Source organism: Lichenostomus cassidix, chromosome 8 (assembly GCF_008360975.1).
Source record: "Lichenostomus cassidix isolate B80296 chromosome 8, HeHo_3.0, whole genome shotgun sequence".
Taxonomy (NCBI): Eukaryota; Metazoa; Chordata; class Aves; order Passeriformes; family Meliphagidae; genus Lichenostomus; species Lichenostomus cassidix.
In genome coordinates this window covers 25,822,774-25,928,316 of record NC_139489.1, presented here as the reverse complement: position 1 = coordinate 25,928,316, position 105,543 = coordinate 25,822,774, and the positions used below count along the sequence as shown (strand labels likewise).

At 43.8% G+C, this 105,543-nt stretch overlaps 3 protein-coding genes and 1 long non-coding RNA gene across 7 annotated transcripts; 3 read left to right on the top strand and 1 right to left on the bottom strand.

Moving 5' to 3' along the window:
- The first annotated feature begins 1,777 nt into the window (after positions 1–1,777).
- LOC146434167 (torsin-1A-interacting protein 1-like) lies at positions 1,778–13,408 on the top strand. 2 transcript variants are annotated; one of them, XM_085068589.1, is made up of 6 exons: positions 1,781–3,046; positions 3,290–3,358; positions 6,272–6,370; positions 7,218–7,277; positions 9,798–9,857; positions 10,882–13,408. In XM_085068589.1, the coding sequence occupies exons 1-6, from the start codon at positions 2,638–2,640 to the stop codon at positions 11,673–11,675; spliced, it is 1,491 nt and encodes a 496-aa protein (XP_084924715.1). In that variant the 5' UTR covers positions 1,781–2,637; the 3' UTR covers positions 11,676–13,408. The 2 variants fall into 2 exon arrangements, with proteins under 2 accessions (XP_084924716.1, XP_084924715.1); XM_085068590.1 differs by lacking the exon at positions 7,218–7,277 and having other exon boundaries at positions 1,778–3,046.
- Positions 13,172–17,551, bottom strand: LOC146434166 (uncharacterized). The gene is made up of 2 exons (XR_014853850.1): positions 15,745–17,551; positions 13,172–15,018 (listed from the first exon to the last, which is right to left on the bottom strand). It is a non-coding gene; the product is annotated as an uncharacterized LOC146434166 (long non-coding RNA).
- A 180-nt stretch (positions 17,552–17,731) lies between these two features.
- On the top strand, positions 17,732–87,664 carry CEP350 (centrosomal protein 350). Of its 3 annotated transcripts, XM_085068584.1 has the most exons (39): positions 17,732–17,865; positions 28,392–28,477; positions 30,093–30,136; positions 31,096–31,210; positions 31,834–31,966; positions 32,927–33,543; positions 34,070–34,180; positions 36,545–36,658; positions 39,973–40,116; positions 40,934–41,586; positions 41,936–42,057; positions 43,329–44,380; positions 45,003–45,156; positions 46,342–46,505; positions 47,405–47,594; positions 48,926–49,146; positions 49,258–49,421; positions 50,086–50,196; positions 50,442–50,573; positions 52,023–52,159; positions 52,525–52,644; positions 53,085–53,251; positions 53,763–53,959; positions 54,517–54,701; positions 55,609–55,696; positions 56,053–56,199; positions 56,872–57,029; positions 60,571–60,693; positions 64,308–64,507; positions 66,235–66,446; positions 67,651–67,795; positions 70,441–70,601; positions 71,194–71,333; positions 72,155–72,237; positions 72,872–74,916; positions 75,211–75,612; positions 75,700–75,846; positions 77,032–77,154; positions 83,631–87,664. In XM_085068584.1, the coding sequence occupies exons 2-39, from the start codon at positions 28,405–28,407 to the stop codon at positions 83,793–83,795; spliced, it is 9,459 nt and encodes a 3,152-aa protein (XP_084924710.1). In that variant the 5' UTR covers positions 17,732–17,865; positions 28,392–28,404; the 3' UTR covers positions 83,796–87,664. The 3 variants fall into 3 exon arrangements, with proteins under 3 accessions (XP_084924710.1, XP_084924712.1, XP_084924711.1); XM_085068586.1 differs by lacking the exon at positions 60,571–60,693; XM_085068585.1 differs by lacking the exon at positions 60,571–60,693 and having other exon boundaries at positions 40,931–41,586.
- Positions 87,665–94,612: 6,948 nt separating this feature from the next.
- QSOX1 (quiescin sulfhydryl oxidase 1) lies at positions 94,613–105,188 on the top strand. Its single transcript, XM_085068583.1, has 12 exons — positions 94,613–94,922; positions 97,070–97,170; positions 98,494–98,542; positions 98,720–98,822; positions 99,612–99,702; positions 99,900–100,045; positions 100,495–100,632; positions 100,784–100,913; positions 102,717–102,839; positions 102,949–103,093; positions 103,334–103,513; positions 103,897–105,188. Exons 1-12 carry the CDS (start codon positions 94,652–94,654, stop codon positions 104,622–104,624), a joined length of 2,205 nt encoding a protein of 734 aa, XP_084924709.1. The 5' UTR covers positions 94,613–94,651; the 3' UTR covers positions 104,625–105,188.
- The last annotated feature ends 355 nt before the right edge of the window (positions 105,189–105,543 follow it).

Genomic DNA, 105,543 nt, shown 5'->3' with positions numbered 1-105,543 from the left:
AGCACATGGAGCATACCAGGGGAACAGCAACTGAACAAGGAGCAGCAGAATAGAGACAGCAATCCCCCTGGAGCTCAGCTTGCTGCCTTTTCACCAGCATCCCCAGAGAAGCCCAGCAGCAAATGACTGAGACGAAACACAGGGAAAGGCAACTGAAATTGTGCTGGAAAGCAGACACTGAGTGGCTGGGACTCCTCCATCTGGGGACCAAAGGGCTGAAGGGGAGGATTTGACTAATGTGTTAAATTTGCTTCAATTTGACTAAATGTTCCCCCCCTCCCCTTACTAGTACTTGAGGCACTTGTAAAACAAGACATTGGGTTCAAATGGGCAGAAAATGTATTTCTTTATGCTGTGTGGAGGAAGCCTTCCTGGCCCAGGGACCACAGAGGCAGTGTCAGAGGGGTCAATAAACAGTGTGTGCCACATGACCAGGGGTGTCAGCATGTGCACAGGTATCAATACCAACACTGCTCACATCAGGAAGGTGATGAGGAGGTGAGGTGTGCTGGGCAGAGCACATGCAGCTGAGGCAGGACTGCACCTTCTTTCTGCCAGCGGCTTCCTCTGTCACCCACAGAGCCTGGGAGGGGACAGTGGCCGTGGCAGACTCAGCACATTCCTTTATCACAACCAACCTCTCACCAGGTGCATCAGAGGCTGTAAAACCAGGAGAATGGAAAAGCAGGAAGCAAAAACTCAGATGGTTGATCCACAGAGGCCAAGGTCACCTTGAGGGCCCTGCTCCTGGCTGCCATCCATGTCACACCCTGACTTGACCTGCATCAGTGAGGAACTGCCAAGGAGTAGCAGAGAGGAGCTGCAGGTGTTAAGGGCTTCACAAAAATCCATGTATTTTCCATCCCTCTGTCCCTAAAACCATCTAGTCCCTTCAACACAGCAGGCAGTCAGGGCTGAGGGACTGCCCTTTCCACAGAAGCACAAGTGTCATGAAACTGGTGGCAAGTGTGTGACAAAATCAGGAGGTCATTTCAGCCTCTCCGGGTTGAGAACCTGGTTCTCAAAAAGTCGTCTGGCAGGAAAATTAATGGGTTGGCCTAGGGAATGAAGTCATCACAAAACTGTTCCAAAACAGGGTCTTGATATCATGTTGAATTTTTTTTCCCCTCTAGCATCCATAAAGTTATGGGATGGGAGCTGGGATACAGAATTGTAACATAGCAAATCTGGTCATTTTTTAAAACTCAGCTTTGTGGGAGGATTTTATTTAAATAGGAATAACATTTTCTCTCAATCTGCAGAAGAGTCAGCAGTGAGTAGATGAATTGTAAAGGACATGCTATGGAAATATTCACACAAGGTAATACTTCAGTAGCTTTCTTTGGGAACTTGTGAATAAAATGATATTACTTGTAGCTGGCATTCCTCTGGTCAGAAATCATGACGTCATTTGCTAGTTGACTTTGAACCACATGGATGTCTCAGCTGTACTTTGACACCTCCTGATGTGGTATCTGGTACATGCTCTTGTTTTTGCTTTAGAAAACATTGCTCAATGTGTGTGTTGTGCTTTCAGGACTGAAAAGAATGACAATATTTACTGCTGGTACAGTAGGAGGTACGTAAAACTCCTGTCACAAATATTTGCTTGCTTTTGGGTGACACTGCAACATTTATGGTGTGTTAGTAGAGCTTCAAGATTTTGTTTTGAAATCTATGTACAGAGAAGACAGGCACAGGAGTGGAGACTGAATGGCACTTCCCTCACCCATCCTTCCCAGTGGATTGTGCAGAACATGCACATGCCTACTTCATTTACAACCTCTCTATTTGCTTAGCAGTTCATTTCCAAGGTGGTCTCGAGCTGCTCGCTGTCCTGGCACACAGGAGCACCCATGAGCACCTGGTTTTCCCAGCTCTGGGCAGCACACAGACATTTTCTGAACTGCCTCAGCGAGCCATCCACGTGTGTGTGTGTTTGTGAAATAAGAAGATGCTATTTCTTTGCTTAGCACCATCACAGAAGGAGAGAACAGCTCATGTTGGAAGGAAGCTCCAAAGATCATCTGCTCCAAACTTCCATGCGAGGAGTCTAGAGGAGATCGTGTAGTCCTGTCGAATTGCATATTGAAAACTTCCAGTCATAGAAACTCTTTTACCCACAAGCCAGGGTAAAAATGCTTTATCCCAAATGCAATCAAATGTATGTTAAAATCCCTGTTTACCAGTAACGCATCTGACCAAAAGGGGAAGCAAAGTGAAATGCCTAGAGAGATTTTCTGGCTCTGATAAACCAGAACGATTCCCACACTAAGGAGCACAGCAGTGCAACGTTATCAGCGCCACAGGATCTCACCTTCCTCAAAGTACCTCCTACTTTCCTCTCTCTGCTCTTTAGCTGCTATTTGTGCATATTTTACGGGATTCTCTGCCTCCAAAAGTGGCCGCGATCGGGCTGCACACAGCAAATGCCCATGTGGAGCGGAGGCGCCGGGCCCGGGCTGCCCTCGGGAGCCGCCCCCGCGGGGCCCCGCCGGCCTTGGGGGGCCGCGGCCGTCCCGCATTTTTTTCACTGGGGGGCAGCAGCCGCGGGACGGGCGTTCCCCGGGCTCCTCCCGCGGGGCCCGCTCCCGACCCGGGTTCCCGATCCCGATCCCGCTCCCGGCGCTCCCGGGCATGGCGGAACGGCCGCTGTACCACGTGACGCGGCGGCGGGCGCTCGGCGCGCGGGCGGAAGCGGAGGGCGCTGTTCCCGCCCCGCGGGAAGTGAGGCCCGCCGAGCCGCGCCCGCCCCCGCCGCCAGGCGGCAGCTACAGGCCCGGGCAGGCGGCGGCGGGCGGACGGGGCAGGGGACGGGGCAGGGGTCGGGGTAGGCGGCGCGGCGCGGCAGCGAGCGGGATGGTGGGCGACGACGAGGCGGCTCCGCTGGACGACCCCGGGCTGGCTCCGCCGGACGGCCCCGGACTGGCTCCGCCGGACGGCCCCGGGCTGAAGCGGCGGCGGAAGAGCCCCCGGCTGGCGGCGGCGCGGCCGGACGAGCCCGGGGACGAGGTGGACAGCGCGGCCCAGCACGGCGCGCTGCACGGTGAGCGGCGCGGGCGGGCGCAGTGCCCGGCGGTGGATTCTGTGGTTCAGGGAGCGGTGGGGCGGCGCGAAGTGGGGCGGGCGGGCGGGAGTCCCGTTCCCCCGGGGCGGTGTTGGACGGGACCGCGCCGCTGGAAACCGCGTGGCGTCCCGGTGGTCTGGTACTCTGGGAAGGCTGTCAGGCCGGGGCCCGGTGGGCTTGAGCTGTTGCCCGGCTGCGCCCCTCACCCGTTTCTCGTTTCAGGGGACGAGCATCACTTTGGGACGCCAGACTCCCTGACGCGACCCCCTATAAGAGCGTATAGATCGCCAGGTAGGCTTCACCTCCCGGCGGTCACAGTCCGCGCCGCTGGCTAAGGGGCTGAAATGCCCCAAGCTTGGGAAATGGAATTTTTTGGGTTCTGGCTCCTCGGTAGGTTTTACCGCCGCTCTGGCACGCGGGTGAGGCAATCCCGCTGTGGCTCTCATCCCATACCCAAGGGGTGGAAGGAGGAGCAGCCCGCTATAGGATCAGAGCATGCTGGAGCCATGTGGCTGTTTTTCCTAGTGCATCACTTGGAACAGTGTTTAGAGCAGCAATTTTACTAACACCGCTTGGTTTTCAAAGGCAGGATTTGAATAAGGTGTCCTGAGTTGCAGAAATAGATTCCTCAATGGCTGTGCAGCATTGCTTATGAGGAAGTGCCTAACTGGGGCTTGGCTGTCCTTCCTCTGAAACACCAAGCGTGCTCTGGGACTTGCTCCTCGACACTGGGCTGGACAAGCTGCTCTGTTACACTATGTGGCACCTTCTTGTTGCTTTAGTTGATGAAACTTGTGTATTTCTCAAAACTATAGAAGGACCCTAACTTGTTGTGATACAGTCACATGGCTTTAGCCTGTCCTTCCATCAGGAAACTGAGTAAGTTGTACTTCCCCTTTACTCTGTTTTGGAGTGTGTATGTTACCAGTTTGTGGCAATGCTCAGGAATGAGTTGGGCTAGCCTGGGCCTGTTCTCCATTCCCATCTGGGTTCTTGTCACCAAGAATTGTCTGCCTCTATACTGCTCCAGAAGCAGAATTTCCAGAAGGCATGGAAAAATCTTCTCGTGATGAAGGAAGAGCAAGGTTATGAGTGTTTCTTTAGGAAAGTGCAGAGGTTTGTCTTTGAAAAAAGCAGTGGCAAGCTCTTGCTGCCACATGGTGGCTACCGGGGTATAATAGGCATAGTGTTGGAAACGTGACTGGGCTGCTTCAGGAGGTACAGCCGAGGGCTGGGTTTTTAATTAGATGGCTCTAAAAATGAAACTTCTCTCCCTCATTCCCAGTTCTCAACAGCTGTATTGGATTATAGTCACAACAGGTGTAAAAGTAGGATAAGAGATCCTAATTGTTTATATACAAGCAGAGGATTAGTTTCCCCACCTCACAGTCCCCCCATCTGTAAATGTGTAGTACTGTGCTTTTCCTGCAGAATTTAGGGAATGGCCTGTGAGGCAGGGGGACAAAGCAGGGTGGTTGTTATGGGAGGAACATAATTGTCTTGCTTCCCTGAGAATAGAAGGAAAGCAAAACCACAACTTGAGAAACTGGTTTCTGGCTTCTACTTAGGGGTTTTAAATACAAGTTAGGCAACTTGCTTGTAGAGCTGAAAAGCCTTAAGAGCTTTAAGAAGAGCTTTAAGAGCCTGAAAACCCCTGCCTTGAATCAGGCAACTTGTAGATCAGTGAGCTTAAGATACATGCTAACAATCTTCATAGAAGTTGTCTTACATAGACCTTTCCTTTCTACAGCTTCTAAGAACTCTTTGAGACACAGAGTACTGATTGATGCCAAGAAGGGGAGAGGAATTAAGAGTAGGGACTGCCTGAGTCCCTACTCTTTAGATTCATAGATTTTTCTTGTATTCTGGTCACAATTAGTAGTGAGATTTTTCCTTATAAAACCTCGGTACATAGAGAAATTTTATGGGTATGTAGTTTGGCATTACTGAAAATCAAGTAATTTGGCAAGTATCTTTGTTCTTAGCTTTGTGGGACATCAGTCACTTAGCAGCTTTTTAAAATGGATTTAGAACATAGTGGCCCACTCAGTGTGAACAAATCCTTTACTGTTACACCTGTGACTTACATAGTTTAAAACTTACAGCTTTTTCCCTTTTTTTTGTGGTTTGGGTGGGTTCAGTAGTTTTGGTTTTCTCCTTTGTATGTTTGACATACTCTCGTGTGCTGAAACTGCTAGAACACATTAGAAAAAGGCTACTTTCTTTGTTGAAGTAAAATTACTAAACGCTAGGTGGCAAGCTATGCATTGCCCTTGGCATATGGTAAAAGAGCTGCAGAAAGATATTAAACCTCAGGAGAACCCTGGGCTGTTTAAAGAGTAAAAGGACCCAGTGTGAATGTTAGAAAAAAATTTACAATTGTATTCTTCCCTTTGCTCTTCTGATCTTGATAGCTGTGCCATGATCTCTGTTCCCCAGCTATACTTCAGCTTTTATTCTATACCTGAGCTTTTGCTTTTCAACCCCTTGATTCTGGGAAACCATGTGATTGCACTTTATCCTTTCCTGAATTTGGCTTCCCAGCCCTGACCTTTGCTCTGTGACCTCTGATATCCTACAGGGCTTTATTCTTTCTAGTTATATTAACTAAGTTGGGTTTCACAGCTGCATGACTCTGTGATTTGGCAAACAGCTGGAAGATGTTGGTTTAGATTCTTCCCAGCCACCTGAGAGGTGAAATTAGGTTGCTGTTATGGTTTAGGAGAGAACAAGACTTAACTAAAGGATGGATTGGACTACATAGAAAGCAGGCTTATTTTCTGTATTTGCTTCTTTCTCTTTTCCTCTCTGCCCAATGCTGCATAAGACAGCACAACTACTGTTAGTAAGTTCATGCCCAAAGCTGTGGGAAAAACTCTGTACTCCCAGGGTGTGTATTTACTAGTTTTCACTGAATCCCCTACTGTAAAGAATTTCTTGGCTCCTAGTATTCATGTTTTTAAGCCAAGACAGCTGTATTTCTAGTGAACTCAAATTTACCATAGGCATTTCAAGTCTTAGTTGCTTTTTGTTGCATTTTAAGACAGTAATGTTTATGAGTTCACAACTTGAAAAATGACTGATTTAGATCATGGATCTTCTGAAACTACATCTTGGTCCTTCAGATTTATGAATCTATGCCAATGTTTATGGATTTATGAATTTATGCCAATCCTCTTTTTGTTCTTTTTTTGCTCCTGACAGGTGGTACAACTTACTTGGAAGAGAATCCAGTAAGAGAAAATGCAAAGGCTTACGGCAGTAACGAAGTTGAGAAACCAAACATTGATACATCATTAAAAGGTAACACATTTTATCAGTACCTTTTCCACGGTGTAACAAATGATTGATTAAATGAAAAAAGCACAACCTTTCAGTTCTGTTAGAAAAGGGAGAGTTTTGGAGCTGAAATACGAATGGATGAAAAGGGATTTTTTAAAAAAATAAATATTCAGTGTGTACTCCTGTCTAAATCAAAGTAAAACTGATTGCAATACCATGGTAATCTGTTTGGATGTAAAACCTTAAAGTTCAAGAAAATTCAGACTTCAACTTTGATTAATACCCAACTGTGTGTTTTTTGAAAAGCAAAACAAAAAGCCGAGTAATAATGTACCTGCTTCAAAAAACTGTTATGAGAGTGGATCTTTAATTTCCTTAGCCAAAGAAAACTAAAACTTCTTTTTCTAAAAAGGTGAGTTACCTTTGACTTTAGCAGGGGGAAGCTGACTACACCAAGTGATTTCAAAGTGAGGGAGCACTTTGCTCATTGCTCAGAGGTTTTTCTTGATGTGTTTTGCAGAACCAATGGGGAGATACAATGAGAAAAAAATTGGGATAATTTTTAGCCACAGAAGGTAGTTATGCATCTTTTTAAAAGAAGACATAAGAAGAATGATTTGTCATATTGGCAAAAGCAGGGTGAAGGGCCAAATTAAGCCCTTTCTAATAGATAATAGCTTTCTCCAGCTCAGAGAGGTCCAAGAGGCTGTTCAGGTGGTGCAGGCTGGCTTTGGCAGCACAGCATATCCTCCTGCCATAATAAGCTTGGAGGATTTCATAAAAAGAGCTAAAAGCATGTGTGGCTGGTCTGTCTCATTCTGAGCTCTGATGTGGTAACTCAGTTCTTCCATTTGTGCTTTGGTTTCAGAAACAAGGGCTGACTTCCTTGAGAAAAATAAAGTGTACTACTCAACTCCTGCACCACAGAGTAAGTAAAACAAGAGAACCTAGTCTTTCCCTGTCATTAAATGAAAAGTACAGAGTTCTTTTCCTTGCCTCTGCTTCTGGTTTTTCTTGTGCCCTGGAAAACTGTCTGGGAAGATGGACAGGCACTTGGGAGGTGGATTAAAATAGAAGCTGGAGAAGGTAGCACACTCCAGTCAGAGCCCTTCTATGAAGTTTTTCAACTTCCTGACCACAGAAAATGCTCCACTTTCTCTTTTGTTTTTCTTTTTTGCTTGGTTAGGAAGTGTAGTTGACTGATGGGATAGTAAGTGCAGAGCATGGACTAGAAGCATTGTGGGGGTGGGCTGTGGAAGGGAACAAAACCTTCACCTTTTGGTGACAGTGAATGTTAGTTTGTACACAAACCTTCCTTTTATCCTTTCCTTGAGAAGTGGTGGTTTGCTGTGATTGAATCAGTTGTTCTATATTCCTGGAAAGTAGCAGCATTTTTCTTTGCTGGCAAAATCCAGTTTGCTCATCTAATTACCAACTCCCAGTGTTTCAGACTTTTGCTTGTTTTTGGGGTTTGTTGGGGTTTTTTGTTTTGCTTTTTTATTTTTTTTCTGTTGGAAGAGTACTTGAAAGAAGAAGAAAAAAGAAATCTCCTGAATTCTTAGTAATGTCTTGGTGCTTGTTTCTATCCTCAACAAGTATAGGTCTAGATAAAGTTTTGTAAATCAGATTTCAGTCTGAAAAACCTGCAGGGGTTGCTTGGGGTTTTTTTTCTTTTTGGTTTTTTTTTTGAAAACCATGGTGCCTTCAGGAAGAGAAGCTCATCTTGTGGTAGCTGCAGATCTGTGAAATGCCTTTGAGAAATCAATTCATGCAGGGAGTTCTCTCTAATCAGGGACTTTTACTTTTCTGTGCCACACCGGGTGCTGCAGGAATGATTAGTTGTGTGTTTGGTAAAGAACTTTGGAAGAGCACTTAAAACTCTGAAATCTGTAAGGTGTCTGCAGAAGTTGCACTTTTTGAGTTAAGCAAAACAAATATTCTACTTGGCCTTTGTGCAAATTATGTTGTAAATAAGGCAAGATTCTTAGGCAGGGTAAGATCTGGTTTTAGACTATTTATTGAATTATTTTTTCCTTTATTGTATGAGTTATAGCTGTTGTCTAAATATGGAACCTAATATGTGCAAACAGAACTGCGTTGTGAAGTATTACAGAATTGAGGTGATTTTGAGCTGTTAACTCTTGGAAGATTGAGATCAGCTTGGCCAGAGACAGGCTCCATGGCTGTGCCCTTTTGGGGTGGGGGGTTGAAATTACAGAATAGTGCAGTTCATTAAGCCACCTAAGCCCCAGCTTAAACCAGAGCTGCTTTTAGCACCTTCTGCTATTACATTCATACAGAAACAAGGTTATAGAGTTTATTTCAGTGTCTTTAAATAACTACTGCAGGGTATGTTTGTCAATGGCACTATTGAGAATAAATTGAACAGTGTCCTGATTTGGTTATGCATTATTAAAGAGCCTTCAGCTTTGAACCAGTTGCTGCAGTTCACAAGGAGCCAGAAATTCTCCTGTCTTTTTAATTAAGTGGCTAAGTGCAGAAAACATGCTGACCAAAAAATGCACTGTATATATTCATACTGGTCTCTTGGGAAAGTTGTTCATAACACTTTGTGGATAATGCCTCTTGTACTTTGCTGTCTGAGCCCATTTAAATAAGTAGACCAAAAGCATATTTTGAAGTTGAAAGCTTGCATTTTGCTTTAAAAGTGTAATTCATCCCAAGAAACTGACTGCTGATGAAGCAGGCCCCCAAACCAAGCTGTATGGAGAGGGAAAATAAGACTATGCACTGTGCATTTAACATATTGGTTTGTTTTTGCTATTTATAGCTTGCATTATGTTGTTTTTCTAGTATGTCCGTTAATTAAGTTCCATTTTTATGCCTCTCAAATTCTTGAGCAAAATCAGGAAACTTAATTGGGACATGGAATCCTTGTGCAGAAAATAACAGATTGTCAAATCTATTCCATTTTGTCACCTTGTACTTGAAATTGGGTTTTATTTGCATAATTTTTCAAGAGTTAAAAATCTTCAGGGGTGATTTGTGGTAGGCTGGGGACTTGTGCTTTCTAAGCAAGATTGGCAGGGTGGCTTGGGAACTGGCATTTTGCAGATAGCAGAGATGGAGAGTTGTTCTGCCAGCTGAGTGGGACTTCTCAGGCTGGTAATAGTGGTGAGGGTGTCGTTTTCCTTGTTCAAGATTCAACTTGAGCACGAGGGGGCGAATGGAGCAGAAAAGAAACCAAAACCCTGTACTTGACACAGCCCCACCTGGGATGAGGTCACAGCCTCACTTTGCTCCAACTTAGCAGGACTGTGTTTGCTTCACCAAGGTGCTTTGTGGAATTTTGTTTGTAAAAACTTAACTAAGAACAGCTTTTCATTGAAAATAATGAAGTTTGGTGATTGCAACTCCCTGCTGGAAGATGGGTTATAATTGTTGTCAGAGTGTTTTTTCTCATGTTCCTTTCTTAATCTCTTAACAGGCAGAAGTAAATCTCGGTATCAGTCCAGTACAGAGAAGCAGTCACAGCCTTTGGCCAAAAGTAAGACTTCTGCTTTCACTTCTGTTTCTTGCTTGTGTAACATTTAACCATTTTCATGCCTCTCCGAGTGTTACAATTCCTGGGAGCTCGTGTTAAGCTGAGGGTCCTTGCCAGAACAGATGAGTTGCTTGCCAGGACATGCTATCAGCATGAAGGAAGGAGGGGTGTTATATAATGAGTAATATTTTTCACCTGAATTTAAGGTCTTTCATCTGTAATGTTTACAAGATTAAAACTGAGGCAAGGCTAGTGATGGTGTTATTTAACCGTTGTTGTGTTGCTTGCCTGATAAAAGTTAGGGTATAAAAAGGTAGCAAAAGGAATGCAGTTCTTCCCTGTTTCCAGGAGGATTGGTGTATTTTGTCACTTATTTTACGGGGAACAGAATTAAGGCTTTGCTTGTAGTACATGAAACCAGTAATAATTTAACTGTTCAAATATGAAACCAAATGAAAATAGCTGGTATTTGGTGTGCACTGTTTGCTGTGTGTACTCTTTGTGAAGCTTGCTGACCCAAAGGCCACAACATTTTCTGATAATGTTGACCACCAGTGTTTGAGATGCAAATACTGCTGCAGGAGCTATTTTTACTCTTGTGGGAATAGGAAAGAGAGATAAGACAGAAACCATGGTGGTGCAGCCAGGTTTTGTATAGGATATTTTCTGCAGAGCATCAATGTAGGAACAACCTTGACCATTTTCAGAACTATTTTCAGAACCATTTTCAGAACTATTTTAAGCTCGTAGTTTGGATTTTATTAAATTGAATGGAAAATTTATGAACTTCAAGAGCTGCTTTTTCAGAGAAATGTCCAATTTAGTCTTAGCCAATCTGGAAATGTGAAACTTAAGGAGTTCAAAACTTTATTCTGGGGTTTTTTGGGTTTTTTTTAAGTAGATCATCTTTTCTATCAGTATTGAGAATGGGATGATTTCACTGTTTTCTCTTATTTTCCGTTCACTTGTTGGCTTCTGATGCCTTTTAAAACATTGTTTTCTTCTTGTTTGCTCCCTCTCTCCATAGATGATGGTGAATCGCAGAATGGATTTCACAAGATTTGGACTTTGTTACTGTTTCTGTTAATTAGTGTTCCATTGCTTTATGTCCTGTGGAGTGGAATTCAAGGCGGAACCTCATCAAGTAGAGATGCTGAAATTCTGCAAGAGTTTCGGGACCGGATGAAGAAACTCAAAAATACTTACCAAAGTCAGGACCCCAGGCTGTGGAGAAGAGCCCATGTGTTCCTCGAGAAGCACCTCAACACTTCCCACACGCGTCTGGAGCCAGCTATCTTGCTGTTCACAGCTGGCCGGGAAGCTGAGAAGGCACTGAGGTGCCTGAGTAACGAGATTGCCGATGCTTTTGCCTCTTCCCAGAATGCCACTACGATCAGGATCGACGGGGTGGACAAGGCTGTGCTGGACAGTGACATTGTCAAGCTGGAGATGGACGACGAGCTCAGCTCTGGGTTCAGAGAAGGCAAGAAGGTGGCAGTGGTGCATCGATTCGAGTCACTGCCTGCAGGCTCCACCCTGATCTTCTACAAGTATTGTGACCATGAAAATGCAGCATTTAAGGACGTGGCACTTCTGCTGACAGTTCTTCTGGACGAGCAGTCGCTGAGAAAGAGCCTCACCTTTCGAGAAGTGGAGGAGAAAGTCCGGGATTTCCTCTGGGCAAAGTTCATTGGTTCAGATGTTCCTAGTTCTTACAATGGCATGGACACAGATAAGCTGAGTGGACTGTGGAGCCGGATATCTCATCTTGTGTTGCCTGTTTGGCCTGAAAAGGGCCTCCCTCTGGAGGGATGCACGTAGAAGTTACTGGAGAGTGCTCAGGAAAGGAGGAAGACACAAAATGTGTGTTGCGAGGCAGAACAGGGAAGAACTTAGTGTGGCTGCTGAGCTCAGGCAGCAGCAAACCAGTCCTTTCTGTGCAGAGACTTTCCACCAACTGGCAGGGTTGTTTCTGCCAAAGTAACTGGGACTTCTCTAAATACAGTGTGTAAGCAAGGAACTTGCTGGTTGTTGGTAAGTTGTATTCAGTCCTGCATTCAGCCTTGGTGTCCTGGAGCTGAATGTTCCTGTGCATGAGTGCAGTCTCTCTGCCTCTGAAGCTGTCTTGATGCACTGTTGGCTTTGCTGTGAGGATCCTTTTCTGGTGATGCATAAAGCTGGTATCACATTTGACAAGGTAACAGAATGTAAAAAGATCACCTTCATCTGCCAGAATTGCTTCATTTTCTTCTAACATAAGAAATAAAATGATGATAAAGTGATGTGAGTCTAAGCACAAGCTTTTTCCTGATCCATTAAGTCACAACATGGATGTCACCTGTCTCTGGCCACTTCTAGAAGTGGCAAAATGGCTTCAAAGATCTGTTACTTGTAAAGCACCTTTCAGCAAGCTTTTCTTAGTTAAATGTGCCTGCCCCAAACAGTTCTGGAGAGAGAGAAAAGCTGAGGTACAAAGGTTTGCTTCAAGTCAGTAGTACTAAAGGCAGCTAAATAATCCTTCAGTACCTTTGTCTGGCCACTTGCAGGAGTTCTCTGCTCTTTTTCAAAGTTTTGCAAGTCTTAAAATTTGGTTGGAAATGATAAAATGTCAGCCCTGTGTATGTACTATCTCCTTTCAAAACAAAATTTCAGGAAGATTTTAGGTTATTTTAGGTTATTTCTCATTTTACTAAGATAATTATTTTTGCATTGAGAGAATTTATTTATTTGTGGCAGTTGATATCCTAAAAAAATAATTTCTCTTATTGTATCTCTGTTTAACCTGCTGCTTGCTGTATAAATTTCTAGCAAAGAACAGATTTGCAAAGCATGCTTTTAAAATGTTTTTTTAGTCTCTCATGTCAAAAATGCTTCACACCAGATTTAAAACATGGACCTGTTTCTATTGTTAAATACTTTGTGTAAAAACATAAAGAGAATAGCAGCACTTCCATTTCATTGCTATTACTTCATGCTTTGAGCTATTGGTACATTTAGTTTTACTGAGTATGAAGGAATGTGTGAAGATGCTCTCAAATTAATAGGATGTTTTCTTGTAACAGCTGAAAGATTCAGCCCATCCTTCATTCACAAGCCCCGTGAGCTGTCCTGTTGCTGAAAAATCCTTTTCAACCAGGAAAATCTGTTGAGGAGCTGGAGCTGCTGGCTTCTCTGTGCAAGGCAAGGTTGAGGGTGTTAAGTGGAATTGACCAAAATCACCTGAAGTATATAAAAGAGCAGAGTTGGAGAGATACAGAGCTGTGGTCACTTAATCCAGAGGTAGATTTGTTCTAACTGTTGAGAGCCAGCAATGGATAATACTTCCTATTTTAATGGGCAAAAGTAAGAAGATATGGAAGTGCTGTTGTTCTGGATGTTTAATAACTCAGGAAGGAAAAGATGGCATTTACATTTTGAACATTTCACTGGACAAATCTTTTTTATTAAAAAAAACTGTGACATTTTCAAATGTGTCCTGATAGCATATTTGTTTGTATATTATGTAAACTATTTTAGTAATGATTCAAAATAAACATACTTATTTGTTTTATAAAGCTGTTCTAAGACTTGCCCATTGAATTTTAAATGATCAAACTTTTTTTTTCCCATGTTTAAATTGCTCATTTCACCTTTGACCAAATACAGGTGCCTAAAATACAACCTTTTGCAAAATTTAGAACTTTTAAGAGACTTGAGTGGAGTCATAGATATTGGGATGCAGAAGCATGTACTTCATAATATTGGGGGTTTTGTCTGACAGGGAAACTTTCAGGAAATGGCTGTGAATTGTCTTTTACTTGGTGTTCTTGTACTAATTCCTCAGTTCTGATTTCAGCTGGAACTAATGATAAGATATGGTTCACTTGTTTCATTAGCAGGATACAAGAGTCAGCAGCTGACAAAAGGGATGACTTCATTCTTGTTCCACTCCTAGCTGCATGTTCTGTACCTTTGTGTTGCAAACTAGTGCACTGTGAACTGACTGGAGGGACACTTACTGAAAAAATAACTTACAGAAAGTTATTGGAACTGGCAACCACAAAAAAACCTCCAAAGTTGTGATGTGAAGGCAGAAGATTCCATGCACATATTTAAATAAAACATCTTTCATACAGGTTATTTGCTGTTTCTAAAACTTCACCCCTTATTGGTACTAAAGAGCTAGATTCTTGGTTCAAGAGAAAATAGGAAGATGTCTGGAAACTAAAGACTTAATGTGCGAGCCAAAGGAAAATCACTTTTTTTTATTAATGTGAACTGTCGGGAAAGCCTACAAAGGCGTATTTCCAAATATATTGTGCTGCTTAGTTTGAAAAAGTAAATGAAAAACAGTTGTCTAGGCAGTCACCCCTTCCATAGGAGGGGGAAAGGCTCAGGATTAGAAGGCTCTTCCTGCTCTTGAAGCAGCAGGTCCTTTTGTAGCTGTTTGTGGCTTTGTCCTTAAAAGGCTCTCATTAAATATCCACAGGTACTTAATGCAGGTCTCATTAAGCAACTCTACTCAGCCAGAGGTGAAAAGTAATGTCTGTCTGTGTTGCTCACAGGCAGCTGATTACTATCCTTGTATAATTATTTTGTTGCCTGGGGCAAACAGAGCTATTTGATGTTCTCCAAACTGTAAAATAGTTTGGCTCCTAGAGAAATCTCACTTGTGAAGTTGAAGTGTCCCTGACTGTCAGCAGATCAGGAAATTAGTTTGTGACAGAAAAGATGTGAAAAGACACCAGATCTGGCCTTGGGTCTGAGAAGGGGATGTTTCTGCTGAACACCATCTATGGGGGGCTGAACCAGCTATACACCAAGTTGCAGACAAGATTTCCAGCACTCTACAAATTGGACTGGAAATGGTCAAAGTGCTCCTTGGGTTGTGAGCAGACAGAGCTGCAGCTCTGTGAGAGCCCCTTGCAGGTGGGAGGGAAAGTGTGGCCCCTCTTCTGGTGCTCCTGCTGTCACCTGTGGGCACCTGCAGGCTGGAAATACCTCATTGCCTTCAGCAGTGGATGTTGTGAAAGGGACCCAGAACAAAGCACTGCCCATCTGTTGTTACCTTGTCTCTCACACCCTGCTCTGACTCACACTGTGCTGAGTTTGGAGCATGCTAAGCAGGTTTAGAAAGGAATTAATTTTTTCCCTGCATTTTTTCACATCAGCAATATCACAGTTTCTGTAAATTAAAAAAAAAAAAAAAGTTGTGGTTTTCATATATTTATTTTTGAACAATGTATTTGTTTTGAACTAAAAGTCCAGCTCAAACTGAGTGCAAAAGGTAAGGCAAGAGTTCCATGTTAAGGTAGGCATAAAAGTATTTTCTGTACAGGACACAGCTATATGCACCATATGCAGTGCAACTGCCAGCATGTTGTATTTAGGAAAAATAATCTGGTGTAATGATACACAAACAATTTACCAGCTTCTGTGTTAGGACCCTGTGGTACAGTTAGAAAACTGTGGGAAGAAATCTGAAGTGATGCCTTTATAAGAGAACAATTCTTCATGCATTGTTTCTGCTGTCAGTTGAACTGCAAAGATGTAGGAGTACAGAGAAGGGAGGGGGATGTCCTGTAGTCCTCACAGCTGTCCTGTGTCCTGTTTTATTGTCAGCTCCTGACAGTTGGATTTATAATTGTGTGCCTGGAAAATCTCATTCCACATCCAACAGGTGGAAGCACCCTTCCCCAAATTCCTCCATGGCTCTTGGGAGCCACGTCAATCAGGGAAAGGGGGGAGGGAGTCTGGGGGCTCTTGGCTGCAGTAGCCAGCTGCCCCTTTCTAATTTTAGAAGGGGTGTGCAAGAGCAGTGTGGAGTGGAAAACTTTCCAAACCTCTCTCTTAAAGCTGCAATAACCAAGTTAGTGAAAGATGAGAATGTGGCTCTTTACTTCTGACTTACTGTGTGTCTCCATCCACCACCTCCAGTGCTGGGGCAGTGCTCGCTGCTGTTCCCTCCGTTGCTTTGCCCTTTAGGAACCTCATCCAGCTGGAGTGCGCTCAACTCCTGTTCTCTCAGCTGTGGCTACCTGCAGGTAAACGGTTTCTTTATTTCTAATCATTGAGGATTTCACAAGATGACTGCATTTTCCACAAGAATGCCTTTTTCTTTCTCTCTTCGTATTGCATGTTTGCCTTACAGAGCTTTCCAGTCATTGCGAGGGAATCTTTGAAAGTGTAATCTAAAGTGTTACAATTAGGTTCCACTGGCAGATACGGAGAATAAATAGAAGCAACACCAGAATACAAACACTGCCTTTTAATTTTATTTGACTGACTGAAACCAAATGATTTCCATGTTTGAGAAAATCCTAATGTGATGCCTAGTTTGCCTGAAGATGAGAAGGAGGAGCGTGAAACTAGACTAACTGCTTCCAAGCAGAAAAGAGAAACTATGTTTAAAAGCATAATTAAAGAGGCAGTGCATTACGAAAGTGCTGAATAATTTAAATAGTCTGCCAGTCCAGCAATATTAAGCAGTAAATTTAAGCAAACACTATGTGATGATGGGGAATATAATAATTTAATTTGCCCTAGTCTGCAATTAGGGCTCCCATACATTGCAGTAATATTGTTTTCATTGACTGAAATTGTCATTATTATTATTATTGCTTTCAGTCTCCTGCATTTGGGAGCAGCAAGTTTGAGGACTCAGGAGGGAATTTGGCACTACTTACCACTTTTTCCCATTGGACCTGTGCTTGTCTTTCCATGTTCACATATTTTTTTCCCCTCATCTGGCAAAACAAAATAATTTCTAAAGGTTTAACCACTGTCATCTCGAGCTTACCTCTTGTTTCAAAGGAGATATGCTTATGCAGGAAAATGTACTCTGTAATTAGTTTGTATATGCAAAAGACCCAAATTAAGTGAGTATCTTGTAATTGTGACGTGATTAAATTCTGCACTGCCTTAACTTCATAGCAGCAATCTCTCAGTTTTCCTATGATGTTCCCATGCTGGAATAATTTACATGCAAAATGTTGACCATTTACCAGAGAAGAGGCTATGTAAAAATAGTTTAATCCATTTTAGTGAAGTAAAAGACAAAAAAAAAGGCAAAAGGAAGTAATTTGCTCCAGTAGTTCCTGTGATCCTCCTGTAGTGTTTGGGGTAGATAAATTTCCACCCCCATGCTCCCCCAAGAAATTTGGCACCAAACAATCACACTAATGACTGCAAACCAGACTGGGGAAGCTGTAGACAGGCCCTGAAGGGAATATTCCCAAAATAACTGTAGGAAGAAATTCTTTTTTCCCATTATAATAACTTTCCTTCTTCAGTGGAAATAATTTTGCTATAGCTGGATAACATCTTAGACCTATTTTTGAAACGTGGGTGGTTTTAATGCACTCAGGGTGGAATCTATGCATTAGAAGTCAGCATACTAACAAATTCTTCCCTGTTTATAATGACTTAAAAGTGAAATTAAGCCCGTGGTACTTGTCCATGTATGTCTCTGAAGTTCTGCAAATGTTTGTTTAAATTATTTTTCTAGAGATGACTTAGCAATGAACACAAATGACTAAAAAGCGGTGCCCTAGTTTCAGCTGGAGCCTTCAGGAATGCCAACATCAGCGCTGGTTTAATGAGCATTGCCAAGTCCTGGCCTTGCACCAACACCCAGGGCTCTGCACATAAAACGCGAGGGGACCGACCCGGCAGGTCAGGCCTGTAGAACTGCGAGGGGAAAAAGAAAAGCTTCGAGGGAAATATTGGTGAACGAGGCTCTGCCGCCGCTGAGGGCAGGGCAGGCAGGGCGGTCGCGCCGCACCCAACATGGCGGCCGGCGCCGAGCGGGGCCGGCGGGACGGCGCCATGCTGGGAAGGTCGGCAGCGGGCCGGTTCTCGCGAGAGTTCCCGGTGCGGCGCCGCCGCCGCCGCTCCGTGTCAGTTGCGGGCCGGTAATGGCGGCGCTGAGGGGCCGCTGAGGGGCCGCGCACCGGGCTCGGGCCGCCCTGCTTCCGCCCGCCCTCCGCGGGATGGGCCGCGACCTGCCGCCGGCGCAGCGGGCGTCCACCAGGTGAGGAGGCGGTGGGAGCGGCCCGCGCCGCCGCCCCAGGCCGCGCTCGGCCGGCGGTGCCGCCCCGCCGGGGCGTCGGGCGAGGTGGGGCCGGGGCGGGCCCGGCCCGAGGAGCTGCCGGCTGTCACTCGGCTCGGCCGCTCCGCCCGGCTCCGACGGCTCCGCGGCATCCGCCTCACCCGTTAAGTCTCTTTCTTTTTCTAGTTTTGGTTTGTTTTCCGCTGCTTGTCGTACCGGGGGGCGGCGGAGGAAGGGAGCCTGTCGGGCTGTTCCGTTTCGCTGTTGTCTTTTCGCGTCGCGGGGGCAAACCGCCGAGCCCGGGTGTTGCTGCGGGGAAACAGAAACAGAGCCCGGGCAGCCCCGTTGCCCTCGGAGGCGCCCCGAGCACTGGGACGGCGCTTTTAAAGTTTAAATGTGCGCTTTGCTCGTGCCTGTGCTGTGCCAGGGCGTCCTGCCCCGGCATTGCGGCATCGATGGCTCGGTGTCTGCCCGCTCAAAGTCCTCCTGGCATCCCCGGGAACATCTGCCCCGAGCGTTCTCTGACTTCATCGGAGCCATTCACTCTGCCTCTTGGAGGCATTAAGGGCTTTTATACGAGTATGACTGTGGCTTTTTTTTTTTTCTGTGGATGCAGTTTTCTGTGATATATTGCCTGCTGTCGGTGTAGTTTTTGTGGAATAGTTAGGGTGGTCAGGCACTGGAATAGGTTGCCCAGGGAGGTGGTGGAGTCACCATTCCCGGAGGTGTTTAGGATGTGTCTGAATCTGGCGCTGAGCAATGTAGTTTAGTAGTGTAAGGGATACAGTCGGTGAATGATTGGACTTGATGATCTTTAAGATCTCTTCCAACCTTGACGATTCTCTAGTTGTTTCTGTCTCTGGATATAAGCTGTAGTTCAGCAGCTGAGCATCTCCTGGCATGTCGTTGTAAGTTTGTCTGTCAAATAGCTTCGTTGTGTAGATGAGCAATCCGGTGTCTTGAAATTGAAAATTTAACACCTGACTGGTCAGTTCTCGGGGGGTTTTTGGTCATCTTAAGCTGCTTCAGCTGTTACACTGATTTGAAAAAGTATGGCGACCAAAAATGTTTGTGGGACAAACGTGTGGAGCTGTGAGTGATTCACTGCTTTGCGTGTAAGTTCTGAATGTTCTGTCAGACTGTCTGCAGTGACGGGGTAAGTTTTGCCGTCTCTTTGCTGTAGTTCTGGTTGCTGCAACAGTTTCATTAGGTAATGCTTCAGATAATTAAACACAACAGAGGGTGTGGCCACGTGAACACTGTAAACTGTCGAACGCTTCGGTTTCTGTGAGTGACGCTACTTTAAACAGAAGATATTCTGCACCCACTAAGCAGAGCAACTTAATTTATGTAGTAATGCCACATTTCTGTAAGGGGCCAGGGTTCCGTGGAAATTACGTGCGTCCAAAGGAGTGTGTGCAGCACGTGAGGGAGGTGACTGTGCCCCTCTGCTCCCCTCTTGAGAGACCTCACCTGGAGTGCTGCATACAGTTTCGGTGTCCCCAACGCAGAAAGGACGTGGAGCTGTTGGAGCTAGTTCAGAGGCGGCCACAAAGTTGGTAAGAGGACTGGAGCACCTCTCCTGTGAAGACTGGCTGAGAACAATGGGGCTGTTCAGCCTGGAGAAGATTGCATGGAAACCTCACACATGTTCAGTATCTGATGGGATCTACAAGGAAACCAGAGAGGGACTCTTTGTCAGGAACTGTAGTGACAGGACAAGAGGGAACGGCTTCAAACTGAGAGACTGGGCTTAGAGTAGGTATTGGGAAGAACAACTTCTCTGTGAGGGTAGTGAGGCCCTGGCACAGGTTGCCCAGAGAAGCTGTGGCTGCCCCATCTCTGGAAGTGTTCAAGACTAGACTGGAGGGGGCTTGGAGCAACCTGGGATAGTGGAAAGTGTCCCTGCCCATGGCCAGGAGTTGGAACTATATGATCTTTAAGGTCCCTTCTAACCCGAACCATTCTGGGGTTCTATGTTGCTGATTAGTGTATGGATCATCTTGTAGGCTGCTTAGGCTGAGTGTGGTGGTAACTGACAGGATGTGATTTTAAAACTATAAAACATCCTTTTTGCATGGGTTTGTTTTACTAAGCTTTGGTGCGTAGCTCAGGTTTGCCACAGTAACACTAGGACTTTACTGATAAACCAGTCCCAGTGTGGAACACGTCTTTTATGTCTTGAAATAACTTTATTGGCAATTTGTGCCACCACAGCAAAAGCATCTCTTAAATGGATAAGCATCTAATCTTGGAGGTTCTACATCTGTACTGAAGGTTTTGTTGACTTGGATGTAATGAACTTTTTGTGTCTCCTTACACCCCTGTACCAGACATGCAGCTGCTTTCTGCTAAAGAAAGTTTCCTTGTATCAAGCAGACTTGTGGATTCAGTCATTAAATTGATTAGTCTCATTGACTTTAGAGAGCCCAGCTGAGGCTGCAGTCCTATTAAGGTGTTCACTGGTTAGTTAGGCAGGTGTTTGAAATCAGCTGTGTCTGTGCACACAGCCCTGGATCTATTCTGTATTACTGTGTCTGGGAGGTGAGTGAAGCTGCACAATGTAACATGAACGGCTGATGTGCTGCCACTGCTTCTTTTCTCCCACTTTGACTGTTCTGGCAGCAGCCCGATAAACTGAAAGAAAACTCACCATAAAAGAAAAATTTTTCGTTTTCTGCTAAATGAGTGAGTTGAGCTGGTTTGTGATGCAGTCAGGTGAGCATTGCATCTTTGACAGAGTGACATGACTGCTAGAGAAGGTAGGGAGGAATGTAGGCATTCCTTCATCACTGTGGAGCTGCTAAATCTGCTCAACTCCATCTTGAAAAATTACATCAGAGAGTGACTTCTTTATCAGCACGGCAGGACTGTTTAAACTCTGCTGCTGATGTACCTAAACTAATATAAATCATGCTATTCAAATCAATAATCTGAAATCAGGTATAGTGATATAATAATGATAACAGAAGGACTTTGGTAGTTGAATGCAGAGAGAAAACTTTCCCAGTGCAGTCAATATTTTAGGCATGTGGCTGGATTAGAACATGAGTGTAAAATTTATCCATAGATGTAAGTACTTGGAAGATAGATGTGTATCATTGTGCTAATGATATAATAGGCTTTAATGGACTGCTCCATTGAGAATAAAATTACTTCTATGCCTAAGTCTGAAACCTTTGTCAATATACTAGAGAAAGAATAGAGCAAATAAATGAACTAATCAATTATACCAGGTCAATTGAAACTTAGTGAATGCTAACAGAAATTCTGGCTGTGTTTTAGCTTCCTAAGAACACTTCTCACCAATGGCAGACTTTCACTCTAAGTCAGATCCATGGCAGTGTGCCAGGTGGAGTTATCATACTGAAACAGAAAAACTTTTAATGGGATGGTGTTATTTAAATATGAGAATATATTCCTACATTTGGCTAGATTAAGAATAAGCCTTTCAGCAGAGTCCTGGTATCTGCCTTTGTAATGCCAGGTTAGAGACAAAGCTGGTGGTCACTGTTGAGCTTGTCATGAGGTTTCTGTGTTTGGGGTTTTTTGATGTCTCTTATTGTTACTGAGACACTTTTTAGATGCTCCTTCTGAATGCAATTTCGTGCAGAGGCATCAAAGGTGACAAAGTGGCATTTGGAACATTTTCCCTGAAGTTTTCATGCACTTTACTTTGCTTTGAAAGAAAATAACAATCATCCTGCAGTTGACACAACTGCAGATGAAGTTGCATCTCTGCTTGTATGTCCATGGTAATGTTGAGAGGTTGAAAGCTGTTGTCTTTCAAAATTGACAGGTCTGGTTCTTGTACTTGGCTGAGAGAATTGCCTGTAAGTTCTAAGGAGAATTCCTCACAGTGGAGTGTTCCTTGTGAGGTGAGACAGGACTTGAAGAATTTGAGCATATTTTGCTGAATGGATTTATTATGGGCAAGAATTGAAATCTTCTAATGTGCAGTTTCTGGTAGCTGGAGGTGGAACGAGTGAACGAACTCTTGTTTTGAAGGCCAAGAAAACAAAATGCAGGAGTACTTTATTGGTACTAGAAACTGGGGTATTTTCTGTCATAAATGTTAAGATCTTTGAAGTCAAAGAAAATACAGAACTTGTGAATGGATAGGCAAACCCTTGTGTGCATCTCCTTAATAAATGGATGCATTCTCTGTGCCTTTGTACTCTGATTTCTTCGTGAACAATGAATCAAGTTACACTAGCTGTCACAACATTCATTTCAATAGATTTCCTCAGAGTACCTCCTGGCACGTGATGCAGCAGAGGAAGACATTCAATGCATTTCACTTTCAGGAAAGCTACTAGTCCCTTTTTAGGGCCAGCTTTATTTTTTTATCATTTCTACATCACTTGTGATGAAGCAGAGACACTTTTGCAAGTTGCTATGTCTTTTCATAGCAAAAGGATGTGGTAAATGTCCATTCTCAGCATACAGTTGGAAAGAATCAGATTGAGAAATGTTTCGTTTTTAGAGAAATCGTCACCATAGTTTGGATGCAAATTTAGTAGCTGACTGGTGCCAGTGATTTAATCATAGAACTCATGAAACATATTTGTATTTTCTACTGTATTTTTTGACATTTGATGGATGTGTGTTTATGTCATTTATCTTCCTGGTTAACAGTCAGAGGTAGTGACACATGCTTTGAAATTCTTAAATGCTATTCTATCTGCAAGTGCGTGGTGTATCTTGATTGCTCTTTTTTTCTTTTTGTACTACCTTAGTATCCCTAAAATTTTTTTGTTACCTAGCTTAAGACAGATCAAATTTTATTTAATTTCTTTTACTATAGAAGCTTTTTTATTGTTTAAATTATTTTCTAAAATAATGATGATTGGAATGTGAGTTTTTCTAGTATATATACTGCTTGTATTACATGACAAAATATTGAACAATATCTAAAATTAGATCGTCCAGAGCAGCTAACATTCACGAGCTCCTTGGGCATTGCTGGTGTTCGCTTCCTTTACATTTCATTTGAAGGCTTATTGAATAAATGAGCACTGGAGGAAGGTGGGGGGAGGACCTGCCTCGTTCTGCAGTGTCAGCTGTAGATTCTGGAGATGTGGAGCTTTTTGGACAAACACGTCATGCATTTGTTTGTTCTGCTGGAATTTGTCCTCAGTCCTGAGGAAGGTCAGTACATTGCCTGCATCTGATAGTGTTGAAAGGCAAAGTTTTCTCAAAATATGCTCTGGCCAGAAAAAGAGTATGTTACTCTTGTATCAAAAGACATTTTAAAAGCCCATATACATAACCAAAACAAGTCTTAGAACAATGTATTATGGATATTTTAAACTCTTATTTAAATGGGATAATGCAATATGGTAAGAACTTGGATTCTGGAAAAATGAGTAGGTAACGTTATTTTTATTCCGGACTCAAGCATATCATAATAAATTGTATTTTGTGGTACTTGAGAAGACATGGAAAGTGTTTCTGGCATCTTTAAGTATAATTTCAATCACTTTCAGTGGGCTGGCTCAGCAAAACAATTTGCTCAACTGGGCCTGTCCACCTGTGTCTGTTACTGCCATCAATGCAGAGCTTTAGCTGCACAGACAGGAGCTCCAAGGGGTCTTAAGGATTCAAAAGTCACCTTTGTCATTTATACATGGAAACTTAAAACTTTTTCCTGTTTCTGCAAACAGGAAAAACTGTCCTTAAAACCGATTATTTGTGTCTGTGTCCATTTCCTTCATAGACAAGTGTGTGAGGTGTGGGTGCAGTGGGGCACAACTGGAGCAAAGGGTATAGACTCCTGTAAGACTCCCATGGTGCCCTTGAGCTCCAGTGGTGTCTCCATTAGTGAGAAGGTGAACGGTTCTTGTTTTCCCCAGTCCCACCATTCTCCTCGAGGCAAAGGCAAGAGCAGCTTCACACATTTGCCCCTGGGGAGCAACAGCCAGTACAGGACTGAGAGTAATCCAACTGTTCGCAAGTGTTTCCATCCCTTCTCATTCTGCTTGCATGGAGATTGTCACTTATAGTATGACATAGCTAAAACTAATAAAGCAAAAAGAACAGAAAAACTTCTTTTAGCCTGTACCAGACTCTCAGTTTGCTTTGTCTTATCACATAATCCCATTGACTTTCTGCCTGGGTAAGGCAAGAGAGATACCCAGGCATAAAGAACGGGAAAGACGGCTTCCTTGGCACTGGTGCCCTATTGTAGCTTAAACTGTGTGAAATGTTGTCCTTGTGCACTGTGTACCCAGTTTGTAGCAAAACCTGCCACTATGTGGATAAAACATTGAAGGCTATCCCGTAGACATCAATGTTAATAGCTTATTTCATTCCATACTGTTAACAAATCTTCATCTTTTGTGGTATCTCATTCATTTGGTATTCCTTGTGTTTTTAAGAGAAACAAAGTCTTGAGGAATACTCTTCCCTGTGCATACTGGGAGTTTTCTTTACAAAACCACTGAATGTTAGTGAAAATAACAGTGGGTGATCTGCTCACATTGTCTGCCTTCTCTGAATCTGTACAATTCAGTTTCCTCTTCTGTTTCCTTCCGGTGCCATGACTTCTGAGTTTCCTCTTTCCTTTTCTTACTGAGTCTGTGCTACTAAGAAAAAAAAAGTACTGAGGATAATTGAAAAAAACTTCACAATTGGGCCAATACACCAGATTCTTCCTTTTTAAATGCTAGTTCTTCAAAAGTTCATTGTGTTTCTCTCTCCTTCCTATCTTTCTCATTCTCTTCCTTTTTATATCCTGCTTTTCTCAAAATTTTTCTTTTTCCCAGCCTTGTTTTTAATCTGTTCACATTTTTTTATATCTTTGGTAAGCGTATTCTACTTTCATATCTCCTTTTAAAAATGTTGTGCTCTTAACTATATTGACTTCTTGTTTTGTTGTCTGTTGTACCTTTCAATGCCATCCTTGGTATGTTTAGTATTAAATGTGTTGGTTTCTCATGTTCCTTTTTTTATGTGGCAGTGGTTTTCTCTTTGTTTCCATTTCCTCCTTTCCGGTGCTTTCTCATGCATTTCCTGATCTGTCAGTTCTCTTCAGTGTCTTCTTGTAGGAGCAGTGTTTGTAGAAGAGAGTGGTTGTCATGTCCTGTATCCATCCTCCCGCCCAGTTTCTTCCAGGAGTTTGGAGTATATTGTTTCCATGTTTCCTCTTAGGTCCTCATCTGTAGCATTTCTGCTGTGCCTTCTCTCGTGTGCATTTTTTTTTTTTTTGGGCATGTGAGTAAAGAATGAGATGGGCACTTGATGTGGGATTGAAATGTCAGAACACAATGGTGTTTGTATCTTAATCACTCACCCAAGGAGAGGCTTGGCAAACCAGCCTTCAGTGGACCTGTGTGGGATGTCTGTGTTTCCCAGTGAGAAATCCAATAACCATGACATTAGTTCTGTTGATTCTGCAGTCTTCCACCTTTTTTTCAACAATCTTAAGATTCTCAAAGCCTTATCCAGCTTGCAGATAACCTTTTGCCATCAGTGCTATCTCCTCAGAAGTTCTTTGGCATTTCATCTTTTGAGCTCAGTCTCTTTGTTCAAGGTCAGTATTAAATAGAGATGGATCATGTAGTTTAGCAGAACAAGATCTCTTTGAAGCACTCATTTCAGAATATAGTTTTTATGTATTTTATCTAAAAGTTGTTTGTGGGACTTTGAGGTGACTTTTGTATTGATGTAAAATTTCAAAAATAATTTAAATTTTCTTAGTATAATTTTTTAGTTTAGTACTCTTATCTGATCAATATTCATTTCAGTATATTTTAGTGTTTAGCTGGTCCACAACCCTGCATGCAAGTCCTATAAACAGACGTGGTAACTGTGTCCCCACCCCTTTTTGTGCTCTCATCTTCTCTGGTTTAGCTTCTTGCAGAGGCAGGGTAGTGAATTGTACAAGTAGTTGGGTTTTTTTGTAGAGTGCTGCTTATTCATGTAAGCTGTAGCAACAGAGAGAATTTACCTTAGTAATACGTAAGAATTCAAAGGTTTCTGGGAATCAACATAATTTATTTGTGTGTAGGTTTTGAAAAGCTGATAAATTTCTCCCACCCTTCCGAAGGACTGGGAGAGGGACACCTGAAGTCCAGAACCTCAGAGTTGTGAAGATTACATCAGGACTGAAAACTACTGCAGTGTTGCCTTCCTGAAACTGTAGACAGCTCCAGAGTGCTCCGTTCTGATGTGTCTTTTTTTTCAATCAGCAGCAACCTGAGTTAAGCAAAACTGCTCAGTGGATCTCAGGGGCTGCTCTGAAGCCAGTGAGGGTCAAACTTTACACTTGGCACTGGCACTGCAGGTGTGCATTAGGATAAATACAGCAGGATACTTTCTGATTTCTTCCCATTTCTTGGAGGAGAGGTTGAGTAGCCTTTTACAGAGGGGTATTAGAGACTTTTGAAGGAGTTGAAATGGAATTACTGACCACTAGTGATCATCAGCACACACCTGTGGGAATAACTCACTGCCTGTTATTTGCACAGTGCAAATGTGTGCTGATGATCACTAGGTATATAGTGTGCACTGTATCAGGTGTTCTTTAAGGTGTTTCACTGTCTGAATGAGTTCTGTTCAGCTCAGGTAAAGGACTGGCAGTTTTTAGTGTCTGGATGAAAGCTATTCACAAGCAATTTCAGACTCTTTTATCTGGTACTTTCCATACAGAGTTAAGGAATACATAAGAGTGTTACAATTCTACATTCACAAGGCTATAAAATAAACTATATCGATTTGTGTGTGTAAAATAAAAAGAAAATTCTAGTCCCTGATTAAGTTTTCTTATCTATACTAATAATTCTAATGATAAGAATAAATCCCACGCAATTACATGAAGATGGATATTTAATCCCTTAAAAGATGGTTGCTTGCCCAGAAGTTATCTTATGCTAAATTTATGTATTGAGTAGGTTTTGTTACATATGTGTTTGGGCAAGAAACTGATACTGGTATGATACAATATTTTCAGCAGCTCTCAAAATCAGGTCTCTATGGAAAATTCCTTCATTTTTATTAATATTTGTCTTCTGCATTTCTAACCCAACAGTTCTTTTCTCCAGTTATGGAGAGGATCAGCTGGATGATTTCCAGGGCAGGGCAGTGTTATGATTTACAGCGTGAATGATGTGAGGCACAAAGTGCCGTTCTGCATGACTGAGCTCTTCAGCACCTGTCCTAGAAGCAGAATTTTCTAATTACACTTGGCTGGATGCCCATAACTATGGGATACTTAAAAACTAAACCACCTACCCTTTCTTTCTAGAATTTCTGTGTTATTGTGGACTTCACTAATGTGTGTTTACAAGTGTGTTTCTGTATCTACATATGTAAGCTTACATACCTTTTCCATGCTCTTTCAAACATTTATTTGGATTGGTCAAAGCAAGTCATGACCAAAGGTCTTTTGAAGACCTGTGTTTTTATTATTGATAGCTTTTTTTGGAGCATAAGAGCAGATTTGTGGGATAACTTACTGCCATAGATACAAGATATATGACTGAATGTGAGACCTAAATTCACTGTTGGTCACTGTGAGTATCCTTAAAACCGTATGTGATAAAAATCCTTGACACAAAATATCCAGGCAACAATCTTTTTCAATAAGTAGTAGATAGTGTTAATTTTGGTCTCCTTTTACCAGAAGATTCATCTTTATATCTGATTGCTTTTTTATATGGCACACTGTGTAGGGAAGTGAAAGCAAAAGAAATTTTCAGTAATTAAAAAGTAAGCAAAATTACATCTGGGAGTGCATGAAAAAAGAAAGAGGAAAATGACTCTTTTATGACTTTTATGACTCGTTCAGAGGTCTAGAACTTCCTGTTGGAATTCTGTGGTCACTTGATTTTTTTCTTTCCATAAGGGAAGTGTTGTTAGTATGTTATTAGGACAGTTCAGAAAGCATGTGCTGGATTCTTTTTTTTGTTGTTTCTTTTTTTTTTTCCTTTTCTCCTTTATAAAAACTGCTTTGGTGATAGTGGCTGAGAGTTCACAGTTTTTTAGATTCACTGCGAGTCTTACCTTTGACATTTACAGGAAAACAACGGCAACAACGGTCTTGTCCTTTTTCTTTATCAGAGATGGATGACACATTCATTCTATCATTGGTGGAGTTGGATATTTTCACCAAACATTTATATGTTCAAGCCATGCAGTGCTGTCTCTGTTAGGCCTGTGCAGTATTCCCGTGTGGGCAGCTTCATACTTGCTGCAGTATTTGTTACTATGATCTAAATTGAGTTGATTGACTTTTATCAACTTAATGCTTCTTTGTAACAAATGAGAACAAAAGCAAACCTGTCTTTATCCATGGAATTACGGGGTTTCTGCAAAACTGCAGGAAGCTGTAACCACATCTGTGATTTCATGCTGATTATCTGACCTTGGTCATGATGTGAGCTTGAAGTCATCAGATGAGGTGGACATTGATCATAATGATCAAGGTTATGTTCTCTGTAGACTAAGATACATTTGCTTTTACTTTATACCTCTTTGATTCTTACATGACTAATTTTTTTCTTTAGATAAATAGACACGATGTGGAGCAGCAAATCTAATGAAGTGCCTCTACAAAATCCGAGGCATAACCAGAGTAAGGATTCGACCAGAGGTAAGGATTTTCTCTATTTTGTTGCCCTGTTTTGGGAGATGTTTTGTCATGAATTGTTTTAAACTTTGGGGAGTTGTTCCAGAAAGCATTCTCCTGCCTCACTTTGGGAGCTAAGTTTATGTGTTCTATGGCTTCCTTTTTGCAGATAGCAGTTTTGTACTCTGATCTCTGGAGTATTTGCTGATTTGCACAAGCAGTTGCCAGCCTGGGATATGGTTGCCAAGATGGCACAGAAACAGATTTTTTTAAAGTGCTGTGGAGGAGGAGCAGTGCAGGAACAGAAATTGGGAACTGTTGGCTCTTGAAAGAAGTGAGAAAGAACCTATGTGGCAATTGCTCAGTTCCAGAGCGCTGAAGACACTTGAATCACAGCAGTACATCTCCACTAGGATGACTTTTACAGCACTTTGGTCTCCCTTAGCTGGAGAAATCACATTAGCTTTTTACTGTTACGATTACTCTAATTTAGGAAAGGAGGGGGGCAGCAAAATTTAAAAATGACAGTACTTCCCTGAAAGAATCTTGCCTCAAAGGAAGAAAGGTCTTGTCTGTAGAGGGGCTGAGCCGCATGCTAAGCCTGTGGTTCAAGACTGATCATATGATCTCCAGTATGACAAAACTGGACTCCAGAAGTTCTTTTGAAAGTGGAGAAAGATTATTATTTTATTTGTAAGAGGACATTATGGCTAATTATTTCCTGTGGTGTGTTCAGTTTCTTTTAAAATTACCTACTTTTTGAAACTGAAGTGTTCTGTGGACAAAAAGCACCATCTCTAGAAGTCAAAGCAAAGTTGTTTCTGTGCTATGTCCCTAACCCTCTTCCTTTATGTTTTTGCCTCTTGCCTGAAATGAAATTGGAAGTTTTTTTACTATACAGAAGAGATGATTTCTTTCAGCTCTCTATTACTACTACTCTCCATGGTTATGACACACAGATGTTATGTTTTATAAACCATTAGATTATAAGAACCATTAGAAAACAAAAGAAGAGGGGAACTAAGGAAGTTCGTATTTATAAAGGAAAACACTACTACATCCTACTGAGCTGGATTGCTCAGAGTAGGTGCTGTCTGTTTAGATTAAAAGGCTGACATTGGTTAATGCTTCCTGCTTGTTCACAAACATTGTTTCTGTTTTGTTTGTAGGGTGTAGAGTTCAAAAAGATTGCTATTCAAAATTCTCCTGTTTGAAGCTTGGTTTTTGAGTAGAGTCTTTCAGTAACCATGTATTCATGTTTAGTTTACTGAAGAAAAAAATGGAAAGGGAAATAAAGGTAGTTAAACTATAGTATAATAGAAAAATATAAGATATTTATGTTGGGGTAGATAACCAGCTTAATTTTATCTTCTAAATATCATCTGTTATCTGTGGTGGATTTGATTTCAAGTGTAGTCAAGCTAGTAAACTCTTAACATATTACATTAAATACTTTATAGCTTTGTTAAGATGAGCCTTGTCTGAAAGCAGTCTTTCATAAAGGAGATTTACAGGCTGGAACTGTGTTGTGAAAAGAACTTGATGAGCAAGCCCATGAAAATTGTTTTAAATCAACATTGTATTTCATTGTTTTCCATGTACTAATGAGAAATTAATTTCTTTGTTTCTGCCCTGGAAGATCTAACTGCAGCATGGGCTTCTTTTTCTCAGACTAAGGCTGCTGTAAGTACTTTTTTTTTTTGTTTTTTTGCCCCCCCCCCCGCCATTTTTGAGTCAGTTAATGTCTACAAAAGCTTTAACCAAAATATGATTTTACTCCAATTGTTTCTTAAAGAAGTTGTAAATAGGACAAGCAGTTGAAATATGTGAATGTTGAACATTGTTGTATCTTGGAAAAAGTCTTCTGCACACAAGGAGAAGCTTTTACCATAGCAAGCTTAGTCTGGAGTATAGTAATACATGCTAAGTCTTGAGTGTAATATTACCTATATATTTAACAAAGGGGTGACATATTTTTCTGAAAATTTGGAAAAATAGCTCTCCCCTGCTTACTCGAACCAGGCAGAAAGTGGGGCAACAGTGTATTTAGTAAATACACCAGTGTATTTAGTAGTTTTCCATTCTAAGCATTGGAGTTGCTGTGTTTCTGTGGGAATTAACTTAGGTGCTTAAGATGATATAGTAATTTCTAAAATCTGGCTTCAGTAAGGCCAAACAGTTTCGGTTTTCAAGGAATTCAGCTCTTTCCCATAGCCCTGTCCCTCTTTCCTCTCAGTAGCTGAGCATCAGTCTGGGGTTTTACATGTAGAATTTGTATCATGCTCCATTTATAAGGGAGTATTACAGAATTTTTTCCAAGTGGAATTAATATTTTATTCAGGCCAAGCATTAAGTCTCTGAATGGCATGTTATTAACTAATTTTTTCAAAACAGCCTACTTAAGGGAACGAAACCATGCAACAAAACCTAATTTAAATAATCTTATTAAACAAAACTTAACACTAGTTTCTGGCCATAAGACTTATGGCTAAGTTTTGCAATATCAGCCTTGTGAAGTTGCTCTTGCCTGCAATTTTATTCTTCCTGAGAAAGGAAAAATTTGTCATGTTTGGGAGGGAAACAAAAATGTAGTTTAAAAATAGAAAAACACTGTTCTAATTTGCATTATCTTCTACTTCTAGCTACGTCATATAGAGAACAAATTGGAAGTAGCTCCCACCAGCACGGCTGTGTTCGATTCAGTCATGGACGCCAAGAAGCCCTCTGCTAGTGCCAGCAGGAAAAACAGCAGGAAGGGTATGTATTATTGAGAAGAGAATGTGTAAGGCAGCTGCATTCTGGGAAAGCTTGGGTTCTCCTCCCTGCCCCCAGGTTGTCTCCTGCCAGTGATGTTTATTCTTGAAACTCTGATTGCCCAGGAGAAACTGATGTTTCCTTCCCTGAGCTTAGGAAGGAGTGTTCTAGTGACTTGGTTAGAGGGGGTAGAAGGACTTGCCCCATGTTGTGACTGAGCAGTGCTTATCCCACTCTGATAAGATGTTTGCTAAATCTGGTGCTTCTGTTATCTCACTGAAGGAGAGCATTTGCTTATAGGAAATAAGCCTTCATTTTATATTTATATGTAAGAGCATTTTGGTAGTGTGCTACTGGAGAAGAACAGACAGATCGACCTCTAGTGGCAGCACAGTCAACTTCACAGATTTAATTACTTATAATTAATCTTTAAGCATTATTATCTCTCTTTAAATATGATAATTGTTTCAAACACTTACTGCCTTGCTCCTACTTGTTGAAATCAGCTTGTTGAAATAGAGAGTGCTCCTCAAACCCAGGAAAACCCATGGCAATTATTCAGCCCCAGTAGCTTTCTCTTTCTGGAGAGGTTAGGTACATAGAGGATTCTTTGGTTTCTGCCTCAGGTTCCCGGTCCTCCACCCAAAATAAATCGAGCAAGGAGAAGTCCTCACGCAGCCCTCTTCGAGCAACCACCCTTGAGAGCAATGTGAAGAAATGCAGTCGTGTGGAATTCCGTGAACCATTGGCTTCATACAGGTTAGTGCTGGGACAGCTGACTGTTGAAGAAAAACACGCTAAGATTAGATTTAGGCTACGTGTGGTGTTTTTGACAACTCCTCAAAAATTGGTTTGCTTCCTCCTATCACCCACCCACATGACAACATGTGGTGTTGGACTTTTTAGTAAATATTACCAATTTATTTTTTTGTTCAGTGAATATGAGTTTAAAGTCAACTGTTTTGAAATGAGACCAGGTCATCAAGTGGTATGTTTGTGGCCTTAGTGACCTGATGGGTTTGATAGGTATTTTTTTTCAGTAATAAGAACCAAAAAGACTATTTTCTCTTACTTTTCTGGCTTTGTTTCATTAGTTCTTCAGCATATGTTCCCAAATGTATTACCAAGACAGTGTGGAGCAAGAGCATCTAGTACTAAAGATACATTCTGTTTTTGTGAGCGTGAGAAACTCATATAAGAACAGCTTCTCATGGAACAGAAATTACATAGAACACAGAACAGGCCACAGAACATGATTATTATCCTAATATCTAAGTTTTGGTCTCTTGTTCAACTACTTGTGTCAGCTGTGAGGTGGTTTTCTGTGTTGCATGTGAGACTGATTTGGGTCAGTTTTGTTAATTGAGTAGCTCATGTACTAATTATCCTTCTCTGAAGTTCTACACTTGTTATTTAAGGCTTTTTTTTTTAAATTGAAGGGTGACATTACTGCTTGCCGATTTTCTACTCTTCAATGTTATATACAGTTCATTTCAGACAGAGAGTGCAACAAACAAAATTTTGAACGGAAGTCTCTTTCAGTTTTGTCAGACTTGCACTATTAAATGTGAGGTGATCAGACTAAAAGAACTTGCCTTTAAAGTGGAGCAAAGGCAGAGGAAGTCATTAATTTAGTTGATGAACATGCTGATAGCTGAGTTTGAAGGTCCTACAGTTGTGTTTCTGACGGTGAATTTTTTTCCCCTTCTGTTACATCAGGGATATATATAGTTCTCTGTCTTATCACAGTTCTAGCCAGCTTGAGGCCAAGCAACTGCTGTCTGGTTTGGAGCTGAGTGAGGCAGAAGGGAAGAGTGACCTCGCAGCCCGTCTGACACACGACCAGGATGAGGGGGATCAGGACAGCAGAGGCTTTGACAGCCCATTCCCTTCTGCTGCAGACGAGACTGTTGTGAGGTACCTGAATGACCGTCCAACAATTGATGCCTTGCAGAATAATGAGGCATTCCTTAGGCTTGCAGCACCTCTAAGACTGGAAGAAGATAAAACCAGTGGCTCCAGGGGAGATGAGAGTAGCACTAAAGCTTCTCAGAGTAACACATCCCAGGACAGTGAACTGAAGCTGTCTTCCCCTTCTGCTACGAGTATTTGTAGTGCTCATAGGCTGGAAATCCTGAAACAGCGGCAGCACGATGCCAAGTTGGAGAAGCTGAAGGAGAGGATCCGAAAGCAGTGGGAGCATTCTGAAGAGCTCAGGGGCAGGGGGCAGCACTTGGGATATGCTGAGCAACCTGTCGTGGTCACGAACGTGGAGAACAAAGTGACTCCCAAAGTCAGGAAGGTGACAGCTGTACCTGCTGCTCCATCATACAGAGGTATGGAGGTGCAGATCCCCTCCCTGCTGGCTTTACGGGGTGAGGGAGCAGTTAAATTCATGGAGCAACGTTTCAAAGCATGGACCTAGCTCATAGATCTGTTTGGGTAATATGGGGGTGATAACATGATTTGATCACAGATCACAAGAAAGAAAATAAATTCTTGCCAATTTACAGAAGTGCTAATTCCTTTGAAATTCTTCCTGTCTCTTCTTAGAATTACTATAAAAAGAAGCTTACTGTATTGGTGTTTGGGCTGATTTCAATTTTTTTTTATGATCTCAGAATTTAGTAACATTGTATTGATTGAAAAAGGCTTTCACATTTTTAATAATGTTTTCTTTACCTGGCCTGCTGTTTTTCAACTGTGAGCAATGGCACACTGGTATATTGCTTTCTTTTAATTTCGCATTAGAAATTCAAGTAATTCCTTTTTTACTTGGCAGTTTCCCATCCCTTCCACCCTGACAAAACTGTATTTACATTTTATGGAGTTATTTTAAACTCTTGAATTATTTACTTTCAGGTTTCAATCCTGCTGAAACAAGGATTCGCACTCCAGATGGAAAGATTTGGCATGAGGATGAGTTTCGTATTAGTCGGGAACTTTACAGAGATATTGCACTCCAGTTAAAGGGTGAGCCACAAGTGGAATTGATTAAGCCACACAACCTGCTCTAAGAGGCAGAGAAGTATATTTTGTACAATTCTAGAAAATTATGGAAACAAAAAATTGAAGCAATGAGTGTTCAAAACATTGTACTTTAATAGAAAACCAGTAGTGAAAAGAATCAAGTAATGGTATTTCTTTGAAGCAGGAAAGAAGAAAAATCTCCATTAGAATGACTTTTGTTTAATTTTGTAACTTCTTTATATATGTTTGTATGAATGAATGCAATTTCCTGGTTAAAAAGGACAAAACCCACTTTTGGTTTCTGTTTTCAAATGTGCTGCTCCAAGACACAATCTTTATTAATTTTCACTCTGGAAAACTGCAGTAAAATTGGCAGCTCTTTTCTCTGGCTGAGCTGGAGTAGGATGCCCAAGTGTGCTTTTTTATTTGCTAGGCTGGTTACAGTGGACTGCTGTAAGCTTGAATTGCCTCTGACTGACTGAGTCAGGGGAGGGGGAAGAGATCAGGTGAATAAAATGGAAGGGAATGGAAAATAAAACCCCCAGAGAACCTCTAGTTTTGCAGCTCGAGAACTTGCTTATTAAGAATTACTTTTCTCTTTGCTCAAAACATTTTAGACTGAAGGAAAATGCATTGAGATTTAAATCTGTAGGCATCTGTGTGCTGGCTGGTATGGACATTAGCCAACTTTTCTTTTTTCCTTGTACAGCTTGATAAGTTATTGAGGACTTTTTCTGGAATCACTCTTAAAAAAATGTTCAGAAAGAGATGCTCCTTTTCAGTAAAATTATTTTGCAAATAAACTGTTCAGATCAGTCTGTAAAATTAATGCCAAATTTCCACAGACTTTTAATCTACACTAGCTTTTATTTTTTAGTTTTGGCAAGCATAACAAACTACTTATAGAAATTCAATTTTTTTTAAAAGCTTCGTTGAAGAGATCTAATTAAAAGGCATTTGGATCATGTGTCCAGTGCCTATGAAAGGAAGGAGCCATGTGTGTGTTGATCCATATTCCTGTCCTGATGCCATGTGTAGAACAGCTGTTGTGGAATGTGTCTCCTTTCTGAGCTGAAAAGATTATACTGAATAGCTGATTTCTAGTAAACAAATGCTGGTGCTGCACATAATATATACTGTAAATCTATTTTTAGGTTGTCAGATTATCTATCCATGTGTTACTTCTGTATTAAATTTACAGCATGTGGTGTTTGGGGTGTGTACAGTCAGTTGTATTAGAACTGTTCTGTGCTCTCTAGTGCTAAAATAATCTGTTACATCTCTGATATCTACAGCAGCACTGTTCTTTACAACAAAAATATTTTTATGTGTAAGCATAGACCATAGAGTGTGTCTTCATCTTTGTATAGCAGTTAAGCTAAAGGATATTGTATGGATCCCAAGCTTCCAGTAATTTTGTCTTGAAGGTGTTCGGGATTTGCCATACTAGAACAAAATTGCTGTTTTGGAGCAGGGTGAGAAGCAACGTGCACATTCCTGGTGTCAGGAAAGGGCTGTTTGTTGCTGAAAGAGGTGAGGAGGCAAGTTAAGTTCCTGCAAATGCAGTCACTGAGGCCTCTGGTACTCTGTGCATTGATTCTGTCTTACCTGCTCTTGTTGTCAGCCTTAAAGGCAGCTGGAAAAATTGTAAGGAAAAGGTACTAAGGGTGAGAAATTCTCCTAAATTTCCATTCTTACATGTTTGAAATACAACTTCTTGTTCTGCCTCTGATACTTCCTATGGACATCCATCAGAGAGTGGATTCGGGTGAAATTAGGGGCTGTAAATGTTTGCATTGATAGCTAAATAAAGCTTCATATCTGTCCCTAGAGGAGGTTGCATCCTGGTTGTTTTAGGTTGTCTGATCACATTCTTTAGAGAAGAGGAACAAGAAAACAATGATGCTAGTGGCCACAGAGTTCCTGATGTGCTGAATGTGCTGTCATGCATTAATGTGGAAGCAGCAGCCTGTGTGCTGCTTCAGGAGTGAAGGAACTACATGTCCTTGTGGAACATTAGTGCTGTAAAATGTAATATTTTTAGCAGAAAAGAACCAACAATTGTTCATATTAAACTGCCAACATTTGTTTTAAAATTGAAAATTAACTTTGTAAAAATCTGTTATGGCATTGCTGTGGCTTCACTGCCTTCCAGTGCATATGTAAATAGCCCTTGATTCAAAATTCCCATCCTGGGAGGATTTTAAAGTGCTGGACTGGAAGTGATTGACCTAGGTATATAATCTGGGAAAGTCAATGAATTCTATTGTGTTTCTCTGAGTTCTGGTTTTTCAAATGTTGAAGCAAGCTTGTTATTCTGTGTTCTCCCCTGTGGGATATCACTTAACAGCTTTTGTTTGTTTTTAGAGGATTCAACAGTGAAAGGAAAATCTAGTGAGAGAAACAAAGAGAAGAAAGCAACCAGACCAGTGCGGAAAGTGCAAAAACTGACACGGCTGTCAAGTCCAGAGTCCAAACAAGGTGACTGTTTCTGCTGTAGAGGGAAGATTGTCCCATGTCCTTCAGAGATGAGTTTTGTCTCAGGAAAGAAAAATTAAAGCATATTGCTTTAAAAGTCTTAGATGTGCAACAGTGCTGTTGTAGTGAGTTTGTACACTGTGCTGTATTGGGGATTGTGTATGGTTTTGTTGTTGGCTGTGTGTACTTTTTTCGGGGTTTATTTCACTTTTTTGCCTTCCCACTTGCTGTGTGTGCCTTGAGGAAACTGTTGTGGAGTGTGAATTTCCTGTGAAGTACCCTTAGGTATATTTCAGGGTAATACAGATAAAAAGAAGCAATAGCTCTGCTCTGCATCCTGTTTCTGTTCTGCTTGTGATGAAGCTGGTTAGAGCCTGACCCACAGCTCAGTCAGCAATGCTGAGAGATGATATTAAAATCAGTGCCGGTGGGACTTGCTGAGTTGCTCTCCTCTATCAGGTGAGGAAGAGCTGCAGTCAGAGCTGTTCTCTTGGGTGATTTTTCAGTGGGGAAGCAGAGAACAGGATGCTCCTGGTTCTTTCTTCTCTGGCTGTTGTTCTTCCATGTTTCAAGTTGTTGCTGTCCTGTACCTTCAGGTCTGTCTTGACCCACTCCTGGCTTTTTCATTTACTGAAAGAACGTAAACACACATTCCTTGACTAATCTTCCAAATCTTGGTATTTTTAAAGAAATGTATTTTTCTTTTACCAAATGAGAACATTTTTCCCATCACTGTTTTCTGACAATTCCACCGATTATTAAATGCAATTTAATTATTTAGAGAAGATGATGCAAACTGGTTACTCTAGAGCAGTGCCTTATAGAAAAGAATAAGATTAATCACTTGTGAAATTCTGTCGGTGCTTCTTAGTTTTCCAGTAGTGTTGATCTTTGATATTGGCAGAAAAGAAATTAGGAAGACTTCCAGATATGCTTCGTATTTGGTTTTAGTTTTCATACAAAGTGAGTATTTATGGCTGCAGTCATACAGAGAGTAATTTCTTTTCTTTAAATATATGCAAGTTTAGACACCTCTTGAGCCCCTCATAAGGTTTTATATTTCTCCTTATGTACAGTGACTCAAAATCTGTAAACATTTTGAGGAAAAAAAGAAGCTGCTTTAAAAATTACTACAAAGGATTTTGAGAGAGTGAAGATGTGCTTCTGCATGCTGTAAATCCTGAAGCTGCTTGTGAATATTTTGCAGTAATGAATACTAATACTTCAAGTGATAAGCATGGATTTGCTCCCTCCTGGCTGATCAATCCCTACTTAAGGAATCACACTCAGCTATATTACATATTTATGGCAGTTCCAAGTGAGGGAGGAGCACAGTGCACAGGACAACCCCAACAATCCCACTCTGTGCCTGAGAGTGTTGTCCAAATGCTTCTTGAGCTCTGTCAGTCTTGTGGCTATGACCATTCCCTGGGAGCCTGTTCAGTGCCCAAGCACCCTCTGGATGAAGAATCTTTTTCTAATACCCTGGCTAAACCTCCCCTGACACAATTTCAGGCCATTCCCTGAGGTCCTGTCACCAGTCACCAGAAAGAGGAGATCAGTGTCCACCCCTCTGCTTCCCCTTGTGAGGAAGTCCTCTCTGACTCAAGGGAGTCAGCAGCTGTAATCTCCAGCCTCTCCATTACGTACAAACCCAACCCCTGTTAAAATGGATTAAGTGTGTGCAAAATGATGGCCTGAAATCCCTGGAAGACAGGAACCAGCTCTTAGTGGCATATCCATGCTGGTCCATCCTCCTCCAGTCATTGCAGTAAGAAACTGCTTACCATTGCCAAGGCTATTAATAGTCACGGCTCGTGTTTTGCCCCGTTGGCGTGTTTTAGTTAAACAGCTGACTTGAAATGGAAGATGACACTTTACATTGGCTCTTTAAACACACACAGCTGATTGAGAACAGTGAGTTCTGCAGGAGAACCCCTTTGGCTGATGCCTGTTTCAAAGAGGCTTGCAGTGATATGTTTCAAGTGACTACTTTATGAAATACTTGGATAATTTACAGTGCAAGCAAGGAGTGCTGTTAGCAAAGGGCTGAATACTGGGCTGCAGACTTCTAGGTTAAAGTAACAAGGGTGTTGGAAACTGCGGACTGGGATTGCCACAACAATTATTCTGCCCTCCTGGATTTCACTTGACATTGTTGGTATCCAGTCTTCAAAGTACTGTTGGGCCTAGTACAGTCCCTTTTTTGTTTAGCTGTGGTGATCTCATGCTGCAGTGGCTGGGTTTCTTTGGGCAGAGCTCTTGGAGGTAGAACCTGAAAGGGAATTGTTAAAAATCAACTGCCATTTGTATATTCAAGTTAGGTACTTTTCTAGCAATTTAATACCACTGAATGATCTGAATTAGGTAATTCAGATAATTAATAATCTATAAATTAATAATTTTCTTTTTTATACTACGTTTTTCTCCAAAGCGCTTTTAAAGTCATTATTTGAAAAAAATTCTAGTAATATTAGGAGTTAGTGGGTTGACAGGTGAGTTGAATAAACCTGTCATTTAATCTACCCAATATTAGGTAAAGATACCTCCATAACCAGTTTTTATAATTTAATTATATGTATGATTATAAAATAATCCTATAACATTTTGATTGGGTTTCTGTCACCTGCAATGCATTTTGTCCTTGTATTAAGTATCAGCTAATAATGTTTATCTTAACTGTTTTCAGTGCTGGAACAGAAGTCACAGCTAAGGGACAGTGAGTTAGCATTGGTCTAGAACATCTGCAGCTTGGTATTTTTTAACCTCCTCATAAAACATGTATCTCACCAATTAATTATCTGTAAGAACCTTTAAAATAGTTTTGGGTTTTTTCCTGGAGTATTAGCTAATATTATTTTAATAGGAAAGTTAAGGGGTTTTTATATCTCAGCTTTGGTTTTGTTCCCTTTATTACAACAATTCAGGTACTTTTATATTTTTTTTCCTTATTATCTGTATTTGAGTGGTGATGAACAGCTCTACAAATATTATCCCTGTCCCTAGAAAGTCTTGTTTATGTATTTTAGATCTGTATAACCCATTTTTCTTTTTTAAATCAGTTTTTGTAGAGCTTTAATGTGCTGCAGTGTGTTTTGGGTGTTGCATTGCATGAGGTGTAGGCAGGAAGCTCTGGTAGGTGTGTGAGGCAGCTGTGGGGTGTCTTCCTGGGACACCACTGTTCTGGCTGTTTGTATAACTGCAGCTGTACCACTTATGCAGAATTAAATGGTACAGAAATGATGCAATAAATATTTCTTTTTGATACTGCGGAAAATCCTCCAGTGCTTGACTTTTATTTTTTCCTTATTTTCCAGGTGGAAGCTATGTGATAAGTGCATCTTCCTGGCGGGAGGGACAAAAGCTGGTGAAAAAGATCCTGGGTCCAGCTCCTAGAATAGAACAAGACAGAAGAGCTGTATCCAGTGACAGAACAGGCCGAGAAAGAGCTGCTAAGACAGGTAAGTTGTTCTTTTATCACTGGACTTACTTCATTTTACTTTATTGTATAACACTGCATGTCTGCAGACTAGAGCAGACTTCTGAGATAGAATGTTCTGAGATAGAAGTTTCTTATCCAAATTGCTCCTATTTTTAACCTGGAATCCAAGGGAGGTGGTGGGAAATTTTTCTCACAGTCGTGGCTGAGATGCTTAACCTCTAGAGGGTTCCTGTGTGCATAATGGACTTTTCTTTGTGTGATGGCCCTTGCACATGGGACTTGAGGGGTGGTACATGCTGCTAGGGTGCTTGTGGTATCTCGAAAAGCTGAGGTATAGATTGCAGCCAAAAAAATGGACCACCTGCATTCTGTCTTTGCCTCTTGAAGCCAGTGGGGAAAGGAATGGCTAGCAGTGGTCCACATGCCAGATGACTTTTCCAGGTATGCTGCTTGTAATCCATAAGATATGATTGAACATCCCAGTTTAACAGGAATTTTGGTTCTTTCAGATACAATATAATGTCATCCATGTGCATCATAAGTACTCATTGATTCCTCCACCAGCCCTTTTGAGAATCTACCCAGAATCTCAGTCAGGGCAAATGAGGCATGCTGGTAACTGCTGTGCTTCTTATGCCTGTGAGGTGGTGAGGTTGGTAAGAGTAGAAGGGGTGTAGACTGAGTCTAAGCAAAGGCTGCCAAATTCAGACCATGACACTGAATGAAGCAAAAGCCTGTTTACAGTGAAATCTGTCCTCCTCCCTCGTTCTTCTTTTTGCAGCTGTTTCCCAAATTTGAATGTTACCTGAAATATTTGACATTTTATTCTTTAGCAGGCTGCATTGGAAGGACAGGTTCTGATTCTAGGCTGGATGTTACCCGTCAAAGCTCTTCAAGAAGTTCCGAAAGGTCAAGAAGTAAAGTACGGTGTGAAGCCAATCTGAGAAAAGTGGAAGCTGCTCTTCCAGGTGATAACCAAGAAGATCATGCCTCTGTAAACAAGGATTTTCTGCCCATGGAGATACGTGGAATTCTTGATGACCTGCAGTTGGATTCTATGACTACAAAGCAGGAGACAGATGTGGAAAAGCAGAATCAAAAATCTGTTTTGCCTACTCAAAATATGAGAAGCCACAGTCCAACCAAAAGGAAACCAGAAAAGGTAGCTGCTAGTGAGGAGCCTCAGGTGATCTCTAAGAAACGCCACTATGACAGTGATGAGGTTCGTCAGTACATCATTAGGCAGCAAGAGGAGAGGAAGAAGAAGCAGAATGAAGAGAAGAAAGCACAGAAGGAGGCAACAGAACAGAAGAACAAAAGGCTCCAAGAGCTCTACAGAAAGCAGAAGGAGGCTGTTACTAAAGTGAAGAATGTGCCTCCTCCTGAGCCTTCAGCAGCCAAACGGTTACAGGAAACCTATTCCAAACTATTGCTGGAACGAACACTTTTAGATGAGCCACCTCAGCTGCCTACAGTGCAGGAAACACAGGTACAGCTGATTCACTAACTTAATGTTTTGCAGTTGTTTGCAGGAATAGGAGGTCAGATGTTTAGGAAGGTTGTGACTTGTGCTGGTCTGGTGGTTATCTGTTAAGACAAAAGAACAAATCAAAATGCGTAGCTTTTACTTAAACATAGTGATTTCAGTGTGCAGCCTCCTTGCTAGCAGCTGCTTTTTGGCACAGCAAGGCCTACTGGAAAGGTGACTGAAAATCATTTTTCTATTGTAAGTAGAAGCCAAATTCTGGATATTAGCCATTTCAGATGTAGTGAGGCAAGAGCTCCTAAATTCCAGCAGACTTTTGAAAATGCATTTTTCTGGTTTTCTTCATCTCTAGCCCAGACCTGGTTATCAACCATCTGGGGAATCTGACAAAGAAAACAAGGCTCAAGAGCGTCCTCCGAGTGCATCTTCCAGCAGTGACATGTCCCTTTCGGAACCACAGCAGCCACTACTGAGGTGAGTAAATATGAGCCTTGGGGGAGAGAGGAAAGTACTCCTGCTTTCATCTCTGGGAGGTGACTTGGCTCTGGAGTCGATGTTCCAGTGAGACTGATTGTCTTTATGGCAATTACAGTATTTTCCTCGAAGTAAAGAGGAAGGTGAGGCAGGAAACCATATAATAATTTTGGCTATGGCAGGTTTGTGAGTGTGTAAAGAAATAAAGTGAATTGTGATTACTGGTAATGTTTGGTTGACATCAGTGGGATGTGTATTTCATATTGGGACACTCTTATTTCCTCTGCCATTGCCATTGGGCAAGAGAAGCTAATTATATGAATATATCTGTTGATTTTTCTTACTTGATTTGTTCAGTGTAGCTGGTTAATCTATTTTCTTGGATTCAGCTATTAGTTACTGTCTCTCAAATACCAGAAGCCTCTGCTTCTGCTTGCAACTAACTTTTCCCTATTTCTTCTCATGCTGCTTTCTCAATTTTTAATTGTTCAGTGTATTATCAAAGTTTTCTTGCTGCTAGTCAAGGTGCCTAACCAAACACTTAGATATAAGGAACTAAAAATCCCGAAGTTCTTAAATACCCTCAATATCCCTGTTGTGTGTCTTCATTTTTAACTACATAATGAACATCTGCTTCTTAAATGTGTACTTGCTTCAATATCTGTACTCTGACTTAGTAAATTCAATGAGACCTGTTTCCCTTCTGGAGAAGTTCAAGGAAGTTCACTGTGAATGCCATGTACTACTGTGTGTAGAATAAACAGCTAAACCATATAGTAAATAGTGTTAGTGTAACATCATAAAGAAAAAATGTAGTTGCTAATAGTTGAGGAGAGATGAGACTTACAGGACTGCATGAGGTATTCAGATACTCTCAATAAACAGAGAAGAAGTTTTTTGTGGGTATTTTCCAGGTATTCTAGTGTTCTGGACATGGACAGGTGACAAGGAAAAAAAAATTCTCCCTTTTGAAGTTAGGAAGCTTTTGGAAGAGACTTACTGCTGATAGTGAAAAACCTCAGCTTGTCAGAACCCTAAAACAAAGAGTACACCATAAATGGGATTTCAAATTTGGGAGGTGCTATGTTTGATTTGTTGGTTTGTTTTTGTTTTTTTACTAAATAACATTCTCTCTCTGTTTTCTGTCTCATTCCCTGCCCCTCTGATTCCACCAAAAATATTTTGTCCTGAAATTAAATTTGTGGCAGTGATACTTTAAGACATCAATACTTGTGTAAGTCATCAGTGTAAATGTCGACCTTTCATTTCAGGAGCGATTTGATGGAGCCTCCATGGGTACAGCCAGACAGGTTGAGCCCAAGAGTCCAACTCTCCCACCCACAAGCTCTCTTGGGCTCGAGTGGAGGCCCTTGTTCCCAGCACTGGAGTCTGGAGCAGATGGACCTTCTGTCAAAGGAGTGTGACGCGATGCTGGCAGGCAGGAGGAGCCATTCTGCCCCTGTGGGGTCCCTGATGCCTCAGTTGCACCTGAATTCGTCTGCTGCACACCAAAACCTCTTAGTAAAGCCTACTGCCAGCCAGTATAAGAGCAAATTAGATCGCCTGGAAGCTTTGAAAGCTACAGCTGCTTCCCTTTCTAGCAGGATTGAAACTGAAGCCAAAAAGTTGGCTGGTGCTGGTATCAACTATGGTACCATGTGGAACTCAGAATTTATGCAAGAAAACCAGGATGGTGGACGGTGGGCAAAGGCTGTGAGTCCTCCTGTGAGAGAGGAAAATGAAAATACTTTTTCAGCCAGAATTCAAAGGATGTTGGGTGCCTGTGTGTCTCATACAGCCTTTGATGATAACCTTCCTGGAGTAGGCAACCTTAGTGAGTTTAAAAAGCTCCCTGAGACCATCAGACCTCTTACTGATGTAGTCAGCCTTGGATTGAGGTCTTCTGCTGCTAATAGGCATGAAGGGATCCTAGGACATTTATCCAAGAGACAGACAGACTCCCCAGGGCATGAGAACCAGGCGTATACTCTGAACAAAGCTGTTGTTCCTCATGAGTGCAGCATTGACTCCATCAGCGAAGGGCCTCTCCTCAGTGATGGAAACCTCTCAGAAGAGGAGAGAGGCCAGCACAAGCAGCTGCCACTGAAGATGCTGGAGACATTAAAAGAGAAGGATTTCTGCATACGGGAGAGAAATGCTTTTGAACCCATAAAGGAGTTTCAGAAAGCAGCTGAGAGGTACTCACCGCTTTTCCCTCAGACAAGTGACACGCACAGCAAGGCGCCCTGGGAGGAACTGGCGAAGGGAAGTCCCCACAGTGTCATCAACATCTTTGCAAAAAATTATCAGCTTCATGGAAAAGGTAAAAATGGAAACATTTCTCAAAGCTCTTGTGAATTGCTATTTTCCCAGACTTCCTGCTCCATACACTTTATACCTCACAGTTAAGGAATGTGCTTTCAGAGGTCTCAAATGTGAGTCTGTGTAAGACATGATTTGCCACTGTCTCATGCAGGATGCTTTGTTTCACTTCTATTTTTTGTACAAATTTATTCCTCATTTTATGAGTACTTTGGCCTGGAGCTCCTCAGTTTACGGAGAAGTGTTTTCTGAGAAGTTGGTTTTGTCTTGTGGTTTTTCTTGATACTTTTTACCTTCATATTATTTTCTTTAAAGATGTTTGCATGAAATTTTCTGCAGATGGCTCTACTCTAAATCACTGTGTTCTTCAAGAATGTTGTGGCTGGAGTATGTTAATGAAGTAAAGCAGTCAATAATTTACAAAAAGAGGAAGACTGTTCTTTTTATGTTAAAACTGTCATGGGATGGCTGTACTGCTGTTCTCCTGATGATTTTGTGTTTGAAAGGAAGTCATTGTAACTTGTGGTTGGGAGCATTTTAATTCCTGCAGTTTTATTACCTATTTGGTGCATGTTTGCATTTGTCATAATTTTTTTCCTCTCCCTTCTTCCTCCACATTTCAGTGTTTGAAGAAAGGCTGAATGGAGGGTCTGCCCTTCTGCGCCCTTTGCTCCCTGCCATGAGCCCTCCAGAGAGCGTGGCTTCTTACGAAGATGATTTTGTCTCATTGCAAGGAAGTAGCACCTTAACAGACAAAAAGATTTCACGTGACCTCAGGTAACTGTGTTAGACTTGTATAAAAATAAAAATGCAGAATTTAAGAGAAAATAGTTCATATGAAATTTATTCTGTAATATGCTGGATGTCTTTTCTGTTGTGCTGAACTACTATACTAGTCAAAGTGATGAAGTGCTTTCTTAGGACCTTGCAGTTAATTTAGCAGCCAACTCTATCTTTAGTTAAGACAGAGTCCAGTATTCCTGTTCCCTGTCTAATTTTAGCTGTTCTTTGGCCTGGACAGGTAGCTTTAGACAAGATTCTTACTCTTTGTAGTCGAGTGAAAATTAGTTCTCCAACTTGTTTGGCTGCAATAATGCTCAATTGGGTGGTCTTGTAATTTAGAAAAAATAGAAAAGTTATTTGAAAGTCTTAAAATGCCTTCAGTATTTAAAAAGTTTGTATAAAGTCTGTAATTGCTTTCAGTAAGGATTTGTCAATGCTTAGTAATGGATAGATAAACTGTCTGTAAGAACTTTTAAAACCTTTTGTTCAGATTAAAATTTGCAAAATGTAGGTCCTGGACTCTCCATGTCTACCACATGGTTTCCTGAATTTCCTAAGACCCCCTTTTTTGTAATGTTTTTATGTTTTGGGCACCTTGGGGGAGGCTACAAGTGTGTTTGTTCCTGTGATACTTAACCTCAGAAGAAAAGAAGTTAAAAGGCACGTTGCACACTGAAAATGTTGGCAGCAAAAAATCGTTTCTTTCTGATTGAAACTTCTCAATAGGTCTTTTGTTGGAATTATTTAATATATGATGCATTTGCCTCTTTTTTTTTCCCAAGTGTTTTGTAATCTTTTATTGAAAATTGCTCATATTTCTGGCAGTTGATATCTGTGTGCTCAGAGATTATCTGAAATGCAGTCAAATTTTGAGTCATTCTTATGTTGTTTAAGTCTGTAGGCAAATAGCCCTTAAGAGTTAAAATTGGAGAGGATGGTTGTTATCCATCTTTTAGTCTTTCATATTATTGGAAGCATGTTTCAGTATGTTCAATATCATGTCAAACTTCCCAATGTCTTTGCTGTCATAGCTTTTAATCTCAAAATCAGTGCTTTTCTAGTGGGGTGATTAGTGCAGTTTAGTGATTTGTCTCAAATTTCAAGTGTGGTCCTTTTCTTGTGCACAGTGAAACAGGGGAGCTGGAAGTCCTTAACCACTGTCAATATGCTCCTTTTTAGTGTTGCTGGCAGCAGTAATTCAAGCATTCAGGAAGAAATTCCAAGTAGGAAGTCTCCCCATGAACCTCGATCTGTGGAGCTTGCTTCTCAGCACTCGTCTGGACCCTGGTCTGCAGCATCTTCCCGCTCATCTGCTTCCTCCAAGAAGAGAGGGAAAAAGGAACGTAAGTGCAATACTTGGCTGTAGAGTATCCTTTTATATGAAGGAGGTTTTAGGCTTTTCTTGTTAGGAAAATTGCAGTCCTACGTATCTGGAAACTGCAATCTAATGCTGATAGAATGATTGATTTATTCCTCCAGTGGTTCCTTTCTAGATTCTTTTTGACTCTGGTTATTCTCTGACCTTAAAATACAGTAATTTTAAGTTAAATAAGCAAGAGGTTGTTAACAGCATTGAAAAGTTTCCTTTTCTAAACCAGTCTTCTAATAAATCAGTTACTTTAATATTGTGTGGGAACTATCCTTAGATTCTGTACTGATAAAATGCCAATAGGCTGCTGAGTTATGGAAGGTGACAAGTTTGCCTGAGTGCTTTGTCTTTGGATCAGAGTTTTCATAAGTGCACAAATTAATAAGTACATTACTTTCTATGGTAACCTGTACATTACAAAAGCTTTAAGAAACTTGAGGCTTGGTGCACTCTTAGTATATAAGCAATGGATAAGAAAAAGCTAGATTTTAAGCTGATAGGAACATGAGAAAAACAGGATTGGGCATTCTAAATTCTCTCTCTTCCTATTTTTTTCAAAATTCTTTACCTTTCACCCAGAAGGCTAGGCTGTTTTCTGATTATCTGTAGTTAAGAATCAAACGTGTATTTTCTTTATTTAAACTGATAGTGTGCTGAAATGAAGGATGAGTGACAGTTTTGGCAGTGAACACAATATACAGAAGAGAGCTTCATCACCAAATTTACATTTTTTGTTTGTTGGATCTGTAGACTTCTAACTGAAAGGCATCCTTAACTGGGGAAAAAAGTCCTCAGTTAATTGTTTTGGGGCTTGTGATGGTAAGGTATTCACATGTAGAACAAAACAAACTTTTGTTGTTGTTGCTTTTTTAGGGTTGGACTCTTCCAATGGAAGTTCTCACCACTTTTCTGTGGAGGAAGATAAAATACTGTCTGAATTAGAGTGGGGATCCCAACATACTAAGAAATCCTTACCGAGTAGCAGAATTTCTAATAAAGATCATGAGCAGAACCCAGATACAGACAGCACACTGGAAAACTTGTCTGGACACTCCCTGATGAGGTAACAGGAATGTTATAAGACTTTAGGCAAATATAATGATGCTTGGTAGTGTTACTGGCTGTGTCTTTGGATATACAAAAGAGAAGTAACAGAAATGGTCAAGTGTTAGTAGGATGGGCATGCAGAAAACATTTTTTCCCTATATTTTAAATACAAAACTTGGTGTCCTGTCATGTCCAGTACCTTAAGCATTGAAGTACAGTCTTTGTTTCCCACTTGTACAAAAGGTCTGTTAGAAGTGTGTTGGGGGTCTAGTCAATGTGTGCAGTCACCTTACTCTTTTCAGTAGATACACAGACAATTTTGGCTGTACTTGTGTTCAGCTAATTCTCACAAAGCCTATCCAGCTCTGTGAGTCAATGCTTTTCGAGGGATGAACCCATCCTTGGAAAAGAGCATATAAAAAAGGAGAAAGACATATAAGTTTTCTGTTGCATCCTCTTCTTGTCTAGCAAAAAATGCGCTTTTTTTGCTCATTGTCCAATAGAAGTGATTATGAAACACTCTCTTTTCACTACACTTTTTCCGAAAAGGATCAAATAATATGAATGATCTCTCATTCTGTGTTGGTTTAGAACAGTTCTGAGGTATTGGTTTCTATTGGTGACTGTTGCTGACATCCAGTATTGGGTTTGAAAGGTCCTTTGACCTCCTGAGATGTTTCAAGTAAAGCAGAATGTCTTCCTAAAGGATTTAAACAGTCACTGTTAATCCTCTTCGGCTTAATAAAATTGGAACAGTAAATTTAAGAAGCATCTGTATTATTTTCTCTGTTTAAAAAAGATGTCTTCTCTCAAGAAGTGTTACTGTAGTATTTTGTGAATTATTTAAGTCAGATTTTAATTTTCATTTCATTTGAGGAGAGTGATCAAGACTCAGGGCAGTGGCTTGTCACAATCAGTTGCATTCATGTGCTGATAGTAACCTGTTCACTTTTTAAAATGCACATGCAGTTGATTACATCCTGACTTTCTCATGCCATGCTCCTAACAGGAGGCATTGAAACTGCTTGTCTGGTCATGTAGAACATGTAGATACTCTGTTAATTAGTTTTAAATTTTTGTTTGTGTGTGTGCTAGCTAGGCTTAATACTTGGGGAAAAACAGGGTGCTCTAGAAACGTAACCCTGAACTGGGATTTAGGGACAAAACCCATTTTGTGAGGCCATTTCCTAAAAATTGAGTGGGCCTGTGCAAACCATAACAGACTGTGGCCTTTGCATGGATCTCTTTGTATAGAGGAATGGAAGAACAAAGTTCTTGCTTTTTTGTCATATCAAATGGCTGGACTAGGAGACGGTTAACTCCTTTTGCTTTTTGTTTCTCTGTCAGTTTCTCAGACAAGGGAAGATCTCAGAAGACACCAACTTCTTCCCCATCTCCTGTCTCCCAAAAAATGTTGCAGTTTGATTCTGTAGGCAATGCAGCAGAAAGAATCAAGTCTCCTGCTGGCTTTTCTGGAGGTACAGCCCCAGGGCTGAAGCCAAACGTAGCCTTCCCTGATGTGGGCCTGGGAACCAGCAGGTCTGCAGCCGGAGCAGCGTCAGCAAACGGTGAGGTTTTTATAAAATTGCTAAATCTCAGAGCAGCTACACCGTTTTTCCTTAGTTTTTGATGAGGAGCACTGAAGTCTGTGAGGGTGACCAATGTGTGTTGTCCTGCAGGATGTATGCGCTTCTCCCCCGCGGGGCTGCAGCATCGTTTGTCAGCAGAACTGAACTACCTGAGTGCTATCGAGGAGTCTGTGCGGCAGCTCTCGGATCTGGAGCGAGTACGAGGCATTTCACTTGCCCAGCAGGAGAGTGTATCTTTGGCTCAGATTCTGAAGGTGATGGGAAAACACTTCCTTATCTTAACCTTCCTTTTTTTATATTTTGTTTGTTTGTTTGCAAGAAAAGAAATCAAATTAGGGCAAGTTAAGCTTTTGTTAGCAGTGCAGAGAAATTGAAATGGATATGATGAGGCATCTCTGACAACGTCCATTTTTTAGGATTAACGTTATGTTATCTTTCTTATTTTAAGTTGACACCAAGGAAGAAGTGACTCTGGAATATGTGTCATTAATACACCGTTAGCTGGAATCACTGTTTTGATTTTGTTCCTCAGACAGATAAAGGCATGATTGTTTACTGGGATTGATGTTGGATTCCAGAGCCATGCAGTGTAGTTGTTTGGGCTGGATGATTTGTTTTATTCCACAAAACCAATATTTTTGGTTGAAGTTTCCTTGTGTTGACAAGATTGTTTATTCTAGTTAGTTGAATGAATTGATCTCCTAAACTCCTTTCTGCACTGTGGTAGAAGAGCATGGGGAATGTGCATTGCCTTAAAAAGGACGAGGGTCAGTCAGTAGGTGAAAATTCTTTCAGCAGAAGAGACATCCTCAGCAGAATAGATCCAGATCTTTCAGAGGTAGTTGCAACCAGGGGCTAAGGCAAATAAAGTCTTTGTATTGAACTTGAATGGTTAAAACTTGTTTTCCTCATCTGCAGGCACAACAGCAGCGCCATGAACGGGACTTGGCTCTTTTTAAAATCAAGGCTGAACAAGAAGCTTTAGAAAGTCAGAGGCAACTGGAAGAGACAAGGCAGAAGGCAGCTCAGGTAAGGCTACACTTCAAAAATACAGAGTATGTAAGAGTCAAAATGCTGTAAGTAAATCCATGCCTACAGGAATTCTTAGTTTGAAGCTGTGAACATATGAACGTGCCAAAAGGGTTTAATATAGCTAAAGGAAACTCTCGAGGGCCTAATTCAAACTTTTTTTCTCCCAGATTTTGAGAAATCAATCTGCAGTTATTATGGCCAGAACATTTTGAAGAGCTGAACTGTGTGTGTTTGCTCCATAGGTCCATGCAGAGTCACTGCAGCAGCTGGTCCAGTCATGGCAGGAGGCTGGGCAGGAGTCCCCGAGCAAGGCTGCAGTCAAGCAGGCAGAACCTGCACTGCTCTCTACAGATGCAGCTCACCAGCTCCGTGAGGTGAGGTCCTATGGAAAGAGAAAAACTATTTTAATTTCAGTATTAATTTTTTCCTTTTAAGTTATTTTCTGTTTGGTGTCATTCTTGGTATAACTTTTTCACTTTCATAACATGACAAATGATAGGACTTCAAAGGAGCTTCTCTGGCATCATTACTTAGAAGTCAATCACCAGCCTTAAATCCCTGTTCCATATTCTTATGATCTTCCAGTTAATGAACTATTAAGAAGTTTATTGTTCCAGTGTAGAGTGATGACAGTGAACACAGCATCTTTAGTTTGTAAGAGCTGATCTCCATTAAGGATTGATCCTATATCTGTTTCATATGCAAATTAAATTGGAAAAGAAGTTGCAATTTTGCTTACTGCTGAAGGTAGAAGAGCAACAAATTAAATTTTAAAAAAAGGAGAGGGGAGGATCTCCAGCAAAGCTTTTGACTTGGTACAGAGTTTGAAGTTTCCTCTTTTTGAATCTCTCTTTGTTCTTCTGCTATATTTATTAGTTTTCAGGTTTTTATATCATTTTATCAGTTTTTATACTGCTTATTACCAGCATGTAGCAGCTGCTTCACACATGGGTGAGGAGCACAGTAACCAAGAATGCTCTTACTCCATCATAGTTTAGAAATCACAGTGACTGTGGGTCAGTGTTATGGGATGGAGTGCAAAAGGCTGATGAGTGTGAACAAAACTGTTTCTTCATATCTCATGCGCATGTTGGTGCTCACCAAGGCTGGGTTTATGATGAGTAATGGAATTATAGAATAATACTGATGTTCTGGGCTCTGCCAAATAATGTGAAGTTTAAATAATTTTTGAGTAGACAAGAATGGTTTAAAGGAGCAGAAAAGCTCAGACACCTCAAATACATGCAGTGTATTGGTCATTGAGAGTAGGTAGGGCAGTCTTGGATAAAGACAAGGAAACATTTGTAGTTTTTAGAGCTGAAGTGGATAGAAACCAATTAAGAAACAATGTAGAAGGAACAGAGACAGCTTTTATTTGGTGTAGGGTTTTAATCTCTTCAAGTCTTGCTTGAAGTTTGAGCATAAGAGATGCAAGTGGAGAGGCTGATGGGGATGACCTGGTCACTGATGCTGGGCCAGCAGGGTAGCTTTTCCATCCTCGTTCACAAATGGCTCCAGATAGTCAGTTGAACAGCCATTTATTTTAACTGGAATGCAGCAGTGGAAACACCTGTCACCAATGGGCTGGGAATATTTTTGGATGTACTCTGTAATTTATTATGTGTAAAGGAACAGAGTATGGAGGAATATTTATTCACAGAGCAGTATGCATCAGAGGTAACACATAGGTAGTTACAAACCATCGTAACCCCATGCCTTACTCATTTGTTATAAACCTCTAAATTGCCTGCCAGAATGACTGTTTTCCAGAAACATCTTGATGCTGATAAGCTCACTGTACTCATGTTTTCTGTTGTACTCAGATGACAGAGTTAGCACGGACCCCGATGTCAGACACTGTCAGTGCCCCAGCTGCTCCAGTCAGCACCTTGTTTGACCACCAGCGGCAGCACCATTCGGAGTTCATGAAGCAGATGAGAGCCCGAGCTGATACAAACAGGTTTGGCTTAATGTTTCACATCTTGGGAAGGGGGAAGTTAGATTTGGTGGGTTTTGCTTCACCTATTCTTGCAGAAAATTTTAAGATGTCATAATGAGTGAGTGTTTAAGGAGAACTTGGATTCCATCTTTGTGCCCTTAATAGTGTACACCAAAGGTGACATTAACTGGTTCTGTGAAACTCTACATAAAAGAGTAGAAAAAGATTATCTAAATGCTTTGTGGGATGATTTAATTAGTTTAAACTTTAAGAAATCTTTTATTTTAGCTGTTACTACTTCTAGTAAACTGATGAAAGCTCATGGAAGTGTATTACTCCTATATTTAAAACAATTCAGATTTACCCCAAATGCTTCTCATTTCCAGGAAATGTGAGTCTGGTGCAATATCACAAGGTAAAGAGGAGACAGGTGACTCAAAACAGACATACTCACCAGTGTTTGATAGTTACTATGAGTCCTCAAGATCAAAGGTTCATGATCAGAGGTAAGAAGCTTTTTGTGTCCTGTTCAATTACCTGATCTAGTTAGGTCCCATGAAGTTTCACAGCCCTTCTTCTGTATTGAACTGGAAAAATTCTGTTCTCTGTAGTTCTTCTAACTTCTAAAAGAGAATTTCTAACTTGTTCACCCTTTTAAAATCTGAAAGAAGATACATGTACAGTGGTTTATCATCACTGCTCACTACCAGGTAAAGGATGTGCACATCTTCAAACCATGTAGACTTTAAGCTAGAATAAAAATAACAATCAGAAGTTTGATCAAACCTAGAATTTTAAAGTAGCCAAGCTGCCTTTTAAAACCAAGCCCAAACCCTCTGCATGTTGTTTATTTTTATGTTAATCATGGTGTGTACAGTATAATGCAATATAAGTATTTTAAAATGTGCAATGTAATTTTTTAAAAAATTGTCTCTTGATAACACAGTAGTACCAGCAGCCGCCAGGAGAGTCCTTCAGTTCCATCTTCTAAGGAGAACGAGAAGAAGCTTTCCCGTCGTGAGAAGACAACCAGCAGTGTTGAAGAGCAGGCTAAGACTGCTGCGGATGATTCCTTGCCCAGTGACAGTGTTTTGTCCCTGCCAGATGAAAAAGGTTGGCTGTACTGTTGGTGTGTGATGCTCTGAAGGTGGTAAGGGGAGAGGGAGAATGGTGCTGTTTGAGAATGAATTTCTGAAATAAATGAGGGAATGTGTGTAAAGAAAGCTGAACCCCAGGTGAATTGAATGTAGTCTCTTTAGAGGTAACAGGGGATGGCACAGTGAGATGGGAACCTCTGAGATGCTGCACATGAGAGTGATTGTACATTCTGCTGTGTTAGTTTAGCCAGATGCTCACTTGCTGAGCCTGCAAGCACAGCACCAAGTGTTTCAGTAGCTCCAGAAGTGTTTATACCTGGCTACACAAGTCTGTTAGGTCTCTTGAAGCTAGATAATGTATGTCCTCTAAGTCAAAATCACTGTTTCTAACACACCCATTTTTCTACATTAGAGTAGTTATCTCCCTGCCTTTCTGACTCCCCTAACTTTACTGAGATGACACAGATTAAAATTGCATTCATGGTGCATACCTGAGTGTAAAGCCACTTTTCTGATTTCTCCCTCAGATTCTGCATCTGTTGCAACAGAGTATTCCCTGAAATTTGATGAGTCCATGACAGAGGATGAGATTGAAGAAAAATCTTTTCGATCGTTGCTGCCCTCCGAGAGTCATCGGAGAAATAACCTGGAGAAGAAGCGGGGCAGTCGTGATGATTCTGATGAGGAAGTGTCCCCAGACAAAACAGCTCTGTCATCTATCAAGGTAGGTCAGGCAACAGTAGCAAAGTTAAATTAAATTAGGTGAGCTGACATAGTTAAGCTGAGAAGCTTCAAGTGAAGCTTAAGCTTAAGCCGTTCTTAGCTGTGTTTGCAGAGTTGAGGGTTCTTTCCCTCCCTGTGGTTCTCTGAGCATCTCAAAACAGGGAGATGTATGAATCATGCTGTATGTCACTTGTGCAAGTGGGATGACTTATGATACAGTCCATCCAGGCCTCTACCTTGTGGCTTTGGAGAAGCTGAGTTACTTTTTGAGGTAGGTTTTAAAAGCCCAATGGATTAAGTCCTCCAACTATGCCAACACATAGCTAGGAAATACAAGAGTATGCCTCATCTCTCTGGCCAAAGTGGGGACGTCCCAAAACTGCCACACAGCCCAGGGCAGAAAAAGCTGGTCTGCACAAAGCTCAGAGGAAAACAACTTCCCTTCCTGCACCTGTTTTTGTGTGTGTATCTGTGTATACACACATGCACTTAGTAGTTGAAAAAAAGCCTTGGCATTTTGGTGTTATCAAATCATGCCACCTTTGTCTTGCTTTCTAGGAGCTAAGCATGCCATTCTCAGGGGGGCAAGATAGTTTCTCTAAGTTTACCATGGAGATGGTAAGGCAGTACATGAAAGAGGAGGAAATGCGAGCAGCTCATCAGTCCTCACTGCTACGGCTCCGGGAGAAGGCTCTCAAAGAGAAGACCAAGGCTGAACTGGCTTGGCTGGAACATCAGAAAAAGTAAGGCAGCTCTGAATATATGTTATTGCTGACTAACCATTTCCTTCTACTTCTCAAGGTTTTGTTTCCACCTTACCTCTCCCTCTTTAAGTATTAATGGTTGAACTAATTTTCTGACATCAGTATTCTATACAGTTGTTACTGGGACTTGGAAAAAACAGGATCCAGTTTATAAATGTGCTTCAATATTTACATTGAATGTGGTTTGATTAAAAGAGAATTTCACTGAAACAGTAGAAGATCAGATCTTTGCTGTCAATCAGAGAACGCAGTTGCCAGCCATTACTCTACACATCTAAATTCAGGAAGGTATAGAAGTGTCAGTTTGACCTTTCTTTGCTTGATGTGTATGTGAGGTTTTAGTTGACTCAGGCCACATTTTGTGAATCTGGATACATGTTGTACTTAATGATTTGTTCCCAGCCTAAGATGTGCTTTGTCCTGGAGTTCACTTGCAGCACCCACTGATATTACTAAACAGTGGTGGCCAGATTTAATCAATAATTTTCTCTGCATGAGAATACCATTGTTCAGCAGACATTTTCTTACAATTTCTTGTTGTGAATTTGACAAACAGTTGTTAGGTGATGGGCCAAGTCCTTCCTTTTGTCTATCTCAAATGGTGAGTGTGCTACTTCTGCAGAGTGTCTGCCCATTCTTGTGCAATCTCCTATTTCCTGCACTGGTCTTTTTACTGGGCCTGTCTGACCAAACAGTAAAAAATGCTGCACCATAGAGAATGCCAAGGATTAAGGTATATACCCTTCTGCAGAATAGGAAAAGTAAACCTTTTTTTTCACTTTGAAGAGTAAAAAGCCTTTTGTGCACTTTTCTCACATTACTTTACTATTATTTGTTATTATAAAGCAATCTTACTACTTTATTTATACTTCCAATCTATTTGCAGGCATCTGCGAGACAAGGGAGAGGATGATAAAATGCCTCCTATTCGAAAGAGGCAGCGTGGTCTGCTGCTGAGGTTACAGCAGGAGAAGGTAAGGAATGCATTCTGGGAAAGTCCTGTTGAAACCCCTGTGTACCTGTTAAATGGTTCAGACACTGTAAAGGCTAGGAATGGAGAACCAGCAGTATTTCTTATCTGTAAGTTTTATTGGCATTCAGTCATATTCAATGTGTTGTTCTAAAGGGTCCTTCTCCATCTGTAATCTCATGGTCGAGACTTTGAAATATTAATTGATCTTCAGTTCTTAGCTGCTGAAGTTCAGGCTAGTTACTTCTTTGTGTGATTACAGTAATTTCAAACCTATAGCAAGGGCACTGTGGCAGTTTTGAGTGTGTTCTTGAGAGGGCTTTGTTACTGTTCTTACGCTGTATCTTTTCTACCTAAAAGGCAGAAATTAAGCGTCTTCAGGAGGCGAACAAGGCTGCTCGGAAGGAGAGACAGCTCATCCTTAAACAGCAGGCAGAAATCGAGCGAATCCGTCAGACTACAATGAAACTGCAGGAAAAACTGAAATCTGCAGGAGAAAACAAGCTGGTGAGTGTTCAACACAGAAGCTGGAGTCTTCTCTCTTCAGCCATGCAGCTTCAGTGTTTACAGGAATGGAAAGCTGCTACATTGGACCCATCGCTTGGAGGTTTTGTTTGCCTCAAATGGTCTCACCCTTTTATCTCAACAATTTCATGTTTAATTGCTTTAGAGCATTGTTTAAGGAAATGCCTTTGGAGAAGTTAGAATAACTTTTAACTGTGCAATAGATGGTATTTGTTCATTCTCAGCTGAACTAATGACTTTGGGAATGTGAGTTTTTTGATGCTTAGGTCTCTCAGGCTTTGATTTTGTTTGATTATTTGTCATATGATGAGGTTTTGGTAACTGGCTGCCTCCTTACAAACTTCAAGAAGACATAGGTTTAATAGTAGTACTGTAGAAAAGATTAGTTTTCTGTTTGGGTAAGTGAATTAGGTTTTTTTTGTTCTGGTTACAGTTAGGGGAGAATTTAAATTATTGAGAGAAAGGGTGTAGCTAAAAGCTGTGTGTCAAGTAAAAATTAGGTTGGAAAATGAACTTAAATCTGCAGGTGGACAGATTTATCTGAAGTGTTATTTCATGTAATCTAGACAGAAGGAAGCTAAATTAACACAACTTTTAAAAGAATTTTGGAATATTCTTTTAATGCTTTTTTCTTATTTTAACACTTAATTGCAGGAACTTCCCAGCGAGGATGACATCAAGCAGAGCAATGGGTCCAGCCCACTGCCAACCGATGCAGAAACACGCAGCCCTTCCCCAATCTCCATCTCCAGCAGTGAGACCAGCAGCATTATGCAGAAACTTAAAAAAATGCGCAGCAGAATGGATGAAAAGTAACTATATATTTTTTTTCTTTTACATAAGTTTGCTTTTTTATTGGAACAAGTTGGTTTGGCCCACATATGCCTAAAAATGGCCATCAGAAAAATTAATGGTGTTGATACCACACACACTTTGAATTGCCTGAAAAACAGCAGTTTGGAAGCATGAAAACTGCATTAATCTTTGAATATAATAATTTAAAGCCCACAGTTCCTGCATGAGTACTAAAATTCAAACATTATTACTTTGCATACCATGTGGTCAAGGTTTTATTGTAGAAGATCGGATTTGATATTCTTTGTACTTGATAGAGTTGGAAGAAGCACATCAGCTGAAGAGATTTTGATGGTTGTAGGTACAAAGAATGTGCACAGGTTCTTAGGCTTCACAGCACATCTTGTAAGAGTTTCTCTTGGAATGAGAGACCTGAAGTCAAATGGTCAAAATGGTGCCTGTATTTTGTATCTCCCCTTTTACCTTAAAGGGTAAAAAAATATAGGGGGTGAGACTCTGGAATTACAGCACCAATTTTTATCTTCAATTGAAATGTAACTTGTAATAGCAATTGTCTTATGCAAAGACTAGTAACTGAGTTTCAGATCTGGCTCACAGAAAGATGCTGAGATTGTCAGGCATATGATTTTTATCTAATTATCCAGCTGCTGAATTTTAATTCTCTTTGCTTTAAAATCAGCTAGGATGAGTTCTTTAAATATTTTATTTATTAATGGAGGTGGTTTGTATGTGACTGAAAAGATATGTGGTTCACAGGTTGGAAAAATGTTGAAAATGTTTGTTAGGCTTCAGAGGAAATAACAAAATTTATGTGCAGTTCCTAGGTCTGAAAATCTAAATTGAATCTCCTGATTTCACCTATTAAATTGTTTTAGATAAAAAATTGTTTCTGCATCGTTTTGGTGTAGGAGTTACTTTGTGTGCAGGAAACATCCCAAAGACTTTACCTGCTTGTGCTCATTTGTTTGAAGCTTAAATTCTTACTTGAGACTAATCCATTGAAAGTCTGGCTTCTGATAGTTGCCAGAAGAAATATTCTTTGCTTAAACAATTTTTTGGGCTTAAAACTAAGATAGTCATTGCATTTTAGTCAGTGTGGGTGATCTTTGTAGTGTGTTTTCTCTTGAGACTCCGAGCACAGCTGGATAAAACATCACAAAGCAGGCAGTGCCATGTAAGGCTAGCTGTCCTTGACTCCTTAGCAGCCTCAGCAAAATGATTTGCTTGCAGTCATTTGAGAAACACATTTCCCACACATGCATGTATTTGATGAAAATAAAATCCAATAGCAGTAAGGGAGGCTTTGGTATAAGTAGGAAAAACTAAAAACATGTTGTAGTTTCATGACCTTTGTGTCTGGCTTGAGTTGATTGTGTTTTATTCGGACTCCTCTGGTAGCATCCGGTAAACTGAACAGCCAAAATCACTGATAATTAAAAGTTTCTGAGGTGTCAAATTTTCAAAACTAAACTCCTGGCATTCCAAGTCATATGATAACCACCCTATCATCACAGTGGCAAATTCTCAAAGTATATTTTGAGGCTGGTAAATGGCTTAAGAAGGGGACTTGAAAAGCTTGTGTGTTATAGGCCGTGATGACTTCTAACGTTTCCAGAAAATAATTTTTTCTTCTGATCTTATTTTTTTGTTAAAAGAGGGTCTTCATCTTTTTTCCCCCACAAGGTTCAAAAAATTTCAACTGGTGATAAAAAAACAATCTGCAGCTCATGAATTTTGAGATATAGTATTAATACTAAAAGAGATGACAAATATACTTGTATATTCAAGACTTTCTTTGCCACTTTTTATCAGGTAGTGGCTTTGTCAATATTATTCTTGAAATCTTATTTTTTCAAAGTACCGTCATTTCTAAGCAACATTTACAATTGCATAAAGACTTACATATTGATAATTACTACTGTTACAAGGGATAGTAGCAGATATAAAGTATGTTCTACCTTTAAAGATATTTTAGGCATAATTTTATTATTATTTTATGTAGTTGGAAATACTGCTCACCTGGAGAATACTTTTCAAAAGCTGGATACCAGGATTTGATATGGAACAATTACCTTTAAGCAAAACAAGTGGAAATTGTGTGTGATATATGTGGTCATGTATTTTTGGTTTTATGGTTTTGTTGCATATGTTCAAAGGAGGAAGTATTTTGTGTAAGCATAGATGATTCTCTAAAACTTGATATTCATATTGTACAGTTTTTGCACACTTTTGACAGCTGTTTTGGTAGTGATAGAAGTGCTTATTGATTGAAAAACAGTGCTGACTTGTTATCTTTTTTTTAATGTCCCAATTTATAAAAATAGTAGAGTAAGATCTTTGGTTCGGGGTGTAATGATAGGAAGCTGCCATTTCAGGGGAATCAGGGTGGGAAATAGGGCAAAAGGGAAGAAACTGAATGATAAATACAAAGGAACTGGAGGAAGGAATTGGGAAAGCCTGCTATGCTGGATTTGCTGTACTCCACAGCAAGGTGGAAATCCTTTGGTTTCCTTACTTAGGGAGGCAGCTTTAATATTTGTCTTCTGCTAAAAGGGGAATGAAAGAATAGTTCTGTTTTCATTTTACCTGCTGAGTCTGTGTAGCCTGCATGTGAACAGGAGCATGCTCTGTCAAAGAGAATTAACCACTTTCCCCTGGCTTTCCTTGCATATGCAGCATTAGTGATAATCTGTGCAATAACTGATTAAATGCTTGTTTTCATTTGCTTTTCCTTAGTGTGCTTCTTAGCTTGCATTGTAGTTGATAGAGCTAAATGGAGCATGATATTTTTCTATAAATTTGATGATTCATTAGGAATTAGCTTAAAATGGTGATACATTTAAGAAATACCATTTTAAGCAGAGCTGTAATTTATGCAGATTTTTTAACAAATAGGTATTTTCTTTCTGCCGTTAATACTTCAAATGAAATATATAAGTATTCTGAGATTTTGTTGCAAAAAATCACAATTAGTAGCTAGAATGTGAATGGCTAGTATATCTTGGACCTTTCCTGGAATTGTTTGTTTTAAAAATAAATTATTTAATCTCTTTTTTCTTTGCTTTTTCACTGGTGCTTACCTTACTGTAGAAATAATTTTACTGAGGTAAATTCGCCAGGTGAATGAAAATGTGTTTAAAGTTTCAGACCAGCAAATTGTTGATATTACAAAACCAGCATGCTCTTTAATGATGCACTCTGTTGAGAGAATAGCAGGCAAAAGGTCAGGCTGAGGTATATTAACCAGTGCATGTGGAAGTCCGCATCAAAGTAATAAAACTCTTTCCAAAATTTAAAGAAAAATACAGCAGTGTGAAAGTAGCTTGTCTTTCATTAACAGACAACGAAGTGTTGTAAGTGTATATTCTGTAACCTTCTGCATAACAGTGTATAGTTTTTGTACTGCAGATGTTGGGTATTAACTATACAATGTTAAATGCAATTAATTTTAAAGTTCTTTGCTAGATGCTATCCTTTTCTCATTCTTTCTGCCTTAATTGCTATCTTAGTTTTAAACTCTTCCTCCTTATTTTGTAGACACTGCTCTCCTGTTCACTACTTCTTCTCTGTCTTTACGTCTCACCACTGGGCCTCTCTCAGTGTCTGTTTTCCCAACCTCCACCCCAAATTCCAGCTGTATATCTACAACCAATTGGTCAGGTAACTGTATATTTCTCCAGTGATAGACTCTTTGATAGAGCATGCTCTGTTCAGTCCTAGAAAGTCCAGAGGTTCTTCAGCAGTGGATGTGTTTGACACTTGCCTCGCTGTTTCCCAATCTTTATCAATGATGTAGGCAGAGGGATTAGTCCACCCTCAGCACCAAGCTGAGCAGTGCAGTCGATTTGCTGGAGGGAAGGGATGCCATCCAGAGGGACCTGGACAAGCTTCAGGATTGGGCCAATGTGACCCTCATGAAGGTCAGCAAGGCCAAGTGCAAGGCCCTGCACCTGGGTCAGGGTAATTCCCAGTATCAGTTCACTCTGGGGAATGAATGTATTGAGAACAGTTCTGTAGAGAAGGACTTGGGGATGCTGATAGACCAAAAAATTGGATGTGACACAGCAGTGTGCACTTGCAGCCTGGAAAACCAACTCTGTTTTGGGCTGTGTGGAAAAACATGTCAGCAGGTCAACGGAGGTGGTTCTACCTCTCTACTCTGCTCTGGTGAGACCCCACCTGCAGTCCTGTATGCAGCTCTGGGGTCCCCAGTGCAAGAAAGGCATGGACCTGTGGGAGAGAGTCCAGAGGAGGCCACAAAAATTTAAAGAAGGAAGACCATTCCTTTGAAGAGAGGCTGAGAAAGTTGGGCTTGTTCAATCTGGAGAAGAGAAGGCTCCAGGGAGACCTTACTGTGCCTTTTCAGTATATACAGAAAGGCTGTAAGAAAAAGATAGAGAGACTTTTTACCTGGGCCTGTAGTGATAGGGCAAGGGCTAATGGTTGTAGACTGAGAGAGGGTAGATCTGGATTAAATAGAAGGAAGAAGTTCTTTACTGTGAGGTTGGTGAGGCACTGGCACAGTTTGCCCAGAGAAACAACCTCTCCCATCCCTGGAGGTGTTCAAGGTCAGGTCAGCTGGGGCTTTGAGCAGCCTGCTCTAGCAAAAGGAGTCCCTGCCCATGGTAGAGGGGTTGAACTGGATGATCTTTAATGGCCCTTCCAAACCAAACCATTCCTGGATTCTAATCTCTTACTCCTGCTGTGTTCTGAGTGGTAGACAGACACAGACAGTTCACATTGCTCCCACTCTCTGCTTACTACTTCAGAACAGCTGCTGAAACCACATCGTTTGGGCTTATAGTCAATACACCTTAAAATGTGCAAGTACAATTTAGAGCAGCAGGTTAATATTAATATTTGAAATGCATGGATAAATGCTATGATGTTAGCACCAGGGAAATAGACTTTTGAAATCATGCTGCTGTAATCTGAGTGCTGCTGCTTTCTCATTGCTCCCCCACATTTCCAGCTGCATAGATGCCAGATGTGCTTTTGCAAATTTTTTTTTCTGCTTTTGAGGATAAATGTGTACGCTTGGTGTTGCAACTGGAACCCTCTAGACTGCAGTAAATATTAAGGCAATGCATCTGCTACCTTGTGGCTCTGGCCTTTAAAACCCCAGGGTTATGAAAGGGTCTGCATCTTTGGCCATGCTGCTTTGATCCTCCTCTTCGTGTGGGTTTTTTGTTGGAATTCCTCTTTCTCTCCCATAATTTCTGTTGACTTATCTTTCTTACTAAGTAGTTCTTGTGTGGTAATTATTTTCATGGCAATTTCATTAATTCTCCTCCTGTTTGTGGCCTTCTGGGTCAATTCACTTGACATCTGCTTTTAAGGAGTCCTGCTCTTGTGAATCCATTTATTTCAGCCTTTTTCTTGAATTTTATTTCGACTGGACTTGCCTCTCTCAACATCCAGTAAACTGCATAACTTTCTGATGAAATCAAACAGTAGGTGGAGAAAGAAGAAAAAGTTGCTTTTTGCATTGAGGTCATTGTGATAATGACCTCCATCACAAGTTCCAAATGCATGAACTTCTGGACTAATTGGAACTGATGTGTGTGTGAGAGTAAGAGTGGATAAATCTGATAGTGCTGGTGAAAGACACAACATCATCATGACCGTCCCTGTCATGTTTGTAATGCAATTACTGTTGTTAGTTTGCTCTCTTAATGATACCAGCCTGTCAGTTTTGCCTAAGTGTAGATGATGTTTGATGTTTGTCTATAGCAAGTGATAAAATAATGCACAAAAGTGTGGAATCTGTCAGCTTGAAGGTGGCTGATGTTCTAGAGATTCTGAGGTGCTTCTGTTTTTTACCTGCTCTTGTTTTGACCATCAGAAAGAAGATTGTGAGTATCTCTTACTGGCTTCTGAGACTTTCCACTTCATGTCATAATTTGCTCCCTTTGTCTGAGTCTGTCTTAGAAAAAGACTTATCTGAATCTTAACCTTTCTGATCAACTGCCAGCTCACTTTTCCAGGGAACAGAACAAACACTAAGGGAGCAAACAAGAAATGTCCCTTAGCAGGCGAGACATGCACGTCAGTCACTTGGCCATTCCAGTCTCTGTAAATAAAAAAGTTTTTTGAAACATGAGAGACTAAAAAGCACAAGTGAGATTATTATCTGCTTTGCAGCTTAAAAACTTTGATACTAAGTGCTTGGAGTGGCTTGAAAATTATAAAGGCATTTGCAAAAACAGAGTATCACAAGTCTTTGAAGTCTGCCTTTTACAGCTACGCAGCTTCTGTACCGATGACAAACTCCCTCTAGCTGGCAAACCATGTATTCTCTACAGAATGATTCTATGACATCTTAAAGCTTTCAGTGTTGGAGATTAATGAATTGATAGACTCATCTCTAGACCTGGCATGCCAGAGGAAGTGTGTGCAATTGATGTTGAACTTGCTTCCAATTTACTGTCTGAAAGTTTAAGTGCTATAGTCTTGGTTACTTCAATGCTCAGAAATGAGACAAGAGCTGGCAGAGAACAAGTCTGTTCACTATTCATATCTACAAGGTCCTGTGAGTGTTTTGTCAATTCTAAGTTTTCATAGTCCACTTAAGAGCTGTTTGTCAGAAGGAAAATATCTCCTAATTTTCAGCATGAGCTTTAATTTTTATTTATTCTTAAAATACCAGCTAGGTCTGTTAGTAGCTGGGAAGAAACAGTCCTGCATCATTATTATCTTGATGTTGTCAGCTCACAGTTAACATTCCAAGTGTGGCAATCCATAGAGATGATGCTTAAAGGAAGAAGGATTAAAAGTCCAGGAGGACTAATAATATAGAATCACCTTCTCTTACAGTTACATATTTGGGAAAAACTGTGGGGCAACTGAAATTACATTTTTTTCTGTCACTGGGATTAGCAAGAAAGAACAGTTCATTTTTCAAATGGTCACAGCTTTCTAGAAGGTTCCAGTTTAATACCACAGGTACTTTTTATATCCTGAAATTGTGAACTTTTTCTTTTCAGTTCAGTGAATATTTGTAGCACTTTTAATGATTTCAAAGATTTTTTAAATGTAAACGGCCTGTTTACAGTATGATGTAGAGATTGCTTCCTGCAGAGAAAACTCTTGTCTATTTGGGGGCGTTTTTCAGCAGCACATCAGAAGTCTGGGAGATGGTAGTTGGTGTGGATATTATCCTAGAAAACAAACTGAACAACAGCAATTCTGGGAATGGTGGCAATTGAGCATCTGGGTGTTGGGATCTGAGTGTGGCTGGCTGTTTTCCCATTGTGCTCTGCTCTGCCTGTCAGGTTCCTAACTAAGCGGGAACAGAAGCTGATGCAGCGCCGACAGCACGCCGAAGAACTGCTGGAGTGGAAACGCCGCCTGGATGCAGAGGAAGCAGAAATACGGCGGATGGAAAAGCAGGCTCTGGCTGCCTGGGACAAAGAGCTGCTCAAAACCAAAATAGCCAAGAAAGAGCTGGGAGATCAGAGAACTGAGCCCAAAGGTAATGGGAAGTGGTGGGAAGTGACACAAATGGCAAGAGTGAAGCATAATTTGACACAGGGATTGCTTTGGTTTGCACTTGCTAGATTTTCTGATATTTTGGTTGTTTTCTGGACACTCTTAGTATCTCAATTTCTGCTCTCTATTGCCTTCTGTTGCCTATTTTACACTATAATGTGTATTTCTCCTTTGCTGTGCAGTGCAGCATAAGCCCATCATTCATTTCTACATACAATTTTTAAACTAATTGCTGTCTTTCAAAGCAGAATGGCATGATCTTTTGCTGATAGTTTTCTGAACTTACTCTGTTAAAACCATTTGCCCCAGTAGTGAGAAAAGTGTCTCTTCCTGTTAGCTTTAATGCTGTTGGTGAAGATGGCTCCTATCAGGGCCTGCTTTGCCATTGTCTGTGTTTTCAAAAACGTGGAAGAATTTTTTTCTTCCCTCCGTTGTAATGCAACCTGTTTGAAATGTGTAGCCGTGGTAAAGTGTGCTAGGATGTAATTAGTATAAATTATGTTCTTGTAAGGAAAAATTGAATTCTCAGATGTTGGAAGCTACAGTTTTACTGTTTTGTCTTAAATGGACCATGCTGAAGCACAGAGAGCTGAATTGCAGTGAGAGAAAATAATGAAACTTCAGGGATTGTTCTAAAAACAAATATATTTTCCTTTTTTTCCTGCTTTGCAGAAAGCAGGCAGCACATCCTTTGAATGTGCAAAGGGAATTCAGAATTATGCCCTATTACACTTATTACTTAAAGCACTGATGTGAATTTTAGGCCTTGTAAGATGTTTTAAAGGTGATATGTGTATGAGTCAGTAAGTTCCAATGAACAAAAATTCAGCATGAATACTGAATTCTCATCAATAGATGAGAAAATACACTGGCTTTCTACTAGTTGTGTCTACCAGCAAGCCTTGGAGAACAGTCCTGCTTTAGAAGGAAAAGTTCCTCTTCCCAGCCTTTGCTCAAACACTAAGCAGTTCTCCATGGCTGCCTCAGTAATGCCATGACTCCTGCGGAATTTAGTAAACAGGAATATTGAAAACCCAACTTATTATTTTGTTTGTTGCTGTTTGAGAGACTCATGATGAAATCATAACATTAAAATGTTTTCTGCAACAACTGTAAAGGAAGCAATCAATTCTAAATTCAAGATCTGGCTTGCAGATTATATGCTCCTCCATGACTTCTTCAGACTAATAGTGACTCTTGCTGCTCTGTGGTCAACTGGAAGGACAGGTTTCCCTAATAATATTTTTGGAGTGTGTTGTCTGGGAAATGTTAGAATAGCCTGAAAACCTTTTTATTTTAGATATTCAGCAATCACTAGGGCTGTTTGGCAGTTTTCACAGATGTACAGAATCATTTGGGTTGGAAAAGACCTCTGAGATAATCAACCTCTTACCACCTTGTCAGCTAGACCAGGGCACAACTGGTTGTCACATCCAGTTGTTTCTTCAACACAAATCATAGCTTTAAATCATATTTGTTTACAAATAAACAGGTAAACAGGCTTGTTCTTACTAAATATTTCACCGTCAGTGTCTAGGTGAGTGAAAAAATGCTTGTTTGACATGTATTGGTAGCAGATGCTACTTTATATGCAGAGAGCATAAAAGTTTGCCTTCAACCTTATGTCTTCTGCCCTATATGCCTTCAACCTCTGCTTATAAGATGGTGCAAGTTCTGATATGCTTTGTTTTTTCTCTCACTGAATCTCAGAAACAGCTAGTGGGGAAGAGTCTCCAGTGCCTTCTTGCTCTCATCTGAACAGTGAAAGCTCTATCCCAGAAGATCTTGGCAGTCTGCCTGCTGAGTCTGTCCCATCAGAGCCCATGGGTCATGGACAGCCAGAAAGCCCAGATCAGAGTACAATTAATGAAGAAATGGCTTATTCTGAAGAGTTCAAGTCCTCTACCTCGCCTGGCAAACTGGTGAGTGAACTGTTCTGCTGTCTGTAATCTTACACACTATCAGAGAAGTAGCAAGTATAGCCATCCAAGTTGTCAAAGCAGAGATTAAACCATTGACTAAATATGTTCTGTGTTTGCGATAGCATTTCACATTACTGTGAGTAATCATTGTGATCAGACATGTGCTTTGAAGCCTTGAGGAAATACTGTTTCCGCACAGAGTTTAGATATTTTTAAACTTGTGTGTATTCTTACAAAACATTTTGCGTGTGTCACATAGGTACGCAGTGCTAAGTGGGAAAACACTGACCCAGATTACCAGTATGAATTAGCTGTAGGCTAGCTTGTTGCCATTGTATAAATTCTTTGAGGCCATGGAAACTATGCTCTGTTTTTCCACTTTGCCTTATTTGTAAGTAATATATCCCAAAGTGTAGCTATGGGATGAAGAAGCAGAGCTGTAACCTCGTGCACCATCTTTTGGGTTTCAGATTACATCTTCACACTGCTTAATTCTGCCTTATTGTTCTATTCCAATTGTTATTTTTAGTTGGATAATTTTGATGAGTTTCATCCTGATAACTTTGCTCTGTGCTCAATAAGACAGAAAATGCAGTGTCTGTGGGGTAAAAGAACTGCTCATCTAGACTTACTACAAATACTTTCTTTGTAAATTTGGTGAGGAGATAATGATAAAATGTCTAATGTATGCCAGAAGGTGTTTTAAAGATTTGTAGGATAATGTTGAAGCATTAAGCAGCATTTTGGAAGAACATTTGCTCTTTGAATTTTTGTCTGACCTTAAAAAAATAGTGCTCTGTTGTTTCACTGATTCAGAATGTCATCTTGCACCCCTTACATGAAGTGGTACATTTCATTCATTTGGGTACTAGGAATTCTTATTGCTGTGGATGTAACCAAATAAGATGACACAAATGTATTGAACACCTGTGAGTCAGAGCCATGTCAGTTCACCTAGGTGGTAGCAAAGTAGTCTAAGCAGGTTTATTGAAATCCAGGCTCAAAGTAAGCAGTCAGCTATTGCTGCTCTTGGTATTTTGTTTTATTGTCTAGCAAAGATTAAATTCTTCTTAAGGTCATTGTAAAGGTACCACTTTCTGAGATGTTCTCTTGTCATGCTGTTCTTTCCTTGTAACTGGCTCCTGATGACAGTGATCTTCTGCTTTCAAACTGCAATTACTTATTTATCCTTTTCTTCTCTCAGTCTCCTCCCAAAAGCAGCATATCTGTATCAAAGCAAGACTCCAGCAAAGGCAGCCACAGAACTGGAGGACAGCTACGTTCACCTGTGAAGTCTCATCAGACATCTCACAACTGGTCTGATGAATCTTTATCTATGACACAGTCAGGTAAATAATATCCACTTGGGTTTAAATTGCTTTTTCAAAGGTTTTGCTTTTAACAAACCGAAAATGCAGACATAGATGTGGGGAGGTAGACAGAAATGGAGACACAGATGTGGGGAGGTAGACAAAATCCTGAAAATTGCCAAGGTTTTTGGGGTGGATGGGAGTATTTTCCCATTATGTAATTTGATCTCTTCAGCTGGAGAAGATCTAAATGTAAGAAGTTCTGTGTGTTATCTCTTCTTGTAGAAAGCAGTGCAGGTTCTGCAAACATGTATGCAGAAGATAAGAGTCAACAGTTAAGGTGGTCCTAGGATTTAAAAATACCTCCTGCACACAGCCTGGCTCCAGAAGCAGTACAGCACTGTTACATGGCAGTATGGGGGAGACTCTTGGGCCTGCTCTGCCGTGTGCAGAATCAATGGATTCTTCAGGACACCAGGATTTATTTTTGGAGGAGGGTTTGGTCTGTGTGCAGTAAAATAGGGCCAAAGATTGCAGTTTAAGCTATAAAATACAAGATCTAGTATATGGACTCATTATACCCTTTATCCAGTACCAAAGCTGGCTGCCAGTGAGTGCTGAGGGAAGGAATACTGGAAGTGGTACAGAGCAGCCCTTTCTCTGGTGTGCTCTCAGTCTGTTAGGCATGTTAGGCATTCCAGAGCTTCCTGAGCCACCATCCAGTGGCTCACCATCATCTCCTCTGTTCACCTGGGAAGTCTGTTTTGACTCTTGCTATGCTTTTAGTCTCTAGAACATCTTGTTTTCCACTGTGCAATTGATAGAGCACCACAAAATACTTCTTAGCAAATGAGATGGCATTTTCCTGCTTGGTTTTTTAAATGGTAAGTGGTAGGAGGTTCTATTGTGTATACTGGCTGTTGTTTGTGATGGTTGGTAACTTACTGTGAGAAACACACAGGTATTTGCACTGAGTAATATGTGTTGGGATTCTGTCTGGAGAGCAGTTTCCAACACTGTGAAGCTTGCAGCACTTTGATAAACTTATTCTCAAGCTCTGACTCAGCAGCCATATAAGGAAACCATTATGAAAAAGGAGCAGGCACCAGTGATCATGAAAATACATTAGTTGTAAAATAAAATATTGACAGTCTTTGGTTTCAGATTCTAAAGAAAGGTATAAGAAGTGGAAAGCCGATCAGGATGGTGCTGGTTTCACAATAAATCATTCCATTGTTCTAGCCTGCTGAGTAGCAATGAAGTCATTGCCCTGTCAGTCTGATGCATGCTTAGACAAGATCATCAAAGATGAAAGCATGTGCAGATCTTTCCCTTATGAGTTGATCAAGAAATGCTCTAATTACATAGTGGTCACTTACTGTTAGGGAGGAGCTGTTAATTACAGTGGCATCACAAAGTGCTCCCGATTAGCAAGTGAGATTCCATTCTTTTTGTTTGGGTTTGGATTTTTTTTTAATTCTTTAAATGGTTAACAACAGTTGTTAATGCAAAAAGAATACAGTAGTTTGCATTTACTGGCTGTTGTTAAGGATGGAATCCTTCGTTATGGTGATTTGTTATCTTCAAATATGAGATGGATTAGGAAAATGTCCAGCTGTTCCTGCTAGTTGACCAAAGCATATTGGTCAACTAGAAAACTATTATTTTCTAGAATATTAAGTAAAGTAATTGGCATTTATGAGCATCCAGAAAACATTGTAGGTAATACTGAGCATTAGAAAAACAAATCAGCCAAAATCCTTCTCTTAGGAGCTTCAGCTATAGAAGAGGAAGGGGCACATCAGCTCAGGGAGGAGCTCCAGTAAGGCTAGGTCAGGTAAATACTTTGAAGAGTTTTTGGTAGTTAGTTGTGGTAGCACCAATGTGGGACAAGGATCTTGTTTTGCACAATGTTGGTATACATTTAAAACAATAAACAAGTGGACATAGTCAAGTGGGTGGAAAAAAAACAACTAATGAGAGACTGAGGCAGTCTCTCTGTAGAGTCTTAAACACTAAGAGAAAATAAAGAAATAAGGAAAGCAGCTACAGTAGAAATAAGGAAAGCAAGCAGTATCCAGGGACAGTGAAAATCCCTGCATTGTTCAAATGGACTTCCAGCTGCTGGCCAGTCAGCTCTGCATTTCACAGATGTATTTAGTCTAGGTGACAGAAAATCTGTATGGGCCAGAAACTTTTACTTGGTTTGGAGTCCAGTGTTCCAAGTGACACTCTCATCAATGAAGTGTACTCTGTAGCTCGAAACTTGGTGTTATAATTGCAAGCCTATGTTTCAGATGTATTTTTGTCAGCTTTGAGTTGTATTTTTAAATACGTCAGAAAATTAATTTGTGCAATACCCAACGTGACAAGCAGTTAATGATGAAGAGCATAAACATGTGTGGTTGGTGTGAATAAGCCTGGTAACAAGTTACTGTATCAGAGCCTATCTCATTAAAATTAGGTAAGATGCAACACTTTTTTATATCTTACACACATAGTAGTGTTTACAATCTGAAATCCCACTTTAAGAGTCTTTACTATGTTAATTAACATATTGACATTAAATTCTTTGACATTTTGCTTGGACTGTATTCTGTACTTACTGAATGACTGGTTTTTGCTTTGTTTAGAATTGTTTTGTGAGGTGCCAGTTTTTAAAGACTGAAACTAAACTTTTTCAGAAACCACCTCTGATCAAAGTGACATTGAAGGACGCATCAGGGCCCTGAAGGATGAACTGCGGAAAAGGAAATCTGTGGTTTACCAGCTGAAAAAGGAGCAGAAAAAGAGACAAAAGGAAAGACTGAAGGCCCAGGAAGCCAGTTTGATCAAACAACTGGAGGTTAGGAGCAGTAGAAAGAAGGGCAAAGTAACATTGGCCTTGGATAAATCTTTATAGTATGGATGTTGTGGGCAGAATATTGTATCAACAGCTGTGAAAGACATTGCTGTGATTGAAGCGTGATTGCTACATAGAAGCATAGAATGGTTTGGGTTAGAAAGGACCTTGAAAATGCTCTCATTCCAACCCCCCTGCCATGAGCAAGAGCGCCTTGCACTAGACCAGGTTGCTCACAGCCCCATCCAACCTGGCTATTTAACCGTTTCCAATCATGAGCCAGAGCCTTGAGGCAAAAATGTCATTCCCTTTTAAAATACCTATTTTTAATGGATTCATAGCAGTGTTCAGGGGGCTTCTGTATGTTTATACACATAAGTATCCTAGCTAGGATTAAAGACTGGTGCTCATCTAATTTGTTTTTTGAAGCAGAGTATTGAAATTTCTAGGATTCATGCCTGTAGAGCTTGGGAAAGTTAAATAGATTGCTTTACAGAGAAGCTCACTGTATTCTTTATTCATTTAATAGGTTTTGGTTGTTGAATTGTAGTTGTGGTTTAGTATATTAACAGCTGAAATTGTTTTCCATGTGCAGTCATATGATGAGTTTATCAAGAAGACTGAAGCAGAGCTGAGCCAAGATCTGGAGGCATCACCAACAGCCAAACCTCAGATTAAAACTCCATCCTCAGCTGCTGTTGAAAAACCTAAGATCAAGGCACCACCACTCCATAGGTAGCTGGGATTTCTCCTTTTTCTTTTTGAGATTATTCTGGAACTGTAGTAATTGCTGTTTTAGCCAAAACCATGGATGCAAGGAAAGCTGGTAACTACTCTGCCTTAAAGCACTGGACAGTGGCAGTATTCTATTGATTTATTTACTGCTCTCACCAGACCCAAAACAGATAAGATTTACTGTATCTGTAATCATATGCACCTCACTTCTGTCCTGCCCAGCCTTCCAGGCTCTATTTTCAAGGTTTTTTCTGAACAATAATTTTCAGTTGTGCAAGAATTGTGCCATATGGTTATATATGGATTATCACCCTGAAGGGATTTTTTTTCCATTTTGGTTGCTCATTATGCCTGTTTCACTGTGTGAGGCAAACCATTCATCTTAGCAACTTAGATCTGATTTAGATCTTAGATTTTAAAGGACAGAGAATTCCTGCATTTCCTACTGTATTTTAAGCGTTTCATTTTCTCCAGCAGATGGTGCAATTTTAGTACATTCAAGTAAAAAAAAAAAAAAAAAAACCAAACAGAAACAACCCAATTTTTTTCTCTCTTTTTTTTTTTTTCTGGAAAAGAGACAAAGTTTGATTAGTCTTTAAAAAAACTACTTTCCAGGACTCTCTGTCCCCATTCCTATTTTCTAAGGTCGCAGTATGTTGACAAAACAAACTACTTATGGTATAATTATAATATCACATTGGCATTCTATTATAATTATACATACTTGTGTTTTCATTTTTATTTATTAAAGAAGGAAAAGACAAAACCAAGCAACATTTCTGTGTAACTGTAATTCACGCAATTTGATTTTTCCAATTTAGGCCTGAGACAGCTAAAAACTGGAAATCACTGACTGAATCAGAGAGATCCAGATCATCTTTGGAATCCATTTCAGAACATGCAGGTATGTAACTGGAAGAATCCATGCTACAGATTAAGATTTGAAGACTGAGTGTTTTAAAATTCTTTCCTTCTTGATTCAATAAGAGGTTTTAAGAGGGAGTACAGACTTCATAAAACTACAGTGATGGAGCTGTATTTTTTACAGGGTTTTTTTTTTAGCAAGATGCTGCTTTTGCTGTTCCTTGTGTATTCAGTATTTAGTTTACCCTTTCTGAGGTTTATATGAAACCATAATTAAGTGACAACCTTTTTACTTTCTTTTGTTTCTTGTTGCTTTATCACTTGAGTTCAGATATTTTCCAGTGTTTTGCTGGATCCTGTTGATCATGATCTGTTTGTTATGTTCCATTCTAATCTTTGTTGTATTTGTGGCTTGCAAACAAGAAACGGAGTGCTTACCTTGGGGTGCTGGTAAAAGGAACAGAAGCAGAAAGCAAGCTTTTTAACCCTGGAACTGAATGAAAGTTGCTCATGTTAATAGGACAGCCAGAAATACATGTTTCCAAGGCACCAGAGTGTATCTTCTTTTAACATAGAAAGCTTGGTCTTAATTTAGTTGTCTATGATTGCAGTTTGCCGTAAAACAATGTGGCTTATAAAATCTGCTGAAATTCACTTTTTTATTTTCCTTCAAGATGCTGTGTCATCGAGAACTGAGAAATCTGTGTCTGTGCACACCAAGAATGTGGCTGGGACAGCTGTTCATGCAGGAGAACCTTCTGGAACAGCTTCTTTGGTTTTAGTGTTACCAAGGAGTTCCAGAGCAGCATCTGGTGATTCCTCAGAGTGTGTCCCTTCATCAGCTTCTCTCAAAGACATGAAAGACATTAGCAGAATATCCCTTGAGTCAGTGAACAAAGTGGTAAATGCATCCAGCGTAGGTCCTACCATTAGTCATGGATCTGAGATTACAGAAGACCTGGAATACACAAAGCCAGAGGAATATGAGAGTGGAGGTTCTTATGTTAAGCCTTTGGAGAGTTCTGATGTCTTGCTGACATTAGATAAAGGACTGGAGAGTTCACTGGACTTCTCTGAAAACAAACAGAAGGAACTGTTTGATGCAGCTGTGAAAGGTCTTCATGATACAGAAGAAATGTTAGAACAGAGACGGTCAGCTAAAGATGTTGTAAGTGGCCCAAGTGTAGAGGAGACCTCTCACAAGCTCAGCAGATCTGCAGAGGAAAAAGGTTATCTGCTTTCAGAACAGCTCTTTAGTCAACAAGAGCCATCGTACCTTGAAGACTTCGAAGGATCCTCTTCCAGAAAACAAGCTTCAGCTGAAGAAACGCTTCCTGGGGAGCACTACAAAGATGACTTTGAAGGATCCCTGCTCTCTGCTACCGGGGAGTCCCTGAGGGAGCAGTCCCAGCACAGCCAGGCCAGCCGAAGCAGATCCACCAGCCTGGGCAGCGATGGCGAAATCAGTGAGTGCCTCAGTGACAGGTCTCTCTCTGGCAGCATGCACTCAGAGAGGCTGCTGGAACTTAAGTCCCCAACAGAACTTATGAAAAACACTGAACGCAGAGATGTGGAGCAAGAACAGGCCCCTACTGGCTCACCACTGTGGGCCTCAGTTTCAATCACAGAAGAAGCAGACAGTTTGTCCAATTTCAACATTGGTGATAGAGTACTTGTGAGTAAAGTCCAGCCTGGAACATTGCGGTTCAAAGGGCTGACTAAATTTGCCAAAGGGTTTTGGGCTGGCGTGGAGTTGGATAAACCTGAAGGGAACAATAATGGAACTTATGATGGTATTAAGTATTTTGATTGCAGAGAAAAGCATGGTATTTTTGCTCCTCCTCAAAAAATCTCTCACATTACAGAAAGTATCGATAGCCACTTAGACGTAAATAAGGATGAAGACTCATTCTTTGATGATAGACTGGAGAAACAACACAAAGCTGAGCAGAAAGATAGAGAAAGTTCCAAACCTGGCCAAGAACCTGAAAGCCAGAGCAGAAATGCAACAGAGAACTATTCCCAGGATAAAGCTCCTGCGGACACAGCTGTTTCAGAAGCCTCGGTTGAGGAAAGGGTTGATGAGGAGTTGTCATCTAAAGCCAATGGCATAAAGGAGATTTCTGTAGTTACTGGTTCATTTGCCCAAGAACAGTCAGTGGTGGATTACCTGAAGGATGCTGTAAAAGAGGAGGCCAGCCACACTCCTCTCATTTCTAGTGTTGTGGATGAGATCTCCACTGTTCAGTCAGATGACATATCAGACTTTCTTTCTGAAAAACTGGAGAGGCAGAAGACACTGGGAGAAGCATGTGCTGAGAAGTTAGATGATCTCTCTCCTGGCATCGTGGAGAAGTCTGCAACTCCACTGCTGGATTTGCTGACAAAAGAAAAGAATCAGTTAGAAGCACAGCTCAGCCTGCCTCTTAGAGGGGAGGAAAAGTCAAAAGACCAACTGGAAAAGGTCAGTTTGCTGACAGACAGTCTACTTAGAGATTTTGTGAAAGACACAGTCAATCAGTTACAGCAAATAAAGAAGATCAAGAATGAGAAAATCCAGCTCAGCAACCAGGAGCTCTGTGATCTGAAAGAGGAAGCTGGTACCCCGCCCCAGCAGGGTGAAAAGCAGATTCCAGACGGACTGAATAACTTCTTCCTAAGTTCTGATTTGGAAGATGACAGAGAAGAGCTTTCCTCTCCAGACATGTGTCCCAGACCAGTGAGTAGCAGACACCTTGCACTGATTTTAAGACTTGATTGTGCCTTTGACTGGGGATGATTGAATCTGAGGAATGTGGTGTGGCACCAGTGTTTCTCCCAAATTCTGTTGGGTGATGTGGAGATTACCCGTATGTTCTGTATGTGTGTTACACATTTTTGCATATCCCAGTGCATGGCTTGTTTTGGTAGCCATTTATTGCCAACTACTTCAGTAAAACATAAAAAATGTAAGTTGAATGAGACAATGGTGTGACACTGCTTTCATATTTTCTCTGTGGCTCTTCATTCGCAGGAGAGTCCTGTGTTTGGTGCCAGTGGCCAGGAAGAGCTTGCCAAGAGACTGGCAGAGCTGGAGCTCAACCGGGAGTTCCTGAGTGTGCTGGGAGATGATCAAGACTGGTTTGATGAGGACTATGGCCTGAGTTCCCATAAGCTGCAGCAGAAGCAAGCTGAGGAACCAGCAGTGCTGCCCCAGGTAGAGCCGCAGAAAGTGCCGGCAAAGCCGAGCGAGGAGCCTCTGGCAGTCCCTCACACTGCAGTGGAAGTGGAAGGAATGGTGCATGCAGCAGCTGAGGAACTCTGGAAACTGAAAGAGCTGGGTCATGATCTTCAAAGCTGCAGCCTTAAAACAGGTCTTAGTGGTACCCTCCAAGAGCAGGACACGGACACCATAAACAAGCAGGTTTATAGAAAGGTACAGTCTTCAGGCATTTTGGTCTTGCCCTTTGAAAGTTTATAATGGACAAAAGAAGCTATAACTTTTACGTCTTTATTTTTTCAGGTGGTATTTGACTTAACAAGAGAGATCTTTGGGGAAATCTTTGCTGAGGACCCTAACCTGAATCAACCCATTTGGATGAAACCGTGTAGGATCGCATCTGCTTATTTTCGCCGAGTCAAAGATCCAAATGACCTGGATGAAATCAAGGTAGGAATAAATCTTTGTTGTGTACGGAAAGTGAGATGAAAAACATTGAACTAGCATTTACCCGAGTGTTAGAAAATCATAAGAGGTGGATCCAGCAAGAGATGAGTTGAGAAGAGAAAGGAGATTACAAACCTGGAAGGGAATTTGTCAAAATGGTCCTTTTTTACTCAACAGATTGGCCTCCCTGCCCTTATGGCTTCTGCTGGTTGTTTTTAAACCTCAGTCCTCTGTGCAGAGCTGCCAGGATGATCTTGATCTTATAAAATTGGTATGCTGACAGGCTGCTGCTGTAGCAGATTTCTGTGGAACTTGTATGGCTAAATTGGAATGGATCCAATGGTAGGGTTGGGCCAAATGGGATGAGCTAGATTTTTCACTCAGACATGCACCCCTGTGCCAGCCTCACTGAGGACAGCAGGAGTTGCCCAGAGGGACCCAAAATTTGACTGGTGAGGGCATTGTTGTATTTGACAAGCCAGAGGAGCCCTCTGTGTTACTGGTGGTAGTGCTCAAGGAAGGACAAAACCCCAGAGCCTAGGGGGCAAACTAGAGCCTGACTGGACCAAAGTTAAACCTGCAGGGCTGGACATTGGCAAAAAACTTGTCTCCCTGAAAATGCTCCACAAGGAACATTCCAGATGGCTCATCAGGACACAAATGAAGGCTTCCACCTGTACTGTTTTTCTGAAACTGAGGGGGATTGGCTATATTTTTATCACCCTGCTGAAGATACTGCGTATTAACTGTCCAGGAAAGCATAGAAAGGAAAGAAATAGTATCTAGATCACTCTGTTAGTTGAGAAGACTTTCAAAAGCATGTGGCTGGGGACAGCAGGGGCACAGTACAAGGACACCAAATTCCCACCCTGCTTTTCTTCAATATTTTCCCATAAAATCAATTGTCAGAATTCTGTTTGTGTAGTGTTGGAAGTGTCTGTTCTCAAGTTGCTACAGCAGTGCATGTCTTGTTTTCTTCCTCCCCACTTCTGACTTTAAAAATCATCCTTCCCGTGTAATGCTGCTTGAGAGACTTTCAGTGTCATTTTGCTGTATACACTGTATATCTCTGAGCTAAACTGAAAGCTGTTGTGAACTCTGTAGTGTGACTTTTCAGGGGAGCTGCTTTGTACATACCTTTCATTTCTTAGTTCAAATGTGATAAATCTCACCTTTACTGTTCTGTAGAACTTCATTGCAGCTGAAGTACTGAAGTTGTTCAGCCTGAGGAAAGAGCCTAACCACAAAACAGACTGGCAGAAGATGATGAAATTTGGGCGGAAGAAACGAGACCGAGTGGATCATATCCTGGTAAGTGGATGAAAATAAACAGTCTTGTCAGGTCCTGTCGACCAGACTGAAGTGGGGCATATGAGTGTGTTTTCAGTCTTGTTTAAAGACACAAAGTGTGCATGAGGTGTTACAGAAGGTGTTTAATTTTAGAGAGCACTCGATTGATAAAAATAGAAGTCCAGTGCCAGTGAGGAAAGGTGACTTGAGTTAATTGTGTGTACTGATTTGACTGGAGTATAAATTTGCTCACTCCCAGAAAGTTTAAAGCTTGAATTTCAAGAAGGAAACACTGAAATATTTGACTGAGAATAAACTTTTTCTTTGAGAAGGGAAAATGTTTTTCCTCTTACTTTAATTTTAAATGTTTTTATTTTAAAGTAATATTATTTCATTTGAGACAGTGATACAGAGAATGCAATTAAACTATTGAATGCAATTATCACTGGGGCAGGGACAGTTCAGTGTTAAAACTGCCTAAGATGGAGCATGTTTGGCTGTGTATAGTTTTTGAAAGTTATTTTGTTGGCTTGTATTGCCAGGATGATTAACATTTTTATTGGCTATAATGATAGTGAAGGTTCTGCTTGGGAATATGAGTCGTCATTAACGCTGTGCTTCACTTAATTACACCTGAAATTGATTCCACACAAGGCACACATATAAGTAATTTGGAGTCATGGGTCGTGTGGTCTTTTAATTGCCCATCACTGGAGGGTTCCAGCACAGGGGTTTAATTGTATGTAAATAGAATGTCTATTTATAGGTCCCAATACATCCTGATACACTTGATTCTGGGATATAGAGGTTGTTAAAGAGTGCACAAAAAAGAGAACTAATACTATTGCCATTATGCATGTGTACCACCTTCCTAATGTTTTTGCAACATAGCTAGAAAGAAAGATTCCTGACTGGACAAATTTGTTCTAGTTGAAGGCATCCAAAGTGCTTCAGGTGAAGTTTGAAGTTCAGACAATCCAGTCTGTGATTTACATGCAGACCTAGACATCAAAGATTAATGGAGCTGTGACAAGTTTGGCCTAATAAATAATGTGTTTAATTTTGTTTTGTTCTCACAAGAATATGGCAATAAAACTTCAGCTGAAGACTAGGAATAACTCTGTGAAGGTTGCAGCATGCCATGCTTTAGGAATAAGGCAGTCTCGGTGGCATTGCTTACAAATTTATACTGTTATGTGAGGCACTGTCAGAGGAACTTCTAGCTGCAAACCAAAGGGGATTGTATTCCATTTCTCTTGCCTTATTTTATTAAAATCTCTATGAAACATGAAGTGTCTGGACAGCTTTCTCTGTCTCCTAGTCAGCCCCAGCTTAAGGTCATGAATTCTGTGGTAACACAGATCCAAGACCAGAAGTGGATATACAGGTGCAAGACCTGCTGCCTATCCCCAGTAGCTTGTGGTATAGCCCTCAGCTGACAGGCCAGTTTTAGGGTTCACCACATTTTGTTGAAAGTATATTCAAGTAGTGCAACAGAGCAATTTCCTGAAAGGGAAAATGAGACTTTTTCTGTAGGTTTAGGTGCTGTAGAATCCTCTTCGAAAATCACAATTCAAAATACTTCGTTCCAGTTTTTGTGAAGATGTAGCCAGTAAACACCACTGCAATGTGTAGGGGATGTCATGTGAATACCTATGTGAGCTGCTTGATTCTCCACATTCTTTTGCTGCTTGTAAAGACAATATCTGTTAATATAGAACATGATCTTTTCAAAGCAGAGATGAACATGCTTCTGTTGTTTGCTTAACAGAAGCAACTTTTAAACTTAGAGCACAGTTTCTTCACATTTTCTTCATTTCTGCTTTAAGTAAAATTAACCTTAAAATAAAAGCATCACTTGACAGTTTTCTGTTGAGACAACTGTGTATTTTAGTGACATTGAGAGAATTGAATACACCTGACTGTGTAATGCTGTCTGACCCAGGAGCTGGGCATGAGTTTTATTTCTTCTGTAGGCACAGAAACGAGTGCCAGGCTATTTTAGTGAACTTATTCTCTCTCTGATTATCCCTGGATGTGTCCTTCTGGGTTTATCATATTAAAACCAATTCCTAGTGGAAGGTTCATCCTTGTAGGGAAGTGGCACAGCAGGAGAGGCAGCCTGTGCTGTGCTGTGCTGTTGCTCTCTGTGACACTGGGACCTGTGGGTGACTACAGCTGGCTGTCACACCTGCTGGGAGCTAAGGGGAGATTAAAGGATGCATTAATCCTTTGCTCTGTGTTGAGCTTGCTGCTTCCCCCAGCCACTGCATCTTTAGTTACATTTTCACTTTGGTCTGTGCTTTCCCAGCAGTGACACCAATGTGGTGAGTCATGTTTTAGTGCCAGTGACAAAAAAACATCTTCCTCTTCTCCTTTTCACAGCGTCCTCAGAAAGCATTTGTATTTGGATTCTTCAGGGATCTCTCTGATCTGCTGAATATTTGCTCCAGTTATTGACATTTACAGCAGATCTTGGCTTTCAGTAAAACAATTAGGAGAGATCACATTTATGAAAAGCTACTTTGTTTAAAATCAAGTTAAAGGAATGACTAAGTGTTTGCTTTCTTCCCCTCTTGTCCCTTCGTATTGTTCCTTTATCACATGTGTACTGTCTGTGCTTTTTGGAGCATGTCAGATGTACATTTCTGTACATCAGGGCTGCCTGCATCTTTCAAAACCTGTTTTTAAACTACAGCAAGAACCCTCATATCTCCTTTCTTAAGTTCAGGTGCTCACAATAAGTTGTTTCCACTCCTTTTTTTTCCACTTGGGTCTTCAGCCAAAACTCCCTGTGCTGATCTGTTTACATGGGGCTAAAACAAACTCTGCCATTGCTTTCCCTGCCAGCCCCCCTTCTCTTTTATCTGGAGCTTGAGAAAGCAGAGCTCACATGATACTGCCAAACCTACTTGTTTGGTTTTCACACCTGAGGAGCCTGCCAGCAGGGTGCTGAAAAGTGCTTGATCTTCTGACCTGTTGACTTAACAGCCAGAATGTTTCTCTCCATGCAGAAACTCAGCAACAAAGCAGGGCTGTTCCTACTGAGCTGGTTTAATTGGAAAGCTCGAGGTGCCACTGCTGCAGCACCCCAGATGTAAACCCAAGGGGAGTTTAGCACAGTAAGAAGAGACTCAAAGCCTGCTTGTATGCTCAGTTGTGTCTTTAAGATTTCCAGGCACTCTGAGAGCAAAGGGCTGTGAAAATGCACCTGCCTGCCTTCCTGCTGCTGGTGTTCTTCCAAGACACTACTTTATATCTGGATGCTTATTCTTTTCAGTCTCCCAAATAGTCTACTGACTGCTTAAATGTAGTTTATTTTAGAAATATTCATGGTTTTGAACAGGAATCTCTAGGAACCAAAACATTCTAACTCACCCTCTAAAGTTCCTTCTGATTATATTACTTTAAATGGGTTTTTTTTTAGGTACTGTGACATTTATTAGATGGCCAGCAGGATCATCTGACCATGTTATCTCCTGATTTTTCTTTCATGTGCATACCCCTTTCTTTCTGTGTTTTTTTTTAATAAAAAGTGTGCATACCAAAAAAAAAAGCACACACTAAAAAATACCACACAGCCTTCTGCATTCCATCACTATTTATCTTTTCCTGTGGGATGAAATTCAGTTTCATTAAAACTGTAGTTTTCCTGACATCACCCAAATGCAGTTTCTTTCTGGTATAGAGATCTTGCTTCTTGGTATTGAATATGCAAAGTTTTCCTTTTGTCATGAGAAAGTGCAAGAACTTAAATGTACCGAAGAAAAGGCAAAGCCCAATTCCATGCAAGCCATTATAGTTGTCAAATATTGAACTGTCTCCATTGCTTAGGAGCAGTTTGTGGTAACACAGCAAATGGATCAAACCTCTTCCAGACAAAGGAGTCGCAACTGCCTTGGCTCAGATGGTGCAGCCAGGGCTGCAAAGCAGCACGGCAGTTTCCACATGTGTTCTGAATACACTATCAACAAGACTTGCCTGCAGCTGCAAATTGCACATTCTCACTGTTTTCCAAAGGTATGCTTGAGGAAGTCCTCCTAATGCGAAAGGAAATTGTTCACTGTGCCTCTGAGAGAGAGGGGAATGATAGAGGCAAGAGAAAATGAATCGTTGCTGTTTTTCTTTCTGCTGCTGTTAAACATCCAGCCTTTCTCTGCCTGGATCAAGTACCTTCTCCTCTCCTGTTTACTTTCACTTCTTTATCCCATGTATCTTTTCTCTCCTAGAGAAAAGTAAAGGAATTGTCTCATCACACTGTTGCAGGGAGACAGAGTAAACAGCAGCTTAATGTGGATCTGGACATAAGGCCAGTGAGATCAGAACTTTTAACCTGCTTATTTTACTCACATGCTCCCCCTGACCCCCAGTGTTATGTTCACTAAGTCTCAACATCACTTTTCAGCTGGCTTGGGAGGGTTGTGCAGAAAATCCCATCAGTCAGTATTGTGCTGCTGCTCCAGGTTACCAACCTTGAATGTCACCAGTCACAGTCCCTGGGTGTCCCTGGCATTTGTCTCCACCCACCTCCTTCATCTTCAGGATCTTCCCCCATTTCCATGATCTTTCCTTCAGCAGCCGTCATCATTTTCTTCCTTTGGGCCCCCTGGTTTTAGTTCCCAAACTACATCTGCTTTTAGGGAATCCTTTTTTGGCACCACCTCTTCTTTTCGTGACCCCTGTCTCTTCCTTATCTAAATAGTCTGTGATGCAGACAGAGAGCACATGCTCAGTCTGCAAATTGCTGCTTCTATCTTATGCCTCTTTATTGATGAGAGGACTCTGGACATGCTGCTGTTTACTTTATCAGAATTTACAACCAGTACATACAGATTGCAGGCAGCAGATTTCTGTGTGAGAGTTCAGGAGTCTCTTTCAGACATTCACCCCCATACCAACCCACATCCAATTATCTGCCGCTTGTTAGCCTTCCATTTAAATTATTTTCACCTACAACACTCCTTCAAAGTTTGATTGCAAATAATGTTGCTTCTTCCTTATTAGTTAGAAGCCTAATGAAGCCATTAATGCCTTGTCCTTCACAGCAGTGTGGAAAAGAGGCTCTGGTTGTAGTAGCACAGATTTGTGAGCAGGCAGCGTGGCTCTTCCAAAGCTGTTTGCAGGATGAGATCCCTGCCCCAGTCCTCAAGCTCTCTTAAGAGAGGGAGAAAGGAGCTGTCAGCCTGAAGCCCCGTGTCTAACTGAGGCTTTATGAATGGCTGCAAACCCTGCAGCACTGCCAGTTCCCTGGGGTTCCCATAGCAGCCTCTTCTTGGGCTTCACACTGTGCTTGATTATTGAATCATCATTGTGCCAGAGCAGCTGTCAGCTTCAAAACAGACCAGTTTCTGGGAGGTTTAGCTTCAGGCAAAAGGCAGAAAGGATGTTGGGGCTGTAGCTCATGTCCTGTCTCAGAAAACAGCACTATTACATACTGATCCTGGGTTCGTGGATTTGTCAGTATGTTTAACCTTACTTTGGCAGTGTGTAGGTGTCTGTCCCCCTTGTACAGTTTATGCATATTTTGAGTTCAGAGTGTAAGATTTATGGGCAAAGCAGCTTTCTCTTGAAGCTGAGCAGAGACAGAGCTTTCAACAGGTTTTCTCTGTCATTTTAAATATGAGTGATGTTTGCACCCATTCCTTCTTTTCTGAAATGTTTGAGCTGTGGTAAGGTTTGTCTGTAGTATTGAAATGGTCACTGAGACAAATTTTTAAGAAATTTAATTTAAGATGTCCAGTTTGGAGAGACTCTCAATAAGACTTGATTTGCTGAATGAAATTATATATTTCAATCTGATACTAAACCACCTATTTGTCAGTGATTAGTAAAAGAGGATTTTCCTTGTCAACAATTTAGGAAGAGAAGGAAATAAGCATTCTTTGAATGCTTAGGTTAAAAACTCCATTTGTAGTAAAGCTGTTAAATCCAATGAGGCATGGAGTATGCTGTGCAGATGAGTTGTAATGCTGTCTTACACACATGCAAGCATTTTGTCTTCCTATACAGAAGAATTGGAAGTTAGTTGTTTCCGTCAAGTTTTCTTATTATATTTATAAACTGAACTGCAGTGAAATCTTTTCTTTTTCTTCTTCCCCTGTTCAAGGCCTTTGCATTATTTCTTGGCAATTTAAGCCTCAAGGAATCAGCTTCTTGCAAATACATAATTAGGGACTAATTAATTAAGAGAGCTTCTGCTGTTGGCCAAGAATATCCCATTAGCTGAGTCCTTTCAAGTGAAAAACTTGTGTAGGAATATGAAAGCCTCTAAAATGGATGCTACAGTGAAAAGTAGAAAACATTCATACAGTGAAACAGCCTGGTTCAAACAGGTCTGTGTTTATTTTGCTATTCCAAGCGTTTCCTGTAATCTCTTGCAAAGACAGATAGGTTGTTGGCAGATACACTCTGCTTTGGACTCTTTCTGGAACTTTGCAGGCGATATTATTTTAAAGCAACGGGATGGTAATGTTTGTATTGCCTTTCTACCCTCCAAGGTGCAGGAACTCCACGAGGAAGAAGCACAGTGGGTGAACTACGACGAGGATGAACTGTGTGTAAAGATGCAGTTGGCAGACGGGATCTTCGAGGCCTTAATCAGAGACACTGTTGATGTACTGAACCAGATAAACGAGAAACAGCGGAGGCTGCTGCTTGTCTGACAGTGCTGAAGTGAGCTCAGAGCTGCCAACCACAGAGTCACAGGCCTCTCTGACTCCTGACCTGCTCTCCTCCCTGCACATGCTGTGGCTGGACTTCCCTGCGTGGGGTTCCCAGGCAGTTCAGATGGGATGAAAAGACCCTGAACTGGCTGCTGAGACCTCGCACTGGATTTATTGTGTGGAACAAGCTGATCCCTCTCTTGAGGCTGCTTTGAGGAGTGCTCAAGACTGTTCATGTGCCAATGCAGTTATGTCACATAACTGTCAGCAGCTGCCTGGGGCCCTGGCCTGGGGCTTTGGCATGTTTGGCTTGTTTGCTGAAAGGGTTGGGTTAAGTTGGGATATTGGCTGTTTTGCTGGAATGGTGGTCAGCCATCAGTACTCAACTTGTCTTTAGAAATGTGAGTAATTTGGAGAAGCAACAGTTTGGTCAGGTTTTGGTCATCAACAGAGACTTACCATACTGAACAGTGTTACAATCTTAACACCTCTTCTCCTGCAGCCCTAACAATGTGCATCAGTTCCTTCTGCTCCAGAGCCCTTTTAATTCACTTCTCCGTGAAGCTGGTTTTCATCTTTCTTCTGTGATGTGGTACCAAGCATGGTGCCAGGTAAATTAGGTGATGTTGCTTCCTGCATACAAGTAAAGAATTCTTGCTGCTTTGCTCCAAGGCGGAGCAAGATAAAGACCGCCTGATGTCAAGCATGAAAGATGAGCCCATGGACAACTTTCTTCCTACCGCGTAGCACTTCTCTTCCTGGAGCATCAGCTGCTCCCAGATAATGGATACTCAGGATTTTCTCAGGCACGAGACATGCAGGAGTGGAAAACATTTCCTCACAAAAATTTGGCCTTCAATCCCTCAGCTTCTCCCTTACAGTCACCTAATGAATCGGAGGAGCTGTTACTTGAACAATTTAGAGAACAGAGTGTGTTCACCAAAGAAAGTGGTGTCTGGTGCTTGACTGTCTGCATGTTTTGTGCTTGTGGGTTTTTTATTTATTTTCAGATAATTTATTAAGTGGATTACAGGACAGTGTCCTGTGCAGTTGGTGCACTGTCCTGTGTTTTGAGACAGATGAACTTGAGAGAGCATCTGGTTTGGAAACTTCCAGAGCCCCATATTCTTCGCACAAAACCTCCAGCTTCTTGAGGCAGATATGAGGGGGTGAAGGTAAGAAGAACCAAACCTCCGTGACGAAGGGTGGGACGCAAAGACAGGACTAGGAGTGGAGCTTCACCACAGCTGATTCAGAGGCAATGGAGAGTTGAAGGGGCTGAGCTGAAAAATTGTGTGAAAATTCCCAGCTCTGTCTGTTCCCTTCCTTTCCCAGAACTTCTGCACCATGTTACAGGGTTGATTTGGTGCTGGCTTCATCTGCAGTGTCGTTCTGCTGAGTGCCAGCAGACCTGTTCCTCCTGTTCTTGTGTTTTTCTTGGAGGATCATGGACAATCTGGGGTTGAACATTGATGCCTTAATAGTGGATGTCCCTGTTTGCTAACCTGGGACAAGACCCAGAAGAAAGTCAGATTCTCCAGGCACTGGAGTGTAGAAAGACACTTAGAAGCCCGCTGAGGTGCCCCACAGATGCTGCAGCCCACAGCAGGCGTGGCGGGGAGATCTCAACTGTTTCATTAATCTGCTTGGTTCTTGGGCTTCCTGCTGTGCATACCTCTGCTACTGCTCCAGTTTGGTTTCTCTTTTCCACCTTTTTTTTTTTTTGGTTGGGTTGTTTATTGTTTGGGTTTTTTTGAAAGATATCATTGGAATATTTGCATTTTGCACAATGACACATAGCTGGTAATTCTTCAGGGACAGCACTGGGAAATGTTGGATTTGCCAGAGGTCCATGCAGATTCTCAACTGTAGTGTTGCCAGCACCTCACTTGTGAGTTAATGGGGAGCCATATCCATGCTCTATGAGTGGAAGAACAAGGAGGAGGTAATGGTGGGTAGGGACACCTCCAGTGGGCATATGCATGTCTGTCCTGCAGTAGTGGCCCTTCTGGCTGGCTGGAAGTCAAATGATCTTGGTGGAGCATTGCTTAGCTTTTTTTCTCAAATGATTCATTTGTCCATGTTAAATGTCATGATCCGGAAACTCTTGGATGCTTAAGACAGAAGCAAACTAAAGCTGCTAGATTTAACCAGCATGGTGTCACTGATTGGGTCACCACCTCAGATTCCCTTTCCTGGGTGTATCTCTTTTCAATAGCAAGGATTGCTATTTTTATAGGTAGCAATTATGGAAAGAAGACAGAAACCTGCGGAGTAGGTTTGTACCTGGAGCATCAGGTTAGATTCTGTTCTATAGATACTGTGGCCAGTGTTGAGAAGGTTGTCCTGCATCCCCAGGGCTTTTTGGTGTTCTGAGGGGCTCAGTTTCTGGTCTGTCCAGCAGCAGGGAGGGGGTTGTGCAGTCAGGCCCAACAAGGTACCAGGGTCCATTGGAGATGGTGTGCCTGTTGTCATCTGGCTGTAGTACCCTCCACAGAAGCACTAACTATTTTTAACAGCTGTTTGGACAGAAGGAAGCTGTGTCTAAGTAATGGCTTTGTTCCTTTGCAGACATCATTGATTTTTTTTTTTGGTAGCAATCCTTGCTAAGAGCAACCTTAAAATGACTTGAACGTACGTGAATTACCTTCTCAATACCTCACGTGTGTTGAGTTGCTTTGAGTTGAGTGTATGTTCAAAACATTGAGTGGGTTGAGTACTTGTGGACTGATTATTACTGCGATGAAGCAAAGGTCAGGCTGGTAGTGAGGAGATATTGGGAAGCCTGGGGTCCCACAAACAGGCTGAATTCTCTGCTTCTCTCCCCAACCTTCCCTTTGTAAGAACAAGATGGTATTTCTGCATCCTGGTTATCTCGGTGCAGCCACTTAAGGAGATTGAAGGCTGGGACATTTTGCTGAGACCCATGAGCTGTTTGGGGCAGTGGCTGTCATCACTGGGGACATGCTGCTCCATCTTTGCAAGGATCTCAGAGCCAGGTGGGAAAGCCCAGGCTTGGGGGGCCATGGAGTGCAAGTACCTCTCTAACAGCAGGACGCTCTGTGAGCCGAGCCCTGGAATATCAGTGCTTCTGCCTTTCAGAAAAGGCTTGTTGCTCACAAGGTGGAATGAGGGATTGAAAAATCCCATCTTGTTCCCTTTCCTTTCTTGAAAAAGTGGCCTTAGCTTTTTGCAATACTTGAATAAGTGTGTACCTGCAGAAGACCTTCAGTAGCACAGTGACAGAGACCTTTAAGTGACTATTCTGCGAGGAGCTGTGTGCAGTTCCCACTTTCATATCTCTTTGCTACCTTAAAAATATTAGGAAAACAAAGTACTTTTCAGCAGACAAACAGTTGAATCTTACAAGGTATTTAGTGCATCTGAAGTGTTTACAAACCAACTGAAATGGAGAAAAGCGAACTATTGAACTTATTTGTAATTTAAGCATTAAATGCAAAATTATATACAGATGAAAGAAGAATACTGTAATTAACCTGCATTTACTAGGGGTTTTTTCCTTGACTTTGCAGAGCCTTTTGATACACATTTGCAAAGCCGCCTTTAGGGAGGCTCGGTCTCCCCGTGTACTGTGTTGTGGAGATGCTGAAAAGAAACCCGTTTACTGTGTATGTGTAAATAACCTGGTAACTTGGGGTTTGGGCCAGTTTCAGCTCATGTTCACATCCACAGCAGCTTTGCACAGTAGACAGACCCACGGATGTGGAGGGGTTGGGGAATTTTTTTTTTGTAATTAAGAACTGTAAAATAACCAGGGTGGTCCCTGTGTACACCAGTGTAAATATCTTTGGTAACTGAAATGTACTTTAAGAGAACAAAATCTGTAAATAAACTGATTTATAAATTAATCTTGTTTCCTGGTGTTTATAAAATGGAGCTTTATAATTACCCAAGCAGTTGCTAATTCTGAAGGTGTCCTGGAGATTTGTCCCTTGTACATTCCCCTTTCTGTCTGATGCTGTACTTGGGATGCCAATCACAGTCTACAAAATCCCATTAGAGTTGCCTTAATTATAATCATAACCTTATTAGAATTTCCTTATTGTTAAAGCTGAGTGTTGATAAAAACAGAAAACAGCATTGAGCAATCATTGCGGGAGAAAAACTACTCCTTGCACATTTATTTAAAATATCTTTTAAAAAGTCATGATTTAAAACATTTTTATGCTAAACAGCCTTGGAATTAAATTCTTCAGAGCCTTGTTTTATATCCCTCAATTAGGCTCCTAAATGGTACAGCTCTATAGAGCTGCTATTAGCAGTACTGATCCCTTCCTCACCAAGGGGCAAACATTGCTCACTAGAAACTTTATATCTTGATGGAACTTTTCTAAATATTTGCTGTTTCCTTTCCAACACAAAAAAAAAAACCAAACACAAATCACTTTAACATATACCCTGGAGCTCTGTCAGAGGACAGCCAGGCAGTTGCAGTGCCAAACCACAAGTGTAGGCTCATGGTGATGGAGTGGCAACATGAAGGTGTGAGCTTGGGAGCTCAGGTGTTTATTGAGCCTCCTCAGTGCCTGTGGCTGCTCCTGCTCTGGTACCTCTGCTCTCTTTTGGTGCCTTTTATTGATGTACAGCCCAGCAGAAAAGGATTTGCTTTCCATTCACAGCAGACCCTGTACAAAACCCAGCGTTCGTCTTTCCAGATTGGAGGACACTGTGACAGTCAACTCCTCACCTCCCTTCTCTGCCTGGGAGGGGTGTTTGCATTAAATGGGGGAGAGCTGTGGGAACTAAACCATTGCAGCCATTTGTTGTTTTTCCTTAGCAAAGGTACGTCATCCCAAAGGAGGACTTGCTGCATTCAGGCTTCCATTATGGAAGCGGCTCTGCTGCAGTCCCGCAGTGCCAGTGGGCAGTAGGACTGGTCCTCAGCAGAGCATGCTGGGAGCACCATCCACAGCCCTGGGACAGACAGGAGGACATCACAGCCCTCTGAGCTGGGGGGTTGAACCAGCCAAATGCAGTGGGGGGGTCCTTGGATGTCCAAAGGGCCAAGGAAAAGTAGTGCTGCAGCCTCTGTGTGCTCATTAGTGAGCAGCAGGAGAGCATCCGTGTTGTGCCTTTCCTCACCCCACAGCAGTTTTGCTCCACAAGTCCTGTATTTTTGGACAATGATCTACTTGCATCCACCCCTGGAAGGGGCTTAGAGTGCATTTCATGTTGAAAAAAACAACAATTGATCTGCGCTTCTCTGGCTGAAGAAGTGGCTTCCTTTAAAAACGGCTCAAGCGGTGGGAATGCTGCCAAGGTGCTCCGGCGGGTGACGCAGCAAACTGCTGCATTGCTCCTGCTGTCCTTGCCCAGGATGCCCAGCAATCAGCGTGATGAAGGCTCTCATTTCCTCATTTGCAAGTCTACATTGCTTCACTTTGTCACTGACTTTCTACCCGTGATGTTTGTGCAACTCTTCCCAGAGCCCTCGGAGTGCGATTGCCTTAGACAGCCATTTCTCCTGTGGACCTGGTGAAACTCCTGGGCTGGGCGCTGGCAGGCAGCCACCTTCCCGGTGGCATGCTGGATTGAGTGGGACTGTTTGGTGCCTCCCTTCCCAGGTACAGCCCACTCCCAGGTGCCTCCCTGGGGATGTGGTGCCAGCTGCAGCCATCCCACGTCCTAAAAAGCCTGGCAGAGTGCTGGAGCACTTGAAATATTGACTCTGCTCCAGATGTCCTGTGTCCTGCCTAGCACAAGGGCTTCTGCAATGTCCAGGCTCTCATTAACACAGCCCTCAGAAGAAAAGGAACTGGTGGGGAGCTGCTGAACACCAGCAGCTCTTCAGAGTGCAAGAAGGAGAGGAGGGAGGCTGCCCAGCTGCTGGCAGCCAGCCCGGAGCATGGGCCATTGCCTGGCAGGAATGCAGATGAGATGTAATGGAGTTTGAAAGCGTAGGGCACTCTCTGGGATGCCGGTTCTGTGGGGGAAGGAAAGGCACCCTGAGAGACCTGGAAGTTGGAGCAAACAAAACTAGCCCTGCACCTTCCTTCCTCCTCCTGAACAAAGTCCTGCAGAAATTTGGGGAAAAGGAGGAGAATAGAGTAGCTCTGTTCAGAAGGGTGAGGGTTGGGCAGATCCAGGGGCACAGAGGGGGCTCTTGGAGCACAGATGCATTCTGTTGCCTGCCAAGTGTGCTGTGTGAGGATGGTCTGGAGCAGGTCTGGTTAGTTTCTGCTCTGAATGTTTCTCTTGGCCCCAGTTTTCCAGCCCTTTGCTCCACCTGTACAAGACCTGCTGTGTCCCTTGGGCTGTGTTCCCTTGGGCTGTGTTCCCTCCCTGATGTGGGTTTCTAGTGGCTTCCTCTTGCATGAAGTCTAGACTCACTCAAACTTAGATTCTCTCTGCAGGTGGAATTAACACCTGATACACTGGGGAGTGTATCAGATTTGATTTGCACAAAATAAAGGAGACTGCAAGGGATCCCACTGTTCATGTGGCTTGGCTTGAGGAGCTCAGCAAGGAGCCTGGTCCAGTGTCTGTGTCTGGCTGCATTGCTCCATGGACTGATGGAGCCAGTGCTGCTCAGGGAGCCTGTGACTGGGCACAGCAGCCCTTGGTAGGTGAGACCTTGCTTACGTTGCAGGACTACTGTCACAGCAAGAGAGGAGTGCTCCACTGTCATCCCTGTGGTATTCTCAGTTTCATGCGCAGCAATTAAACCACCTGCCAAATAATGATGTGGCAAATCTGGGCGGTGTGGCCTCCTCCGATCTGCTCCTTAGTGCTGGGAACATGAGCTGGACTGGAAAACATCTGCTCTGTGCAGCCTGGGTCATGGTAATCATTTATGACTGTTAGCAGATCTGAAATTTGCAGGTAAAATGTTTCCTACCTAGACATACCAGTGACAGTGACAGTTCCTCCTGGTCTCCCCGGGTTCCTCTGAAAAGAGCAAAGGCAGCGTGGCTGCCGTCCTTTGGAGCAGGGATGAATCAGCAAAGGGTGAATAGCAGGAGCTTGGTACTGCTATAGTCTCTCTGCAGATGCAAACTACGTGAACACATTCATCACATCCTGAGAATGCACCCCGGATTTGCTTTTGTGCCTCTTGTTATTACAGGCTGGTTGGGCTTGAACAGTAGAAATCAACAATTTCCAACCGAGCCTGTCTTGTGGAGTCAGCAATTCCCAGCTACCAGTGAGGGCTTCGAGGGGCTGTCCTGGTCTTCACAGGTGTCAGCCTGGCAGAGCTAATGCAGAGTGTGGGAAGCAGTTGGGATTCACATCCACTCTGGATATTATTCCCTGTCTCAGCAAAGCTGGCAGGTTTGTGGCAGAGATGCTGCCAAAATTCTTGTCTGAAGCCATGTCTCAGTGAAGGTGTGACTTGTGCCACCAGGGGAAAAGTGCCACCGGAATTGGAATGTTGGGGAGGTTGCAGGTGGCACAAGTTTCACTCACTCTCTGAGGGAAAAGAGGCTTTTTCTTTTATTCACAGAAGGACCATGCTTTAAGCAGTGCTGTGCTGCAGATCAAGGAGGGCTTCCTTGAGTTCATCATCTTGTGAAGTCTGGAGAAAGGAAAAAACTGTTGAGCATCCTCTGCAGCTGATATTTCCAAGGCACTTGCAGGGGAGTTGGATGCAAACTTCTCTGAACAGCCTCTGAAATGCCAGTGACGGAGTTGCCATGATTGTATCATGAGTCTTGCATTGGTTGCGTGTTTTCCTTGGAGTCAGTTCCTGGAATCACACAATTAGGTAGGAACGTGTTCTTTAATTTTCAAGGAAGAAAGTCCATTTTGGGATCTCCCTGGCCCTGAACCTTCACAACTAAAGGGAAGTCCTGGGTCTGCTCACCTGGCCATTTTGAGCTATTGGTGTTTTACAGACAGATTCATGCTTTTAAAAATGGACAATAAAAGCCTTTCTCTGCTTTCTGAAATGTAATCCTTTCCATCACTTCAAGGGCTGAACACATAAAATCCAACCACTCTTTCCACATCTCCCCTCTAACCCAGCACAGAGGTGATCTGAGTAGCTTTGTGTCTGAAAATGATCCATTTTGGGTGCACAAAACAAGTTCTGCAGGGCTTAAATGATTTTGGTGAGATTGTGGCCGCCTTTGAGGTTCTCAGCCTGTTGATGTTGCCCACGCCTCACTGACTTCAAGGAGATTCCTGCTGGGTGTTAGTCTGGGAAAGGAGATTTCAGAGCTGATGAGCTTAATGAACTAAAGCCACTGCTCAGCTGTTGCACGGAGACTGTGCAGCACAGGAATCTCTGTGGTCATCCTTAGCCCATGGCCTTGCTATGGAGTGAAGCACAGCTCTTGCCGAAGTTAAGGATGCCGAGGTGGGAGCCGAAAGCTTTGCTGTGAAAACCAAGCAGGTTCCTAAATGTGCCATAGGAGCCTAAAGCTGGGCTTTGGGGCTGGCTGGGGCTCAGCAGCCAGGAACACAGAGTCACCCAGCACCTGTCCCCTGGCTTTGCTGCCTGCAGCCTCCATTGGCAGCCAGAGAAGACAAAAAGGCAGAGAGCACTGGGAAGCCGTTTCGAAAACTTCCCAAGACTTCTACTGCTTCTTGATTGCTATTAATTCATCTTAGCTGCTTTCAAATCCAACTTTAAAAGGATTGTTTCAAAGCCTCTGCTTCATCGTTGGCTTTCCATTCCCTGTCTCAGGCTGTTCTGCAATGAAAATATGTCTCTTCCCAGTCTGAGGTGGAAGAAAAGCCTCATCTCTTGCTTTGCAGCAGCATTCAAAGGGAAAAAAAGGATTTTTGGGCAAGTCTGTGCCTGGAAAACTCCACACCCTGCCGCTGAAGGAGGCTATTACCTGGAGAGCCTTGAGGATGGGACGTGCCAACTGGGCAGTAGGGTCCTCGGCAGCACCCCGGCTGTTCCCGGGGCAGCAGGAAGCAGGAGCATCCCCACCCCAGGGCTCCGGGGGATGAGCAATGGCATGGCTCACCTCCAAAGGAGCCGGAGCCGCGGGGTGTGGGCTCTTGCCCCTCCGCCCTGGTGTTAGATGCTGCTTTTGCATCTAAAAAAGGATTCAAGGAATTTGGACTGCCTGGGAGGGAGGGTGAGCTGGATAGGGAGGATGCTGGCAATTACGCTGGTGCAGAGCACCTCTCCTTTGCCTTGATAACCTAATCAAGCTGATGAGCTTTAAAATAAGGCTTTAACCCAGGGTGAGATAACGGTGGTGACATCCCTGAACATGGGGATTTTTGTTTTTTAATCACCAGCTGGATGAGGACAAGTCCTGGCAAGGTCTCTGTCAGTGGTGAGGGACCACCTTTCAGCGCAGCCCTGCACAGGCTGGGCTGTGTCTCTTTCCCTCCTGGTTAGACAAGGAGGTGTGATAATCCCTTAAGCACTTAATTGCAGCCGGCAGGGCTGAAGCAGACCGTCTTCTGCCCCATTCCCATCAGCCTGGACTCACAGAAGATGCGTGGGAACAATCCCACGGGTTGTGTCCACCATGCTCTGTCCCCAGGCCAGGCTGTGTCAGGGAGCCCCACCGCTGCCCCAGCGCCGTGCCCCGTGTGGAGCCCCTGCCCTCTGCTACCCCGGCGAGGCTGGGCTCGGGCAGGCTTGTTTTTCTAGCATGGCAAGTCCGCCTAAAATGCCTAGGTGGGGCCTAGCATGGATAATGGCCTTCCTGGGCCAGCAACAAGCCCTCAGCAGCCATGGGCACCCCCAGTGGCAGAGGTTCCCTGGCCTCAGGGGCTGGGGAGGGAGCGGAGGACTGGATTTTGGGGCTGTGTCCACCCTGGCAGTGCCTGGCTCTGCCCCGGGGCTCTGAGCAACGGGCACCTTCCGTCTGGGAGCTGGTGACGTGGGTGTGTGCGTGAGCAAAGGCACGGCTGGGCTGGACGGGAGGATGGAATCACAGAATCCTGGAATGGTCTGGGCTGGAAAGGACTTTAAGGAACCTCCAGTTCTATCATCCTGCCACAGGCAGGGACACCTTCCACCGGACCAGGTTGCTCCAAGTCCCATCCAGCCTGGCCCTGAACAATTCCCGGGATGGGGCAGCCACAGCTTCTCTGGTCAGCCTGTGCCAGGGCCTCACCACCCTCACAGGGAAGACCTTTTTTAAAATACCTAATCCAGCTCTCAGTTTGAAGACATCATTGAAGGGGGAACTGGGGATAGAAGGCACCTTTTTTTAGAAGTAGAGCTGGATTTTTTTTTTTTAATTTTTTTTTTTGTGGGTGTCACTGGGTATCCCTGCTGGGCATCCCTGGCAGAGTTGGGGTGAGGGCAGGGATGTCTCCAGGGTCCCCATTCCACAGGGTGTCCAGGTGCTGCCCAGTGACGCTGGCTGATGTCAGAGCATCTGACCAGCGCGCTGCCTCAGGGTGCTCGTGCTGGTGGCACGGTGCGTTTTGGGGCTGAATCAGCCACCTTGGCCATTGCAGAATCACAGCTTTGTTCAGGTTGGAAAAGACCTTTGCAGTCATGGAGTCCAGCCTGTGACCCAACACCTCCTTGTCAGCCAGACCAGGGCACTCAGTGCCACCTCCACTCTGTCCTTAACCACCTCCAGGGACCATGCCTCTGCCACCTCCCTGGGCACTCCTCACTTTGTCCGAATTTCATCATTTTAGGCCATTTGTCCCTCACGGAAGGGTCACGCCGCAGCACAGGCAGGGCTAGGGCAGTGTCGAGGCCGCCCCGCCATGGCACCGGGAGAGGCCTGGGGAGCTCTCGGGGGCTCTGCCCCGGTGCGCGGGGGCCGTGATGGGGGTGTCCGTGCCCCGTCCCGCCGGGGGGTTCCCCGCGCTGTCCCCGCCCCGGCCCCGCCCAGGAGGCGGCGCTACGGGAAGCTCCGGGCGCTAAAGGCGGCTCCGGGCGGCACGGGCCGGCCTGGCGGGCGATGTGGCGGCGGCGGGCTCGGGCCGGGGGCCGGGGGGGGCCGGCGGCTCTCCCGCTGCTCCTGCTGCTGCTTTTCCTGCTGCTCCGGGTGCCCGCGGCGCGGCCCGGCCGCCTCTACTCGGCCTCTGACCCGCTGGAGCTACTGGGGCCGGGGGCGGAGGGGCGGCTGCTGGGCTCCACCAGCGCCTGGGCCGTCGAGTTCTTCGCCTCCTGGTGCGGGCACTGCATCCACTTCGCTCCCACATGGCGGGCCCTGGCCCACGACATCCGCGGTGAGTCCCCGGCCCCGCTGTGCCCCCTTCTCCTCATCCCCACCTGCCCGATCCTCCCGAACCTTGTCACCCCCCACCCCTCATCCCTGTCTCTGTCCTCTTCCATCAGCACCCCGTTTAATCCCCGTGTCTCTGCCCCCGCGCCCTTAAATTCCCCCTACATCCCTCTCTGTTCGCCTGTCAGCCCCCCTGAATCCTCCTGGCTGTGCCCCCTGCGCAGGAGGGTCCCGCTTCCCCCAACACCGGGACCATCCCCGAATCCCTCCCGCGTCCTTGCCCCGTCGTCCTCCTCCTCTCCGCCTTCGCTTTTAAATCTTCCCTACATCTTGGGCCCAGCATCCTCGTTCCCGTCGGCATCCCTTCATCCTCTCTGTGCCCTTCCCACCACCAGCACCCCTCAGCCCGCTGTGCTTACCCTCCGTCAGCTCCCCAAACCCCCTGCGGCCCAGCCCAGCCTCCCCGGAGCGGCAGCCTGGGGGAAGGCCCAGCTCCCTCACCGTGTCCAGGTTCCCCCACCCCGCGGTATCCAGGCCTGGCTTAGCAGCATCCCTAGAGGCACTTCGGCAGGGAGAAGCTCAGGCTGAGCCTGTCCCAGGCATGGGGGGTCCCGCTGCCCCCCAGACCTTCCCTCAGCCCCGCTCCTGCCGGTGCCCGCAGGGACGGCGGGGCGCTGGGCGCTGATCCCAGCTGGTCTGTTCCCGGCTTTGACCTTGATGCCTGGTCTGGATGGTGCCAGCCCTGCTTGGGGACCCGCACGCCCCGCTGCTGGGCCCCTCGTCCTGCCGGCACTCATCCTGCCTCCCCCGGCATCCCGGGCTGCGCGCGGCTTCTCCCTGTTATTGCACTAATTGATACAGCGCTGGCTGCCCGATGAGTCAGGGTGCCGGCCGGCCGGGCATCCCGTCCCTCCGAGGGGATGCCGTCCCTCCCTGGGGATGCCGTCAGAGCTCCCCAGCGGGCAGGATGTGAGGAATAGGGTGCGTGCCCGGGCCCCGCGGGGGAATGCCGGCTCTCCTGGCCCCTCTCCAAGAGAGAGCTCCCCCAGGGCTCCCTGCTCCGGAGGCCGGACCGCGGATGGTGTGCCCATGGGGGCAGGGAGGGCGGGGAAGCCACCCCCGTGCTGCTCAGCATTCTCGCTGCCCTTCCCACGGGTGGATTTTCGTAGGAATGGGCTGGGCAGGGAGGATGCCAGGGCAACCTGAGGGCACCACGTGTGGATGAGTCCGGGAACGTGCCTGGCTCTCTGCAGCAGGGCTTGTCACCAGCTGTCCTGTGCCACGAGTGCCAGGGCAGTGGGAAGCAGCTCACCTGTCCCGTCACCTGAGACACAGGACAGTGTGTCCCTACCTCCAGCATGCTCTCACCCAGGGCAGCACAGGCTCCATCTGTGTGCCAGCACCATATCACTGCCTGTCCCACACTAAGGATAGGCTGGGCATTGTCCAGCTTGTGTCCTTTACACTTAAAAGAAGCTATTGCAGAGTTTCATTCTCCATTTTCCTGCTGGTTTTCAAAGCCTGCTGCTTAAAATGCTTCCTTGCCCCCTTTTGTTCCTCTGTTTAACCCAGAGACCTACTGGTCTTCACTGGGGAGGTGGTGGAGAGACACAAATGGAGAGTGAATGCTCAGAACCTGGGCTTGGCTGCTGGTTTTGGGTTGTTGCCTCTCGGTTATCAGCTGTGCCCTTGGTCTGGGGTGAGATGAGCTGGAGCCTGTGTTCCTTGCTCTCTCCGAGCTGTGGTTAGCCATCTCTCCCCTTCTCCCCGTGTCCTCTTCCCAGGAGCTGGGGCAGAGGCTGGACAGGCAGAACCAGCTGGGCAGGCAGCGTCGGGCAGAGCTGCCTGTGCTCCGGCAGTGGCAGGGCAGGGCGTGCAAAGCCGGGTCCCGCCTCACACAGCTTCCCCTGTCTTCCTGCCGCTGGAAAGTAGGGCACCACGCACCAGTACAGACCGTGGCTCTGGGTATTCGGGCTTGGAAACCATCAGCTGCTGCCCTGTGAGGGGCAAGCACTGATTTTGGGATGGGAGGATCTCTGCCACTGTCACAGCAGGAGATCCCTCCTGTCCCACAGGCAGTTGTGGGGAGCAGGGCAGTTTTTGGGGCTGTGGGAGGCTGAGCTGTGCTAGCCTCATCCCCTGTCCCCACAGAGTGGAGGCCTGCAGTGATCCTGGCGGCCATCGACTGTGCCGATGAGGACAACCAGCAAGTGTGCTCTGATTTTGGGATCACTGGCTTCCCCACCATGAAGGTGAGACTGCGTGTGCCGGCTGCTTGCTGGGTTTCACTGTGCTTTGTCTTTTGGCCTGTTCCTCTCTTGCTCAATTGGATTGACAGGGCTGTTGCACCAAAATACTCCCCTTGGGGCTCTGCAGGCTGGAGCTGTTTCCCCAAAACAATGCCGTGTCCAGGCTGCAGCCTGTGCAACTGCTGGGTGATGGAGCAACAAGGAGGGGGGGAAACCAGTATGCTATTTTGTGGCAAGATGCAAAGGCTGAACCTCTGCTGGGATGAGGTAGAGTCTGAATCCTGAGTTGGAAACACTTGCTGTTTGAGAGCAGGGAGAGGTTACAGGTGCAGATTTTGGAGGAGGGCACAGGGATGCTGCGGGAGGTTGCATCTCCCAGGAGCCTCCTGTGGTGTTGGGCGAGGAGCCATCCCTCCTCCTGGGCTCATGCCCAGCCCTTTAGCTGTGTCAACACACCATTTGCAGAACTTCTCACTGCAAACAGAGCCTTGCTCCAGCACAAGAAGGGAAGCTAAAGCAAAGCCAGCAGTTTAAACTAGGATTACCTTGAGATGGAATGGGTAGGGATAAGGATTTTATTAGACATGCCCTCAGTCCCAGCTTACAGGCTCGGCTTCAGGTAGGGTCAAATTTGGGGTTTTCCAGGCAAGTTGGCTTGGATCAGATTTGGGGTTTTCCACGCAGGTTGGCTTGGCCCCAGCCCTGCCCTGGGGTCTCACCAAGCACCCACTGCCCTGGGACATAGATGGAAACATCTCTCTGGGCAGGGAGATGTGCTGATGTGGCAGTGTCAAGAAGTCACTTGCTTCACATCCCGTGTCCCCGCCAAGCACCTTTTGCAAACAGTCCCAGCTCCCAGCCCAGCCTGCAAAGCAAACACCTGGCTGATGCAACCTGGTGTTGCTGCTCTGGCTCTGCCCTGGGTACTGGAGCCACTGTGGGAGGCCAGGAGTGGGAAAACCCCCTTTTTCCTGCTTTGTCACAGCTCTGGAGCAGAGAGACAGTGGTTTGCAGGGCTGGGAAGGTTCCAGCTGCCTCCCTGGAACCCCTGAGACACCTGCTCCACTGCCTGCCAGTGCTCAGCCCTTGGCTGGACATGGCCCCCAGCCCATGCCTGCATCCCCCTGCTCCAGGGATGCCCCAAAAGATAGGGACACAGCTGGGAGCTCCCTAAGTGCTGGCTGATGTCAGTTAGCACCCTGCAGTGTTTGGGGAAACTGAGGCAGAGCTGGTCTAAAGGGAGCCTCATCCTGCTGGGCTGCACTGCCTCCTGTCCCACTCCAAACACTCACTCTGGTTTCCCCGTGTGGTTTTTTTCCATTTCAGTTCTTCAGAGCTTTTAGCAAGAAGCCAGAGGATGGGATAAGGATTACCAGTGAGTATTGAGAGCCATGGGGCTTTCTACCTTGGGTGTGAATGCCCTGCTGCCCACACCTCCCATACGCTGGAATTTCAGGGACCTCTGGGTGGGCAGCTCCAAGCAGCTTCCCTCAGCTCAGCCCCTGGGACTGGCTTCCCCAGGACTGACCCCTTGGTATCCTGTCCCCTGCAGATCCCAGTGCCACCGTTGAGGACCTGCGCCATGCCATCATCACCAACCTTGAGCAGAGCCAGGATGCCTGGCCACCTGCCTGTCCTCCGCTGGAGCCAGCGAGGTAGGGGCAGTGGGAGGCCAGGATGGCCTCTGTCCTGTGGAGACCAGGTTTCTGGTGAAATCCTGAACCAAACATGAGCAAGGAGCAGCTACAGCATCACTCATGTCCCAGGGAGACACAGATGACCTGGCCAGGATAGAGCCATTTACGTGGGCTGGATGAGATGGGCCATGTTGGTGCATCTCCTAACAAACCTGCTCATCAGCCTTAAATAGAATGAGCAATTCCTGGGACCCCAATCCCCTGGGACATGGCAGTGCTGTGCCATGCGGAGTGAGGCTGCGTTAGAAGCTTTTTCCTGGCCTGAAAAAGGGTTTTCTTGATTTTGTACGATTTTGTTGGTATCTGAGTTGGCCTTGCTGCATGCGAGCAGTTGCTCCATGGTCCTGAGAAGGAGCATCTGGATTTCCCAAAGCAATGATCAAGCCAGGCACGTGCCTCAGGTCTCTGGTTCCTCTGTGTCTTAGCCAAAAAAAAACCCCAGCCCTGGCTCAAGTTCATTGCTGTTTTTAACCCTGGGCAAATGTGCAGCTCCCTCCTGCCCTGCTCTGCCTGTGCTTTGTTTTCTCCTTGGTCAATCCCAGTGGGTGTTTCCTCAAAGCCTGCAAACCAGAGCAGAAAATTAGGCTGGAAACTTGAGCAGGAAGAATTGCCTGCTCGGTGGGGATGAACCTGCACCAGCATTCCCTGCCAGATCCCAGTGGGCGAGGGTCAAGCTCCTTGTGAGTGGGAGGGCAGAGCATCCTGCTGATGCCGAGGCACCTGCTGCCGTCCCCCTGTCTCTTGCAGCGCGGAGGAGGTTCGCACCTTCTTCCAGAGGAACAAGGACCAGTATCTGGCACTCATCTTCGAGAAGAGCGACTCCTTCGTGGGCAGAGAGGTGGGTACAGCTGCGTGTATCCCCCATTTGTCTCGGAGTCTGTCCCTGGTGCCTTTGGGCAGGGCAGCTCTCTCTGGGCAGCCTTCCTTGCCCAGTTTGCCAGTACCATATGTTACACAGGGCATTAAACAGCTCTGCTGCATCTCTGGTGGGGCTGGAGATCCCTCTGCCCTGCAATCTGACCCTGGGGCTTGCAGGTGACCCTGGACATGCTGCAGTTTGAAAACATTGCGGTGAGGAGAGTGCTGAGCAGCGAGGAGGAGCTCGTGGAGAAGTTCGGCGTCACCACCTTCCCCTCTGCATACCTGCTGCTCCGCAATGGCTCCTTCTCCCGCCTGCCTGTGTGAGTGTGGGGCATGGCAGGGTGGCTCTGGGGATGCTGGTGGGGTGCCAGCCTTGTGCCCCATCTCTCTGTGCTCCTTTGTAATTGTGGGACGGCTTATTAGGAAGGAGACAGTGGCTGGGCTTGGGAGGCTGGCGGGAAGTTGCTGGTGGGCCCTGAACTGGGCTGCCAGCCCTGGCTGGAGCTAGCAGAAGGGAAGATCCTTGCAACTGAACCATCCCCTTGCCACATCTGCCTGGAGGTGATATGGTACAGCTACCTGGGGCTCAGCTGCACTCCAGGATATGTGTCGGGATGCCCACTGCCGGGGCAGGTGGAGAGCATGGACCACCCCACACTCCTTCCCCAGGCCTGAACTGCCGGCCTGGCTAAGCCTTCATCTCCTTTGCTTCCTCCTTGGGGCCAGGTTTGGGAGGCAGGAGGGACTTAGGGCTTCTCCTTGCCGGCAGGCACATCGAGGCGCGCTCCTTTTACACCTACTACCTGCGCACGCTCTCGGGCATCACCCGCGGCTCCTACAAGCTGAACACCACCGCCAGCACCTCCAACGACACCGACCGAGTGGCACAGCCGCTGCGAGCAGAGCGGTCAGACCCCTCACCCTGCTGGGGAAACTGGGGCTGGGAAGGGTGGGCAAAGGGCTGGGACCATGGTTTTCCCTGGGAAAACCCCAGGCTGTGGTCCCTGGGGTGTGGATTACCGGGCTGATGGACCCTCGTGTTGCGCTGCCCTCCCCAGCTCCAAGCTGTACATGGCCGACCTGGAGTCTGCGCTGCACTACTCGCTGCGGGTGGAGGCTGCCCGTGCCTCTGCGCTGTCGGGAGCACAGCTGGGAGCCTTCAAGTGCTACGTGGCCACGCTGGTGAAGGTGAGGAGCTCTGGGTGTTGGGAGAGGAACAGCCTGTGCCTCCACTTGGCTGTTTATGAAATACAAATGCACAGTACAGGCCACCACGTCCCAGTGCTCACAGGTAGTGAAGCGTGGCAGTCTCAGGTGTGAGCCCTGTGTCCCGGTGCTTAGTGTATGCCATGGCTGCTGTCAGGCTGTCCCCATCCCTGTGGATCTCCAGACTTAGCCCAGAGTCCCAGTGGGCGCTAAGAGGGGATGCTGCAGTGTTTCAAACAAGATGTGGGGGGCCAGCTGTGGTGGCAGTGGGATCAGCACTTGCAGGAGGTATTTTCAGAAGAGGCTGTTGCCTGCTGGGTGTCAGAGATGGTCAGAGAGGTTTGTCACTCTGCTCTGGATGCTTGGCTCGAGGAGCCAATCTCTTCAGACTCCTTTGTCCAGGAAAAGAGCTCCCACTCTGAGTCAGGCTCCAGACAAGCCTAATTTAAGGTCTCCTTTTTTCTTCTTTGTTTGGTCTGGCGTAGCTGAAGTGAGTGAAAGCTTTGAGCCAGCACAAGCAGGGCAGTTTAATTTCCTGCTGTGATGGAGTCCTGCTGCATTTGGCTGTTCCTTCCACTGGGCTTGCAGGAGACCTGTCCCCATCCCAATCCCTGTTACAGCCCAGGCTCCTTGGCACACTGGGGCTATGCCCTCCTTATTTCTGCCCTCCCTTGTTACCCAGGGTCTCACGCTCAGTTTGGGCCTTGCATAGCCCTCACTGATGTGCAAGGCATCCCCTGTTCCCACCCCCATCTGCTCTCCCCCAGGAAAGAGCCCCAGACATGAGCCTTAAGTCCTCAGACCTTCATGTAGCTCCTCTGCTTGCCCCTAGCCATCACCCTCACTCTCTCCCTTTAATGAGAACTCCAGAGACAGGGAAATAAATCCCCATGGCACCAGCTCCCTGCCCATGGGTACAAGTGTGCTAGAGTGGTGGGGAGTAGCAATGGTTTTGTTTGATCCATTTTTAATTCTTCCTGCAAACCTTCCCCTCCATGAGCTGTAGCAGGGGGTGGTGGATGCCGGTGCTTCCCCAAGGATGCTGAGCCAGTGCTGCCATTGCCCTGCTCATCCACAGGACGGAGCAGCATCCCCAGGATTGCCAGCCCAGGGCTCAGCCTGTGGGAGCTCAGCCAGCAGGTCCTAGTCTTAACTCTTGCATTCCCAAGAGGTATTAAAGGAAAGGACAGGGGAAAAAATCGTAATATGGAAAAAGGTGGTTCCTGGAAAGTGGGGAATCACACAGCAAAGTCTCCCATCCAAGGAGTTGGGGGACACTGTGTTTGCAGCAGAACTATCAGGTCACAGATGAAAGACCCAAATTTGCAGTGAATTCATGCAATTCCCCATGGGCCTGGGAAGAACAGCTCAGACTTAGCAAACTCCTCCTTTTCACTTCTCCATCACTTCTGCATGCTGCTGTTTCCTTCTCCGCACGAGTCTGTCCCTCTGTCCGTCTGTCTGTCGGTGGCACAGGCTGCCAGGCTGCTCCTCTCCCAGGAGTGGTTTTAAAGTGCAGCTGCTAATCGGCTTTGCCAGACTTACGGACAGACTGGCTTTTTGCCTCCCTCAGTTGGGGCTGGGGTTTGGAGCCTGAACATGCACACAGGGGACTTGTTACCCGGGGTGGGGGACAAGCTGCAGCCCCCAGCCCCTCGGAGACAGGCACCAAAAGCTTGCCTGCCCTCCAGCATAGAGCGTGCTGGTGAGCCAGAGGTGCCTGTGGGCTGCCCTGCTGCTCCCAGGCTGGAGTCCATGTTTTCTCACCCCTCTCCCCCTCTGCAGTACTTCCCAGGGCGCCCCTGCGTGCAGACCTACCTGCAGACCCTGGATGCCTGGCTGAGGAACTGGACAGAGCCTGAGCTGCCCCGCACTGTTTTGAAGGAGGCCATGAAGAATAACAAAGATGTAAGATGCCCATGGGGACCCCCAGCCCCTCCTCTCCTTACCCCTGCCCTTTGCTCCCCAGCTGGTATTGCCTGCCAGCCCCATCATGCCATGTCCATCTGTCCACCAGGCCTCCCACCCCTCTGTGCTCCCCACCAACGTGACCTGGGTGGGCTGCCAGGGCAGTGAGCGCCACTTCCGTGGCTACCCCTGCGGGCTCTGGACCATCTTCCACCTGCTGACTGTCCAGGCTGCCCAGAATGGCCCTGATAAAGGTACTGGTGTCCCTGGGGGCATCAGGGGCTCAGGGAGGGAATGTCTGGGTGGGCTGTGGCACAGGCAGGGATGCTGCATGTGGACAAAGGCTTGTTTCCCCCCTTCCTCATCTCATCTGGGGTAGTTTCCATGGGGGACAAGAGACAGAGAGTTGGGGTGTGGGCTTGCTGCCTAAGCCATGGGGCTGTGGTGGTGGCATTGGGGTGCCCAGACTCAGCCCTGTGCTGTGCCTCCTGCAGAGTTACCCCTGGAGGTGCTGAACACCATGCGCTGCTATGTCAAGCACTTCTTCGGCTGCCAGGAGTGCGCCGAGCACTTTGAGGCCATGGCGGCCAAGTCCATGGACAAGGTGGCGAGCAGGGAGGAGGCCATGCTCTGGCTCTGGTCCCACCACAACGAGGTCAACGCTCGCCTGGCGGGTAAGGGGGGCTGCCACAGGGGGAGTCAGAGCGGCTTCCCAAGGGAAATGGGGAGGTGAGGTGGAGGAACATCCCTCCTCCTCGATGGATACGGCAAATGGCTGCAGGGTGCAGCAGAGGGGACATCCTGTTGTCATGGTCCCCCATCCCAGGGGACAGCAACTGGTCACATAGCATCAGGCTGCCTGGAGATATAGCTGGATCTTATGTGCTCCCTACAGGGAGCTTCCCAAGCTGCTGTTTTCCCTCGGAGGATCCCTCCTCCCAAGGTGGCTCCTCCAAGTGTCCCCATCCCCAGCTGCTGGATTCTCTGGGATGTTTATACAGGGGGAGGGTGCATCACATATCCCCTCTAACCCCCTCACTGGCTCTGGTCCCTGCAGGAGGTGACACGGAGGACCCCAAGTTCCCCAAGCTGCAGTGGCCTCCACCGGACATGTGTCCCCAGTGCCACAAGGAGGAGCGGGGGGTCCATGCCTGGGAGGAACCGGCCGTGGTCACGTTCCTCAAAGCACACTTCTCCCCCACCAACATCTACATGGACTATGCCGAGCCCGACCCCATCTCCTTGGCCAGGGAGGGGACAGGCGTCAGGCTGGGCACGGAAGGCCCGCGAGAGGAGAGGGTGAGAGGAGAGGAGGAGGAAAAGGAGACGGAGGGCGAGGCGAGAGTCCCGGGGCGCCCGGGCTCCCCCGAACTGCGGCGCCCCAGCATCGTGCGGCTGAACCCCAAGCCGCGGGAGTGGGGCGAGGACATCGTGGACCTGGACTCCTTCAGCGAGCAGCACTTCAAGAGCCAAGCTCTGCGAGCGGCCGCCGGCCGGCGCCGGCGCATCAGCAAGCGGGACACCATCGCCCTGCCCCGGGATGCCGCGGCGGGCAGGGAGCGCCGGCGCGCTCCCGGCGTCCTGCTCCGGGAGGAGGAGGGTGTTGGGGAGGGCCTGCGGAGGAGCCCCTGGCTGCGGGTGCTTGGATTGGGCTTCTCCCGCCTGGACATCAGCCTCTGCGTGGCCCTCTACTTCCTCTCCTCCATGTGCCTCCTGGGCATGTACACCTTCTTCCGCCTCCGCACCCGAGCCCGGAAAGGCCGCCTGGGCTTCCCCCTGGCCTGAGAGGGGTTTTTGGGCCCGGGGGTTTTCCCAGGGTGGCTGGGCTGCTGAGTCAGGGCACCCCTGGGACAGCGTTTTGTGCCACAGCGGGGAGGGGTCTGGCATATCTCCCTCAGGAGCTGTCCTCCTCACAGCAGTTGCCTCGCCCAGGGTAGGGGGTGGAGGGCTCCTTTTGGGAGGAAGGAGGTGTCAGAGCATCCCCCTCTCAGGTCATTGTGCCATGTTTTTGGGCATGTGAGAGCTGGGACGTGAACAGTGATTCATGTTTTGGCACCCAGCTGCCCTCAGAAGCTCCCGGGCACTGGGCTGGTTTCAAACTGGGAAGCCCAGCCCTTGTGCTGGGGAGCAGCCCACTGGGGTCTAACCACTAATGGGGCAGGAGGGTGGAGGTTTAGCCCCCCAAAAAGTGGACACTGATGGGTGGGGGCAGCAGTCACGGCTTCAGATGCATTTTCTGTCCCCTCCTCTTTGAAAGGTGGCCCGGGGCCTCCCCACCTTTCCTCGCCCCCTCCCCGCGCTGTTGTTCGTTCTCTGCTTGTCTTAGTGGAATAAATTATTTTTGCCGAAGCCTGCCTTGCTGTGTTGGCTGGTCCCTGCCACGTGGGTATGCTGGGCTACCACCCCCCATTCCTGCTGTCCCTGCTCCAGCCTCCCCCCCACCCACCCCGGGAAGAGCACTGGATTTAAAAATCCTTTCAATATTTTTAATTATTGTTGTATGTTTTCTCCTGCCTTTTGCTTCGGGATGATGCACCTCTGGCCAGCTGCCCCCCCTGTACAGCTGGCACATCACCAGGGCTGGGCTGGCTCATGGTTTCTCCTCAAGCAGGGTGAGGGAGAGGAAGTATGTGGGGGCCAGGAAGCTGCTGGAAAAAGTTGGCACGAGCTGTGGAGCTGCAGCTCAGTGCTGACCGTGCCTGTG

Coding starts and splice junctions, on each gene's coding strand:
- LOC146434167 (XM_085068589.1), top strand. CDS start 2,638: ATGGCGGAACGGCCGCTGTACCACGTGACGCGGCGGCGGGCGCTCGGC. Junction 3,047..3,289: donor CCAGCACGGCGCGCTGCACG/GTGAGCGGCGCG, acceptor TTCTCGTTTCAG/GGGACGAGCATCACTTTGGG. Junction 7,278..9,797: donor CTCAACTCCTGCACCACAGA/GTAAGTAAAACA, acceptor ATCTCTTAACAG/GCAGAAGTAAATCTCGGTAT.
- CEP350 (XM_085068584.1), top strand. CDS start 28,405: ATGTGGAGCAGCAAATCTAATGAAGTGCCTCTACAAAATCCGAGGCAT. Junction 46,506..47,404: donor GAAGAGAGGGAAAAAGGAAC/GTAAGTGCAATA, acceptor TTGCTTTTTTAG/GGTTGGACTCTTCCAATGGA. Junction 56,200..56,871: donor CTGCAGGAGAAAACAAGCTG/GTGAGTGTTCAA, acceptor ACTTAATTGCAG/GAACTTCCCAGCGAGGATGA.
- QSOX1 (XM_085068583.1), top strand. CDS start 94,652: ATGTGGCGGCGGCGGGCTCGGGCCGGGGGCCGGGGGGGGCCGGCGGCT. Junction 98,823..99,611: donor CCTCCGCTGGAGCCAGCGAG/GTAGGGGCAGTG, acceptor TGTCTCTTGCAG/CGCGGAGGAGGTTCGCACCT. Junction 102,840..102,948: donor CCATGAAGAATAACAAAGAT/GTAAGATGCCCA, acceptor TCTGTCCACCAG/GCCTCCCACCCCTCTGTGCT.